Source organism: Staurois parvus, unplaced genomic scaffold, assembly GCF_062004578.1.
Source record: "Staurois parvus isolate SC_StPar_1 unplaced genomic scaffold, SC_StPar_1.0 ptg000171l, whole genome shotgun sequence".
NCBI lineage: Eukaryota > Metazoa > Chordata > Amphibia > Anura > Ranidae > Staurois > Staurois parvus.
Window position 1 is genome coordinate 1 of NW_028317967.1, and position 105,841 is coordinate 105,841.

Below are 105,841 nucleotides of genomic sequence, written 5' to 3' on the forward strand. Positions count from 1 at the left end.
TAGGCAGTCCGTGCAAGTATTAATCCCGGCACACAATGGGGGCAGTTCAAGCAGCACTGATCTGGGCACACAGTAGGGCAGTTCAGGTAAGGCTAATCTGGGCACACAATAGGGGCAGTTCAGGGCACTCCGCAACATGCAGCTTGTAGGGACACTCACGGTAGGCGGCTTGCAGACACTCGGCAGCAGGCGGCTTTCAGGGACAATGCAGTTAAACAAGGATCCTCACAGGGCTCAGCTTTCCGGGGACTCAGCGGGGTCTTGGTTGTGGGGTCTGACCTCAGCTCAGACCTCACACCGCTTTCCAGGGACAAAGCGGTCAGCAGACAGGGATCCTCATGGTCTCAGCTTTCCAGGGACAACAGCAGGCTCACGGGGACTCAGCGGGATCTTGGCTGTGGGGTCTGACCTCGGCTGAGACCTCCCAACAGCTGTTCTTTCTCTCATGCAGAGGACCAACACAGCAGTCAGCTTGTCAGGGACACAGGCTTGCAGGGTCTTGGCTGTGAGGTATGGCCTCAGCTCAGACCCCGCACAGCGACCTGTCCCGAGCGGGGGACGAACAGCAGGCTGGGTCCCACGCCGGCCTTCTTAAGCCGGCGCAGGACGCTTCCCGGTTGCAATGGCCGGCCCAGCATTGGGTTGCCGGGGCAACGAGGCACGCCCCCCTCACTCAGGCCATGCTCAGGGAGTGCGGCCTTTGTCTCCGCCGGGAGCAGAGTGCGGGAAGCCTTGTGCCCGTGCTGTGCCTGCAGGGGGGCGTGCGGAGACAGGTCATCGGCACTGCACCGGGGTCTCCTGGTGGGGGGTCGCAACTCTTCCGGCGATATTGCCGGGAGAGGTGTGATCCTCGCCACAGGGGCCACTTCCTCTCATCCTGCACAGCCTGTCTTCAAAGGTTGCAGCAGGATGAGCGGACTCAGCGAGGGGTGAGGTGACAACAGGCCGGGGGACAGGCACAGGAGGGTGGGGGAGGCACGGGCACTCCATGACAGGGGTGATCTCTTATAATCTCAGTGGGGATTGAAAGTTTGGGCACCCAGCTAAAAATTTGTATTAATGTGCATAAAGAAGCCAAGGAAAGATGGAAAAATCTCCAAAAGGCATCAAATTACAGATTAGACATTCTTATAATATGTCAACAAATGTTAGATTTTATTTCCATCATTTACACTTTCAAAATAACAGAAAACAAAAAATGGCGTCTGCAAAAGTTTGGGCACCCTGCAGAGTTAATATCTTGTACTGCCCCCTTTGGCAAGTATCACAGCTTGTAAACGCTTTTTGTAGCCAGCCAAGAGTCTTTCAATTCTTGTTTGAGGTATCTTTGCCCATTCTTCCTTACAAAAGTCTTCCAGTTCTTTGAGATTTCTGGGCTGTCTGTCACGCACTGCTCTTTTAAGGTCTATCCATAGATTTTCAATTATGTTGAGGTCAGGAGATTGTGAAGGCCATGGCAAAACCTTCAGTTTACACCTCTTGATGTAATCCCCCGTGGATTTCGAGGTGTGTTTAGGATCATTATCCATTTGTAGAAGCCATCCTCTTTAACTTCAGCTTTTTCACAGATGGCATCAAGTTACCATCCAAAATTTGCTGAAATTTTATTGAATCCATTTTTCCTTCTACCTGAGATGTTCCCTGTGCCACTGGCTGCAACACAACCCCAAAGCATGATTGATCCAACCCCATGCTTAACAGTTGGACAGAGGTTCTTTTCATTAAATTCTGTGCCCCTTCTTCTCCAAACGTACCTTTGCTCATTCCGGCCAAAAAGTGGGATTGTGACACTGAGGGCAAACATGGTGTCTCAGGATTTTTGATCTTAATCTATGGGAATATGTAATATCCCACAAACTTTTAAACTAATTGTGTAATAAGCATTTGTATTCTAAATATTGATTGATTGTTATTGCTTGGAGAGAAGGTATCGGCACCAAGAAGAAGAAAAGTTTTTTTTGTTTTTTATGGATGTGATGGCTGAAGTTACCAACAAGACCTATTATTTTCAAACCATCAGTTGTTCTCTCTGTGCCTGTTCATACCACAATCCTAGTATAATCCTAGTATACTAGTATCCTAGTATCACCTGCAGATAGATATATTATATAAAAATTTTATTTATTTTTTTTCCTGTGCCGGAATCTGCAACGTGTATAAAACTCACTGAAACCTACATGGAAACTGATGTCTCTGCAAGTGAAATCTGAGCGTCAATTTCCATCAGTTTTTGTGTGTGTGTGTGTGTGTGTGTGTGTTGTGGTTTTTAATTTTTTAAATTACCATACATGATTAACCTGTTGAACTACAGCCGCTTTCTGGTTTATAAACGAAGATTCTGTAAGATGTCATGAGGGGAGCCCCCCCTCCTATTTTTATGAACATTCTGTGCCTGTTCTGCACTGTCTTGAAAGAGGCAGTGCTTTCTCATGTCAATCTTCAGCAAGAAGATGGTGAGCAGCACAATAGTGGCATTTGAATTTTTCAGGTTACTGCTTATGCACAATCGCCCTCTTGTGTTCATTGACAGACACAGTTCTTCTTATTCTTGAACTTGGTGTTTTATAGTGCCACCTACAGGAGTAGGAGACACAAGGCAGAAAAAGAACAGAGCACCACCTATAGGCAGTTCTAGCTGGTATAAGGCCCCCTCTTTGCTAGCCAGTCATTTCTGCCTAGTATTTCAAGAGTTAGGACCTGGCCTTCCCCCCCCCCCCCCCCCTTTTTTTTTTTTTTTTTTTTTTTTTTTTTTTTTTTTTTTTTTGTTGCAGAGATTCTCAATCCACAGCTAGGCTGGGGGACAGGCTGGATACTTTTTAGATCCAGTGGTCATGCTAGTCTGGCCAACAAGCACATGACCTAGCTTTGCTCTGGGACCGCTGAGACAAAACCCCATCCTGGACCGGAGTAGCCAGCTAGTAAAACTTATCGTGGGGGCACATGACCTGCATCCATGTCAGTGTTACCCTGGCCATTTCAATGGAAATGAGGATCTGTCTCGGGTGTTACCTGCAACCTCTGTGGATCGGTAAGTAGATGTCGTCCGTCCCCTCCCCTGTGTGGGGTCAAGGTACTCCCTGGGATGGTTGGCCCTGCAGGGTCCCCTCCTTCTCCAGGGTCTGCCTTTTCCAACCCCTTCTCACCCTAATGTGGTAAATTGGTGTTTTTGGGTTGAGTGCCCTGGTTTCCTGGCTTCTTCAGTTCCAAGTGCCATAAGGTGTTGCTGATGGATGGTGAGCTGTGTATGCAGTTCCCCTCACTGGCGGCTGGGTCCAGGATTGCACATCCTGGCTCTCTCCACTGTGCACACTCCATGCGTTTTTAAATGATTTACCTCAGTCACCAGACAATGGATCAGGGTGTGTGGTCCCTACACCTGGATATATCCTATCGGATCTGCATATGCTGGGGGAACCCAGATGTGTATCCTCTAGCATACTGTCTCAACAGGAAGGTTCTGAGGTTTGTGGCGAGAGCTTGGGACCCCTGGCGGATGCAACAAATGTACTAGTATCACCATGGGATCATTTTAGTCTCTCTTCCACTTTTCCTCTCAAGCTGTTCCCTTGCCTGCTGTGCTGGATCTGGGCTGAAAGACCCTGGCCCTTCTGGTAATTTCAGAATAGCCATGTCGTTCATGGTGTCCTGGCGTGGTACAGCTGGTCACGGGCACTCTCCCTGGCAAAAGCCTCTTTGGGAGGACCTCTTGTTCCAGGGTCTGGTCTAATCACTCTTTTACTGTCTCTGGTTGGATGGCATGGCTATTGCAGCTGTGGTTTGAGGAACAGGATTGTTGGGATCCATGATCCCTGATGTTTAGGACATGCAAGTCTACCTCTCGGGAGATGTCACATGGAAGGCTTATATTCCCTGGTGCAGTGCTCTGGGTGTACGTCCCATGTTAATTCTTGGTGGATTTGGATTGGGTTTGGCCTTTCTCCAATGGGGAGTTGCACAACAGCTTGCTGTTAGCATTACAGGCAGGTTTTCTGCCCTTGCGGCCTTTTTTTTTTTTTTTTTTTTTCTTCCCCCCCCCCCCCCCCCCCAAGTAACCCCTCGCCATACATTCCTTGCTCCGCACTTTCTTCCAATGGGTTCGTCATGTGTTTTCCCTGTTGTAGTCATGGGACCTGAACCCGATATATTTTGGTCCTCCAGAAGTTTCACTTTTGGGGCTCTTCAGGGTATTCCCTTGCTTACGTTTTATTTGTTGCAATCATTCCTGCGAGACCTGTGTCGGAACTGGCAGCCTTTATCCTGTGAGTCTTCCTCTCTGTTCTTGCTCTAGGATCAAATGGTTTGCCATCTGTGACCTTCCTTTTTTTCCCCCCAAGGTGGTGTCGGGTGTTGACCTGACTGAAGACATTGTCCTGCCCTTTTTTGTGTCCATGGTCCTAACATCCTAAGGAGGTTTCATTGCACTCCAGGGATGTGGTTGGGGAGGTCTCATGTGGGTTTGTCGGCTATGACCTCCTTCTGGAGGTTGCGCACTTATTTATTTTATTTCAGATACTTGTATAGCACCGTCAGTTTACGAGGCCTAAAATAAGTAACATTCATACATACTACCAATTTAGACAGGATCCAATTAACCTACCAGTATGTCTTTGGAGTGTGGGAGGAAACTGGAGTACCTGGCGGGAACCCGCACAGGGAGAACATGCAAACTCCAGGCAGGTGGTGCTGTGGTTGGGATTCAAAGCAACGACTCTAGTAGTGCCATGTGGAAGTGCTAACTATTTAGCCACTGTGCTGCACACTTTTTTTTTTTTTTTTTTTTTTTTTTTTTTTTGGGGTTACTTGCCATGAAATCCCTTTCTGAGTTAGTTGACGGACACAGATTGTTCTTCTTTACTAGGGGTTCCCTATAACATGGTAAATCTTCATTTTTGAATTCAGTTCACTTTCAAGCAGAGCAAACTCTTTTGTTGGTCCTCAGGGCTTTTGTCAAAATATGATTATATGCACTATATGTTTGGCCTATTTTGCCAGACTTGCCTACGAAAAAGGCCTCCCCAGTGATTGCGTAATTTCTGATGTCATTTTTACATGCTCACCTTCAGGCAATTTACAATCATTAGCTGTTGTAATGGCCAACTTTCCAATATGAATAGAAACCAGTTTAGTGGCTAATCCATATCTGTATTTTATTTAGCCTGTGCCACCTGCTATGACCAGAGTTACCAGACCAGAAGTCAAAATAGATGCTTCAGTTTTTTCTACTCGATCTCGGCCTGCACAGGTGAGTTCTAAGATGTGTGTGGATTGGGGGGGGGGGGTTGTGTGTTTTGGTTATGCCATGTGACAGCATCCCCAATATATCTTTCTATTTTGTCAGACTTACCTACCAAAAGGTCTCTAGTGATGTGACTGCCATGGTTTCCCTTGTGTGTCACCATTACCATATTTGGCCCCAGACAGTATAAAGCTGGCCATAGATGGATCAAATGTCAGTCAGTTCAGCAGGGACCAGCCGAGGTTTTGATCGATCGACTTAGAAATACAAAATACTGGTTGTTCCCATTGTGCCCCGGAGCGACTATGGCGCAAAACCAAATCCCAACAAGCCTTCACCCGCTACAAATCTGCCTTCCACACCTACACCGCCTCCCTCCACGCAGCCAAACAAGCCTACTTCCTGACCCTCACCAAGGCCCTCTCCTCCAATCCTCGCCGACTCTTCTCCACCTTCAACTCTCAACTCTCGCCACCTCCTCCCAGCACCTCACTCACTGCCCTTGAGATTGCCAATCACTTTAAAAAACAAGATTGACACAATTCACAAAGGACATCGCCGCAACTCACACACCCTCTCAACCCGTCCCCTCTCACACAGCTACCCCCTCACCCCCCCCCTCTCCCTCAACATAACCCGCAGGGACTTCGTCGCTGCTCAAACTTCCTCCAACCCCGTTCCCCCTAATCACCCCTCTCCCACGGCCCCACCACTGCTCTGACCTCCACTTCCACCCCACCCTACATTCCTCATACTGAAGCCCCCCAACACTTCGCACCTTTGACCTTACTACCATCGAAGTCTCCAAGATCCTCTCTGATGCCCGCCTCGCCACCTGCCCCCTCGACCCTATCCCCTCACAACTCCTACGACCTTCCTCCCCCTCCATCCTACGCTCCCTCACCCACATCTTTAATCTCTCCCTCTCCTCCGGCACTTTTCCCTCCTCTCTGAAACATGCACACATCACCCCCATACTTAAAGCCCTCCCTGGACTCCAATGACCCAAACAACTTCAGACCCATCTCCCTGCTCCCATTTACATCCAAACTCCTCGAGCGCCTAGTCTACACCCGCCTAAGCTCTCACCTCAACGTCAACCTCCTTGATCCCCTACAGTCCGGCTTCCGTCCCCTACACTCCACCGAAACTGCCTTACTTAAACTCTCCAACGACCTGCTAACTGCCAAAGCTAATGGCCACTATTCAGTGCTCCTACTCCTTGACCTCTCTGTGGCCTTCGACACAGTCGACCACCCCCTCCTCCTCAAAAAAAACTACACACCCTTGGCCTGAGAGATTCTGCTTTCTCCTGGCTCTCATCCTACCTGTCACAACGCTCTTTCAGCGTTACCTATAATGCTACCACCTCCCCCTCTCTATTGGGGTCCCTCAAGGCTCCGTCCTCGGGCCCCTTCTTTTCTCCATCTACACCTCCTCCCTTGGCCAACTCATACACTCTCACGTCTTCAACTACCACCTCTATGCCGATGACACACACATCTATCTCTCAACCACCCCCACCTCACCACCTCCGTCTCCGCCCGAATCACACACCTACTGAGCGACATATCTGACTGGATGTCGCTCCACTTCCTTAAACTGAACCTCTCCAAGACCGAGTTGCTTGTCTTCCCCCCAGCCCGGACACCACCCCCCATTGACTTCTCCATAACATCCAACAACGCCACCATCAAACCCGCCCCGCAGGCCAGAGTACTTGGTGTCATTCTGGACTCCAACCTATCCTTCCAGCCCCAAGTCCAATCTTTAACAAGCTCCTGCAGACTCCACCTCCGCAACATCGCCAAAATACGCACGTTCCTAACTCCAGAAACCACTAAACAGCTCATCCACTCCCTCATCATATCACGACTCAATTACTGCAACTCCCTCCTTACTGGCCTGCCTCGCCGCTGGCTCTCCCTGCTTTAGTCGATCCTGAATACGGCTGCCAGACTCATTCACCTTTCCAATCGCTCCGTCTCTGACACCCCCCCCCCCCCCCCTCTGCCAATCCCTCCACTGGCTTCCGATTGCGCAACGGATCAAATTCAAAATCCTAACCCTGACGTACAAAGCTGTCCACCATACTGCCCCGAACTACATCACTGTCCTAATATCCAAGTACCGCCCAGCACGCACACTCCGCTCCTCACAAGACCTCCTTCTCTCTAGTTCACTGGTCTCCTCCTCCCATGCCCGCCTCCAGGACTTCTCCAGGGTGTCACCCATCCTCTGGAACTCCCTGCCCCAACCCATCAGATTATCACCTACTCTCCTCTCCTTTAGGCGCACCCTGAAAACCCATCTCAGGGAAGCCTACACCACCCCCTCCTAACCTGCCGACCTCCACTCTTCCTACCACTCCATCCCCCACAGCTATCTCCTCCTGTGCCACCATCCCCTCCCTCCTAGATTGTAAGCTCGAAAGAGCAGGGCCCTCGATCCCCTCATGTTTTGCATTGTATTGTTGTTCTGTCTCCCTTTGTAATGTTCAGCGCTGAGCGAACTATTGGCGCTTTATAAATACTGCATAATAATCATATGATTATTGCCAGCTGTTATAGCCATTAGCAAAAATCATTGTCTTCTTCCAGCAGGGGTGGCTTCCTCGGTCAGGGAAAACAGTGGCTCTGTGGAGTGGTGGGATTCCCACATTGAGACACTGGCTGTGTTGATGGGGGTAGTCCAGAAAACGCCCCCACCCCCTTACAAAAAAAACTGCATGCTGTCATTGTAGCTAATATCTGTGGCCCTGAATTCTAGCATGCCCATTTGTCTTGACAAAATGCCTCCAGGTCATGCAAAAGTCTTTGGGGAGATTGCAAGATGACCAGAGTGGCTTAATGAAATTTAAGGTCAGGAGACTAATGGCCACTCCAGAACCTTCACTTTTTTTTTCTTTTTTTTTTTTCCTCTTCTGTTGCAACTACTTGAGGGTCAACTCGGCCTTGTGCTTGGGGTCATTGTTATGATGGAAAGTCCAAGAGCATCCCATGTGCAGCTTTTGTGAAAATTGTCTGCCATCATTTTCTGATAACACGCTCAGGTGTATTTTTCAATATCAATCCCAACATTTCATGTTTTCTGCCAGGGTATGCAAACTTTTGAGCACAACTAGGTGTATATTCTATACCTAACATAATACATTTATTTTATTTTTCTCAGACTGTGCAACCTGCTGTGACTAGAGTTACCAGATCAGCAGCCAGAATAGATGTTCATAACCCTCTATCTCGGCCTACACAGGTAGGTTCTAGGGCTCCCCCAATACCCCTTTTGAGCTAAATCAGTTTGAGCTTGGAAGCCAGAAAAGGTTTCTCAAAGTTGTGATCATTGTTGCAGGTGCCTGTACTGAACAAAATTGTTGAACAAACCTCTTCAAAAGGACATGGGCAAATGTCTGCCCCGAAAAAGAATAAGGAAAACAAAGGTAATGGTCATATAAACTTCAGTTTCTAAAGGCTACTAATGGCTCTCTAAAAGGCTTGTTCCTTTTTGTTTCAATGGGTTTTGTATATAAATGATCTTTTTAAAAGCCACAATGGCTATCTAGCCAAATGGTGGGGGTTTTTTTTGTTTTTTTGTTTTTTTTTTTTCCTGAGGTGGCGATGCTCTAGGCCATATCACAATCTGCAATATGGAATGACTAACTGTTCATAGTACCCACACTTTTTTCTCTACTTTCCTCCTTCCTTTCCCTTTTAGTCACAGCTATTCCGTCTGCTAGGACTACAAGAGCAACAGCTGCTTTAGCTGCCACAAGTAGGCTTCCAACAGTGAAGGCAATAAACACTTCAGGTAACTGATATGAAGGCAGTAATCTTGCTGAAGTTCAATGCAGTTTGTACTGACTAATTACATTGTGTGGTTTTTTTTTTTTTTAAAATCCCAATTTGTGTACATGAAAGCCTTTTGAGAATAGTCAGTGTTTTCACCATTTTCTGTATTCCTGTGTTTTGTTTTTTTTTGTTTTTTAGTAATGGCCAAGCTTCACAAAAGAACAACCAAAGTGAACTCTGAACAGGAGTCTGCTTTACCAAAACCAAAGGTAAGGGTTTAGTACCATACACACGACCGTGTCCAAATAGTACTTGTAGCATTGAATGCATCTGTCGTGCCATCTCTATAGTTTGCTATAAATTTATTTTTTTCTTTTAAATATAGCATTCTGAAAAAATGCCACTGTGGCGTAAACTGTTCTCTAAAATCTTTATTTCCTAATGTACATAGCACTTAATTGCTGTAAAGTGCCAGCTATACAAAAGAGCTGAAACTTGAGCAGGCGAGAGCTAAAATGACTGTAGGCCAGGGCCAGATCTAGCCTGTCCAATGTGGGGGTGGAGTAAAAAATTGTTGGGGGCGGCAGAAGATGGGAGGCCAGCAGGGCAGTGTACAGGAGGTCACCAGGATAGAGACATCACTTTGTAGGGAAGGGGAACAGAGGCCATTAACTTGTAGAGCAGGGTACAGGAGTTCACAGGGCAAAGAACAGGGGTCAGTGGCAAGGAAGACAGAGGTCATTGCTTGTAGGGCAGAAGATAGGAATCACTTCTGGCAAGGCAAAGGTAGGACTCGCTGCTGGCAAGGCAAAAGGCAGAGGTCAGGGGTCACTGCTGGCAGGGAAGAGGATAGGGGTTACTGTGGGGAGAACTCAGCAGAGGTTAGGGGTCACTACTGGCAGGGCACTCAGCAGGACTCCTTTTCCCATCCCTGCACTGCACACAGGCTGGGCACAGGCAGCAAATCTTTTCCTCACCACACATTACACATAGCTGAGATTGATCTTAACCGTGTGTAGCTGTGCTACCATACTGACCATGGAATTTCGCAGGTCAGAACTGCAACATAGTAGCCAACTACACATTGTACAGATTGTGGCTGTATGTAAGGGAATCTGATCTGAGCTATGTGCTGTGTGGGGAGCAGGAGCTCTGCTGCCTTTGCCCAGGTTGTGTGCAAAGATAGGAGTTCAGCATAGTTGTCAACATTTTAAAAACGTTTCCAGGGTCACCTTTTTTTCGCTATTCGCCCAGAAAGCCACTGTAGATGAAGAATCTACTTAAATTAAGCATGAGGCATTCATTTTAAGACAGTCGTGGTTTTGAAAGCAGCATATCATTAACCTAATGTCATACTTTAATCACAAATATATGAGAGATGTAGTTATGCTTGTTCAGCATAGTGGCAGGTTGGGGCAGTATAATGGCAGGTTAGGGCAGTGTGGTGGCAGTATAGTGGCAGACTGGCTAAGTATTGTGGCAGATTAGAGAAATATGGTGGCAGGTTGGGGCTGTGTGGTGGCAGGTTGGGGCTGCATGTAGTGACTGTGTGCTCAGTCACTTACAGTACAGCATGGCTGAGGGTGAAGACTTCCCGGGGCTTGGCTGCTGCTTCCTGCGTGAAGGAGTCAGTGGGAGGAGTGGAGCAGACAGCCAAACTATTGCAAAAATCACCTTCCCTCTCGCCTTCCTTCTCCCTCTCCCTCTCGTCACCATGACTGTACTTGGAAGTAAGGTAATCTTTCTACCAGAGATTCCAAACATCAATAAAACATGACTAGTTATAACCCTTCTACTCTCATACGAAGTCTTAAAATGGATTATAAGAAGCCATGCTTCCTTTTTAAGCCTGCTGTACTTGACCAAGAGAAATCTGAAGAGTTGAAACCAGAGGTTGCCGTTGAAGAAAAGCTGAAGCCAGATATTACCATTGAAGTGACAGCTGTGGAAAGTGAGATCCTTACAGAAACCTCTGTACGAGAAGAAAGAAAGCCATCCTTTGCTCCAGAGAATTTTGTGTTTCAACCAATGGATGGACTATCAACTTTCAAGTTCCAGCCAATGACCCCCAAAAGAGCCAATGCTTTCTTAACACCAACTTTCACATGGAGCCCTGTAGATGGTAAAAGGTAGGTCTACTGAAGTAAGGATTTGGGGAGGTTCGTTTCAAATTTTAAAATTTTCTAGAGGAAACTGCGAAGACAAAACTTAGTATAAGGCAGAAAGACAGCATGACAGCTGTTTCAGTATGCAAAAAGAACTACTGCTATTTGCAAGCTTGTCCGAGGTCAGTGGCTTAGTGTATTGAAGCCAGTGGGTCTGTGTAGGAGTGAGGTAACCACTGTTAAGCTCAGATATATGCAGGTTCGATAATACGGTTTGGGATTTTGGCTTGAAGCTGTATTTAAACCCAAAACCAAAAATGTCATATATTACAACTTAATGATTTGATATGGTAGCTGAATTAATTTTTTTTTTTTTTTTTTTTTCTTTTATTTCAGGCTTCCCTGACCCTCTGTTTTCACATGGTGATCTGGCCAGTAACACCTCCCTGTATTTGTGCTTCCACTCTGGACGAATGAGCACAGGGGGCACAGCAGACCACAACATTGTAAGCCAGAGGGGAGTGTTTTATGGAGTAAAAGCTTGAAATACATTGACGCAAAACAGCTTACATTTTAAGATGTTACAGCAAACCACTTTTTTTTATTTCCATTATGGGATAAAATTGTTAAATAAAGATTGTACATTAAAAGCTGCCAATTGTTAGCACCTCTGCCTTTGGTGAATGGCTTGTCTTATCCATGTAAAATTATCTTCTGCTGGAGAGCTTTTTCTTCTGAAAAATACACTTACTGGCTGGATCACCAGATGAAAATGAAAGAATTAAAGCCCAAAAAACGAATGCAGTCATCACATCTAAGAAATGATCAGCTGTGTGTTTTTGTTTTTTTTTTTAAATTGTTTTTGCTTTTGGGTTTAATACTGCTTTAAAGTGGTTATAAAGGCTCAAGGTTTTTTTACCTTCATCTATTCTATGCATGCCAGTTAAAGTCTGTGTGCAGCAGCCCAGCCCCAATACTTACCCGAGCTCCATCCACCAATGTGCACAAAAGCCTTTGCTTTCTGGGGACTCTCCATTATTTGCAACAGCAGCAAGAGCCATTGGCTCCTGCTGCTGTCAGTCACAGCCAGAGAGCTAATGAGAGAGGAGAGGTGGGTCAGGGCTGAGCCACAACTCTGTGTGTGAATGGACACTTAGAGCAGCAGATCGGAAGTGAGCCTGCTTGGGTTCCCCCCTAGAAAGCTGCTTGGCAGGAGGGAGGGGCCAAGAATGCTGGTGGAGGACTTGAGAACCCAATAGGAGGATGAGGGCTGCTCTTTGCATAACCACTGCACAGAGCAGGTAAGTATGACGTGGTGTTTTTTTTGTTTTGTTTTTTTTTGGGGGGGGGGGGGGTTTCACAGCCTTTTTAAGATCACTTTAAATCGGAAGTTAGTTATCTTGCTCGATATCTCTCCTATCATGAATGTTTGTTTGTTTTGACTGGACATAATCTGTTAAGGCTGAGTAGAGAGCAAATACAAAAACTGTAATCCGTACCAGCCAGCCAATCGGATGCATTGTTTATCATTTTTGTCAAATAAAACAAATGCTCTACCTGTTTTTGGTGTTGCTAAAAAAAAAAAAATGTGTATGTATATAATTTTTTTTTTTTTTTTTTTCGTTTTTCTTCACTTGCACTCACCCCCCCCCACCCCAGGCTGTTTTTCTGCTATCACAGTGCTGCATTACTTTAACTGACAACTGCACGGTTGTGGAACAGTGTACATAACTGAAAATTTATCTCCTCCTTTTTTTTTTTTTTTTTTTTTTTAATTTTAATACTAGCAATGGCGGCAATCAGCGACTTGTAGTGGGACTGCATTCTGACACTGGGAAGGAACTGACTAACTGCCACTGACATCCCAATGACACTAATACATGGATCAGTGCTAATAAAAAGCACTGACACTGGGCAGGAAGGGGTTAACATCTGGGGCGATCAGAGGGTTAAGTGTGTGGTGTGAGGAGAGAGTCTTGCCCCTGTCAGTGATACTCGGCGAGTCTCGCCCCTGTCGGCGATCGCAGGGTGGCGGTAGGGAATTTCCAAACGGGACCTGGTGACAACATCTGTAGCCGCATATGGCGGCACGTTCGCCTCCAACCTGTAAATGCAAAATCGTGTGTGTGTGTGCCGCCCTGCTGTCCTGTAGCAGTAGATCTGCTATAGTGTGATAGGGAAGCGGTTAATGATGGCAGCTCATAAACTGGCAACTGAGCCTTTTCACTATTTTATTTTAACAAAGCAACTTTGTGTTCACACGAGAGCATGAAACTGAAGAAAATAAGGTTCCTCAGGTGTCTCCTCCTGACTTGCCCATGAAGACTGCGAGTGTAGAACTGGAAATAGACACCTGTGCTACTGCTGAAGCCAAAGGTATGCAAATATGGTCATAAACAGTTTTTTGTGTAACCTGTCTTTTGGCGTCTTTTGAGGCTTTATCTCTTTATATAAAATTGCAGGTGATGTCTTGGCAGCCCTGCCTGTTAGGGAAGAGAGTCTTCCTGCATGTGACCAAAATGCATGCACACCAACAGATAATCCTCAATTAGATGAGACTCATCGCGATGTGCCATATTTCAGGTTAGTCATTACTTCTACTTAGGAGGTTGTGTGTGTGTTTTTTTTTTTTTTTTTTTTACTGCTCTTACTGTACTATTTTGTAAATAGGAGTGTTTTGGGGAGATCACCCACTAAATGTACTGACTCTAACCCACTGAAAGGTGCCTTTTTTTTTTTTTTTTTTTTGATACCTGTTCTGCTTTGTTTACTGATGGGCCACTCCTCAACTTTTCTTTGTCAGCTTTCGCACATTTGCTTCCATAATAAAAACAACTATAAAGCAATTTGAGAGCGGCAGTAAAAAAATAAATTTTCCCCCTGCAAGTTAATGTCATAATGTGCTGGTATGTATTGCATGCTAGTACGTTCTGAAAGACTTGGCTTAAAACTAAGCCCTTTAGTGGCATGCTGTCACCACTTAGGTTTGCATGCTCCGGTAATTTCAATGGCCAAACTACTCTGAAGCGACTGCACGAGTATACGTCCCTTCAGAGCACATGCGCCAATGATGTAACTGGCTGCAGAAACAGTGAATATTAACAGTGCACATTTAGGAAATATTCCTTGTACCTAAAGGGAAACTTTATTATAAGCTTTCCTGTAGGTGCAAGTGTCCAAGTGGTGTTCCAGCTGAGCATATCATGAAAAATGTATGAGCTCAGGTTACGTTCAGGGTGAGTCGGTGACTGAAATGTCAAAGCGTTGCGGAGCTATGCGGTATATTGTGTTTAGAAAGGAGGTAAAAAAAACCTTTGCGGTAGAGCGTACTATAACTGCATCTGCTGTTGTGTGGTTTATTTATTTATTTTTTCTTTGTTTTTTTTTATGCTCACTGAAGGTAACCTTTTTAATTTGTAGATACATTTAACTTTGATAAAAGAGCATGTACAGAGTGCCATAATTAACATGACTTCACCCACTATTCAAAAATGAGAAATCACAATTAACGAAGTATAGGTAAGGCTATTTTGACTATGCTTCTCCTGTGGATCACAGGAGTGCAGTAAATTCTGTGCTGCTGTGGCTTGGTTTCAACCGGCAGTGGGCTAAAGACTGCTTCCGCCTGACATCACTCATCCGGTCCAGGCTCAGCAAAGATCCTAACGTTAACTACTTTACAACCACGCTATAGCAGAAAGATGGCTACAGTGCAGTCATCAAGTTCTGGGAGGGCGACACAGCAGATCACATGACTAGGTAAAAGGCCAATCACAGCGGCCTATTACCACCTGATCAGCTGCGTCCAATGACACAGCAGATCACAAAGTAAATCCAGCTGCCAGCTATCGGCAGTACTTTCCTCACACTGTCACAGCGTAAGGAACGTACTGCAGATATCTGGCAAACGTTACAGCGCAGATCTGCAATGATAATCGGCATGTATCAGTGCCCAGCAGTGCCACCCACCAGTGCCCATCAGTGCTGCCTATCTGTGCCACCTCATCAACACACATAAGCGAAGGAGAAAAATTACATGTGTGTTTTTATAATATAGCACGCTTCCACTGGACTCTAGAGCGGTGGAGACGTGTTCTCTGGAGTGACAATTCGCTCTTCTCTGTCCAGCAATCCGACGGACGTGTCTGAGGTTGGCGGTTGCCAGGAGAATGGTGCTGGCTGCATTATGCCAAGTGTCAAGTTGGGTGGAGGAGGGATTATAGTGTGGGGTTGTTTTTCAGAGGTTGGGCTTGGTCCCTTAGTTCCAGTGAAGGGAACTCTTAAGGCATCAGCATACCAAGACATTTTGGATCATTTTATGCTCCCAACTTTGTGGGAGGAGTTTGGGGATGACCCCTTCCTGTTCCAACATGACTGCACACCAGTGCATAAAGCAAGGTCCATAACGACATGGATGAGCGAGTTTGGGGTGGAGGAACTTTACTGGCCTGCACAGAGCCCTGACCTCAACCTGATAGAACACCTTTGGGATGAATTAGAGTGGAGACTGCGAGCCAGGCCTTCTTGTCTGACCAGTGCCTGACCTCACAAATTCACTTCTGGAAGAATGGTCAAACATTCCAAAGACTCACTCCTAAAACTTGTGGACAAACTTCCCAGAAGAGTTGAAGTTGTTATAGCTGCAAAGGGCGGGCCAACTCCATATTGAACTCTACGGACTAAGACTGGGATGCCATTAAAGTTCGTGTGTGTGTAAAGGCAGGTGGAGCAATACTTTTGACGTTTGTGTGTATTAACCACTTCAATACCGGGCACTTTTACCCCCTTCCTGCCCAGGCCAATTTTCAGCTTTGTGTTGTCGCACTATGAATGACAGTTGTGCGGTCATGCAATACTATACCCATAAAAAAAGTTATAATTTTTTTTTAACACAATTAGAGCTTTCTTTTGGTGGTATTTAATCACCATTGAGTTTATTTTTTGCTAAATAAACAACTCCTGAAACTTTTTTTTTTTTCCTTATAAAATTTTTTCAAATAAGTAAAATTTCTTCATAAATTTTAGGTAAAAATGTGTTCTGCTACATTTCTTTGGTGCACATACCCCAAATTCGTGTATATTTAGTCTGTAGGAAAGTTAGTCCACAAACCATGGTGTATGTATCTATCGCCAGTCTCATTTCTTGAGGCCCAAAAACACCAGTATAGTACATATACCCCCCAAATTACCAATTTTTGGAAAATAAACAGTCCAAGGTATTGAGTAAGAGGCATGGTGAGTTTTTTTTTTTTTTTTTTTTTTTTTTTTTTTTTTGATTACTTTAAAACATATCGTACTTACCTGCTGTGTGCAATGGTTTTGCACAGAGCAACTCTGATCCTCCTTTTCTTGGGTCCCCTGCCAGCACTTCTGGCCCCTCTCCCTTGCCGAGTGCCCACCGGGAGAACCACTGCTCTTGTGCACAATGCTGAATCCAGATCAGGCTCAGGTAAGTATTCGGGTGTGTACATTATGGAATAAGATGTTTAGATGCCTTCTGCTCTAAGAAGGCTTAGCCTCCACAACACTAGTTCACTGGAGGTGGTTCTTGGTCCTTTTGGCCCATCTCGTCTGCAACTATGCTTTCTTAAATTAATCATTTGAAGTATTCCCTTTTTTTTTCTCCCCTACTAGAGGTTCGCTAAAGTCTGAGATTCAGAAGCTAACCTTGCTGTGCAGTGAGTGGGATAAAAGAATAATTGAAGAGGATACTCCAGAAGACTGTAAGTGAATCATGCATGGCACTGTTGCCTCTTCTTCTTTCTTCTTTCTTTCTCCCCTACCTTTTTGGTAGAATCACTTTAAACTAGTTGTTGTATTATAGTTCTACTGCTTAGATTTTAAATAAATGTATGATTTGTAAAGCGGATTTTAAGCAATTTTTTTTTTTTTTTTTTTTTTTTCCCTCCTTTCCCTATTTAGCGAAAGATCTGATCAGAACAACAGTTGGGCAAACCAGGCTGCTGATGACCGAACGGTTTAAACAGTTTGAGGGTCTGGTGGACAATTGTGAATTTAAGCGTGGAGAAAAGGAAACAACGTGTACAGATCTTGATGGCTTTTGGGATATGATCTATTTTCAGGTTTGTGCAGTCTAATCTGTTCTTTGTCTACTTTTAGTAAACCTCACAATATACATATCTCTTCCATGCATCTATGTTTTTAAAGGATTGCTGGGTAGGGTTCCTGTCCATATTGCCTTTGAAAAATGGAAATCTGTCAGTTCTGTGCTTTTGAATTGTGGACAAACGCATTTGTAGACTTCCACTGCTAACTGTATTTTCATTTAAGGTAACAAAAAACCTTGCCTGATCCCAATCCAGCACTGTGCACGAGAGCACCGGCTCTGTCCTCCTTGCTCCCTCCTAACTGGGCAGATTGATAGCAGCGGAAGCCATTGGCTCCTGCTGCTTTCAATCAAATCCTTTGATGAGGAAGCGAGGGGCAGGGTCGAGTGTCAACGGACACAGGTTGCAAGGCTCTAGAGCCCACACCAGTGCCCCCATAGGAAGCGGCTTTCTATTGGGGAACTTGCTGCAGAGGAGGAGCCAGAAGTGCCAGCAGGGAACACCACTTTGTGTGGTGTGTGTTTTTCCCCCCCGTTTTGGTTTTTTACACCCCCCCCCCCCCCCCCTCTTTGATCTACCTGATATGTACCCTGTTGAAAAAAATTAAAGGAATACTTTTTAATCAGAGTATAGCATCAAGTCAATTACATTCGTGGGATATTGATCTGGTCAGTTAAGTAGCAGAGGGGGTTGTTAATTTCATTAACATCAAAGCAGCTGAAACGGATTAACAGGTGCACTAGATGGGCAACAAAGAAACGACTCCCAAAACCGGAATGCTTTTACAGGTGGAGGCTACTGACTGGTTTTTTTCCCTACTCAGATTTTCTGACTTTTTCACTAGTTTTGCGTTTTGGCTAGGGTCAGTGTCACTACAGGTAGCATGAGGCGATACCTGGACCCTACAGAGGTTGTACAGGCAGTCCAGCTCCTCCAGGATGGCACATAAATACATGCCATTGCCAGAAGGTTTGCTGTGTCTCCCAGCACAGCCTCAAAAGCATGGAGGAGATTCTAGGAGACCTGGACAGGACCGTAGAAGATCCTTAACCCATCAGCAGGACCGGTGTCTGCTCCTTTGCAAGGAACAGGATGAGCACTGCCAGAGCCCTACAAAATGACCTCCAGCAGGCCACTGGTGTGAATGTCTCTGACCAAACAATCAGAAACTGACTTCATGAGGGTGGCCTGAGGGCTGACTACCTCTAGTGGGCCCTGTTCTCACTGCCCGGCACCATAGACCTCGATTGGCATTTTCCATTGAACACAATAATTGGCAGGTCTGCCACTGGCACCTGTGCTTTTCACAGATGAGAGCAGGTTCACCCTGAGCACATGTAACAGATGTGAAAGGGTCTGCAGAAGCCGTGGAGAACATTATGCTGCCTGTAATATCGTTCAGCATGACCGTTTTTGGTGGTGGGTCAGTGATGGTCTGGGGAGGCATATTCATGAAGGGACGCATAGACCGCTACAGGCTAGACAATGGCAACCTGACTGCTATTGGGTATCAGGATGAAATCCTTGGATCCATTGTTCGACCCTATGCTGGTGCAGTGGGTCCTGGGTTCCTCCTGGTGCACGACCATGCTGGGCCTCATGTGGTAAGAGTATACAGGCAGTTCCTGGAGGATGAAGGAATAGATACGATTTGAATGGCCACCACGGGACTGTGGTGGCCATTCTGACACTGGGTGGGAACTAACTGCCACTGACATCCCCAGTGACACCAATACAGTGATCACTGCTAATAAAAAGTATTGACATTGTACTAATGGCACTGGGCAGAAAGGTGTTATATAGATTTACTGTCTCCTACCGTGTCATATGACTGACAGGTTTTTATAAAAACTTTTTAACTTTTTTCTCTAATTTTAACCATATTATAGTGACATTGTACCTTCTTTATTTTTGTTTATTTTTTGGCTCTGACCTGTGGTTGGGTATAGCTAAACACATGGTACACTTATCCAGACACTGCGATTGCTGTGTGCCAATCACAGATCACAATCGTAAGCAGGGTATGTTCATGAATGGAAATCCATTCATGACAGTTTGTTTACATGTGATCACTGTGATTGATCTGGCAGCTCATAACTGCTGGGTGCTGAACACTGATCCAGAGAGTGCCTTGCTTTGTGCCCAGTGGGTGTGCTAGTGCAGATGTGCAGCTCCTGACTTGCAGGCATGTAACTGCGCCTGTAAAATTACTGTGGGTGTGTCTGCAAGAGGGTTAGATTGCCAGGGATCACTAACATTATGACTTCTTTTCAAGTGAATGCTCCTACTACTGACTGCTATTGTCTTTAAAGCGCCACAGCTTGGGTGCCAGAGTTCTATGGACCTGTACGTGTGTACTTGTGTATGTGCGTACGTGCATCGTGGAAGATCTTAAAGTATTCTCACCTACCTGGAACAAGATTATTGGTCTATAAGTAGCACACTATTTAAAAAAAATTTTTTTTTTTTTTTTGTTCATTGCATGTAGATAGTGTGTTCTATTAAACAAAAAAATAATGGCGTAATGCTATACAGTGTAAAGTCTTCTAAGAGCACTTTATGGTTATCTGACGATCTCTGTCCACCTCTTTTCAAAGATCTGAGGACCTATACAGTGTAAGCACCATGTGAGAACAGAAGTTCAAGTATGTTGGCCCTGAAGCCTGCACAACTACACTAATGAAGATCCCATATTTGTCTTCACAGGGGTGTGTGGGTGTTGTATGTTGTGGGTTTTTTTTGTTTGTTTGTTTTTTTTAATCTAAGTCTGTTACACAAATGAGTGCATGTATCATTATTGTATTCAGTTACATTTCCTCTTTGTACTGTGTAATGCACACTTTATCATGTGTGTAAAGACCACATCTTTAAAATGTTCATGTACTTCAAACTATTAATGCCTTCAAGAATTTTTTTAGCAGGTACTTCCATGTGCATTCCTGTAACTGTGGTTCTTTTAACTTCGTAAGGTAGCTTGACATACAGGCAGTCCACAGGTTATGAACATGGTAGTCTGTAGGTTTGTATGCAAGTTGGAACAGGTACACTCCTTTCCGGCGGGGCCTGAACATGGCGGCGTGGGAGAGCTCAATGTAGGAGCTCGTGGACGGAGCTCCGTTGTCTGGCCTCCCCAAGCCTCCAGGTCTATCCCCTCAGGCATGCTTTGAGTTATGTGGCGGAGGACTTACCCTGGCCCGACGGTCCCCTGTTGAGAAGAGCTGGGTGCGGGAGTGAAGAGAGAGAGGAGCGGCTGGAGATCGGCAGAGAGAGAGTCCCTGAATGCCGGGAGACGAAGGAGGAACACGTGACCGGCCGCAAAGCATCACTGGGAGTTCGGAAAGCCGGCCGGCCGGCGTTTTGCAGTGAGAGAGCTGCGCCGACCCGTTTGCCGGTGGCCGATTCAATCTCCCCCTGGCACCTTGAAACCCCCCTAGCTAAAAGCAAACAGAGAAGATCTTTTTAAACCAGGACAAGGAGATCGAGGAGAGTCTGGGGAGTTGCCCCCCCCCCCTCCCACAAACGGAATCTTGGAGGAATTGGCGAGTGAGCACTCACAAAGAAGAAAATATATAAGGAGGGTGAGTGACCATGACTGTACTTTATATTTTCTCGATGTGAAGTTCTGAATGGACCCCTAAAGAGAAGCATGGAGTAAGGGAAAGGGGAGCCCCCAGAGACTGTATAAAAGGAGGAAGAGGCCCGAGGGAAGGGGAGCTTGGGGAAAAGAAAGGAAGGAAAAAAAAAAAAAAAAATCAGCAGGGTGTCAGGGAGGAGATTTGAAGGTGAAAGAACTGTTTTATCCCTCCTTACATACAAAATCCTATAGGAGTATAAGAAGAATATAAGCCACGGAGGAAAATGAAAAATAAAAACGTGAAAGGAAGTGGGCTTAAAGGGTCCCAGACTGGTACAATTAAAAAATATACCTTCCAAGGAAATGTAACCCCAGAAAGATCCCAGAGCAGGACTGAAAAAGGAGAAGTAGACTTTAGTATGGAAAGTAGTCCCAGAGCATCATTAGGCCTAGATACTAGCAACCAACAAATATCAGGCAATATAGAGATGGGAAAAGACTTACAAATACCTAACAAAAAAGAAATGGCAGAAATGTTTAAAGAATTGGAGAAAACAATAAAACAAGAAATGGTAAATATCCGTAGCGATCTGGGACACCTGTTGGAGAGAGTTGAAGAAACGGAGGAGAAGGTTAAGAGTCAGACCCAGGCGATCCTTGAACTAGAAAAAGAAATAACTAACATAGGGAAAGCCCAAGAAAAACTGCTATATAAGGTTGAGATACAAGAAAACAAAGACAGGAAGAGAAATATCCTGATACGTGGGGTCCCAGAGAACTCAAAGGGAGAAAGTCTGCAAGAGGTGGTTTGTAAAATACTTAATACTATAACAGACAGCCCTGAAATGGATAGGACTAAAATAGAAGGAACTTTTAGAAAAGGAAAAATTCAAAGAGTCCAGGGGAAAGAAAGGCCGAGAGATATATTAGTACAATTCTATGAGCTCCGGGATAAAGAAAAAATCTGGAAGAAGACCAAAGGAAAATCAGTAATTAAATATGAAGGAGGAGACATACAGATATATGCGGATCTGGCCCCAGAGACTCTGTGGAGAAGGAGATCTTTGAGACCCCTATTGGAAAGATTGAAAGAACAAAATGTGCAATATAGATGGGGGACCCCTGAATGCTTAATAGGATGGAAAAACGGGACTACAGCATACCTCAGGTTTCCAGAAGACTTGAAAAATTTTTTTGATAGTTTAAAAATTCAAAGAATGGAAATCCCTGGCTGGGAAGAAGAACAATGGGAAAATAGAACGAAGAGAAAAGAAGACTGGCAGCTTGTGGGGGGGAGGAGGCGGGGGGTAGGGGGGAGGGGGAGAGGGATGGAGGAGGAGAAATAGGTTTTTCCTTTTTTTTTTTTTTTTTCTCCTCCCCCCACCGTCCTCGTTTTATTGTGTCTGAGATAAATCTGGATGGGACCTGGGAGGTTATGGGGAGGTTAGACAAGGGGAAGTCGCCCATGGACGGAGTCTTAGCCCAAGGATTAAATCAAAAGTGGATCTTATAATCCATAAATGATTAGTAGGCAAATGATGGGCCTAAAAAGAGGGGGTAGGGGAGGGGGGAGGGGGGGAGCGGGGAGGTTGGAAGGGTGGGAAATGGGAGAGGGGGGATGTTATTTCTGCAAGATAAAAGAAGTTATAAAAGCAAGTGAGAAGGGAGAAGGAGGAGAGGAGAAGAAGGGAGAAGAAGAGGAAATGAGAAAAGGGGAGAGAAAAGGAAAATATAGATGGAGGAAAAAAGAGGAAAATTAAGGAAGATGGAAGAGATTCAGTTTATAACATATAATGTAAATGGGATGAACTGCCCTGGGAAAAGATATAGAGTATTTAAAGAACTACACCATAGGGCTGCCTCAGTGATATTTCTACAGGAGACACATCTTGAGATAAAGTCAAATGTTAGGCTGAGGTCTAGAAATCACCCAACATGGTACTACGCAGACTCCCCGGTTAAAAGAGCAAAAGGGGTAGCAATAGGTATGGCAAAGAATATTAGGTTTGAGTTGGAAGATAGAAAGACGGACCCAGATGGGAGATTCTTGTTTTTAAAGGGCAAGTTACAAGAGATTGAGTGTACACTGGCCAACATCTACTGTCCTAATAAAAAACCGGAGGCGTATCTGAAAAAAGTGTTGAGGAAGTTGATGGACTTTAAAAAAGGACGTTTGATCCTGGCAGGGGACTTTAACTTTGGTATGGATCCACAAAGGGACGCCACCTCCCATACAAAAAGAGAGGGAAATAGGGCCCTGAAATTATTGAAAAAAGAATTACACATAAGTCAATTGGTAGATTCCTGGAGAATTACACATATGCAAGATAGAGATTATACTTTCTTTTCAAATATGCATAAGAGATATTCAAGACTAGATTATATATTAATAGAACATCAATCAATTGACCATCTGATCCAAGTAGAAATAGAGCCAATATCTTTATCAGACCATGCCCCAGTTATCATGAAAATGGAATGGGGGAGGAGGAAAATCGGAGGGCTGGGATGGAAATTGAATGAGACACTTTTAGTGGAAAAGGAAATAGCTCAGAAAATAGGGCAGGAGATCGAACGCTTTTTTAAGGAGAATGAGACAGGTGAGGTATCAACAGCCACAGTGTGGGAAACTCACAAAGCATATATAAGAGAATATTAATGGCAATTGGGGCAAGAAAGAAAAAAGAAAGAAGGGAGAAAATGAGTGACCTCTTAGAAGATATAAGTAAAATAGAACAAATACATAAGAACAGGATAACAAAAGAAATAGAGCTGAAGTTAAAAAAAAAGCAAGAAGAATTGAAAGAAGTGATAGAAGAGGAGAGGAGAAAAGTATATAACAGAGTTTTGAGTGAGAGATATAGATGGGGAGAAAGACCTGGAAAATATCTGATGAGAGCCCTGAGGAAAAAGAAAAATAGAAATTATATAGAAAAAATAAAAGATGCTAAAGGAAACATGTTGCATTCAAATAAAAATATCATCAAAGCCTTCACAGAATATTACAGGAAACTGTATAATATAAGTCCCCTGGAAGGAGTAGAAAACATACAAAGTGAGAAGAATCAAAAAAGAAAGAAATATCTGGAAATGGCAGGGTTACTAAAACTAAGTGAGGACCAACTGAACTCCCTAGATGTAGATATCTCACAGGAGGAAATAAAATTAGCTCTGAAGGGGTCAGTGTCGGGGAAAAGCCCAGGGCCAGACGGATATACAGCCAGATATTATAAAAAATTTAGTGAAATTTTAATACCAAAACTTAGAAATTATATGAACGCTCTAGGTGGAGAGATGGAAATAAGAAGAGAATCATTACAAGCCCAAGTAGTGCTCATACAAAAAGAGGGAAAAGACCCCTCACAGTGTTCGAGCTATAGACCTATTTCATTATTGAACACCGATATCAAGATATATGCAAAAGTCCTAGCAAATAGATTGAAAGAGCTAATGCCAGAATGGATACAAGAGGATCAGGTGGGTTTTGTCCCAGGGAGGGAGGGAAAAGACAATGGGTTAAGATCATTGATGTTAATCCAAAAGAGCAAAAAGGGAAAAGAACCGGTGGTGTTACTCTCTATAGATGCTGAAAAAGCGTTCGATAGAGTGAATTGGAGATTCATGACAGATACTCTGGAAGCCTTAGGTATTGGGCCTAGGATGAGAGAGTGGATAGGGAAGTTGTACAGATACCCTTCTATGGTCATTGCGGTAAATGGGGAGAGTTCAGAACCCATTGAGATGTCAAATGGAACAAGACAGGGATGCCCATTGTCCCCTCTGTTGTATGTTATATCATTAGAACCATTGTTGTCAACAATAAGGCTGAATAGAGATGTAAAGGGAATCCTGATAGGAGACACAGAACATAAAGTTGCTGCTTTCGCAGACGACTTGCTGTTCTATGTGGGAAATCCCAGGATAACACTTCCAAACTTAATGAAATTATTAAAGGAATATGGAGAACTATCAAACTTAAAGATAAACCCAACAAAAACGGAGATTCTAAATATAAACATCTTAAAAAGTGAAAAAGAAAAAATACAAAAGGAATTCCCATTTAAATGGAAAGACAGAGATATAAAATATCTAGGAGTAAAGCTTACAGCCTCATATAAACATCTATATAAATTAAACTATATTTCGTTGATAAATGAGATTAGAGACGAGTTAAAAAGATTGGAGGGAGGAACCCCGACATGGATGGGCCGTATTAATCTGGTAAAAATGATAATAGTACCAAAAATCATATATAGATATCAAATGATCCCAATTAAACTCCCAGAGATTTTTTTTAAAATAACTAAGAAACTGATAACAAAATACATATGGAGGAATAAAAAACCAAGACTGTCATACGAACTGTTGAGTAGGAGGAAAGAAAGAGGGGGTTTAGGGCTCCCAGACTTTAAAAGATATTACAAAGCGGTAATATTGGCAAGAACTATAGATTGGATATATAATTATAAAAAAAGTTGGGTGAGAATAGAGAATGAACTCAGTGGAATAGACCTGGGAAGAATGATATGGGTGCCAACACAGTATAGAGGCTTAAACGACAATGTAAATACATACACTTTAAATGTACTAAAGGTTTGGGATAATTTACACAAAAGTATGAAATGGACTTTTAATTCAACACTGATTCCACTAAAAAACACAGAGTTTTTCCCCCCAGGCAGAGAAGAAATAGGTGGGAGGTGGTTTAAAAAAGACAGGGTGCAATTGAGAGATATTCTGGTGGGAGATGAAATAGGATCATTTGGTGATTTGAAGAAAAAAGAGGGTGAGATCTTCACTAAACTAGATGAATTGCGGTATTTTCAATTGAGGTGTTTTGTCGGAAGTTTGCCAAAGCCTTTAAGGACAAAAGAAAATTGGAATCTGTTCGAAAAGGTATTGGGAACACAAGGTGATGGGAAACACGGGATTACTAAAGTTTACAAAATACTCACTGAATTAGACACATACACAAAGCCAACATATATAACAAAATGGGAAATGGATATGGGAGTTGTGATAGATGAGGAAAAGCAGAGGAGAATGTATAGATTAATTCACGAGAACGTCTCTATGAGAGAGGTAGAGATGAACTATAAGTGTTTGACGAGATGGCACATCACACCAAATGTTGAAAATAAGATATGTGGGGAGAGTTCATCACTGTGTTGGAGGGGATGTGGAGAGGTAGGCACTACATACCATATATGGTGGGGATGCCCTAAAATCCAGTTATTCTGGAAAACAGTAATCCACTTGATAGGAAAATTGACAGAAATAGATATAGAACTAGACCCAGAAGTATGTATTTTGCATAACATGGATATAACTGTAAATAAATACAAAAAATCAGGGATATGGAACTATATTAATGCTGCAAAAGCTCTGATACCCAAGTTCTGGCGTCAAACAGAGGTACCGAAGGAAGAGGACTGGATTGAAAGAGTTGAGCAGATCAAAAAGATGGAAAGGTTGAGTCATATCCAAGAAGATAGGTTGGAGGCCTATTATGGGAAATGGGAGAACTGGGAAAAAGCTAGATTATACAGGAAGTATAGGAAAGAATAAAAGATAACAACAGAAAAACTTCACTTGCTGATGTAAGAAGATGCAGAGAAAAGGTAGGATAGGCAGAGGGGACTTGGGGTGGGGGGCGGTGTTGGGAGGGAAATGTTGTATAGAGTAAATAAAGTAGAAATGTTGGATAATATAATTTTATAGAATATATTTCGTTATATATATATATATATATACCTACAATGTGTTGATGAAATGTATTAAAAATGGAAAAATGAATAAATATTTAAATTATAAAAAAATAAAAAAAAAGGTACACTCCTTTCCCCCTTTTTTTTTTTTTTTTTTTTTTTTCTGTCTGTGCCCCTGTTCAGAAGATTAGACGCTTCTTGTCAAGTCAGGAGGCGTTGAAGCCTCCTATTCTAGTCTATGGTGCCGCTCCGCAAACGGCCGGCGTTTGCGGTGTGGTTGCGACGCGTTTGCGGAGCGTTAACACTATTCAAACTGCATTATAGGCTTTGTGGGGCGTCTTTAACACTCGGCAACCGCCGCTAAACCGCGCATGCGGCGCGTTAAAAAAAACTCTCCGCAAACGCCGGACCAACGCTTGCCAAACGCTATAGGGGCGTTTGGCAAGTGTTGGTAAAACAGCCAAGTGTGAACGAGCCCTAAGGGGTAGATTTCCTCTCCTTGTTTTTTCACGCTGATTGTAACACAAATGTTTGACTCTGGGACTGCCTGTACAGGGCATGTTACTAGGAAAATCCTGCCTGTCCAGAGCTCATCCTCTGCCTTCTGTTCCCTTGTTATATTCTAATGCTGTTCACTGCATATGTCTCCCAAATTGTAGAAAGGAGCAGGCCAGCTCTCGGATTCCTTATTTGTATATATTATGAAGGATTTAGTGTCTGACCTGCTGCTTTTTGACAGTCTTGCTGATTGTGTATTTGAAAGCAGAAAAACTAAAATTTCCCTTTTTCCTGAGAAAATGTGTCTCCTAGGCTCAAGTCAGTTCAGATAAAATGACCGAATATCTAGGCCAGCAATGGGCAAACTACGGCCCGCGGGCCGTATACGGCCCGGCGGACCTTTTAATCCGGCCCGCGGAGAACGTGAGGGGAGCTAGGCTCCTCTCAGTGCTCCCTGAAGACCGGTATAGCATGAAAATCTGTCTCCTATGAGGATCTGTCCCCCTCGACGTATCTGCGCATGTGCCGGAGATCGCCGATCGGCTGCTAATGCCTGAAACTGGCACATGCGCAGATACGTCGAGGGGGACAGATCCTCATAGACAGATTTTCATGCTACACCGGAGAACACGGCGAGAGGAACGCGCGGAGCAAAGGTAAGTGAATTGACACAGGGGGGACTTGGGGACTTAATATGGGGGATGAATTACTATATGGGGGGATGAATTACTATACTTACTTGGATGACACATACACATCATTCATCTACTCTTGGTCCGGCCCCCGGGTCCAATATATGAACCCATTGCGGCCCTCAAGTCAAAAAGTTTGCCCACCCCTGATCTAGGCTGTAGGCTGCATTTGAACAAACCTAAAACCACACTTTTAAAGGATAAGTTGACCTTTGGGAACATTGTTACATGTGCCACCTGTTTTTAGGGGCTCCGCCCACACAGCCACATCATTCACAGATGTCCATGAATGAATGAACTGCAAGTCCTAACAACCTTGGCGGCTGTCTGCTTGTAGATTTCATTGAACTACCACGGCGCTGTGGAGCGCTCTGGTAGTTCATTGAAGCTTCCTGTCAGAATATCTGCTTGCTTGTATATCCCGTACGGCAAGCAGATATTTTGACAGGTTTGCAGGAGACCTGCAATGGCATCAGCGATCTACTGATCGCTAGTTCAATGCTTTCCAGGCTCCTGTAGAAAAAAACAATAAATGCACTTTTTTTATTTCTTGCAAAAAATGTACATTTATTTTTTATCTAAAAGATGAACTTATCCTTTTAACAAATCTGTGTAGACATATACGGCATAAAACCATTATCTTTCCAGGATAAAGTGGGCTTGTACTTGGGAATTAACTTGAAGCTAATTTGGAGGATTTGCCTTATTTCAAGAGGTATTACTACGATTACGTGCAGCTCCATAATGGGTGTAGACTTTATCAATGCAATATTCTACATGTGGAGGACCACACAGTTATTGATATGGAAGCTTATGCATTTACTGTGTCTGTTAGATTGAAGATGTAAAGAAGAAGTTTGTTCTCCTTGAGACACTGGAGAAGAATGCCTGGCAACAGACTACAGTCCAAGCTAAAAAGGTGGTCAGGGTGAGTTTTTTTTTTTTTTTTTTTTCTGTTTGCCCATGTTACAGTAGAAATGTGTGATCATGTTAACATATCAAATGGTTTCTCCTTGCTAACATGTCCTTTTTGTGTGCAGAAAAAAGCTGTTCTGGCTCCAACTGTTAACAAAAGCCAGGGAGAGACTGCACGAGCAGCTGCCAGAAGTCGTCTTGCGGTCATTAAAGCAGCAATGAGAAACAGAGTGAAGCAGGAGGAGGTGGCTGAAGAGGCCTTCGTTTCAGAACAGCCCATGCAAGTAGAGCCTGTTGTATTTGATGCAGGCTTTTTCCGAATTGAGAGCCCTGCAAAACTACCTGGCTGTAAGTAACTAGCCGCTCATCTATTTTTTTTTTTTTTTTTTTTTTTTTAAAGATTCTGGATAGATTGGGAAACGTAGTTTTTAGCACAGGTACAGCTAGACTGCATGGATCCAGCCCTGATTTTTCACCTTTAGGAAGGTCTAACTATAGGAGTATTAAAAATTTTTTTTTTGTTTTTTTCCCAAGCCTTTAAATTTACTATCAAACTTGCTTGATTGCTTCAGAAAGTCCATTTTGTCACCCCCTCTACGAGCTCTTTCTCCTTTTTGAAGCGATCCTAAAGCCTAGGTTTTCTTTTTTTTAAATAGGTCATACTTTCCCATTCTGTGTAACAATATTGCAATGTCCCCTACCTCCTTTACAAGTTTATACTGGCATGATCACCTTCTGCCTTCTCTGGGCAAGCCAGGTGCTAAGGAGCCACCCATGTATGCTTCCTCCTAAGCTGGGCTGTGTCTTCATAGATGCATACAGCCCCAGCAAGCCCTGCACCAGCCCCCTTCTCACAGGAGTTTGACAGCAGCAGGAGCCTATGATATATGAATAGTGGAGGGGGGTTCTGCTAGAATAGATTTCCCACTTAGTCCTGGCATCTACGTGCATATCTGGGACCTTGCGCATCTGTGCTCATTGCAATCCATGAAGGAATCAGGACATCAATGTAATTTTTCATTTGGTAGAGGAATCTGCAAGTGCTGTGCTGCAGCACAAAAAGTGCTATCATGGGGTAGGAAGGGAAGTGGGCTCCATGTTCCCCAAATCTGAAATACTGGTTAGGAAAAGAGGGGGGCCAATGTAAGGCATGTGTTTCTGGGTTAGCATTGAGTCAAATATGCTTTTAGATTAGGCTGTGGTAGTCTGGTGTTCATTACAATTGATTGGATCAAGAAAACGTACTACTGTATATGTGTTTATCATTTTTTATATATATAGCAACTGTTTGCTAGATTACTGAGTGATCCATTCAGTTTTGTGGTAGACCAGCTGGTTGACATTAACCTTCATTCTCCTAAAACAAGCAATTGTGAGGAAGAGGCACTTGTTCATTCCTTTGACACCAAGTTCGGTCTGTACTGAAATCTTGCAGACTGCGTAATCCGCTTTTGTTTTCTTGTTCGGTTTTCAAGTATTTAATTGGAATTTTACCTTTTTTGCTTAGGCATAAGAACAAAAACTTCTTCCCAGACATCAGATGCACCCAAATCATCCCAAAAAATACAACATTCTGATAACCCAATGAGAGATGGTACAGAGGAGGGTGCTGATCATATGCATGTGCAAAAGTCCCCAAGTCCTACAAAATCCCCTGTGAGAAAAGCACTCTTTGACACAAAAGAGGAGAGGTAATTTCTACCTTTTTTAAGGCTATACCTTTGCATTATATTTTGACTGTTCTAGCTGGGGGTGAGCTAGCTTTTTCCAGGATCTGGAATCTTGAGCAGATTCTTTCTGGCAAATTGTTTTTCTTATTGTACAAAGCTTCTGCCTTCAAACAATTTGATTCTGGAAAAAGTTGCTGCGGGCGCGATCCCTATATGACCTCCCACCTACAGCTTGGCTATAATCCTTTAGGTGATCGGCCATATCTCTATACTGAGGTGTGTGTGTGTGTGTGTGTGTGTGTGTGTGTGTGTGTGTGTGTGTGTGTGTGTGTGTGTGTGTGTGTGTGTGTGTGTGTGTGTGTGTGTGTGTGTGTGTGTGTGTGTGTGTGTGTGTGTGTGTGTGTGTGTGTGTGTGTGTGTGTGTGTGTGTGTGTGTGTGTGTGTGTGTGTGTGTGTGTGTGTGTGTGTGTGTCCCCTCCTAAAGGAGGGGACCTAGATGGTGATGTCTCTTCTTTTTTGGAAGGGATTTTGACACACAGGCCAATGGTAGGGTTAATTTTAACTGTTGGTATCTTCTGGGAACACCAGGCTATTGTGGACAGTGGAATACTTTGTCTTAATACAGATGCATTGTTTAAATTCTCTAAGCTGATGCCTATCCAACACTCTAGTTGTATGGCCAGTGGCATGGTAATGAGTACATCTGGGATTGCAATGCCTTCCATTTTCTTATAGAACCTGCTTACAGTTATTATGGGCTCAAGACCCAAAAATCTATACAGCACTATAACCGGTTTTCAAAAAGGAATATGGGGCTCGGTCAGGCATGTCTGAAAAATATCAGACAAAGTTTTTCACCTTCTACACCTTGCAAACAATTGGACAAAGTGCCACCTAATGAAGTTTTCTTTGCTGCCTAAAAACTTGATTTTCACCACAAAGGTGATGTAGAGATCTCTGGGTGTCATAGAGCCTAGATACTTTATGGTGGACTCTGACCATCTGAATGCAAAATTAGTGCATAGAAATACCAGGGGCGTTCACGTCAAACAGGGACTTTTGAGTTTATATAATAGAACAGATTTCAAGGAGTGGTAACTGCGTTTATTTTACAGCATACACTTCTGCAGTTAACCTAGCATTTAACTAATGCCTGGAAAGCTTCGGCATAGAAAGATTTGTCAGTACACATGAACCATCCTAGGACATTCATGAATGATTGTGTTCACAGTTCCCACAGAGATTTATTTTTTTGCAATTTCACAACAGGTTATGAGTCAGTTATCCAGGGTCAGGCATTCCACATGCTGAATGTTCACAGGAATGACTGCTGTGGGCTGGGAACCACCACGGACGGGATGATCACGGATATTTGTATGGCCATCTTTGAAAAGTTTACACCATTCAACTGTCTTAATGCGGCTGATTTGTCTCATCACCATACTGTGGTTGAAGTCTTCTGTTGATGTGACTTTTAGGGCTCATGTACACTGCAGCTGATAAACTCACGTTTAGGAGCTGTTCAGCGTTTTGTTTTTTTTTTTAAGCGGCCCCTGAACTCCCCCTAATGTTTTCCTCGGTCTATGTACACATCGTTTACAGTCGCTTACAAGCAGTTAAGTTTACAATTTATTTATTTATTTTTTTTTTTTGAATGCACCAAACCTACATTCAGCAGTGTAGGTTATCAGCGTTTCAAATGCTTGTAAACTCCGCGTTGCGTTTAGAATCGTTCTTTAACTGTTCCATTTCCAGATGCTGTCCAGATCCTTTTTTTCATCATGAAAAATGCATGCAAATCGTTTTCCAGGTACTCAAGTGGACAAAACACTGAACACAGGATGTTCCTACCAAGCTTGTCACACATTGTAATGACCGATTCACACCTCAGACCTCTCCCATCCTTGGAAACAAGATATGTTAAAGACCATTCACACCTCAAATTCCTCATGAAGACCTCCTGCCAGGTGGCCTTAATGACTCCCTCCACCAGACACCTTCCCACCCTTGGAAACAAAAGAAATGTTAATGAGCAACTCGCACCTAAGCTAATCTCAACACATACTGCTGCCTCTGCTTCAACTCTGTATTTCTCTGAAACCATCTGAAATAGTTAGTAATTTATCACTTTCCAGTGCATTCTGGGCATTTGGGAAGTTCTCCTGTGCTTATCTGTAAAAAATGCTTCTTAACATAAACACGGTAGTTAAACAGAATTTTTTTTTTTTTAACCTACGTTTTCCAGCAGTCAGTTTCCATCATTCAGAAGTGTCCCTTGTGCATGGGGCCTTATGCCTTCGTTCACTAGAAACTTCATCGCATTTTGTTCCATGCATGCAGTAACACTGTTGTCTGCCATCTTGATTTAATGGCCTCTGGACTGGCCTGCGTCGTGTGCTGCCTATCCGTAATAGGACACCCTTGCCACTTACTACTGCATGTGGTATTGCCACACTAGCATCCCTTTTTTATACCTGTAAAACAAAGTCCCGGTTTGACTGGAACACACCTCGTATTAAGAGTTCCAGATACCTTGCTCTAAAGTTCTTACAGGTATTTAAAGTCTCAATTTTTAGATTTGGCAGAGGCACCATATGATTAGTGATAAAGGGCAAATTATTAAATGGTATAACTATTTAAGGTGACAGTGTGCTGATTGTTGGTGTGTTTGTTTGTTTTTTTGTATTCTTTTGGCGTGTGTGTGTGTGTGTGTGTGTGTGTGTGTTTGTTTCCCCCCCACAGGAAGAGTTCTGGAGTGGATTAAAAATGTATATGGGGTGTGGGGATGCAAGCTTTGTTGACGTGCCATTTGAGATCTTAAGGGGGATGAAGCGAATTTAGGCAAAAGGGTGTCCACACAGACATATATGCTTTCTCAGTGTCTGGGAGGCATGGAAAAGTTGATTCTGGCAACTAAGTTTCAAGTGAGTTTGCTGGTCAGGTGTGGTGGAGGAGCTCAGATTATAGAGCTATAGTAATCTCCTGACTGTTTCAGCAATACCTGGTGAGGTAACTCCTCTTCCTCCTCCTTCCTCCCTTTCTTTTCTTTCTTCTTGTTCTTTTTTTTTTTTTTTTTTTTTTTTTTTTTTTTTTTGAGACAGTGCTCTTTTGGTGGTATTTAATCACCTCTGGTGGCATGGATGGGCACTGACAGCTGGCACTGGTGGACACTGACAGGTGGCACTGCTGAGGCTACACTGATCTTCAGGGCACACTGCTCATCAGTCCCCTGGTGATCAGTGTAGATGTCCTATCTGAGGGATGCCGATTACCTGCTCTCCACTCCTCACGAGCTGTCAGCATGACAGCTCGTGAGGAGAGAAATGCCGATAACAGGCGTTTCCCTATTTTACATGCGATCGGCTGTGATTGGACACAGCTCATCACATGATGGTGGAGATGGATTTTGCTGTGTGTTAGTACCAGGTCGCCGTTCTCAGGATCACCCCACCAGGAAGTGAGCAAGCCAGGATTCAGTAGCAGATGTGGCAGGTAGGGATCTAGCAGAAGCGTAGTCAGTAAAGCCAAGGGTTGATAAGCGGTAGCAGGTTGCGATGAGGCAGAATCGTAGTCAAGGAACAAGCCAAATGTCGGTAGCAAAGGTATAGATGGAAGCAGGAGAGACAAAGTGAGATACTGGCTGGAGAAGGCACAACAATCTGGCAACCAGGAAGTGCAGAGACCTGGCTTAAATCGGGAAGTTCATGGGAGGAGCAAGGAGTTCAAAGGTTCATCAGAAAACAAGGCAGGATTGTCCAATAGATCTGGCAGAGTGTTGTCCAGCATCCAAAGTAGCTCAGTGAGAAGAGTTACTGCCTGACACAGTAGAGGTCCCAGGTTCAAGTCCAGGCAAGAGTATTTATTTGTACAGTGTTCTAGATGAAGCTGAAATACTTTCCTCTCAACCAGTGTTAATCTGGCCCCTATCCTTTACCCCCCAGTATATTTATAGCCAGATATACTGTTTAGATTTGCCTGTTCGTCATTGCTTTACTCATTTTAATCCAATATTATCGGTTTTAATTGGTGTCCAATGCAAACAGTCTTTGTAGGCTGTATCAGGAATTGGTTGACTGTTCTCCTAAACCTACTGTTTAACCTCCTCTTAAAATATAAAATGCAGTGCTAAATCTAAATTGTGTCTGCTAATCATTTAAAAGGGTGTTCAATATGTCAGAACCTGGAGTGTCAAGGGGGGGGGGGGGGGGGGAGACTTGGCATACCAGGAGATTCGGTGATTCATCTTGAAAGATTTTCGAACAATTGGGGTGCACCATGCCTAAGAATGTGGATAAGCTGGCTCTATATGCTAGCATTTGGAAAACAAAACAAAGGGTTCAGGCTCAGACTTTGCTACCACACAGGACAGAACATTTTAAAAGACAAAGTCCATCCAAAAGTATTTTAGCCTACGTTTTGGTTGAGCTGTGTTAGCAAATTTTATAGAGCATTATTCCCAAAAGGTGCTAACCCCTACCTCTAGCTATGACCTTCAAAGGGGGGAGAGAGAATATAACACAATAATCAGTCCCTCCCCTCATGCCAGGGTACTAGGTGTGACCCTAGACTCCCATCTGTCCTTTCAGTCTCAAATCCAATCGCTGTCCAAATCTTGTAGACTTCACCTCCGCAACATCTCCAAGATACGCCCGTTCCTAACCTCGGAAACCACTAAGCAACTTATTCACTCCCTTGTTATGTCTCGCATTGACTATTGTAACTCCCTCCTCATTGGCCTACCTCATCGCAGGCTATCCCCTCTTCAGTCTATCATGAATGCTGCTGCCAGACTCATCCACCTTACTAACCGTTCTGTATCTGCCATCCCTCTCTGCCAATCCCTCCACTGGCTTCCCGTTGCCCAGTGGATAAAATTCAAAACATTAACACTAACATATAAAGCCATTTATAACTCTGCCTCAAATTACATCACCGATCTTGTCTCCAAATACCACCCAACGTGTACTCTCCTCTCCTCGCAAGACCTCCTACTCTCTAGCTCCCTTGTCTCCTCCTCCCATGCTCGTCTCCAGGACTTCTCCAGAGCTTCCCCATCCTCTGGAACTCTCTACCCCAATCTATCAGACTATCGCCTACTCTGCTCACTTCTAGGCGATCTCTGAAAACCTATCTCTTCAGGGAAGCCTATCCTGCCCTCGGCTAATAATGGAATCTTCTACTCTTCCAACCAGTCCATCCTCCACAGTTACTACCTTTTTTGTACCACTTGCCCCTCCCTCCTAGATTGTAAGCTCCAAGGAGCAGGGCCCTCCTACCCCTCCTTGTATTGAACTGTATTGTTGTTGTATATGTGTTGTCTCCCGTTATATTGTAAAGTGCTGAGCAAACTGTTGGCGCTATATAAATCCTGTATAATAATAATGCCTATGCAAAATCTGAAAAAGGTACATGGCAATAAAAGCACACTAATGGAAATGCATTTACAAGAGTAGAAGATGGGAAGGCTACTCTTCACTTGCTAATTATAGTGTACAGCAGGGTTTGCCAAATTTTCCTTTGAATCTAGGAGCCAGTTTAACAACTTGCCTACTGTTGTTTATTTTTACCCCCTACCTGTCCTGGCCAATTTACAGCTTTCACGCTGTCACACTTTTGACTATTGGGCAATCATGCAGCACTATACCCATATATTTATTTATTTTTTTTTTTCCCCCTACCGTCTTTCAGGCCAGCTCTCTGAGAGACCTTGGCTCCTCCCCATGAGGAAACTCCTCCACCTACAATAAAAAAGCTCCACTCCCCTCTGACCTCAGTTCAGGTGTTTCCTCCGGTGGGGAGACACGAGGAGGCGCAGGGCAGACGATAGGGGAGCCGAGGGCCGGATAGCCGGCTGAGAGGCCTGACGCAGCCGGGCGTGAAGGCCAGAGTGTCCGGCTGCATATCCTCCCTGGGCAGGCTGCGGGCAGTGAGAGTGCATCCCGGGGGACGGGACAAAGCACTTGCCTGCTCTTCGCCCCCCGACCCTCTCCGACGAGGGGGGGCGTCGGGGTGGCCGTGGTGAGATCTGGGGAGGATCGGGGGGAGTTCCGCTCCTTCCCATGCTGGCGGTCTGAGGACTTTGCCGGGCCGGACGTCGGGAGACTACTGTTTCCGGCGGAAGGGGCGGGGCTTCGCCCAGGGCTGCGACTTCCGGTCGCGGCCCTCACACCACGGCGGCGCGAAATTTAAAAAGGCGGTGCGGTGCACAGGGGTCTGGGGGACAGACCAGCGCCAGGCGACCACCCTCCGGTACGGGATGTCGGAGGCACCGGGACCAGGAGATGCCAGCACCAGCCAGTCAGAGGTAAGGTGCCTCAGTGGAGGCCTCCCCTACCTGTTGGCCCCTAGCAGTGGGAAGGTGGGGCAAGGGGTCTGCGGATTTGCAGGCCCTTTTTTGCTCTGCCAGGAAGGAGCAGGGGGGGGGGGGTGTTTAGTGTTTGGACTGATTAGGCTTCCCTCCTCCCCCCTTTTCTTTTGTGTCTTTCAGGGCAAGGCCCGAGCTAAACTTAGGCACCAGGAGCCCAAGCGGAGATACCCTTCCTGTAAGGAAGTTTTGAAAGAATCTTGGCGAAAGGTTCTTTGTGGCCCATGTATACAGGGGTTGGTGAGGGAGGAGAAGCCGGAACAGGGGGACCTAGCCAGGTCAGTGAAGGAGTTGGCTACTACCTTTGACTCCTTCAAATCCCTCATGGAGAGGTTTGCCCTCCCATTACCTACACTTCCCCCCCAGGTAGCTTCGGTGAGTCGTCGGGAACCCCTTATGGCCGGGGAGGAACCAGTGGGGGACTCCCAGTCTGAGGAGGAATCGGCGGGGGAGGGTCCCTCGGAGGAAGGGAGGGGCCCCTCCCGGTACAAATTGACTCTAGAGGAGGTAGATGAGCTCCTGGGGGCTATATACGAAACCCTGGACATTAAGGAGGAGGTTAAGGCCTTATCTCTCCACGACCAAATGTATCAGGGGTTGGAGGAGCACCAGCACAGAATATTTCCTGTGCATGACATTTTGGTGGACACCATTAAGGAGTGGCAGGACCCGGAAAGGAAGCCGTTCTTCTCTAAGGCGTTGAGAAGGAGATTTCCGTTTTCGGAAGACCCGGAGGCGGTCTGGAACAAGAGCCCTAGACTAGACGCAGCCTTTTCCCAAACGACCAGGAGAACTGATCTGGCATTTGAGGACATGGGGGTCTTACCAGACTTATTGGACAGAAGGGCGGAGTCTCTCCTTAGGAAGGCCTGGGACTCGACCCTGTACAACCTGAAGCCGGCCATGGCTACAACAGTGGTAGCCAGAAACTTAGAGTATTGGCTTACGCAATTACAGGCCCATATTGTGGCAGACTCTCCCAAGGAAAAAATCTTGGCCTCTTTTGAAACCCTTTTGCAAGGAGTTGGGTATATTGCGGACGCTTCCGCAGAGTCGGTGAGGTTGGGGGCCAGGTCTGCTGCCCTGACCAACTCAGCCAGAAGGGCGCTGTGGCTAAAAACATGGCAGGGGGACATCACTTCGAAAATTAGGTTGTGCGGCATCCCCCTCACAGGAGACTGTCTGTTCGGCCCGGGGTTGGAGGAGTTATTGGACCGGACAGCTGATAGGAAGAAGTCCTTCCCCCTCAAGAGGAAAATGCAGGAGGGGGGACACGGAAGGCCCGCCCGGCAAAAAGGCTGAGCCTGCGACCGCCTGGTCAGGGTAGGTCTGCTGGACAGAGAGGTAGGGGAAGAGGGGGAGCGATTTTTCGCCCTCCTGAGCAGCCCCAAAAGCCAAGGTGACTTGGTTCCTCCTGTGGGGGGGAAGATTGGCGGCATTCCTCCCACAGTGGGAAGCCGTGGTCACCAGCCCCTTCATTTTGGATGTCATCCGAAGGGGTTACCGGTTGGAGTTTCTAAGGCCGCCACCCGAGACTTTTCTGGTGACGACCCGTCCAAGGGATCCGATGAAGGACGCGGCTCTGGTGGGCGCTTTAGAGATTCTAGAGTCCCAGGGGGTCATCTCCAGGGTTCCGGTAGAGGAACGAGGGAAGGGAGTTTATTCCCATGTGTTTGTGGTTCAAAAGCCGTCTGGGGCGTTCAGACTGATTTTTGAACCTGAAACCCCTAAACAGGTCAGTGCGTTACCGGAGGTTCCGCATGGACTCCATTTTTACAAATGGGTCCCTAATACCGCCAGGTGCATTCATGGCATCCATAGACTTGAAGGACGCCTACCTACACGTGCCCGTGGCGGAAGCCTCTCAGAGGTTCCTCAGGTTGGCAGTGGGGGGGGGAGGAAGGAATTCGACATTGGCAGTTCAGGGCTCTTCCATTCGGCCTTTCCTCCTCGCCAAGAGTATTCACCAAGGTTCTGTCGGAGGCACTGATTTCTATTCGCTTGAGGGGGATTTCAGTGGTGGCCTATCTGGACGATTTGCTGCTCTTCGCAGATTCAGAGGCTCACTTACGGCAAGACCTGGTTATAGTGAGGGGCCATCTAGAAAGCTTGGGGTGGATTTTGAATCTGGAGAAGTCCTGCCTGGTACCTTCTCAGAAAGTGATTTACTTGGGCTACGCTCTAGATTCGGTGGACCAGAAGACCAGCCTGACTTTGGAAAAAAATCACCAAGTTGGAAGCCGGGGTCAGATTACTACAGGGGAGCAGGTCGATATCCATAAGGCAGGCCATGTCGGTACTTGGATTACTGACAGCGTCCATTCTGGCAGTTCAGTGGGCAGGTCTGCATATGCGTCCCCTCCAGTTGTGGATCCTGAGGGTTTGGGACAGGAGGAGTCACTCCCTAGAACGCAGGGTCCTGGTTCCCCCCAGTGTAAAGGTCTCTATGGTGGTGGAGGAGATCATCCAGCATAACTCAGGGGCTCTTGTGGTGCTTTCCGATATCCACGGAGGTCACTACGGATGCCAGGGGCTGGGGAGCCCACCTGGGAAATTTGGTGACTCAGGGGGAATAGTCCTTGGGGCAGAAGGCCAAATCCTCAAATTGGAAGGAATTGAGGGCAGTGTGGGAGGCTCTGCACTCCTTCCAGGCGTGGGTCATGGGCCAGCACGTGCGTGTCCTAACGGACAATGCCACGGCAGTGGCTTATATAAACAGGCAGGGAGGGACAAGGAGCAAGGCCCTCGGAGCCTTAGCGGCGACACTGTTGTCCTGGGCAGAGGTGAACTTGGCGTCCCTGTCTGCGATGCACTTAAAAGGGGAGCTGAACCAGAAGGCAGACTTCCTGAGCAGGACTCGGCTCAGGGAGTCTGAATGGGCCTTGAACCCCAATGTCTTTCAGGAGATTGTGCGGAGGTGGGGATCCCCGGATGTGGACCTTTTTGCCTCCGGGAGGAACAAGGTCCCAAATTTCTTCTCTCTATCTTGCTGGGACGGGTCCAGAGCGGTGGACGCATTAGGTCAGAGGTGGGACTACCGGCTTTGTTACGCCTTCCCCCCGGTTCCCTTGCTCCCCCTGGTCCTGAGGAAATTCAGGACAGAGGGGACCTCGTAAATCCTGATAGCTCCCTTCTGGCCGCGGCGGGCGTGGTTTGCGACCCTAAAGTTTGGCCTCTCGTCCACCCTGGGAGCTGCCACCAAGAGATGATTTGTTAACACAGGGGCCGGTTCTTTGCCCCAGCGTGGGAAGATTACGGTTAATGGCCTGGTTTCTGAGCAGCAGCTCCTCTTAGAGAAGGGGTTCTCGCCTAAGGTAGTGGCGACATTACTGGCCAGTAGGAAGGAGACCCAGGCCATTTATGGTAGGGTCTGGGGTTGCTTTACAGCCTGGTGTGACCGGACGGCAGTGGCAACCCATAGTTTGGTTTCCGTGTTGGAATTCCTGCAGGCGGGAGCGGACAAGGGATTGTCTGTCAGCACGCTCAAGGGCCAGGTCTCGGCCCTCAGTGTGTTCCTAGAGACGCCCCTGGCCAGGGAGGCGTTGGTGAGTAGGTTTTTCAAAGCTCTGGTGAGGCAGAGGCCTCCGAGGTCCAGACCGTTTCTGGTGTGGGATTTGGCCAAGGTGCTCGGGGGGATGACTAGGGCTCCGTTCGAGCCCCTGGAGTCCTGCCCGATAAGTGAGCTCACCATTAAAACGGCTTTTCTGGTGGCGATTACCACGGCGAGGAGGGTGTGCGAGATGGAGGCTCTCTCGATCAGAACACCTTATCTCTGTATTTTTTCGGACAGAATCGTTTTCAGACCGGACCCGTCCTTCATTCCGAAGGTAGCTCGGAGTTTCCAGAGGGAACAGGACATTGTCCTTCCCTCATTTTTTCCTGACCCGGTGTGGGTAGATCAGGAGAGGTATCATTGTTTGGATGTAAGAAGGTGCGTTCTGAACTCCCTAGATTTCTCTAGATACTGGAGAAGCACCGAATCCCTTTTTGTTTTTGTTTTTTTTAAGGGGGCTAGAAGAGGCAAGAAGGCGTCTAGAAGGACGCTGGCCAGCTGGCTGCGGCTGGCGATTGCAGGAGCATATCAGGCGGAAGGCCTGGAGGTCCCGGAGGGTATCAAGGCACATTCCACCCGAGCGGTGGCGGCTACCCAGGCAGAGCTAGCAGGGGTTTCCCCAGGGCAGATTTGCAGAGCGGCAACATGGTCCAGCTATGACACATTTGCCAAGCATTACAGACTGGACCTGGTCTCGGTGCAGGAGCAGGACTTTGGTCGTAAGGTCTTGCAAGCAGTTAGCCCGCCCGAGGGGTGAGTACTCGCTTATCCTCTCAGAGTGCTGGCCTGAAAGACGGTAGGGGAAAAATCAAGTTACACTTACGGTAACGTCTTTTCCAGGAGTCTTTCAGGCCAGCACCGGTTTCCCACCCGTGTTGATATTGGTTATGTGAAGATGGCTTATTATGATTATGTTGTCTCTCATTGTGTCTCCCCAGGTGACCGGAGGATGCTTGGAGAACTGAGGTCAGAGGGGAGTGGAGCTTTTTTTATTGTAGGTGGAGGTGTTTCCTCAGATTGGGAGGAGCCGAGGTCTCTCAGAGTGCTGGCCTGAAAGACTCCTGGAAAAGACGTTACCGTAAGTGTAACTTGATTGGGTTTTTTTTTTTTTTTCCCCCCCCCAACACAAAGGGCTTTCTTTTGGTTGTATTTGATAACCAGTGGTTATTTAAAAAAAAAGTGTTTTCTTTACTGATGCGCGGTGATGAGACCGCACTGGTAGGCAGCAGTTATAGGTGGGCGCGGGGATAGAGGGCTGCCCAGACGCGATTTGAGGCTGGAGTCTGAGCCTGACCAGGGGGAACAGAGTTACCTGAGAAGGGGTGTCCAGCTCGGGGCCATTGCTGAGCCCTTTCAGCACCACTGGTTCCTGCTCTGAGGTGAGGCTGAAAGTCTCCCCGGACAGTTCGGCCCCAACCTACACCCAGTGATCCTGTAGGAGGAGCCCAAAGCAGGAGGCTCAAGAGCTGCACAGAGCACACTTCCTGTCAGGGGCTCCACTCTTCCCCTGACCCACCCCTCCTACTACCCTACAGCCCCACATCTATCTCCCCTAACCTGCCCTTCCCAGTCCTGCCCCTCTTCTCCTTTTTTAACCTGTCCTCACAGCGCCACCCCACCTCACCTGCTGGCCTCATACACGTGGCACAGTGACACCTGCTGGCCGCCCGGCAGTGGCAGGACTGGCATTTGTTCTTGGATGCCTGTTCCATGACTCCCTCTAAAGGTTGCGCCCGGCTGCCCCCGCCCCCCCATGCTACTCCACTGGGGCTGACAAAAGCCCAGGCACCAGGCCGCATTTTAGTCTCCATGGTGACCTGGCAATTGGGGATTTGCCCTGGTGTACAGATTAGGAACAGGTTAGGGGGGAAACGCACACTAGAAATTGATGTGGTATTCTTTTTAACTTCTTGCCCACTGCCCTCTAGCAGATGTACTGCTACAGGGTGGCATGGCTGTTCAAAAGTGCCACTATTGGCTGCTGAGGATGTCAACCATCAGGTCCTGGCCAGGACTCCGTGATCGTCGGTAAAGCTGACAGGGGAGAGACCTCTGTGTAAACATGGACATGCTGCTTTGTGTATCTCTGCATAGCACACAATGTAAAATACACACAGCGCACAGTTAACCCTTTGCCCCCAGATGTTAACCCCTTCCTGCTCAGTGTCATTAGTACAGTGTGCTTTTTTTTTTTTTTTTTTTTTTTTTTAAATTTTGGTGTGGGAGGTCCCCTCAAAATCCATACCAGACCCAAAGGGCTTGGTATGGATGGGAGGGGGAACCCCATGCCGTTTTTTATTTGTGGTGCTGGTTTTTAAATGTAATTACCACTTTCTTCCTTTTTTTTTTTCTTTTTCAGAATTTTGTAGTATTTCTGTATAATAAACCATCATAAGCAGATTTTAAAGCTGTATAAATAGGTTTTCCTAGCCTGTGCACTATTGGTAGCAGGTGTATGAGAACTATATTGGGACATCATGCTCTATCCTTCAGAAATCATGTATGCCAAATACAGATTATGCTAGATCTCAGAGTATTGATTCGGTTAATCTGCTGGCTCTTCAGTTTTATTCTCAGAGTTGGCACCGCTAGTTGGGCTGAGGAAGGGGAGGTCCCCATCTGAACCGCGTCTCTTATTGGCACTGACCGAGAAGAGGGTAATCGGCTCCATGTCCTATGTTCATCTCATTGGAGAGTGGGTGGTGTCTCTGTACAGTGCATCTGACCACTCCTGACAAGCAGCTTCAGACCGATGAAACATTGACTCACTCCCTGCTTGGAACCCTGTGGCCCTGGACTGTACAGCAAGACTTGATTAAGGCCTTCCTGTTTCTTACTTTTTTGAGTGCATTTCCATTAGTGTGCCTTATTTTCATGTGACCAATACAGATCTTGCATACTGCATTATCAGGGTTTTGGTGTCACTTTTTCTGTGTCTAAGCTTGGTTGAGCTCCTGCACTACATCCTGGATAGTCAAGCTGTGCTGGATACATGCTATGGTTCATAACTGCCCTCATAAGTTAGTCAAACAGGCTCTCCTTGTGTCTTGTTATAAAGCCACCTGTATTGCCCCCATTCTGTTAGTAGCACTGTGGAGTTTGGCAGGAGTGAGGTACTGCTAGAACTGCTTGGTACAGTGTACGCTCAGTGGTATCAGCCCATTTTTTTTATTTTTTTTTTTATGCTTTTGAAGGAGGGGGCAAGGTAGGCAATGTATTGCAATCTCTTGCTACCGTTTACAGTCAGTGTTGTGTGGTCTTTTGTTTGTTTGTGTGCATGCGCAGTATGATTGGACTGTCATTAGACTGCATAGATCATAGGCAAAAGGCACAGAGCCAATTGGTGTTGATGTATGGCTAGTGATGGCTGCGAATCACAAGTGAAAACATCTGGCTGTTTTTACCTAGAGTCTGCTCTTCCATTCCTCTTGCAGCAGCTGATAAACTTGATATCAGTACTCCTCCACAAGTAATGTATGGACTCCATTGTCTTACCCTTCGGTTAATTTATACTTCCAAACTTATTGCATAAATGGAGCATGATTAAAGAGGACCTAATGACTTTCTTTAGGAGAGGATGGTCACCATGTACTGGAAAAGCACTAAAATGTATGTTACATGTGCTTTCATGATGTACTGCTTTGCATTCAATGGGGTATACACCACTTTGATGGACTAAAAACGGGGGGGGGGGGGGGGGTCAGAGTTTATTCGGGAAGAGATGAAGATTTTGGGTTGAAGATGATGAAACGCTGAAGTGAAAGCACTATTGGATGGAACAGAGGACAAAAACAGGCATGTTGTGAAGCTTTATTAGACTCACTTTAATACATGAGGGTCAGAAAATCAGTTTGGAGTGGCGGGAGAGTACTTGCGCATTCCTGAGACACTTGACAGTTGGATTTTTATTGAATTGCATTAAATCGCAGAGGTTAATGGGGTTGGAGTTTAACCAAATGTGCTATCAACCTTTTTGTGTTACAGAAAGCTATTGTAGAATTTTAAATGTATAAATTTTTTTATAATTTCTAAATGTATATTTAAAAAATTATAAATATAGCTTTGTTTTGGGTTGTTTTTTTTGTGGTGGTTTTTCTTTTTGTTTGGGGTTTTGTTTTTTTTGTTTTTTATATTGCAAAAAAAAAAACTTTTTTCCAGTAGAAAATGGTTTTTAAAAGGGCGATGTTTGCCAAATCTAAAATTAGATTTGCTACAGTGTTGCAAACAAGTTTCATTATCCAATCGTGACATGTTAAATATTGTGTTTTTTGGACTCCCCTCCTAGGAGTTATCTTTTCTTCTTGCCAGGAGATCCAGAGTTCTCCCCACACAAACTGCTGTTTGTGCTGTTGTGTGTCCTTTTTATGGTTGCATTGGAATAATGGATTAAATTTAAGTTTTGTGTTATAGTTTGGATCTATAAATATTTTAGTGTAATGGTCTACTTTTAACAATTTTAAAGCCTCACATATTGCAATAATTCGTAATCTCCTTTCCAGCAGCTAGATGGATAGATACCATGGGGTTTATTTACTAAAGCTGGAGAGTCCAAAATCAGACTCCCTTCTGCATAGAAACCAATCAGCTTCTAACCTCAGCTTGTTCAATGAAGCTTTGGCAATGAAACCTGGAAGCTGATTGGTTTCTATGCAGAAGGCAGTCTGATTTTGCACTCTCCAGCTTTAGTACATAAACCCCCATATGTCTAACGTGTGTGTGAGAGAATATTCTATACACTTGTTTTGATGTACAATCCTATTTTAGATTTACAGGATTGTGCCATTTTGTGTGGGCAGCTTGTGAATGGGATGGGCATCTTGAGGTTGATGAAAATCTGCTCATCGAATGTTTATATTGATTACAGTATCTTGCCGCACTTTTGCACAGACCCATGCTAGTCATACCCTACCTAGTGAACTTGTGTAGATCTGAAGGCATGCAAATTGTCTCCTAGTTTCCTGATCAGTAACTGTAGCAGCTAGGCGGCTCTGTGAAACTGGGTCATACATGGGCATTGTGTGGTTAACACTCATTTTAATAGAACAGTCCAAGAGTTTTCTTTTGATAACCTCTTCTCTTCAGTTTTCAGCACCATCAAGAAGATTCTGTGGTTACCATTTCTGAGAACACAGAGTCAGAAACTGTGAGTCCTCCTTTTTTTTTTTTTTTTTTTTTTTATGTGTTGGACATGTGATTAATGTGGTATAACTACATTGTTGGTTCGTTGGATCTCCTCTCTTAGGTTTCACAAGTAGCTGACCTGACTAAATATCTGGTTCATACTACAGAAGTTACAGAAAGTGTAGCTGATTCTCCAGGATTTATGGAATTTCCCAGTTCAGTTCCTCTGGTTTCCAGCCTTGGGGAGGACAGTATATTTGAAGTTACATCTACAGTTGTGGATGACGTCTTCATGTGCAGTCCAGAGAAGGTTCAGGAATCTAAAATTCCCTCCCCTGAAGATCACACAATTGAAATCTTACCCGACGAAGGTATACCTGATTACCTTTCACTGTATTTCTAATTTGACCTGTATTATGTTGTTCAGTGTAAAGGGGGCAGGGCTTCTACCTTTTCATGTGCGTTATGAATTCTTGTGCATGATTTTTACCATATGTGGGTCTTTTTTTATTTTAAGTTCCTTACCTGGAAATCCACCTTGCAATTGGCAGCAGCGTTGACAAACCTGTGTTAACCTTTGAGTTGGGCTGCCTATCTGCTAGACCTGATGGGCAGCCCAGCAACCAACCAAAGGAGTGCACAAAGGAGGCTGACATCACTACTGCTGATTGCAGGGCAGTAACTTGGTGCTGTCATCCTGCAACAGTTACAAGTTGGGTTATAATGTTTCCTAATTTTGATCCTGCAAATGATGAATTCACAAAATATCCCAAAATCCTATTTTCTCTTTTTTTTAATTCATATTCGTGTAGAATTGGGGTCTACATATACGCAAGTGACCTTTATTTGCCCTGAAAGGGAAAGGGACACTTTAAATTTAGGTTTGCCCATCAGGAGTCCAGTGGCATGTTTGTGGTGTGGATTTTTTATCTTGCATTTTAACAATGTGTTTTTTTTTTTTTTTGTTTATCTCCTTTTTATAGACATCAAGATTTCTAACGATCCACTAGACTTCCTTGAAAGCTGTACTTCAAATATGGTAGAGAAGTAAATCCTTTCCCTCCAATATTTTGTCTACTTGAGAAAATTAAAAATCTTCCCACTACATTCTGTGTCCACCCCCCTTACCAGAGAATGGAATCCTGTCTATTGATGTGTTTACAATGTTTAATATGACATTTTACATTTTACTATTAAATATTTATTAAAGTTTCTATTAAAATATCTGTGTGGGTTTTATCTCTACACGAGAGTATGTTGAAGATGTAATAGTAGTTGCACTACTAAATGTGAATAGCATATTTCATGTAAGACCAAGTGGCTCCTTTAAAAATGGACACAAAAGACTCCTCGGTAATTAATAAAGTAAAATGCATCTTTTTACAGTATATCTGAACAGACTTTTCTCCATTTTGATACATTTCAGCTAAATCAAAGTTTGTATTTACAAAGGCGATCAGAAAACATGGTTTATGCTCTAAGATAGAAGCTGCAAAAAATCTTCAGTGGCTTCTAGTGTAATACAGAATGCCTCTTTAAGGTCCAGACAGTTTGTTCATGTGAAATGTAGGACCAGTGTCAGACTATAGTGTGCTGTTTTTTTTTTTTTTGTTTTTTTTTGTGCAAGCAGAAGCTACATCTAGGCAATGGTACATCAACTGCTTACACATACTACATAAAAGTGCAGTTCTGCCTCTGTTTGCCTTTAATTCGTTATAGTATTGTAGTACTCTGGCCATACAAAAATTAAGAGGTTTGTAGAGGTTAAAGTTCTTTAAACAGAAAATGGAAGTCACAGCTACAAATACTAGCTCAGAATACAGCTGTATAGGGTATTACATTGGAACTCTGTCAATGCTTGTGTGCCAGTGCAGTTATCTATGGTTACTAATGTTGCCATATCAGTCTGACTATAGTTGCTGACCTTTTGTGTATTAACTCAATTACAACTATGCATAAATGTGAGCAATGGATGCTTTTTTTTTTTTTTTTTTTTTTTTTAAATTTCATTCCCTTGCTACATTTGTGCTCCCCTGTTGCTTTTGTTGGTCAGGATCTCATTGAGAGGAGTCAAGGCAGCAGGACTTGGTGCTGTAAAGATGCTACAGCCTGCATGCAGTACTAGGCCATTACATTCAATACTTGCTTTAACTCATGATGGAGCTCTCATGGTGATAGAAGTAATATGATTCTTTTCTTTTAGCACATGCAGAGATAAAAAAAGAAAAATCTGTAGTGAGATGTGGCTGTATTCACCAGTCTCTGAAAATAAGTTGCTCTCTGCTGATCCAGAATCGTATTGCTGAGTTGCATGTTTGTTTCATTAGGCCATACCTGATGTATGCTTGTGCCAACTGGTAACTCGTATTTCTATTTGCAGGTAACACATACCCCCTTGAAGTCAGAATCAATCACTGCGGTATCTGACTTAATGGTCTTTTCACCGATGCAATGTTAATATTCTATGGCGAACTGGGAACCTATATCTGCCTGTACAGACCAGAAGATTTCCATTGTAATATTTCCATTACACTATTTTTAGGTTTCAAAGATAACATTTTAGAGTTATTTTTTATCACATTGCTATGTTACGTGTTTTATTATATTTTTAAGATTTAATGTTTTTGGCAGTGCAGCTACAGTGGTTTTGGTTTCAGGAAAATCTGCAAAACCCAGAATGTAAATTTTTTTTATTTTTTCCGAATTTTGCTTCATAAGTCTCATGCAGTTGTTAAAGGTGTTTAATGCATATGTAATTTGTATTATGAATAAGCTAAGAATTCAGTAAACTGCTTGTCAAAGTTGTTGTTTGTGGGTTTTTTTTTTTTTTTTTTTTTTAAGGTTTTTCTTCCCTGTCCAAGACATGCCCCCGTCCTGTTTTTAATAATGTTTATCTGTGATTACCCCCCAATAACATCCACTTTAAGCAGATCAAATACAATCTATCCCCTCCATCGTTCTGTGGCGAAAGGACCTGTATCCCTGAAAACCTTATATATGTAGATACATCTATCTGTCTCTGAAGTGAGTACACCCCTCATATTTTTGTAAATATTTTATTATATCTTCATGTGACAACACTGAAGAAATGACACTTTGCTACAATGTAAAGTAGTGAGTGTACAGCTTGTACAACAGTGTAAATTTGCTGTCCCCTCAAAATAACTCAACACACAGCCATTAATGTCTAAACCGCTGGCACCAAAAGTGAGTACACCCCTAAGTGACTATGTCCAAATTGGGCCCAATTTAGCCATTTTCCCTCCCTGGTGTCATGATACTCATTAGTGTTACAAAGTCTCAGGTGTGTTAAATCTGGTGTTATTGCTCTCACTCTTACTGGTCACTGGAAGTTCAACATGGCACCTCATGGCAAAGGACTATCTGAGGATCTGAAAAAAAAAAAATGTTGTTGCTCTACATAAAGAAGGCCTAGGCTATAAGATGATTGCCAAGACCCTGAAACTGAGCTGCAGCACGGTGGCAAAGACCATACAGCAGTTTAACAGGACAGGTTCCACTCAAAAGAGAACACACGTGTGTGTGTGTGTGTGTTACATCTTGGGCCAGTTTTCCCTTTGAAAATAAAAATCAGGAGATACTCAACCAGCAAATGACAGCCTACTCTGTCCTGAAAGTATGGTACCATCCACCTGGATACACTAAGTGGTTGCAATGATGTGCACAACACATGCCAAAGTTGCAAAATTTGGGTTTTGGTGGTAAGGCTTGTTTTGACATTTTGGTAGTGAAGGGTTAACATGCAGTTCTCAGTTTAGGAAATAAAAGCTTAATTACGCATTTGTCGGCCTCTGCAGGACCTATCCAGCATTTGTGCGGGCCCCATAAACTCACAAATTAGCACACTGCTTTGTTACCTACTCACACATGAGCAGCTTGTTCTTTCATTTATGTGAGCTGCAAGAGACAGCAGAGTGGTTATTGGGAATATGTGCATCCTTTTGGATGTAGCATGTACAGCCTGTAAGGATCTTAAAGTGAACTTGTGTTGTGGTTATGCAATCTGAGCGACAATTTTACTTTAACTGCACATATATTCTTACAGGAACTCTTTAAAGTATTTTATGCCTGCTTCTGTAGCCCTGCAGAAACTCAAACTGCTCTTTGGTATCACATTCAAGATTGTGGCATCAGTAGACTCAGTGGGGTTGATTTACTAAAGGTAAATAGGCTGTGCACTGCAAGTACAGTTCCTTTAGATCCGAGGGGAAGCTCTGAAATGAGGCGAAGATCTGCTGATTTCTTTCATTCAATCATGTTCAAACAAAAATGCTGTTTTTGTTATTTTCCTTGCATGTTCCCCTCAGATCTAGAGCAACTGAACTTTCAGTGCACAGCCTATTTGCCTTTAGTAAATCAACCTCAGTGTCACCTGCATGACAGCTGAAACTTAGTCCTGTTTGACAGGTACTATAAGGTTCCTGTACCATGGGGCGGGCTGTACTAGCTCAGTGGAGGGATCTATCCACTGATCCCCACTGAGCAGATGGAAGGCTGGTCTTTGCTTCGCTTATGCAGAGCAGACACAACCTGCTGTTGAGTGTAAAAGAACAGGCAGTCCATTTATATCCAACTGCCATCCAGTATGATCCACTCGACTTTCTTCTGTCTGTTTTTAGCTGATCTGATTGAATGTTGGTGGGTGTAAACAGGACCATGTCTGTTTGCACTCACCACTCTGTGGAAGGTTCACCTAAGAAAAAAAAACAACTCAGTTGGTCTGCCTGTGTGAAAGTCTGTCATAATGTGGTGCATACTAGCACATTATGGCATTTCCCTCCTGGGGGCATGTTCAGAATGTATTTATTTTAACCAGCATTTTCACTTTGTTACTTATCCTATTCCTATGAGTAGGCTGTCATTTGCTGGTTGAGTATTTCTGCACAGGAATTGTGATACTACTCCTCACCCAAATGCAGAGGGGACATATCCAATATCAAGAAGAATAAATTCTGACACATCTATAGGCTATTTTTTTATTGGTTTCCATTAATGTAGTTTTCCAATATACACAAATATTCTTCATATAAAATATCAGTTAAGCAAAGCCACATTTTTCATGATTCAGTGACTGCAGTCTGGGAGATTACATCATTCCTACAGTAGCCCCATTCAAGGTGAAATCACCGCCAAAGACCACAGCTTTAGTCTGTTGAAAATCACGGCTTCGGTGCTTATAATGGCAGCAGGTTTCATTGTTGACGACAATGCGATAATGGTCTTGTTCAACAATGATTTGCATCTGGAAAATATTGGAATCAGAAGTCAAAATGGAGAAAGGGAGAAACATACTTTAGTGTGGTAACACAAAAAATTGCTTCCTTTTCCTTAACAAGATTCAGCCTCAGTCAGAAACAGTTACCAATGGAAAATGTTTCTGATCTTTGGGGAAAAAAAAGCGGGGAGGGTTGATGAAATGGGCCCACTGTTGTGATTGTGCTTTACATGTCCATGAGTGTGATGCCCAATGCACCAAAACAAGTAATACTTTTTTTCTTTAATTCGTAATGCAGCATACCATGATGTATGGTAGTGTGTCACTGCTCATTATGGTGTGCCGCAGCACAGGTTCATTGGTAAAGTGTGTTAAGAATGAATTGCACCACTACACACCAAAATGCACAACACACTCATTACTGCAGCACAAGATTGAGAACCTAGCGTAAAGAGACACTCATTAATGGAGGCTGCCACTGCTGACCTTTTTTTTTTTATAAATTTATTTAAATTCTAGTTTGTCAGGCTGCCATTCTGATGCTTTGATTTCAGTGCTGCCTGAGTTGCTGACCTGAAACATCTATACAAATAAATAGAAAGAGGTTTGTAATAGCAGCCCCATACTTATCTCATGACAGAATCAGAGTCCCATTTCCACACCTCTGCCCACTATGACTTTAGCAAATGCACTGCAGCGCATCACAACACGTACCAGGACAGGTAACGTGGTTTTTTTTTTTTAAACCTTGATGTGGGGAATGCATTAAAGTATAACTAAAGGCAGGACTTTCTTTTTTTTTTTAGTTTTGGATAGAGTGGAGAGAGATCAGAACACCTGTCAGGTTTCTATTGCTGTCTTGGGTAGATTCATTCTCTCTATTTGTCCAGTTTGCTGCTAAAATTAAAAGTGAAAAAAATCCCAAATTTTGGGTTGTCCCCTTAAAAGAAATAGAGGGGAAATCTTCCAAAGAGGACACTGGTTCTGGTGACCTGGCGGGCACCAAGGAATTCCCTTTTCAGGGATATCTTCTCACTTCCTGTTTATGCCCAATAGGACACAGATGGCAAAACAAATACTGACAGAGGTTAGAACCCTCCCTTATTCTATCAAAAATGAAACAAATTTGCCTATAGTTTTACATTAAAGAAGAAATCCGGGTAAAATATAGTTTTCCCATTCAGTGGGGCTGTGCCTGCACTACATGGGTTAAATGCTCTTTTTTTTTTTTTTGTCTAGGGTATTGAAAAGCTGAGATATACTTACCTAATCCGCTGCTTCTCTGAGTGCAAGACTGGTTCCCGCTACTCCTGCCGCACAACCCCCTGCCCCCCACTAGCGGACTTGTGAATGGGCTGTTCTGGATGTTGTCATACCCATAAATCGGCTCCAGACATGAGGAGGCCAGGAACAGTCCACCACTGGAGGTGGGCGAGCATGGTTTTCCAGAGAACGGGGCAAGAATAGCTTTTCCCTGAGCCCCTACAAAACAAGCAGTTAACCCATGCAGTGCGGGCACAACCCCACTGCATGGGAAAATAACACATTTAATTGGAGTCTTGCTACAAGGAAAGAGAAAAAGCGTTAGACTTTAGTACTGTTTTACGACAACTAATTGTGGTCAGTTGCAGAACCATGCAGATGAATAGCAGGACATACATTCTTCAATTTAGGATGTCAGGATCCAGCAAGGGTAATCTAATCAGAGAACTTCAGCTGAAAAGGTTCTGTACATTCTATGCAATCTAGAAATTCACTTTTAAAGTTTTATTTTCCTTTTTTTCTTCTTTTCTTTTTTTTTTTTTTACCGTAAATGGACGTTCCTTCTGAAATGGAAACTTGGGTATTCCCCGTTCTTCAGATCCCCACCGATTTTGGATGTACGAATTACGCACCACTGCAGGGGGGTTCTCATCGAAACGTGCGTTGAAATGTAAAACAATATTATCGCCGTTTTTAATATCAATAGCCCACCTGAAAGATACAGATGATCATTAAAATCTTTTTTTCAATACACACATCACAATCTGGTTTTAAATTACTCTGATTTATTTTTTTTTTAGACAAATTGTTTTGTGCTGTGAAAAAAATGTCTATATACTTTTCTGAATATTTATTTGCTGAAGAATTTTTTCTCAGCGAGCTCAGCGCCTCTCTCCACCCTCCTCCACATACAGTATACAGTATATATGGTAGCTGGTACAAGGCGGTTATTCATTGCAATCTCTTGCTGGCAACAAAGCTTCATTTACATTAGAGCAGCAGAAATGCCTGCAGGGATGAAACACACTAAATGGAAAAATACTTCACATTCCTTAAAGTGTTAGTTCAACGTTTAGAAAAAATGAAAAGGTGAGCTAACATCATACACCCTCCCCACCCCCAAGCGTACACCCTCCCCACCCCCAAGCGTACTCACCTCTGTGTATGCTGAGCTGCCAGTGCCCATGTAAGCAGCCCAGTGGTCCAAGGATTTGAAATCCCTGCTTTTCTCCCTCATCCCTGTGCATTTCTGGGATGGATCTGAGCAATGCTCTGTGAAGGCACTGACCAATCAGAACCACACTGATCTGTCCACAAATCTATGTTAAAAAGACAATTTTTGGGGGGATTTAAGGGTCTCATCCTTAGTACTGTTGAATGAAGTGTTTACAGGACTGATAAAACTGGGGGAACACTGAGGGGTAATTGGTATGAGCAATCCAGATTATAGTTAAAGTAGACTTTTTTACTTTGGATAGAATAAGGGAGGGTTATAACCCCTGTTAGTTTTTTTTCTGCCATATGTGTCCCATTGGGGAGATTGACCATCACTTCCTATCCCATAGCAAAGCAGAAAGTAATAAGTATAAAGTAAGAAATCCTGAAAATTAAAGTGGTGTTAACCACTTCAAGTCCAGACACTTTTACCCCTTCCTGTCCAGACCAATTTTCAGCTTTCAGTGCTGTCACACTTTGAATGACAATTACGCGGTCAGGCAACACTGTACCCATATGAATTTTTTTGAGACAGATAAAACTTTATTTTGGTGGTATTTATTCACCACTGGGATTTTTATATTTTTTTTGCTATATAAATGAAAATGTCCAAACATTTTGGAAAAAAAGTGTTTTTCTTATAAAATAAATAATCTTTCTTCATAAATCTTGGCCAAAATGTATTCAGTTATCTTTTTAGTTAAAAAAAAAAATAACCCAAATTAGTTTATAACCAAAAATTATAATTTTTCAAACATTTTTTTTACATTTTTATATTATTATTTATGTTTTTTTTTAACATATTGTCACCCTAGCAGTACAGTGTCACCGTAGTGACACTGTACTACTTGGGGATGATGAAGATTTTTTTTTTTTTATTACACTGATTGCTTTTACACCCATAAAGGCTGTAAAAGCAATCATTTCTCTTTCTCTCTGGCTGCATTCTTGCAGCCATTGAGAAATACTGTGAGAGCTGTAATTGGTTACAGCTTGTCACATGGTACAAGGCTGTTGTGAATAGCCTTGTACCATGTGATCTCTGTGATCATTCATAGATTTCACTAGTAGTAAGCAATGATGTCAGAAGTGACATCTTGCCTACTACTATTCATGTGATCACTGATTGGCACCTCACACAGAGGTCCTGTACAGTGATCGGTGTTCCCAGGAAATGCACACAGGCTAAAATGGCGGGCGCCGTTTGTGAGCAGCAACCCGCTCCTGCACTGCTCCCATTCGGCCATTTATATACATGGCCCGGATGGGAAGCGGTTAAAGGTTCAGCTTTTTAAAAAAAAATTGTAATGCTTACCTGCCCTGTGCAATGGTTTTGCACAGAGCAGCCCAGATCCTCTTCCTCTCGGGTCCTCCGCTGGCACTCCTGGCTCCTCCCCCTTGACTAGTGCCCCCAATAGCAAGCTGCTTGCTATAGGGGCACTGGTGCATGCTTGCTCCCGAGCTCAGCTCTATGCATCCATAAGACACAGAGCCGAAGCTCAGCCCTGCCTCCCACCCTCTCCCCATCGGCTTAGTGGATGTGATTACCAATGAAGAGAGGGGGTCCCAAGACAGCTGAGGCTCTCATGCACAGTGATGGATCGAGATGGGGCTCAGGTGAGTATTAGGGAGGGCTGTGGTGGGAGCAGCACACAGAAAATTTTGTACTTTCATGCATGGAATGCATACAGGTAAAAAAACTTCTGCCTTTAGAACCACATTAAGGTAATCCCGTGGGGTCCCCCCCCAGGTCACCAGAACCAGTGTGCCCAATGGCAAATTTACCCTCTATTGCTTTTCTGGGGACATCCCAAAATGTTCCTTTTCTTTCACTTTCAATAACAGTTAACAGGACAAATAGAGAGGTTGATTCTCCCTAGCTGGGGCACAGACAGCAATAAAAGCTGACAGGTGTTCTAATCCCTTTCCACTATCCAAAACTAAAAAAAAAAAGCTTTGCCTTTAGTAATACTTCATGCAGCAGGCTTCATTGACATCACAAAAACACTTCACAAAATGTATCTAACATCAAAGACTGTTTTTGATTCTGGATAAAGTGGTGAAGGGTTAGAACTCCGTCAGGATGATGTCTTGTAACCATTCGAATTGGAAAGCAACGTGATGGAAAATTTCAAAGATTATAGTTGTCATTAAAACAGGAAAATAAGAGAAATATTGAGTGGGGACACTTGTCCTAGTGACATGACTTGTTCCAGTGTTGGTATTTCCCAACATTTTCCAGAGATTTCCTCTCACTGACAAAAAAAGGATCATTTCTGAACTCTGCAGATATAAAAGACACACATTGTTACAGCTCTTTAATAATGAATGCATCTTTAACCACTTGCCTACTGGACACTTTCACCCTCTACCTGCTCAGGCCAATTTTCAGCTTTCAGCACTGTCGCACTTCGAATGACAATTGCGCGGTCATGCAACACTGTACCCAAATGAAATTTTTAATAATTTTTTTGAGACATATAGAGCCTTCTAGGTGGCACTGATGGGTATTGACAGGTATCACTGGTGGGCATTCACAGACATCACTGATGGGCACTGAAAGGCATTACTCATATATGGCACTGTTAGGTGGCACTGATGGGTACTGATAGGCGGCACTGATGGGGATACACTGATCATCAGGGCACTGATGATCAGTGTACATCTCCCCTCTGAGGAATGCCGATTACTGGCTCTACTCTCCTGCTGAGCTGTCAGCGTGACGGCTCATGAGGAGAGAAATGCCGATAACCGGCATTTTCTAATTTACATGCGATCAGCTGTGATTGGACACAGCTGATCACATGACAGAGCCGAAGTCATCGGCTCTTTCTGTTGATCGGTGATCTGCTGTGTCCCAGGGACACAGCGCAACACCCTTTGCCGCGCTGCACACCCCTGGGGGCGCACACATGCGGTTAGAGTGGGAGGACGTCATATGACGTCCTCCCAGAACGAGAGAACCACCGTGCTCCCGTCATTTCCTTATATGGCAGGCGGGAGGCAGTTAAATAATTTTTTTAAAATGCAAGTTGTGTAAGTATTTTAATTTTATCTGGTATCAACCTCTTACAGTCCCTGTACAGCAGGACTGGATTGTGAGAGGATGACACAGCACAAGGAGCCAATCAGTTCATGTGGCGACAAGAAACATGCTAATAGGAGGAGGGAGAAGAGTGACAGAAAGATGAGCTCATCACTGTGCTGCATCTTCTTTCACTGTGCATTCGTATAAGGACCTGGGCTCAGAGGAAAAGGATTTAATAATGTCTGCCTGACTGAGGTCATCTAGTGGCAGAAAAAAGTACTTCAGAAGAAATCTCTGAATTGAAGGTGAATATTGCAGTAAAAAGCTGAGTTTATTTTAGCTTTTAATTGGCTATTCATTTTTATCATGTTATTATTGGTTGGCATTCTGCGTTGATGTAAATAATCATATCAAGTGTGTGATAGTGTTTTTTTTAATTCTTGATTCTGAGTATATTTTGTACAGAATTTCATACATATTCATTCATTTCACATGCTGGATGTGCTGTTTAATATTGCTGTGCAGTGGTGGATATACCTTAATGTTACTCTCATTCACTACAAAATCTATCAGTCACCACACCTCGTGTTGATTTGGTCTTAGCAGAGAACAATATGCTAATGCAGGGCGGGAGAACCTACAAACACATACATGAAATTCAATCAGGGAAACATGGAACAAGCACATTAAAATGCGACTATCCAAACTGCTTGCAGCATAATTGTCAGGAATGGACTGGCCAGCAATGGTGGGACTCACCTGCCTTTTGATCTGCAGTACCAGGGCTGGCCAGCGGGTGCTCCCAGCAATCAGAGACTCAACCTTTCAGCCAGCTAACACCTGGAACTGATGATACTGGTGTATTTAAGGGATGGCCAGACTTGCAGACTCTGCCTTGGTGTTGTGTTTGTCCTGGGCCCTGTATCTGTCCTGCATCCTGTTTCTGTTCCTTTGCTACCTGTTCTGATCCCTGGCTTGTGACCCTGACCATCCCTCTGCCTTACCCTCTGTACTACGCTGCTTGCTACCTGTTCTGATCCCTGGCTTGTGACCCTGACCATCCCTCTGCCTGACCCTCTGTACTACGCTGCTTGCTACCTGTTCTGATCCCTGGCTTGTGACCCTGACCATTCTCCGCTTGCTCCCCCTGTACCTACCTGCCCAATTGATATTGACTCGGCCTGCCTGACGACGCTTGCTTGTATGTACTGTTATCTGTGGGTGGTTGGTTGGGTTTGTTTGCACTGTATTATGTTTAGTATTGCACTGCGTTTATGTTTGTATTGTTAGTGTTAATAAATTACATTGTTAATCACATATCTGAAGTCTGCGTTTCCCTGCTTCAGTCACACACCTCTGGTCATACCTGGGAGCCCTGACAATAATGATACCATGATGCCTGAAAATGGCCTTTTTCAGTAGGCTGCACAAGGAACTAAGAACCCACACTGGCCAATCAGAATTTACACTATTACAATCAGATACAAGATGAATAGTAACTATGTGTTATTAGCTCTTTGCTCCTTGAACTATTTTATCGAGTACGTTTATGAAGCAGCGGTATCACTGCACATTTATATTGCATAGCGGTGGGTTTTACACATCAGTAAATCAAAGACGAATTCTCCTGCGCTCTAGGACCCAGACAGGTGGCGAATGGATGGAACCAGATCTGGAAAAATCTTCCACCAATGCATAAAGGGTTGTGCGGCTCCAAATCAAGGCTGGGGAAGCCCGACCAATACTGCAGAATGAAATGAAAACAAGAAGCGCACCAACCTAGCGCATTACCTCAGTAACCAAAATTTATTAATTGTAAAAAATATACTCACAAACAGCGAATTAAATCAGGCATGTAAGTCCTCAAAGGGACATGAAGATAGCGCAAATCCCATCAAGGGGATAGGTATTCGGTACATCTGACACGTTTCGAAGGGTGTCCCTTCTTCATCAGAGCTCTGTTTGTGAGTATATTTTTTACAATTAATACATTTTGGTTACTGAGGTAATGCGCAAGGTTTGTGCGCTTCTCGTTTTCATTTCATTCTGCGGTTTTACACTTCAGCCACTCCACTGGCTGAAGTGGGTGGAACTCAATAAAGTACTGCATAGCAAGACTAAAAAAAAATGGGAGGAGAAGCCCAACCAGGTGACCTCTCAACAGCTGTCCTCCAGTCAGGGAGCTCTTTCTGTTGCAGTAAGCAACATCGCCTACATTTTATGAATGGGCCATAAAATACGGACCGCAATATGCGTAGCACATTTATAAAGCTCTGCTATGTGCTTTTTGCTTCTCTTGTTTCAGAACTCTGAAGTAAACCATGTCCTATGAATTCTAATGACCCTAGAAAAAAGTGTCAAGAGAAGTAGGAAACCTATCGCATTATCTGATGTAGCAACATTCATCTCCTATCCGATAGTGTTTGCTGCAGCATCATGCAGGACATTGGAGGCTCCACACTGTGCTCTGCATTATACTGGTGTAGAGCCCTCCTAGTTAGTGCATATTGTTAGGTAAATTTAGTTTGGCTTCTCTGTAATCAGTGGAGCAGGGATTCATTGCTCAGGCCTGCTCAGTGTCTCAGGCGACCGCTCTGATTACTTCCCCCTGTATTCTGTCTAGAAGAATCTAGGATTATAGCGGAGGGAAGAACAGAGGAGGCAACCTGAATATTTATGAGTATTCAGCCAATCGTTGGGGAGATGTGCCCAGTAGGCAACTGTAGAGCCCATAAATAGTCTGAGGCCTGAGGCAGAGGTTGTTGCATGGGTCCAGTCCTGTCAGAGGAGACACCTGTGCAAGGACCCTGCCCCAGGGCAGGATTGCTGAAGGTGCCATTCCGGAGTCATTAAGGTCCCAGCTGGAGCTTGAGCTGGGGGCCTATTTGTAAATTTAGGTCCCGAAGTCACTTTGAGTCTGGAGAGTACCAGGAGGAAGTTGGGGTAAGAGTGTCCAGCTGGCCTATTTTAGTATAAGTCGGTGACTCCCTCACTGAAGAGTACCCAGTGGATATTGGAAGAAGGCAGGCAATAATTCTGCATTGTGAGTAAATGACCTAGGTGAAGGGCCTTAGTGACTGTGTGTAGCTCTTAGTTCTTTGGAAGAAGTCATAATCACCTATTAGCAATAGAAGGTCATATGGGTTTTTTTTTTTTTTTTATTTATAAATATTTATTAGGTTTCAATCAGATATAATTAACAAGCATTTCTTCATAAGATAATCATTATGTTCCTCTTAATTTATTTAATTCCCACAACCCAAATCCCTCCCAAGGCCCCTCCCCGCCCACACCTATCCCAGTGTCCCCCCTCCCCCCTCCATCCCACTCTGCCGTTTCTTTTCAAATCCAAAAGAGAGAGAAAAAAAAAATAGATATACAGTTGTGACCAAAATTATTCAACCCCCAATGCTGTAAAGGGGTTTAGGGACTATAGTGTACATTTGGAATTGTATTCAGAATCAAATCCTACAAGGACGTTGTAACTACCCAAATGCAACTAAAATGACATCAATTGTTTATGTAATACAGTAGTAAATGGTTCTTATGTGGTTTCTTCATTGCCACAATTATTCAACCCCTTAAAGACTACCACTCTGAAGAACAGAGGTTCATACAGGTGCTTTCCATCAGGTATTGAAAACACCTGTGGATGTCACCGAGCAGCAATCAAGCATAATAAGCACCAATTAGGCAGCTTTAAAATGACTGTGATACTCAGCTCCTTCTAGACATTTACTGGTGTGGTTACAAACATGGTGAAGGCAAGAGAATGGTCCAGGAAGACAAGAGAAGAGGTGATTTCTCTTCACAGGAAGGGCAATGGCTATAAGAAGATTGCAAAGATGTTAAACATACCAAGAGACACCTTAGGAAGCATCATTCGCAAATTCAAGGCAAAGGGCACTGTTGAAACGCTACCTGGTCGTGGCAGAAAGAAGATGCTGACTTCGACTGCTGTGCGCTACCTGAAGCGTAGAGTGGAGAGAAGTCCCCGTGTGACTGCTGAGGAACTGAGAAAAGATTTGTCAGATGTGGGTACAGAAGTTTCAGCCCAGACAATAAGACGCACACTGCGTAATGAAGGCCTCCGTGCCAGAACTCCCAGGCGTACCCCCTTGCTGTCTCCAAAGAATAAGAAGAGTCGACTGCAGTATGCCAAAAGCCATGTGGACAAACCACAAAAGTTGTGGGATAGTGTTCTGTGGACTGATGAAACAAAATTAGAACTGTTTGGGCCCATGGATCAACGCTATGTTTGGAGGAGGAAGAACAAGGCCTATGATGAAAAGAACACCTTGCCTACTGTGAAGCATGGTGGAGGGTCAATCATGCTTTGGGGCTGTTTTGCTTCTGCAGGTACAGGGAAGCTTCAGCGTGTGCAAGGTACCATGAATTCTCTTCAGTACCAGGAGATATTGGATGGAAACGTGATGCAGTCCGTCACACACCTGAGGCTTGGGAGACGTTGGACCTTTCAACAGGACAATGATCCCAAGCATACCTCCAAGTCCACTAGAGCATGGTTGCAGAGGAAAGGCTGGAACATTTTGGAGTGGCCATCGCAGTCACCAGACTTAAATCCGATTGAGAACCTCTGGTGGGACTTAAAGAAAGCAGTTGCAGTGCGCAAGCCTAAGAATGTGACTGAACTGGAGGCCTTTGCCCATGAAGAATGGGCGAAGATACCCGTAGATCGCTGCAAGACACTTGTGTCAAGCTATGCTTCACGTTTAAAAGCTGTTATAACTGTAAAAGGATGCTGTACTAAGTACTAAGATTGAATGTCACTTGGGGGTTGAATAAAACTGATAATGCTGTGAGCACAGAAAAGACATTTGTGGTTATTTCATTATAACTGTTATGTTATATTTGTCTGACCTACAAGTGCCTCTTTAATGTAAATGTAAGCAAGATGACTGAATGATCAAAAGCAATGTCAAACTGGCCAAAACACTCAATTTCAGTGGGGGTTGAATAATTTTGGTCACAACTGTACATATAGCACAATCCCTTTTTTTTTTTTTTTTTTTTTCTAAGTCTCATTTCTAAAAATCATTGTTCATCAAGAGTTCTTGTCTAAATACTTCCCATTTTCCCCACTTTTTATGATATATCTCCATCCCATCTATGTGTGTATAATAAAGTCTTTCCATCTCACATAACTGATTCATTCTGATCAACCAATCTTCTTCCATCGGGACCTCCCTTTTTTTCCAGAACTTAGGAATCAAGCTTTTAGCTGCATTCAGAAAGTGCCAAATCCCTGAGTCCTTATATGATCTTACTGTGAGCTCAGATATATGAAGGAGGCATAACTCTGGGTCCAATCCAACATCGATCTTAGTAATTTTTCTCATTAAATGGACGATTTTCCCCCAAAACACCTGTATCTTTGAACATTCCCACCATATGTGATATAGTGTACCTACTTCACCACAGCCTCTCCAACATAATGGGGAGTTCTCCCTACTCATCTTGTGCTCCACACTCGGTGCAATGTGCCATCTAACTAAACACTTATAATTTAGTTCCACTTCTCTCATACTAATATTTTCGTGAATTAATCTAAGCATATTCCTCTGTTGCTCCTCACTGATCTCCCTCCCCATATCTTTTCCCCATTTCTCTATATAAATTAATTTTGTGTCAGTGTCTAGTGCCGTTAAGATTCTATATATTTTAGCAACCTCATGTCTCCCATCTCCCCGTGTGTCTAACAGACTTTCAAATAGATTCCAATCCTTTTTTGTTCTCACCGGTTTTGGGAGGCTCTCAAAAAAGTGTCTTAATTGGTGGTATCGAACCTCGTCCATTCTACTAAAAACCTCTCCCTTTGGGTTTTTTTGTGCATATGGGTTTTTTTGTGCAGCTCAGTGTGAAGGATTAGAGTCCTCAAAAAATTCAGTTCAGCGGTTTTCGTGTATCCCATGTTCCCGTCACCTGATCCAAGTTCTGCTTTACAGTAGAGCATCAAAAAGACAACCTTAGACTATCCACTTCAAACCAGAGGAAGTGGAAGGAAATGCTGTGCACCTGGCTGTGTGTACTAATCTTAGGGGAAAAGTATCAGTTCACTAGCAGTTCCTTTGGGGCTGTGCTACAATGTATATATAAAATGTAAAATTAACACGTAGCATGGAGTTTTTCCAGATACATCTATTATACATTGGACCCGTAGGTTCTACCAAGATCATCTCCAACTGTTATTACCTTTTAGCATTAGGGTTCACCACGCCTTGAATATTCAGCACCAAGCCAGGCATAATTCCTGATGACAGGGGCAACGTATGTGGTAATTTCTGAAACACATTATAATTGGTTTAGACATGCTATTGTATCACACAGTAGAAAAAAGGAAATCTTAGTTAAAGTAATTCAGATCTTTTTTTCAGAGATTAATTCATTGCACACTTACCAGTGGGCCAGCAGGAGCTGATGGAAAAGGAGCTGGTGGTGTTGGACTTGACTGATCGGCTGCTTTTGGGTCAGGCTGCCCTGGCACTGGAGCACCTGGGTATTGCTGCCCTGGTGCTGGGAAACCTGGATATCCAGGAAATCCCCCTGGGCCTGCAGGTGGAAATCCCCCTGGATACTGCTGTCCACCTTGAGGGAATCCTGGGTACTGCTGTCCACCTTGAGGGAATCCTGGGTACTGTTGTCCACCTTGAGGGAACTGCTGCCCACCTTGAGGGAACTGCTGACCACCTGGAGGGAAACCTGGGTACTGCTGGCCTGGCCCTGGTGCTGGGTATCCTCCTGGGTATGGCTGTCCAGGACCTCCCCATGGATTATTCCAATTCTGACCTTGTGATTGGGTTTGCTGCCCGCTGGCACTGGTTTGTCCTGATAAGGCATCATCCAGCTGTTGCAAAAAAAAAAAAGAATGGAAAAAACTGAAGGCACAGCACTGATATTGAACTGCCTATAAAATACAAAACATTAGAGCAGGTTGTTCTTAGATATAATGTGCATCCTAATTTGTGAGCCCAGGGTACAGGCCACTCTGCTTAAGATTGCATCAGATAAGCAGATTTTTTCTTTATATATTTTAAAATAAGTAGCACAAAATGTTTCAAAAATTGCCTGTACCTAATGTGGGATCTTTAAGAGGGTGAAACATGTGGAAATGCACATTGAACTCCATGTTTGTTTTTGTGGGTTTATTTTTTTATTTTTATATTTTTTTTGCCTTGACATACATTTTAATTTGTGTTTGTGTCAGCCTACTGTTGTCCCCCTCTGGGTCAACACTCAGACTGGGAGAGAAAAGGCCAATGGAAGATGGCAATTAAAGGGAAGGTACTTCTGTTCAATGAGAAGTTTCCCTTGCTCTGGTGGTTACTGTGTTAGTTGAAATCTTATGTCCTCCATTTGCCACATTCATCCTTGTGGGGGTTACGGCTGCTGGATCTATCATAGGCACTCATCAAGAGTGTGGACTTTGCCGGCCTTTTTTGCCAAGCTCCTTCATTCATATAAGCTGTACTAGAGCTTCCATGAATGAAACAGGATCTATGACTAGAGGACATGCAGATGATTGAAAGATCAGCCTCCTCCATTCATAGAGTGATTTGCATTGATCAAAGATATAGTACAGCCTCTATGAATGGAGGAAGGGCAGGCATTGTCAGCATTTTTGATGACTGCTTAGGACACTTTTCACCAAATGTAAGCACTGTCCCTTGTGCTGATTTAAAAAAAAACATTGAACTAAACTTTGACTTCAAGCCATTGGTGGTCTGGAGGTGTGTTCAGATTCAAGAGAGGGGCCAAATGCACTTTATTATTTAAACTGTCATACATTATGGAATTGAAACAGATCCCAATACATTTACTATAATATGTTAATGGATGCCTGTTCTTCAGCCTACAGCAGCAAATGGGCACCACTCCATCCCACCCACCCCCATTTACTTCATTTATCTCTAGTGTAGCAGGTTTACCTTAATATAAATTGATTCTGTTTGGAAACTATTCTATTTTTGCAAAAGCTGTCACAGAAACAGAATATCACAAAAACAGGATTTCAGTAAAACAGAATCAGAATTTTAATAGCTAGAAGCAGCAAGTAGAAGTAAAGAATTAGGACTTACGTTAAATTCGTCTGCCATTTTCTGGAAAAGAAAAAAAAGCGAAATATTCTGCATAAGCACACTTCATTCATAATAAAATAATAATAAAAAAAAATATAATAAAAACAAAATACAAGTGATAGCAGATCATTCCTTTTCTATGAAGGTTAGAACCATAAGGTCCATGTAAAACATGACCATTGTATGATACCTATATGAAGCCAAACCACACCACCCTACAACAACCGTCAAGATGGTATGGGCTTTATGGGGTTAAAACTGTCAAACATCTCTGAGAAGTGATTCACTGCAGATTGGTTTTCAAAGGGTCAGCAAGGTCTGCTGCAAGTGTAAACTTAGCCTAATGCCTGGTATACGCTATAGGTTTTATTTCGTTCAACACAGTAGACTGAGCAAAAAAAAAAAGATAGATTGCTCTACTAACACAAGCAATGTTAGTACAGCAATCTCCCACGCTGTGCTATTGAGTTCTGACAGTTCTGACAGGGGGACCGCAGAACACGCAGGCTAGCGCTTGCAGCCATTGGTTGAGAGCACTGGCCAGATGCTGGTTTTCCAGCATGCCCGTTCGACAGAAGCTGATCGTGAAATTGGCTTTTGTTGGACAGGGAACTGTACACAGGCCAAAAGTTGTCTCTCATTCAGAATGTGCGTACCCGGTATAAGTCTCTAACTTTTACAGTGATAAGGATCATGCTAAATGTGTGATGAGTTAATGGGCAACTCTCTCCCATAGTGATTGGGATAATGATAATTATGGGTTAAAGGGCAAGTCTACCAACAGAAATGCCCTTTGTTATTCAGATTTAAGCTCAGTTGCTCAGATCCTCTGCCATCATCCACCACCATTTGACAGTGGAGAAGTCAGTCCTAAGGATTAGAAGGTGCAGCATAGAGATTAGAATATATCAAGATCTCCCTGGCTCCTGACATTATCAGTTTCATGATTCAGTAGCCATATTATGGGTGGAGAACAGGTGAACATTTAGTTCTCTACATAAAAAAAGTTTCAAAAATATACAGTGCACATACACACCCTACACATAACTGCAATTTTTTTTTGTTAATGGGTTTGCAGAAACAGTATGATTGCATATTGATAGTTCTAAAAAAAATGACCATATAAACAACTATAGACACCTTATGTTCTGAGTCCTATGAACACAGCCAGTGACAGATTGCGCCGCAGTGCGGCCCTGCAGGTGCACTCAGGGCGGCGATCCTGGAGGACATCATATGCCAGGTGGGAACTGGTTAACAACCAGCTATTTACACTGTTTGTTAAGGATGCTGGCTACTGCTGGTGTTAAATTAAAGCAGGCTTTCACTGCTAAAATACCGCATTGCTTCATACAGTTGTGACCAAAATTATTCAACCCCCAATGCTGTAAAGGGGTTTAGGGACTATAGTGTACATTTGGAATTGTATTCAGAATCAAATCCTACAAGGACGTTGTAACTACCCAAATGCAACTAAAATGACATCAATTGTTTATGTAATACAGTAGTAAATGGTTCTTATGTGGTTTCTTCATTGCCACAATTATTCAACCCCTTAAAGACTACCACTCTGAAGAACAGAGGTTCATACAGGTGCTTTCCATCAGGTATTGAAAACACCTGTGGATGTCACCGAGCAGCAATCAAGCATAATAAGCACCAATTAGGCAGCTTTAAAATGACTGTGATACTCAGCTCCTTCTAGACATTTACTGGTGTGGTTACAAACATGGTGAAGGCAAGAGAATGGTCCAGGAAGACAAGAGAAGAGGTGATTTCTCTTCACAGGAAGGGCAATGGCTATAAGAAGATTGCAAAGATGTTAAACATACCAAGAGACACCTTAGGAAGCATCATTCGCAAATTCAAGGCAAAGGGCACTGTTGAAACGCTACCTGGTCGTGGCAGAAAGAAGATGCTGACTTCGACTGCTGTGCGCTACCTGAAGCGTAGAGTGGAGAGAAGTCCCCGTGTGACTGCTGAGGAACTGAGAAAAGATTTGTCAGATGTGGGTACAGAAGTTTCAGCCCAGACAATAAGACGCACACTGCGTAATGAAGGCCTCCGTGCCAGAACTCCCAGGCGTACCCCCTTGCTGTCTCCAAAGAATAAGAAGAGTCGACTGCAGTATGCCAAAAGCCATGTGGACAAACCACAAAAGTTGTGGGATAGTGTTCTGTGGACTGATGAAACAAAATTAGAACTGTTTGGGCCCATGGATCAACGCTATGTTTGGAGGAGGAAGAACAAGGCCTATGATGAAAAGAACACCTTGCCTACTGTGAAGCATGGTGGAGGGTCAATCATGCTTTGGGGCTGTTTTGCTTCTGCAGGTACAGGGAAGCTTCAGCGTGTGCAAGGTACCATGAATTCTCTTCAGTACCAGGAGATATTGGATGGAAACGTGATGCAGTCCGTCACACACCTGAGGCTTGGGAGACGTTGGACCTTTCAACAGGACAATGATCCCAAGCATACCTCCAAGTCCACTAGAGCATGGTTGCAGAGGAAAGGCTGGAACATTTTGGAGTGGCCATCGCAGTCACCAGACTTAAATCCGATTGAGAACCTCTGGTGGGACTTAAAGAAAGCAGTTGCAGTGCGCAAGCCTAAGAATGTGACTGAACTGGAGGCCTTTGCCCATGAAGAATGGGCGAAGATACCCGTAGATCGCTGCAAGACACTTGTGTCAAGCTATGCTTCACGTTTAAAAGCTGTTATAACTGTAAAAGGATGCTGTACTAAGTACTAAGATTGAATGTCACTTGGGGGTTGAATAAAACTGATAATGCTGTGAGCACAGAAAAGACATTTGTGGTTATTTCATTATAACTGTTATGTTATATTTGTCTGACCTACAAGTGCCTCTTTAATGTAAATGTAAGCAAGATGACTGAATGATCAAAAGCAATGTCAAACTGGCCAAAACACTCAATTTCAGTGGGGGTTGAATAATTTTGGTCACAACTGTAAAATAGGGAGTGCGGTATTTAAGTAGTGTTTTATAGTGAACTGAAAAAAACATTTTGAAAAATGCTTTGGGATGTCTTACCGCATACTCGGATGAGGTAAGACACTGCTTGGTGAATGGAGCCCAGTGATTCTCAACCCCCTTCCTCCAGGCCTTCACCTATCTGCAGATAACTTACCCTCCCAGTGACTCCCATCTTTTACAGTGCCTTCCAACCTCCCTTAGGCTGGCCATACATTATACAAGTTTCTTTAGAAAATTGCTTTAGATTTACCAAAAACCATATAATATGAAGTCAAACCTAAACAACACTTTCAATTGTATCCAATTAAAGAGTCCCTTGCACTACATAGTTGAAGGTAAATCTAAAGGAAAATGGGCAGAAACTGAACAGAAAATTGTATAGTGTATGGCCAGCCTTAGTGGCTCTCGGCTTGCTGAAGAACCTTTAGGTTAGTGCCTCTAACCTCCAACAGTATCTCTCAGTGCCCCCCATGTCGCAAACATGCGCAACACACAGTGAAGGACGCAGACTCCATTTTGTTAAGAGTATCCATTTTCTCCCCTCACTCCCTCCCTCTCTGAGAGGAGGCATTTGGCGTGTGTGTGTGTGTTGGTTGTGGGTCACTGGCAGGCCAAGGCATCTCTGAGCTAGGTGCCTAGGTGTCTCGGAAAGCTGTACCATTTCACAGATAGAGATAAGGCAAGCTTTCTCCATAGTTGAGAGAGATTCCAACCACATAAAACCTAACTCAGCATAGGTGACAGAATCGGATAACCTCGGTTAAAACCATTTTTCCCCTATGTCTCATATCTTGGAATATGAAAGACTTACATAAAAAAGGACATATCATCAGATGGACGATGAGCAGGCGAACAGTTTGATGGGTCACTCGCCTTGTCTCAGATACAATAGGAAAGCAGAAAAATAGATCTCGCGAAACGTTCAGTATACACTTTCATAAATCATATCTAATCAATCCTCAGACTTGTCTGCATAATAATCTGCCTGCGGGAGGGATGTCACTTGTGCAGATGAAAAGTTATAGGCCAAATATGAGTTATGGGAGATTTTTGCTCTAGTTGAGGCATCCACCCATCTCTCGATGCCCTAAGCGGAGATTGGTCCTTGGCATCAGAGACACCCCCTGCTGGGGACTACAAAACCGGCTGTCAGGCCTAAGATTAGTTAAATTGAAGAATTCTCCTATTGACCATCATAACATAGGGAGATCAAAGCACCCTTCTGCTCTGAAACTTGGATCTGCTAACCCAGGACTTTGGCAAGTACTTTAACCCTTTCACCTCTCTCTGATATCTCTTTGCTGTGCTATGTTTCTTTGTATATTTATATATATATCTTAGTTACATCCTTTTTCTGTAAATATTTTTATTGCACCCGTTTGACCTTTTAGTAATAAATCTTTCTTTCTGAAAGTGTTGAACTATTTCTATAGCTCTGTATTGCAATTTACGAATCCCTGCCTCTAAAGAGAACGCTACGGTTTGTTTAACCCTCTGTATAACAGGCACGTGTTATGACCGTTTTATACAGACGATTATCTCATTCATAGTGTTATAATAAAATAAAACTCATGCAGCGCTAAAAGTATGATAAAACACATAAAATCGTAAATTATAAAATTATATGATACCAATATAACGAAATAAAAAAATATGAAAGTGACCAAGTTCAATTACCTTATCTATTATAGTCACATAAATAGATAATAATATAAAATGACAAGCTCTAATATCCTCAAAAGTTTAAAAATATAAAAGTGACCAAGTTCAATGACTTTATCTATTATAGTGACATAAATAGATATTAATATAAAATGACAAGATATAATATCCGCACCGGTTTAAAGTGCCAGAAATCAATACACGCACTATGGCGCATGGTGCAGTGCAAGTATAAGCACTAAGACATATGGAGAAGTATAGATGTGATAAAAACGTCCCCAATTGGCGTTTAGATTAGTCTCTAATTAGTGTAGATCCGTGATGGTGAAAGATAAAATAAATGGCTGTAGATTGCACTCACCAGAGAGCGCAAATGAATGCGCATTTGAGTATTAAGGGCCAACTCCTGGTCATCGGCATCAGGTTACTTAAAACATCAGCTCATCTGGTGGGCATTGGGGGGGGGGGCAGACAGCACACCATCAGGTAGTATTCGGCACCGAGGATGGATTAGCCACCAGGGGAATCACACTAGTAAAATGGGTAAATGATGTCCAAATAGTAACAATCTGGTAGTCTGGTGTCCATAAAAAGTGTACCAAGCATACTGTGTCAATGAGGCAGGCTTCCTGACATGTTTTGTGCACAAACACGTTTTCAAAGGCAGCCTGTCTCTCCTCATGACATTTCTTTTATCACATCTATACTTCTCCATATGTCTTAGTGCGTATACTTGCACTGCACCATACGCCATAGTGCGTGTATTGATTTCTGGCACTTTAAACTGTTGCGGATATTATATCTTGTCATTTTATATTAATATCTATTTATGTCACTATAATAGATAAGGTCATTGAACTTGGTCACTTTTATATTTTTAAACTTTTGCGGATATTATATCTTGTCATTTTATATTATTATCTATTTATGGCACTATAACAGATAAGGTCATTGAACTTGGTCACTTTCATATTTTTTAATTTCGTTATATTGGTATCATATAATTTATAATTTACGATTTTATGTGTTTTATCATACTTTTAGCGCTGCATGAATTTTATTTTATTATTGATGAGAGGGTTTGAGGTTTTTACCTTTTCATGCTAGCTGCTCCTTTTTATATGTTTATCCAGCACTCGTTTTATCTGATTGGATTTGATTATAGTGTTATAGCTGATAACACCGAGTTTCCTCTTTCTCTGTACAAAAAGGAGGTGGTGGCAGTGTGAAGGGTTAATTGCGTAATTAACCTGACCCAGTAACTATCGCCCAGGCTGCCGGTACATCGATTGTGGTCCGTTAGCTGGAAAATTGTTGTGCTGGGTGTGGCATTGTTACGCACGTCACATCACGGTTTTAGATCGGCTTGTCCTTCGGTCACGATTTTGGGGTGAGAAGGTCTGGGGTCTGATGCCGCAATCATGACACCCCAACCTTCCACAGTGCTCCCCAGACCCCTACAGAAACCTCATTCCCTACAGGGTGACCAAATTATCTGCAGAGTCTCCTAACCCGCTCCACAACCCCTATTTCCCCCAGAGCGACACCCAACCCTGTTCAGAGCCTTCCAGCCTTCCATTACATTTAACAATCCCATACTTTTGTTTTGTGAGTATAGACTTTGTTACTCTTGAAACATGGAAGATTTTGGAAGAATTTGCCATGCCCTTGTCTCAAAAACGCTTGAGAACCACTGGTTTAAAGTGTCCTCTGAACGTCATTCAATGGAAAATCTGACAGATGAAATATAAATAGAATGCAGAACACGCAAAATCCACAGCACATGGCTACAGAGGAGATTTGAATATGACAATCAGAGCAGTGGAAGTAGGCCGCAGATGTTTTGCATTGATACACACTATTATTAGTCATCACAGGATGGTTGCTCAGCCTGAGGGGAAGGAGAGGCCCTGACTGCTCCCACAGATAACTGCTGCCAAACCATAGTGAGTGAGAATTCAAAAGGAATGCTACATTCTCACAACAGCAACAGAAAGCCGGCTAGCGTCCATGCTCATTGCTGGGAGAAATCCATAAACTATGTCGATACTCTTCTCTATAGACATATCCGTATTCAGAGTTTGTGTCGAGCTGGCTATGAACTGCTACAATTTCAGCTGGTTCAGAGGAACCGGATGAAATTATAACAATGGGTGGCAATGCCGGTGCGACAAAAGTAGCAGAAAAGTACTAAGAGGAGCCATACTGAAAATTTTTAGCCAAACAATGCCTGCAGCCACTGTACAGGTATTCTGACAGCCAGCGCTGTCAGACATGGTTTCCCCTTAAAGTGTTACTAAACCCACAACAGTAAAATCAGTCTGTATATGCAGTAAAGCACGCTTGTTACACTCACTGTGCAATCTAAGGGGTTAATCCTCTGCATTGTGTAAAAACACTGTTTGATCCTGTCTCCTCTGCCCCTCCTCTTGTTGAAATGACCACCTGATACAAACTGAACTCGTGGTCACATGCACATGCTCAATTTGGTGTGTATTGCTAGAGAGTTTTTTTTTCTTAGGAGAGTGCATGTGATTAGCACAGGGCCAATCATCACTGTCCAGACAGAGGTCAGGGGATTTCCATCTTCCTAGAGCAGAAAGAAAACTCCTCCTATAAGCTTTAGCTAGTGGTGGGCTGGACACAGATAGAAGTCACAAGACTGCTCTAACTGCTGAGGAGAAAAGGTATTTAACAGTTTATATTTACTAAAATAATTGCTCTTCCATGTTGTGTGTACTGTGGGAGACCGGATATAGAGAATGCAGGGTCCTGGGTTTAGTAACACTTTAACACTGGAAGATTTCCATTTACTTTAGTACAGGTACTTATATAGCGCTGTCAAATTACGGAGCGCTTTACACATATAGAATCTCCCAGAAGTGAGTACATCCCTCACATTTTTGTAAATATTTTATTATATCTTTTCATGTGACAACACTGAAGAAATGACACTTTGCTACAATGTAAAGTAGCGAGTGTACAGCTTGTATAACAGTGTAAATTTGCTGTCCCCTCAAAAAGCTCACAGCCATTAATGTCTAAGCCACTGGCAACAAAAGTGAGTACTTTACACCTCTAAGTGAAAATGTCCAAACTGGGTCCAATTAGCCATTTTCCCTCCCCGGTGTCATGTCACTCGTTAGTGTTCCAAGGTCTCAGGTGCGAATGGGGAGCAGGTGTGTTAAAATTGGTGTTATCACTCCCATTCTCTCATACTGGGCAAGCAAATGCAAATTTAATGGTAGTGGTGGCAGTAGGGGGATCATTTTAAGGACCCTCCTCCTTCAACTATACTATCTTTTTTTTTTTTTTTTAATTTAAATATTTATTAATTTTTCATATTATTACAAAAATCCATAAGAAGAGACACAATACATATAAATATCCATACATTTCTACTCTGTCCCTTCTATTTACCTCTTTTCTATTCCCTTCCCTCCCAACCCACCATTTCCCCCCTTCCCCCCCCCCTCCCCTCTGCAAGATCTCCAATCTCTCTAGGCCCAGTAACTTCGAATAACTTCCTAGATTAGAGTTTTCTATATTTCTCTTTCAATCCCGATTTTTCCCATCGTGAGTAGTATATTTTCATCCTATCTTCCTGAATATGATAAGATTTTTCCATTCTGCTAATCTGGTTTACCCTATTGATCCAATCCTCCTCCGTTGGTATCTCTACCTTCCGCCAATACTTGGGGATCAACCCTTTTGCAGCACTTAAGTAGTACCATACACCTGATTCCTTATATTTATTTACTGTTGTCTCAACACTATGTAAGAGACACATGGTTGGGTCTAATCCTATGTCATTTCCAGTTATTTTTTCTATTAATTTGACTATTGTCTTTCAGTAAACCTGAATTTTTGGACATTGCCACCATATGTGAAACACCGTGCCCTCTTCCCCGCATCCTCTCCAACACATATTTGAATTCTCCCCCCTCATCCTGTGCTCAGTGCTCGGTGTAATATGCCATCGTGTCAAACATTTATAGTTAATCTCAACGTCTCTCATACTAACATTCTCGTGAACTAGTCTAAATATCTTATTCTGTTGATCTTCATCTATTACCACCTCCATATCTCTTTCCCAATTTGTTATAAAAATTAACTTTGTGTCTGTGTCTAGTTCTGTGAGTACTCTATACATTTTTGTAACTCCGTGTTTCCCATCTCTACGTGTTTCTAATAGCCTTTCAAACATGTTCCATTCCTTTTTTAATCTCAAGGGTTTTGGGAGAGTTCCTATAAAACATTTTAATTGATGATATTTCTACTCATCTATTTTAGTAAACATATCTCCTCCCATCTCTTTTAATTCTTTAAATGTTCTCAATTCCCCCTCTACCAATACGTCCCTCAATTGTATATCTTCCTTTTTAATCCATCTCCCTGATACCTCATCTTTTCCCGGAGGGAAGAATTCCGTGTTTGCAAGAGGCATTAATATAGAGTTGAATTCCCATTTCATGTGTTTATGTAAGTTGTCCCATATCCTTAAGACAATTAAAGTGTAGGTGCTTGTGCCCTCTTTGGTTCTTCTATAATGTGCTGGAACCCATATCATCTTGCTCAAATTAATTCCACTCAGATCATTCTCTATTTTTACCCAACTTTTCCCCTTATGATTAAAAGTCCAATCATAAATTCTTGCTAACATTACTGCTTTGTAGTATCTCTTGACATCAGGTAGTCCCATCCCCCCTTTCTCTTTAGTCCTACTTAGTGTTGCATATGATACTCTTGGTTTTTTATTCCTCCATATATATCTTGTTAATATTTTTCTCATTATCTTAAAAAACACCTCTGGGAGTTTGATCGGGATCATTTGAAATCTATAGAGTATTTTAGGTATAATTACCATTTTAATTAGGTTCATACGTCCTAACCATGATGGATTTCCTCCTTCTAATCTTTTTAGTTCGTCCTTAATCTCATTTATCAGAGAGATATAGTTTAATCTATACAGTTGTTTATATGAGGTAGCGAGTTTTATGCCTAGGTATTTAATATCTTTTTCTCTCCAAATAAAGGGGAATTCATTTTGTAGCCTTTCTTTTTCGCTCTTTGGTATATTAATATTCAAAATCTCAGTTTTTGTTGGATTAATTTTTAGGTTAGATAGTTCCCCATATTCCTTCAGAAACTTCATTATATTTGGTAATGTTATTCGGGGGTTGCCTACATAAAACAGTAGGTCGTCCGCAAAGGCCGCTACTTTATGTTCTATATTTTCTATCTGGATTCCCTTTACCGCTCCACTATTTCTTATTATTGATAGCAGGGGTTCCAGTGTCAATACATACAGCAAGGGGGACAGTGGACATCCTTGCCTTGTTCCATTGGACATCCCAATGGATTCCGACCTCTCCCCATTTACTGTGATGATTGCGGTGGGCTCCTTATATAGTTTACCTATCCATTCTCGCATTCTCTCTCCAATCCCCAACCCTTCCAAGTTGTCTATCATAAAGCCCCAGTCCACTCTATCAAACGCCTTTTCGGCATCAATTGACAAGAGCACCACCGGGGCTTTCCCTTTTCTACTTTTCTGGATAAGCATCAGAGTTCTCAAGCCATTATCTCTACCCTCTCTCCCCTGGACAAAGCCCACCTGGTCTCCATGGATCCATTCGGGCATTAGATCTTTCAGCCTGTTTGCTAGGACCTTTGCGTACAACTTAGTATCTGTGTTTAATAGTGAAATTGGTCTGTAGCTAGAGCACTGAGAGGGATCTTTTCCCTCCTTGTGGATGAGAACTACATGGGTCTGAAGGGATTCCCTCCTCACCTCCATCCCGTCTCCCAAGTCATTCATATATTTCTTTAACTTTGGTAACAGTACTTCACAAAATTTTTTATAGTACTTAACAGTATAACCATCCGGGCCTGGGCTTTTCCCTCCCCCTGTACTTCTTAATGCTACTTCTATTTCTTCCTGAGAGATTTCTGCCTCCAGGGAGTTCAGTTGTGTTTCACTAAGCTTTGGCAATCCCGCATTTTTTAAATATATCCTCCTTTTTTCATTAATACCTTCTCTAGTTTCTTTTGATGTTCCTTGGAGGCTGATGTTATACAACTTTCTATAATACTCCGTGAATACTTTAATGATTTCTTTAGTTGAGTGGACCATCTCCCCCTTAGGGCTTTTTATCTTTTCTATATAATTCCTGTTTTTCTTCTTATTCAGGGCTCTCATTAAGTATTTTCCTGGTCTATCACCCCATCTATATCTTTCACTTAATACTTTATTATATACTCTTCTCCTCTTCTCATCCATCAATCTCTCTAATTCGTCTTTTTTATCCCTTAACTTCTGTCTTGTTTCTATTGTTATTTTTTTCTTATGTATCCACTCCAATTCCAGGATTTCCTTTAAGAGTCCGCTAACCCTCTCTCTTCTTTCTTTTTTCTTCCTTGCTCCCATCGCAATCAGGATTCCTCTTATATATACCTTATGACTTTCCCATACTGTAGCTGTCGATACTTCCTCTGTTTCATTCTCCTGGAAATATACCTTAACCTCTTCACTGATCCTCTGCACAATATCCTCATCAAAAAGAAGAGCCTCATTTAACCTCCATCCTAAACCTCCCGCCTACCTTTTTCCCCATCCCATTTTCATTACAACTGGGGCGTGGTCCGAAAAAGTTCTTGTCTCTATTTCTATTTTAACCAGCATTTCAATGAGTTGATGATCCATTAAAATGTAATCCAGTCTCGAGTATATCTCGTGTGCATTAGAGAAGAAGGTATAGTCTCTGTCCTTCATATGCATTATTCTCCAGGTGTCCACCAGTTGGTACTCGTGGATCACCTTCCTCAAAGCACTCAGGGACCTACCCCCTTCTCTCTGCACAAGGGAGGTTGCATCTATCTGTGGGTCCATACAGAGGTTTAAATCTCCTGCTATTATCAAACGCCCTTTTTTAAAATCTATCAATTTTTTTAGCAGACCCTTCAGAAAGATCTCAGGTTTCTTGTTGGGGCAATATATATTGGCTAGTGTGCATTCAATTCCCTGTAGTTTACCTTTCAAAAACAGGAATCTCCCTTCCGGGTCAGTCCTTCTATCTTCCAACTCAAACCTCATATTTTTTTGCCAATCCTATTGCCACCCCCTTTGCTCTTTTAATTGGAGAGTCAGCGTAATACCATGTAGGATAATATTTGGATTTTAGTTTCACATTAGATTCTATCTCAAAATGTGTCTCCTGCAAAAATACCACTGACGTTGCCCTAAGTTGTTTAAAGAGCTCTTTAAACAACTTGAATCTTTTCCCAGGGCAATTTAACCCATTCACATTATATGTTATAAACTGTATTTCTTCCATCCTTCTTGATTTTGTTTATCTCTCTTCTAATTCGTCTCCTCCTATTAGGCCCAGATGACTTGCAGAATATTAGCCCCACCCCCCCTCCTTCCCCCCTCCTACCGCCCCTCCCGCTCTCTCTTTTTTTTCCCCGACCCATTTTTAGGCGCATAAACTGCCTACAAATCATTTGTGGATCCATTTCCACCATTGATTAAAATTTAGGGCGTAAGCTCCACCTATGTACGGCTCACCTCATCTCCGACCCGCCCGATTCCCTCTCTCTATAGTCTAGACTCAGCGAGAGTCATTACTCTTTACCTCCCACCCTTAACCGTATCCTCTAAGCGGATCTCGACCTCTGGAGGAGGAAGACCAGTGGCGAGAGAGTGAAGTAAGAGAGAAGAGAGCAAAAAAAAAAAAAAAACTCATTCTCTACTTAATTCATTGCATTAGTTATATTTCCTTTGTCTTCTTTTTCTTCTTCCCACCCAGCTATCTCCATTCTATGCAAGTCCAGTCTATCACAAAAGTCTCTTAAATCTTCCGGAAATCGCAAATACGCTGTAACCCCATTTTTCCAGCCAATTAGAAATGCTGAGGAACCCCATCTATACTGCACATTCTGTTTTCTCATTTGCTCCAACAGGGGTTTCAGGGATCTCCTTCTCCTTAGGGTCTCTACTGTTAAGTCCGCATAAATTTGGATAATCAAGTCTCCAAACTTAATTAATGATCTTCCCTTGGTCTTCTTCCAAATCTCCTCTTTAGCCCCAAATTTTTGGAAATGGACAATTATGTCCCTCGGTCTTTCCTTCTCAGTAGCCTGATTGAACTTTCCTATTCTAAATACTCCGTCTAACTTGATCCCGTCTGTTTCAGGTCTATCTCTTATGGAGTTTAGGATTTTTTTGACTAGTTCGTATAATATTTCCCCTTTAGCAGTCTCTGGTGTGACAGGGTGCTGCTGGCGTATAGCTGCCTGTACCCCCTGGCCGGCTGTTTGATCCTGGGTCAGAGGGACCCATAAATATCAGAAGAGCTACTCTCCTTCCCTGAGTCGACTTCTAAGGACCAAGAAAGGAAAGTGAAAGGAGGAGGAAAGAAAGAAATATAGTATCGGAAACCCTGAGGAATCCCCCCCAGGACTGAGCAGCAGTGAAGACCCCCCACACAAGTATGGAGTCATCGTCCTGAGAAAGGAGGGGTGAGTGAAAAATGTTGGGAGCTTATTGTGTGGTAAACCCCTGAGTGTCATAGGCTACTAGGGGGTGAAGGAGGGGGAGGATTCCCAGGGGCTAGAAGATAAGAAGAGAGGAGGCCCAGGTGTCCTAGGAGAGTAAAGGATATAGGAAAAATTGCAAGTCTACCAAGATATTTAGAGGACATGAAGAATAAAGGTCCCAAGGGAGCAGGGCCCAAAGGGTCCCAAACAGGAACAATAAAGAAATATACATCATATGGAAATACTACGCCAGAAAGGGCCCAAGGTGCAAAGGGGGAAATGGACACTAGTTCAGGAAGTAGTCCTAGATTATCAATGGGCTTGAATAGCAGCAGTAGCCAACAAATAGTGGATGGCCTGGGAAGGAAAGGATCTGAAGGTGAACTACAGGTACCAAATAAGAAGGAGATGACTGAAATGTTTCAAAATCTGGAAAAAACGATAAAACATGAAATGACAGCTATTCGAAACGATTTAGGACATCTGCTAGCAAGAATTGAAGAAACGGAGGAGAAAGTTAAAACCCAGGCCCAGAACATAGATAATCTAAGGAAAAAAATAAGCCAATTAGAAAACAACCAGAAAAAAATGATCTATAGGATGGAAGTTCAAGAAAATAAAGAAAGAAGGTGTAATCTTAGAATACGAGGAATAACAGAGACCTTCAACTATACTATCAATATCTTTCCTTCAAGATCTGATATTGCCCAGCCAAGCAATACCTGAAGTACCCGGCGATGGACCTAATACCAAAACTCCTATCCCCCCACTCCAAAATCAGTAATCAAGGTGTTTGACAAAGGTGCTGTTTTCTAATGTGCTTCAGTTTACAATCTGGTTTGGTAAAGGAAAATATGTCATTCAATAAAAGTTCTTCATGCAGGAATAAGATCAATTAGATTGCAAACATTCTGAAAGCTCTTCAGCTGTTTCTAAACCACAGAAAATCCTTTTTGTTCATTGTTCTACAGTCACTCGTATAATATATTGTGTCAACATTAGTCATCTGCATGACTGATTGTTCATCCATGTAATAATGTTTGGTGCATTAAAGCAGACCTATCAAATACGTAACAAATATGTATGAATACACATGTAGCACCCTCCTAGTCGGGTGCTAGGATGTATATAGTTAGAATAGGAAACATTAGGAAAAGCTGATTGGGCTCTCTGCTTAACAGGGTGCTGTGATTGATTAGTCAGGTCTGCTTGTGATGCTCTGGTGTTGCTTGAATTTGTCTGAGTTCTGCCCGCCTTCAGGAAGCTATGAGAGGCTTCCAGAACAGGGGCTAGAAAAATGAACAGCATGAATATGGATAAAGCCCTAGCCAATTGCAGGGGAGTGTGGCCCCATTGCATGCTGGGAGTGGTATTTATGTTCTGCACATGGGTTCTTCCCCCCCGGAGTGGATTGCACCAAGCCAGGCTGGAGGCAGGCTGCCTCTCCTGGCACTTGCTGCCATGTTCCCTCAGGTGGGTTGACCTGTGGGCCTGAAGTTAGAGAGAGTGACCCTGGTTCTACAGTAAGCTGACTGAGGGGAGCTGTCTGCCAAAAATCTGTCTGTTATCACTGGAAAGAGAGTCACTTGGAAGATTTGAAAAAGGCAATCATTCTGTACTTGGACTTGTGAGTACAGACACTGAGAGATCTTGGGGACTCTGTGTGCTTTGCTATCCCTCTGGTGCTTGATAGTCAGTGTGGGTCTGAGAAAAGAGAACACTGGCTAGTGTTCTGAAGAGCATGTCCAATGGGTGCTACTAAAAAAGGACTTTGCTCAGTTCTATTAATTCTGGACTGCTACAGTCTACAGTAACAGGCCTGTACCTGAGGAGCTCAGCCCTGCAACTACTACTGCTGCTAAAGAGACTGAGCTCACTCCTGAAACCACTTGTTACTACACTTTAACCCCTTCACGCCGGTGCCTCCTGGCCATTTAAGGGGTTTCTACCGCCAAGAGGCGGGGTGGGGTTTAGGGTCATGTGACCGCTGTGATTAGCTGTCACAGCGGTCAGATGATTGGAAAGGTCCCAATTGCAAGGAGAGATCGGGACCTTTCCGTGGGATGCCGACACATGTGTTAAGAGTGCGCAAGGTACATGCATTCGGCACATGTGTGTTTACAAATGGTACGCAAATACGCAGCTGCTCGGCATCAAGGCCCAGCTGCTGAAAGGCAGCATATTTGTGTATGCTTGGCGTGAAGGGGTTAAAGAGAAGTCTGCTATCTGCTTTCAGTCAGGACTTAGTGTTCAACTAAGAGATCAGCTAGATGTCCTCAGTGTGAATAGCTCTAATTTTGGAGTATCCTACTGAATCTCCTATCCCCAGTTCTACAATAAATTCCTAAAACAAACATCCCTTAGACTGGTCATTGAAGACCATGAGCGGAAGTATGTGTATTTGCCTGAGGAAATACACTAAGCCTGGCTGCAGGGCAAAGCAAGGGGAAACCTGGGCAAACATACAAGTGGCCCTCACGAGGGTAGCGCTACACATGCATGGCAATGCACAATGTACTCCAAAAAAAACCCCATATATATATATTTTTTAGATGTAACACCGTCAGGGTTAGATAGTTTAGACAAAGGCTAAGTAGCAGCCTTAGGATGAGTCAGCCTGGGGGTGAGGTTACCTCAGGACAGGCTGTGAGGCTATAACAGCTCAGGGCTTCTGGAGCCCTCCCACCTTTCCAAAAACCTAAGAGCTTTCTGGAGCGAGAGAGGAGTGGAGGAGGCCCAGATCTGCATGTTTGAGGGACTCTGGCCAATCCTCTGGCAAGAGGCTGGACATGGTGACCAGGGCAATCCTAAAAAGTGGCAGAGCCTGCGGGGAGGTGTGCAAAGTTGGGTGGAAGATGGACTGAGAAGAAGGTTGCAGTGAAGAGCCTGGGAGAGGGCCCCAGGGAGGAGCCTACCTGCAGGCAGGTTTCTGGAAGGGAGAATCTCCTCTGTACCATGGTCTCCTTGGGAGGACAGCCTGTGATGCAGGGAAGGAGCCAGAACAGGCATAAGGCCTGAAGGCAGCCACCAACTCACCAAGCAAACTGAAAAGGACAGAGTGAGTACTCCTACACCCCCTGGGCCAGATAAGAGGAGAGGGTAGTCAGGTGCAATACTCAACTAGTCTTCATGCAGGACTGCTTAACTGTAAACTCTTGGGTTTTCTTGCTCAGGGATACCCTCAGGCAGCTGGGTGAAAGGAGGAATCATCCGGGATCTGAGGAGGTACACCAAAGAGCCTTTAGTGCTTTTTAAAGAGACTGTTGTTATCTGAATTGTTTGCACATAGTTGCTCAGAAGTTGTCCTCAATTTTGCACTTCCTTGGGCATCCCATATACCCTTAGACCCCATCCAAGTTCATAACCCTTTAATAAAACCATAAAACCTAGCTTAAGGACTGTTTACTGACTCCAAGTGTACAGATGTGGAAAATGCATGTTGCCTGGCTGTGCAGAGCATAGGAGGACCAAAATCAAATCCAACAGCCCTTACAAGGGTAGTGCTACATAAGGAAAACTGTCCTTTATTATTAAATATCCATTCTTGAGCTCCAGTCGGGAGACTATGCCCTGTCCAGCAATTGTAATGATTTCTTGTCTGACATATCCATTATGTTCTATGTTCAGTATATCACAGCCACAATTATATTGCAATGCAATAATAACCACCAGAAGCCACAATTAGCATTCATGGTGAATGTAGCATTCTTTCCAATGTGCTTAGCTTGGATTCAACATTACCTTGTGATGCTTTGGAGACGCATTTACTGCCTTCAAAGTTGTATAAAGCTATTTGTGCATTCTCATTGATTTGTAATGAATGAAAAGCAGTTGTCAAGTAATCTAATCTCCATAATTGATTAGTGAAAATACTTGAGAGTAACTGCAGTTTGCATAAATAAAAGCTGGTCATACATAAATCCAACAGAATCATTCACCCACCCTTAACAGCATGGATGGCTGGATCTCTCCTGCCAGTTGCCAGCTATTGTGTTCTGACATTTGGCTCCAGCAGCTGTCAGAATACCTGAACAGTGCATGCATGTGATTTGGATTGGGAATAAAATTTCAACAAAAGTTGTTTGTTCAGTTGACTTTTGTCAAGCCAGGTGGTGCCAGCATGAATCAGCCAGAATTCGAGCCATGTATGGGAGACACTACACATACACATGGACATCTTCAGACTGGTTCAACCACTTATAATAAAAAAAAATCAAAGTTACACTTACGGTAACGCCTTTTCCAGTAGTCTTTCAGGACAGCACCTTGAGAGACTTCGGCTCCTCCCCACCTGAGGAAACACCTCCACCCTAAGTAAAAATACTGTCACTCCCCTCCGACCTCAGTTCTTGGCATAGTACTTCCGGTCACCTTGGGGAGACATAATATGAGACACAAAAATACAATAAGACATCTCTCATAAATATTTTAAAACAGAGGGTAGGTAACCGGTGCTGTCCTGAAAGACTACTGGAAAAGGCGTTACTGTAAGTGTAACTTTGATTTTCCCCTCTCGTCTTTCAGGACAGCACCTTGAGAGGATAAGCGAGTACTCACCCCTAGCGCGGTCCCACTGCTTGCAGCACCTTACGTCCGAAGGCCTGCTCTTGCACCGAGACCAGGTCAAGTCTGTAATGCCTAACAAACGTCCCGTAACTGGACCCAGTCGCAGCCCTACAGATCTGTCCCGGGGAGGCCCCTGCCTGTTCCGATTGTTTGGTCGCCATGGCACGCGTAGTATGCGCCCTGATTCCCTCTCTAGACCCTCGGCCCAATATGCGTGCTCTATTGCTAGTCTCAACCATCTAGCCACTGTGCGCCTGAAGGCTTTTTGCCCTTTCCTAGCCCCTGCAAAAGAAATAAAAAATGAATCTGTACTACGAAATTCCTTAGTCCTATCCAGGTAAAGGAGTACACACCTTCTTTCTTACATCCAACAAGTGAAATTTTTCTTCTCTTTCACCTGAGGAATTAGGGTAAAACGAAGGTAAAACGATATCCTGTCCCCTATGAAAATCTAAAGCCACTTTGGGAACAAAGGATGGGTCCATCCTGAACACCACCCTATCTGAAAAAATCTGCAAATAAGGCGCTCTGATAGACAGAGCTTCCAGCTCACTCACCCTTCTCGCTGTGGTGATTGCCACCAAGAAAACTGTTTTAAACATGAGGGCCCTAAGGGAACTAGAACCTAGGGGCTCAAACGGTGGCTCCATTAACACTTTACTGCCGACAGTAAGGGGACTGGGGGAAAAGTGTAACACAGGGGGAAATCCCACTTCTGCGCTAACGCATCCACCGCCCGAGCCCCGTCCCACCGGTTTAGTGAGAAGAAACTCGGGACTTTGCTATTTCGACCCGACGCAAATAGGTCTATGTCTGGGGATCCCCATTTCCTTACAATGGATTGGTAAACCTTCCCATTGAGAACCCACTCTGACTCTCTCAATTGCCGTCTGCTTAGAAAATCGGCCACCTGATTTAATTCCCCTTTTAGGTGGACGGCCGATAAGGAGGCGAGATTCACCTCTGCCCACGACAGAAGCACCACCGTCAGACCCCAGAGGGACTTGGTTCTTGTCCCTCCTTGTCTGTTCACATAGGCCACCACCGTCACATTGTCCGAAAGGACGCAGACATGATGGCCCCCAATCAAATCCTAGAAGGAACAAAATGCCTTCCAAACAGCCCTTAGCTCCTTCCAGTTTGAGGATTCCCCTCTTTCTTCTCGAGACCACGTGCCCTGTACCACTGATTCCCCCAGGTGCACCCCCATCCCTGGGCGCTGGCGTCTGTTGTGATCTCCCTGACCACCGGAAAACTCCACAGTAGCCCCTGAGTTATGTTGGCTGTCTTCCTCCACCACCAAAGGGATCTCTTTACCTTGGAGGGAATCCGCACCCAGAAATCTAATGACCACAGTTGCTGGTCCTAAACGCTCAAAATGAACAGTTGCAGAGGATGTAGATGCAACCCCGCCCATTGTACCGCAGGAATGGACGAGGTTAATGGCCCTAACACATAGCCTGCCTCAATGATATTCCCCGGCTTCCCAGGGGCCGCCTGATCCCTCTGTCTAACTTGTTGAGCTTCTCCGGGGTTAGCAAGGTCTTTTGACAAACGGAGTCCAGTATATACCCCAGATAAGTCAGACTGGACTTGTCCAGATTCAGCAGCCATCGCAAACTCTCCAGATGGCTGAACCGCCGAGCTTGCGAACAAGAGAAGATCGTCTAAATAGGCTACTATTGCAATTCCCTTCAGCCGAAGAGGAACCAGAGCTTCGGACATAACTTTGGTGAAGATCCTTGGAGAGGAGGAGAGCCCGAAGGGCAAGGCCGGGAACTGTAGGTGACACGTCCCTCCTGGACTCTGAACCGCTAGCCTGAGAAACTTCTGAAATGCCTCCGTGTACGTATGTATGTATACGTATGTACGTATGGGTATGTGCAGATAGGCATCCTTTAAATCGATTGAGGCTAGGAAGGCCCCCGGTGGAAGCAGGGCTCTTACTGTGAAAATCGAGTCCATCCGAAACTTTTTGTATTGGATGGTCTTGTTCAGGGGTTTCAAATTTAGGATCAATCTGTACACCCCTGAAGGTTTCTAAACCACGAACATATGAGAGTACAAACCCTCCCCTATCTCTGCCTTGGGGACTCTTACTACAACCTTTTGCTCCTCCAGCTCCCGTAGAGAGGCTAGTAAGGCCGAAGCCTTTTGTGGACAACTGGACAGGCTTGTTACCAATAACCTTCGCGGCGGTGGCCTCGGGAATTCCAGGCGGTACCCCCTTCTCACGATGTCCAGTACGAAGGGGCTGGAGATCTCCGCTTCCCACCGTGGTAGGAAAACCCCCAATCTTCCTCCCACCGGGGGAAACGAGTCACCGCAGCTTCTGGGGCTGCTCAGGAGGACGTTATATTGCTCCTCCCTTGCCCCTCCCTCTCTGCCCCCATGTCCTCCTCTGAACTTCTGGTCTAGGGACCTGTCTCTTTGGGGAACGAAACTGCCTTCCCCCTTGATCCTGCATTTTCCGCTTCAGGGGAAAGGACTTCCTGTCCGCTGTGCGGTCTAACACCGTTTCTAATCCTGGACCAAACAGGAGGTCACCAAGTCCCATCATGCCTCTGCCTTTGGGAGTCATGCATGTAACTGTCACTCTTGCAAAGCCTCATGTGACTTGTAGTTTGGCAACAGCTGAAGGGCTGCCAGTTTGACACCCATGACATAGATAATGTGTACGATGCTAATTTGGCCAAATACTCTGAAATGGATGAGGCTTATTACAGTTTAAAAAGATTTGTGAGTTAAAGCAATCAATTTTAAGTAGGAATAATTTCATTGGGGACAGAAATGTATATTTAATTATGAATCAAAACATTGACATTGATATTTATTTTCTTTTACATGGAGTTGAGTACAGCTTGTTTGCAAGGTTTTTTTACTGAAAAAGCAGTTACTCCATTTTGATTCTGAAAGTGTTTGCCCCATAAATGAAACAAATAAGATGAAAGGTTCCTGGGTGAAAAACAGAAGACAACCTGAAACGTGAGGCAACTGGAAATTTTCAGCATGGTGTACCCCAAACCTGGATAAAATTCACACAAAAACAACCTCCGTGGGCTGCCACAAACCTGCTGGCTGATTGTGGGAGGTCTGAAGATAAACAATGACTAAGGAAACTGGACAAAAATGATCATTGAACTATATAAACAAGGAGTTATAACCCCATAGACACAACAGGAGAGCTGTGTCTTCTGACTGCCATAGACCAAATGCAAAAGGAAGACACTAGAGGCCTTTACAGGGGTTGGCCAGTGCAACTGTAACTGAAACCTCAGGATTTGCAAGCATGGGCTTTGCCCTCTGTTCTTAGTGAAAGACGGTCAGTATATTAACTTAAATATTAATAAGTGACTTATGTTAGTGTCTCTCTTCTACCAGAAAAAAATTCTACTTTTTGCCAATTTTATATGAGGCAAATGTAGTTCCATGTCAAGGTTCGTGAACACAAGCATCTCATAGTCTGCTTACTTACGAACCTTTAAGACCTCCATTGATGGCTATAAATTCCTGCTGAATCGGCCAACATTTGAGCGATAGGCGTCTGTGCAAGTGACACCCGATGCAACAAAAACTATTGAGACAGGTGCTAAATAGTCAGCTGAACAGCAACTGCATCCTATCAAATGCAGGTAATATGCAATAGCACCAGCTGCCTGAATTCAATGGAGATTCATTTGAAATGGTTGGGGAAATCATTTGATTTTTTTCCTCCCTCTCTTGTGAGCTGAATGGCCTAACTTAGAACCATCCATGCCCAGCCCTTACTCTCACTATGCAAAAACAGAATATCTATTCACAATGCCTCAGGGTGAAATGGAGACAATGAAATCCTGCCTTGCAATAGGTCTCTCCCAATTTGTTTTTTGTGTAAACACCCAGCATAGAAGAGGCTGTAAACCATATACTTGTATGTACAAGCCCAAGCTCTTAAAAAAGGAATCGTTGGGCCCAATGATTATCAACTAAAATCTATTAAATCCTCTTATACTTGTCAAAGACACCGCAATACTGCAATTTGCCAGGGATCTTCTCCCTGTACTCGCTGCCACAATTCAAAGAGAGTGCGTTCGTGTGGGGCTCCGCCCACATAGATGCGTCATTGATTTACAGATCCCTGTTAATGAACTACAAGTACCTACAGCCTTTGCAGCTGTCAGGTTGTAGTTCTCAATGAACAACCATGATGCTGTTGAGTGCTGTGGTAGTTCATTGAATCTTCCTGTCAGTGTAAAACTGTCTGCCTGTCCAAGGTATGGGCAGTCAGCTTCAAAGAACAGAGGTATACCACTCAGGCAAACAATCCAGATCAATCCACAACAGGTGCAGGCTCTGGCTCGCCACCACACACGATGTGAAGAAGGGTCAGCCACACACCAGAGGATAGATGAGTATAGTTTGTATTTATTGATCCATAGGACACACAAAACACCAGGACATGAATACAGGACCTATTAACGCGTTTCACGCGATCTCATGCTTACTCATGATTAAGTACGAGATCGTGTGAAACGCGTTAACAGGCCCTGTATTCATGTCCTGGTGTTTTGTGTGTCCTATGGATCAATAAATACAAACTATATTTATCTATCCTCCGTTGTGCGGCTGACCCTTCTTCCTGGGCAGACAGCTTACACCGACAGTCTGCAGAAGACCTGCATGGCACCAGCGATCTGCTGATCACTAGTGCAATGCTTTCCAGGTTCCTAAAACCAAAAAAAATAAATAAATGTACATTTTTCTACCTGCAAAAAAACGTGCATTTATTATTTTTTGTTAAAAGGTGAACTTATCCTTTAAGTGAATATTCACAAAAATGTTGAGGGAAGATTCTCGACTGCTTTAGTAAATCAGCCTCAGGATCTCAGCATAAACATTTTACCTGGCCTGACCTCCCCCGCCTACCGGAAGGTCACAAGCCATGACTTGTACTGTCTGCTAACATACAATAGCAGTGTACATACACTTCATTTCAGAGAGCTGGGTGCTTTTAATATATTTGTATTTAAACATAAACTTGCCACAGGTGGCCACATGAAAGAAGACATTTTAGAATACTCATTTTTCTGCAAAATGTAATTCAGGTTGATGTTTAATACTTGCGATAACTGTACCACATTTTCAAATCTATAGAATTCTCTTCAGTAAGGGAATACGAGTATTTAAAGTTCAACTCCAGCCACAAAGTTTTCATTGTCATTTGTGTCCCCATTGGGGAGATTTCACTTCACCTCCTCTCCTGGAGACAAAACAGGAAGTGAGATATTCCTTCGGAGAGGCTTTTCCTTACTTTTTGTCTTGGTGACCACACAAGATGGGAGGTAAACTCTCCCTAAAGGCTTCAAAAACAGCAGTAAACACATAACAGGGGTTCAAACCCTTAACCATTCTGTCTGAAACCAAAACATTTTGGATGGTGAAGTAATCATCTAATATAGAAGTTTTAAACAGTACATTACATGTTAAAGTGGTTGTAAACCCTTACATTCATCCGGTGAAGTGACTAGCTTCAGGTGATACACAAAGATGAAAGAAATCATCCTACATAAACTGTACTTGTTTATTCTCAGTCTACTCTTTACATCCATTCAGAGTACAGAATTTATACAGCTTGTCTGTGCTTTCAGAAAGAAAGTGGTGGGGAGCTTAGATTACATTCTGAAGAGTGGTGGGAAGGGATACATCTTCCCCTTCACACAGAACACAGGAACAGAGCTGAGGCTGTCAGTCACAGGCTGTGTGCTGGAGCTCCCTCCATTGTCACCTTTCCTTCTTGGTGTAAGGAAAATCTGGTGAGTCATGAACATAGCAGAGGCAGGAGGCAGCAGAGAGAAATGGTACTTACTGTATGGTTCCAGAGTGAGACAAGTACACACTATAGAGGGATATTCTTTGTTCATATTTCATGCCTGAAGTTTAAAAGCACTTTAATGTATATAGAAGAGATTTTAAAGGGGAACTTTAGTCACAGAAGCAGGTTGTCAAACAATATTACTTTGATCTAATTATTCAGAATCCTGAATACGAAGTTCTCACGTCTGGCATAGTTGAGATGCTCAGATTAGAATATGGCAAGCCAAGGGTAGGGTACCCCTCCAGCTCTAAAGTGCTGCTTCTGGGCTGATACAGAATTAAAAATCCTTCCCCCGTGGAAATTCCTTTGCCTGCTGTCAGCAGCATCCTATTCCCTGAATGGGACAGCTGGCTAAGCCCTGGTTCATCAGGACCACTTGTCATGTGACTTGACAGATAAAAGTCACTTGAGAAGCTGCACCGTTTGCCGCTATGGAACCATTCAAAGTCGCAGCGACTATTTTCGTGCAATTTCATGTGGAGCTTGCATTGACATCTGTGTAAATGAAGTCACACAGATTTTGGCAAGCCGTACATGAAGTTGCACTGTTCTGTGTTTTGAAATCGCTCTGAAGTAGCGTGACTTCAAAGCCACACCGGTGTGAATCGGGTATAAATCAAACATGGCACAGTGAACCTGGACAGAGCTATGTGGGGAGCGCTCTTTTCCCAGGGGAATACATTCCAATAGTCCACTGAAATGTGAAATAGATTCAGAAGACCTTAGAGGCCCATTCAGATGAGTGAGTAGCTTCTCCATCACAAGAGAAACTTCAGCCCTATGGTCACTATGGTCACCTTGACCAGATTTGTATAAATTGAATGGCAAGTGGCGCCATTCCTGGACGCAAACTGTCTGCGCCCAGGCCCAGTCAGAGCCCCAAAATCATATGTAACTTCTTGGATGAACAGTTCCATGCAATTAGGGGCTCCGACCAACCCTAAACGCAGATTTGCATGCATGTTCTAAATTAGTGGTTATTATATAAATCTGGAGCAAACATGCAAATGGAAAGGAAAGTAAATTCTGAAATCCTCGGGGCCCATTCAGACTAGCGAGTAGCTTCCCCAGTGCAAGAGAACTTTGGAGAACCTTCAGCCCCATGCACAATCTATGTAGGGGCCATCATGGCCAGATTTGTAACCTGTACAAATGAATACCGGCTGCTGGCATTCATATGTAACTACTCACCTAAGTCGTTACATGTGAGTATGGTCTCTAGCTGGCCTTGGACACCCAGGGTCGGAGTTTCTGGCCACATACAATCTGGCTGCAGCTGGCCATCCAGTGCTGGGCATCCAAAGGCAATGTTTAACTACCTCAACACAGCGGCCTATTTACCATCATTTGCTCGTCTAAATGATCCTTATCTGCATGCTTGTTCTGGGTTTGTGACTCCAAATATTGAAGCAAAACAGTCAGCACGTAATCTACAGAACTAGCATCAGCAGAGTTAGAAGGTCCCAATGACACGTTTCTTGCAGAAAGGCTTCGTTTTCAGCTTTGTGCAAGTATTAGCAGTTTTTGTATTTTAGATTTTTGGCCCCTTTAAAAAAAGAGCCTGTTAAAACTAGTCCACGCATCACATTTGAAGAAAACACAGACAAGCACGCTGTTGACAGAAACTAAAGCCACGTTCGTTAAAAAAGGTTCTGTATCTTTCTAAGTTCCTCAAAGATAGCGGCATTGTGAATACTTACAGCTGGATGGAATCTGGAACCGTCGGCAGCTGAGACCAGACTGGGCAAAGCAGAAATGTGGCAGCAACACGGATATAAAAGCTGCTTTGACTGCAGGCACTGGATTGAACACGCCTAGTTTTGCCCCACCTATTAAAAGCTCCTTTGCAAAAACCTGACCAACAACCTAGCATACAGTAAAGAAAAAAAAACAGTTGCTAATACTAAAAGCTGATCATTTTACATTCTTTTCAGGGGAGGATTCTTGGATTTAGAAAATTGGAAATGAGATTGGCAGAGGATGTAAAAGTCAAAGGTTGATGTTTTAGTAAATCTACAATTATGTTTTGCAAACAGATTGAGAGCCAGTTCCTAAAAGCATCTAGCAGGTCATGTATTCTTCATCTCTTTAGACTACATACACACTAGCTTCCCGTGTTTGGTTTATCTATAAACGTAAAGGAAATTATCTTAGAACAGGTTGCTGAAGCTTTGGCAGTGCATGAAATGGTTCCGAATTTCACATTTTTTATTTTGAATAGCATAATGAACATTTTCCTCCTGCACCCACCTAATGCCGGAAAAGGAGGGAAAGGAGAAGAAGCCAGATTTCAGAGGTTGCAGGAGGAAAATCGAGAGAATCGGTCCCTGCATATGCCACCCCCGCCGTCCTGTCCAAGTGTAAACAGAATGTGACAGGGAGGCTGCATGGGCCCCCTGGTGCAAAGGACGGGTCTTTATTGTGACCCTAGACACTGCACCAGTGGTTGGGGGGGGGGAGTGATGGTAAAAACATGTCTTACCACCCCCCAAACCTCAAACGTAAACAAGCCCTTACTGCCCTAAACTCCCTAAAAGCCTGCTTTTACACTGATACACTGCAGTTTACCCGAACCGTGGATACAGCTCAGTGCACCTGCAGCTTTTCTGTGGGTTAGCTGTGCTTTACCATAGACTACTCCCTTAGGGATCTGAGTCCCCCTATAGTTTTGCACACTCAGTCAGTTAGCATTTCCCACACAAGCTCTCATCTGAAGACAGAAATCAGTCCTTGAGCATTTGTTTTGTTATTTTATTATGGGGATTAGAACTTGGATAGGGTAAGGGGGTATAGGATGCCCAAGAGAATGATATCTGAGGACAACTTCCACTAGATTCTCTTCTTCAGCAACACAGTCTTTGTTGGAGTGCTAGCCAGCAGCTCCTAGTTGTACCACCCCAGATTCTAGATGAGCTCCTCTTCACCCAGCAATCTGGAGACTTTCTTTCTGAGCAGGGGATCTGGCCCCTGTTCCTTTAAATGGTGAACAGTCATTAGTAGGGGCTAATCTGATTTCCTACCAGTGTGCACCTTCCCCTATCCATCCAGAGGGTGCAGGTGTACTCACTCAGTTCCTCCCATGTACCTAGGGACAAGGGGTGGGCGGAAGGGCCACTTGCCCTGTAGCTGGCCAGCTAAGACCAGTCCTAGGTTGTTAATATGGTTCACATATATGTGTATACCAAACCTGCCAATAACCTCAGTACAGTGTATATGTGCATATGTTAAAGCCAAAAGCAAAACCATTGCTGTAATTTATGTCTTTGATTGTTATATGACATTTATATATTCATTGTGTTAGCAGAAGCAGAAAAGGAAAATATGCCTTTAAGAGTTAGTTAAAGATGAGCCAATCACAGACAGCCTCACACTGTACAGAGCCTTAACCAATCCCAGCCAGTTTCACATCTATGCCTGTGTAAAACTCCCTGTTAGGATTTTCTAGAGACACATGCTCACCAGACAGACGAGGAAACAGACAAAGTTCCAATCAGAAAAGCTTTATGGAGCAGAGAAGGCCAAATAGGTATTTAATGCACTTGTATGTTCCTCTGTTGTTCAACAGTGCAGGTAGATCTGTATGTTAAAACTGTTGTGTGTGTTTACTTGTAGTTCCACCGAATTTTACGAATTTTACGAATATAACGAACGAATATAACGAATCGAATATAGCAAATCGAATTTACTAAATCTAACGAATTTATCAATCTATTGAATCAAAAAATAGTAAAAAAGCCCCTGCGCTTAGATGGCCCTACCAGATAAAGCTGCTAGCACCTACTATGTACCAATAAAATACCTTAAACCAAAATAATAATATAAATGGTGCAGCGCTACTAATATACAGCCAGCACTAAACCACACAGAAATGCATGCAAATAAATAAATCACAACTGCATGGGTGAATAAACCCCCTAAGTGGATATATATACCATAGAATAACATATATCAATCACTGGTGTCAAGGTGCCAAGGTGACACGCACTTAATTCGTGACTAAGGGGTGATGAATCAGTCCACTTTAAGCACATGCATTTCTGTGTGGTTTAGTGATGGCTGTATATTAGTAGCGCTGCACCATTTATATTATTATTTTAATCTATTGAATCAACCCAATGTAATACAAGTTAAACCATTGTAATATGAAAGAAACAAGCCATTGTAAGCAGTTATATGAAGAAGATTGAAGTTATTAAAGAAGTTAACTAAAGTATTCAGTGTGCTCTTTAAACCTACTGCATCCATAGAGCGGCATTGGAGGAATTACAGAGTAAAGTCAGTCCAATCAAACAAAAGAAGCAGCAATTGCATAATTTTTGTAATGCCACAGCGCACTAGGCACCAAAGGGTGCTGCGCCTGCCACAGTGGAACTATTACCCTCAGAGGTCAAGCAACAGCGCTCCTCAACTTGCACAGGAAAGAGTACACTAGAGAAATAGAGCGCCAGCATATACCGCCACGCGGAGACACCTCAGCGGAACAACAGTACAGGCCATAGCACGTGCGCATTAGTCAGACTGCAGACGACTCTTAAAGTGGCATAACGGCAAAGGCAAGACAGTCAGAGAAAGAGCGCCAAACCTCCTGCACCCCTAGAGAGAGAAAGAGATGCATGGGGGGAGGGCCAGAGTCCAGAGCTAGAGTGCCCGCACCGCTATCCATCAAGAGCCCATGTGTTGCATCCAGAGAGTCACCGCAGAGCATCGCAAAATTACCGCAGAGCATCGCAAAGTTACCGCAGAGCATCGCAAAGTCACCGCAGAGCATCGCAAAGTCACCGCAGAGCATCGCAAAGTCACCGCATCAAGAAAAGTCTCCTTTAAGACTGACATTTGTTTCTGCAACCTTCAGATCACGGTATCCTGTTCTTCAATTAAGGTCAGAGCTTCCCTTTATTACTCACTTATGCACATAGGTTTCTGCAAGAGACATTTTTGTGCTCAAGAGAATACAGACTTTTAATAAAAGAGAGACATTTATAGTATATGATTCTGAAGTATTTAAAGTGAAAGTCATTTATTGCCTGTGTTTTGATGCTATTACATGTAAAGTGAAAGTCATTTATTCTTGCATTTGTTAGTATTGCATTTAAAGTGACAGGTCCTTATTATTCATATTAATTGTTATAGCATTCAGAAATGGCTGAGCCTAGCATTGCCACCCCACTGTTAGCAGATGCAATGATAGATATGGTAGAAGGTGAAGACCAAGAGAACCTGTCTGAATCTGAAAGGTGCAATGTAACGGTAGTCTCGCCCCAAACAAATATAGCTGAAACAGGTGAACTAAGACGTTCATCACGGGACAGAAAACCGACCCAAAAGGTGCTAGAAAATTTGGAGCAAGAGGCAGCACTGAAAGGAAAAAAGTTTGTCCGAATATATGAGAGGTGGAAAGCATACATCAAAGACATTCGCAGAAAGCTAAAACAAGAAAGCATAAAGGAGAATTTGAGTGAAATAATAGAGACGGTAGAAGATTCTGAGTCAGAGCTTATGACAGCATATGTCAACTTGCGGTCGTCCTTGACACCCTCCCAGGATATTGTAAGAAACATGGATATGACGGGGAAACCCAAAATTCATGGGTTCCAGTAACATTTTGACTGCTGAAGCCGGATTGAAAAGTAGATGTTTATTATACAAGCATGTAGCTAGACCTCCATGCAGGGAGAGCAGAACAATACATAGTGTTGGATTCAAAGTAATGCTCTATCTAACTAGGGTTTTCTAATACAATTTATATGCTCTACAGTGGGTGGTACCTAGCTATCTGATCTTTCCTTGAAGAGTCATCTGTGTCGTTGGTGTAACTCATTGAGATGCGAATAGTTATCCACATGTTATTGTTACTTCCATTGTCCTTTGGGTTTAACAGGTCTTCAAAGGCTGTGATAATAATCTTGTAGACAATAGGTGGTCATCTAATTCAATACCAATGTATTTCATATTTATATCTAGAAATGGCTGCTCTATTTTCCCTTACAGATACATGTACCGCAGTCACTAGGGATTTAGTGAAGCTTATGAGAGAACTATCATCTGCAGCAAATTATGATGAAGTCAAGGCCCGAAAGGGAATGAATGAGCTCTTCATGAAAGACTATGCTAGGTCCTTAGGAGGAACCACAATCTCAAGTATGACTTCCATCACTAGCAGAAGTGCCAGCCACATAACAGAGTCCTCAAGTATATCAGCCAAAAGAAAGGAATTAGCTGAACAACTCGCTGCCAAAAGAGCAGAAGTTGAGATGGAATCTGCCATTGAGGCTCAGCGTCTACAGATAGCCGAAATAGAGGCTCAGTGCCATAAAATGGAAGCTCAGAGCCATAAAATGGAAGCCGAACTGGAAGCTCAGCGCCATAAAATAGAAGCCGAAATGGAAGCTCAGCGACATAAAATGGAAGCTCAGAGCCATAAAATAGAAGCCAAACTGGAAGCTCAGCGCCATAAAATGGAAAGTCTGGAAAGGCAGAAGGAAGTTAAGATTATAGAAGCCAGACTCAGGGTGCACGAAGAGGATACGAATCAGGGTAGTCATAGATCCAAATCAGTACTAAGTGGAGAAGCTGACTGCTAAGATCTTCCTTACGCCCAGGAAAATGGAAGGAAATCTCCAGCATGTAGTGAAGAAATAAGTCATAGTCCTTTCATCCATGCTCAGAGAGAAAAAAAGAGAGACTCACCTGATTCAGAACAAAGTGGAAAAAGAGAACCAGATAATTCAACTCCCATATGTCATGGCAGTGGTCACGAGGATGTTACAACTGTTGACCTGGCGAAACCTCAGAGAAGCTTTCCCACTAGACTTCCTGTTCCGGAACCTACTATATTCTCTGGAGACATACTGAAGTTTATAGAATGGAAGGCAAGTTTTGAAATGATCATTGAACATAATTGCTCCCGTCCAGTGGACAAGTTATTCTACCTCCAGCGGTATACTGGTGGAGAAGCAAAAAAGGTTCTTGAAGTTGATAAACTGGCCTAAAATAGGTCCTAAAGAACACTTCAAGCTCCAAGAGTATGGCGACTTCCTGCAAGCATGCAGCAATGCTATCCCACATGTTCAAGGACTAGAAGTATTGAACGACTATCTAGAAAACCACAGGATGCTAGCCAAGCTACCAGAACAAGTGGCTTCTGGATGGAATCGCTATGTGACTGAACAGTTAGATCACGGCAAAAACTTCCCAAGTTTCAAAGAGTTCTCTGAATTTGTCAATAAGGAAGCACGAATGGCGTGTAATCCAGTAACAGCATCTTATGTCTTAAAACCCTTAAAAGAAAGGCCTACAAGAGAGATAAGACGCTCAAGAGCAACTAGCTTTGCAACCAACACAGCTACTAAAGGTCCAGATGCCCATGAGAGCAAGTTCAATGTCATTACTGGGATCAGTAAAGAGTCAGAACTGACAAGTCTTCAGACTACCTTCAAGTGTATGTTCTGTGAAGAGAATCACTCCATACATAAGTGCCAAAGATTGAAGGAAAGGTATCCAGACGAAAAGAAGAAGTTTGTGTTTGATAATCAGCTGTGTTTTGGATGTTTAAGAAAAGGCCATATTACTAAAGAATGCAAGAAAAAGGCCACTTGCAGCATTTGTAAAGGACGTCATCCTACACCACTACATAAAGAACGTCCAAAGAAAGAGAAATCCTTAATGCCCAAGGACACTGAGGAAGAAAATAAAGCAACAGTATTCTCTTGCAGAGTGAAAGAAAGAGACATCAATGGCACGTCAATGGTTGTACTAGTGTGTATTTCAAATCCTAAAAGGAAGAACAAGAAGGTATACGCCTATGCGCTACTGGATGCCCAGAGTGACGTCACCTTCATTCATCAAGAAATCTGCAAGAAATTACAAGTGGCCACAGAACCAGTGAAACTCAAACTCACCACAATGACAGGAAGAGACACATTGGTGAACATCAAAGAGTCAGAGGACTGAGAGTTAGAGGACTCCACTCAAACTGCATATTAGATCTACCTCCAGCTTATACAAAAGACGACATACCTCTGGATCGAGATCGCATACCTACCTGTGAAACAGCCAACAAATGGGAACACCTATCTGTCATATCTCATGAAATGTCCCCGCTGAAGGAATTTTGAGGACTGTTGATAGGCTACGACTGTCCCGAGGCGTTGGTGCCACGGAAGATAATCGCAGGAGGAAAGGGTGAACCCTACGCAGTCCAAACTGATCTAGGATGGGGTGTTGTTGGAGGAAAACGACAGATTGCAGATTCAGGACAGGTGACAGGATTGTGTCATAGAATATCTGTCCAAGAGTTACCAACTGTAAGTCCAGCGAAAGTACTTAAAATCCTAGAATCCGATTTTGCAGACGTAAGTTGTAATGAAAAGAGTGTATCCCAAGAGGACATAAAGTTTGTACAAGTTTTAGAAGATAATATTCAGCAAAATCAACAAGGTCATCTTGAAATGCCCGTACCTTTTAGAGAACGACCTCATCTGCCAAATAACAGAGATCTTGCCCTGGCAAGATTGAAAAGCTTAAAGAAAAGGATGGGAAGAGATCCCAAACTCAAAGACGATTATTTAAAATTCATGAAAGAAATCCTCAAAGAAGGGCACGCAGAGAAAGTTGATGGTCAGCCTAAAAATGGAGAAGTGTGGTACATCCCACATCAAGGTGTCTATCACCCAAAGAAACTGGATAAGATCAGAGTAGTTTTTGATTGCTCAGCAAGGTACAATGATGTTGCATTGAACGATCATCTACTTAAGGGACCAGATCTTACAAACACTGTACCTGGAGTACTCTGTAGATTCAGAAAGTATCCCATAGCAGTCATGTGCGACATTGAAAAGATGTTCCACCAATTTCATGTGAAGGAAGAAGATAGAGACTTCCTGAGGTTCCTATGGTGGGAAGACGGAGCTACAGATACAGAGCCAGCGGAATACAGGATGAAAGTACACTTGTTTGGAGCAGCATCATCCCCAGGTTGTGCCAATTATGGTATGAAGTATCTGGCCAATCAGAATGAAAAGGATTGTCCATCAGCAGCAAATTTTTTGAAGAAAAACTTTTATGTAGATGATGGTCTTATAAGCCTACAATCCTCAAAATCGGCAATTCAGTTGGTGAAACAGAGCCAAGAGTTATGCGCAAAGGCAAACCTGCGTCTTCACAAATTCATCTCAAACGACAGAGAGGTACTAGAATCCATCAGTGACTCCGAACGTGCATCAACAATAAAGAATGTGGATCTTAACTATGATCCTCTTCCAGTTCAGAATATACTCGGATTGGGATGGAATGTAGAAAACGACAATTTTTTCTTTGAAATATCCATGGAAGAGAAAGTTCCAACTAGACGTACCATTCTTTCCACAGTAGCCTCAATATATGATCTGTTGGGATTCTTGGCACCAGTAATCCTCAGAGCAAAAGAAATACTGCAAGAATTATGCAGACAGAAGTTGGGATGGGACGAACCCATACCTGCAGGCTTGAGGCCAAGGTGGGAGAGTTGGATAAGAGACTTGCAAAATTTGAAAGAAATTCGGATACCCAGATGTTTTGTACCTCCTGATTTCGGAAAGTACAAGAAAATAGAACTTCATCACTTTTCAGATGCCAGTAGTCATGGTTATGGTCAGTGCTCCTACATCAGACTAATAGGAGAAGAAAAGATACACTGTGCCCTAGCTATGGGAAAGGCCAGAGTAGCACCCAACAATATTCAGACAATACCAAGACTCGAACTAACGGCAGCCGTCGTTTCAGCATCAGTAAGTCAGTTTCTGAGAGAAGAATTGGAATTGAAAATAGATGAAGAGCATTTTTGGACAGACTCACAAGTTGTCCTAGGTTACATAAACAATCAAGCTCGAAGATTCCACACCTTTGTCGCTAACAGAGTTCAAAAAATTCAAAAAGTAACGAATCCAGAACATTGGCACTATGTTGACACAAATCAAAACCCCGCAGATCATGCTTCAAGAGGCCTAAATGTAACAGAATTGAAGAATTCAAATTGGTTCACTGGTCCAGAGTTCCTTTGGGAAAGGGAAATCATACCCAGTGAAGGTTATACAGAACTGTCTATGGGTGATCCAGAAGTAAAGGTAGTTCAAACATTGAGCACTGCTGCCAAGTGTCAAGATGACATACTTGAACGACTAGCCAGATGTTCAAAGTGGAATACAGTCATAAACATAGTAGCTCGAATTCAACGCTTAGCAAAAGGAATCAGAAAGAAAGAATCGTTGAATGTAGAGGAAAGAGTGAAAGCTGAAGAAACGGTTATAAGACTCATTCATCAAAGATTCTACAGTGAAGAGTTGAAGAGACTTAGTCGAGAACCTAAGAGACTTCCAAACAACCACCCATTGTATAAGCTTAATCTTATTCTGCAGGATGGTATACTGAAGGTGGGAGGGATGTGGAAAATGCGTCGCTACCTAACAGAGTTAAGCATCCAGCAATTCTACCCAAAAATTCTACCTTCACAAGATTGATTATCAATCACTACCACAACAAATCCTTGCATCAAGGAAGAAGCTTTACTCAAAGCTGTTTGAGAGAAGGTGGTTACTGGATAGTGAAAGGAAGCAAAGTTATAGCGAAGTACATAAATAAATGTGTAATCTGTAGAAAGACACGTAGACCTACAGAAGAACAAAGAATGGCTGATCTACCAGCTGATCGTGTAAACCCATCTCCACCATTTCTTTATAGCGGAATGGATTGCTTCGGCCCATTTATCACCAAACAAAACCGCAAAGAGTACAAGAGATATGGACTGATATTTACATGTCTAAGCTCCAGAGCAATTCACCTGGAAATGTTGGAAGATATGTCAACCGACGCCTTTATCAACGCCTTAAGATGTTTCATAGCCATTAGAGGTACTGTCAGAGAATTTAGATCTGACCAAGGATCTAATTTTGTTGGAGCAAAGAACGAATTGAACAAGGCTCTAAAAGAGATTGATAAAGAAAAAGTAACTGAGTACTTGTTAGAGAAACAGTGTGATTTTCACATGAATGCTCCACATGCAAGCCATACAGGCGGAGTCTGGGAGAGGCAAATCAGAACTGTAAGAAACGTACTAAGTTCAGTTTTGAAAAAGAACGCCGGAAGATTAGATGATGCTTCACTTAGGACACTATTCTATGAAGTAATGTCTATTGTTAACAGTCGTCCACTTACAGTCAACAACATCAACAACCCAACAAGCTTAGAACCTCTAACGCCCAACCATCTACTTCACCTTAAGTCTGATTACATACAGCCACCACCTGGCAACTTCACCAAAGAGGATTTATACGCAAGGAAAAGATGGCGAAGAGTTCAATATCTATCAGAGCAGTTTTGGAATAGATGGAGCAAGGAGTACTTAGCTCATCTCATACTAAGAAGTAAATGGCAAACGCTTAGAAGAAATGTTCATGTTGATGACATAGTGTTAGTAAAGGAAGACGACTTACCTAGTAGTCAATGGAAATTGGCCAAAGTCCTAGAAGCTCGAAAGGATGAAGAAGGACTAGTAAGAAGAGTTTTGTTACAAATGGGAGACTCAAAACTGGACAAAAAGGGAAAACGTCTCACAACTCCACTCAAGTTGGAACGTCCAATACAAAAGTTAGTTGTTCTGCTTGAGAGTAACAAAGACACGTGAGAGTTGAGAAACTGATGGAAAATGCCTCGAATTCATGTTCGAATCCTATTACTGAGAACATAGAATTATAGGTAATTTTGGTGGGAGTGTAGCTGGCCAGCTAAGACCAGTCCTAGGTTGTTAATATGGTTCACATATATGTGTATACCAAACCTGCCAATAACATCAGTATAGTATATGTGCATATGTTAAAGCCAAAAGCAAAATCATTGCTGTAATTTATGTCTTTGATTGTTATATGACATTTATATATTCATTGTGTTAGCAGAAGCAGAAAAGGAAAATATGCCTTTAAGAGTTAGTTAAAGATGAGCCAATCACAGACAGCCTCACACTGTACAGAGCCTTAACCGATCCCAGCCAGTTTCACATTTATGCCTGTGTAAAACTCCCTGTTAGGATTTTCTAGAGACACATGCTCAGCAGACAGAGGAGGAAACAGACAGTTCCAATCAGAAAAGCTTTATGGAGCAGAGAAGGCCAAATAGGTATTTAATGCACTTGTATGTTCCTCTGTTGTTCAACAGTGCAGGTAGATCTGTATGTTAAAACTGTTGTGTGTGTTTACTTGTAGTTCCACCGAATTTTACGAATATAACGAACGAATATACCGAATCAAATATAGCAAATCGAATTTACTAAATCTAACGAATTTATCAATCTATTGAATCAACCCAATGTAATACAAGTTAAACCATTGTAATATGAAAGAAACAAGCCATTGTAAGCAGTTATATGAAGAAGATTGAAGTTATTAAAGAAGTTAACTAAAGTATTCGGTGTGCTCTTTAAACCTACTGCATCCATAGAGCGGCATTGGAGGAATTACAGAGTAAAGTCAGTCTAATTAAAGAAACAACAATTGCATAATTTTTCTAATGCCACAGCGCACAAGGCACCAAAGGGTGCTGCGCCTGCCACATGCCCTGGGTGCAACATTATTATGCGGGGGGGAGGGGAAGCACTTGAGCTCACGGCTTAGCAGCTTCCTTGCTTTTCCTCTGGATCTGCCATCCACCAGGATCGACTGTCCTGATTACATTAAGGAAGGGAGAGTGGATGCAGCCAGCAGAGTGAGCAGTAGCAGTAGGACAGTGGCAATTTCCTCCTGCTCCTGGTCTCGTTGTGGAGGGGAGAGAGGGAGACTTCTAATATCGGAGTAGGAGGAAATTGCCACTGGCCTACTGTTACTGCTCACTCTGCTGGCTCCATCCACTCTCACTTCCTTAATGTAAACTGGACAGCCGATACCAGCTCCTGGAGGGGGGTGGGCAGGGGGGTTTGTGTTTGGGGCCTGTCTATGCACCCCTCTGCAGTCCTCCTAGCCAGAGGTCTCCTTATCCTGGAGGTGTGGGGGTACCCACTGATCACCCCTCTACAGTCCTTCTAGCTGGGGGTTTCCTTTTACTGGAGAAGGGTGGTCAGAAGGGGTCTGTGCTGGGATCCTGTCTGATCACCCCCTGCAGTCCTCATAGCTGAGGGTCTTCTGGAGGGGCTCTGTGTTGAGGTCCTCACTGATCACCTTCCTGCAGTCCTCTAGCTCCTTCTCCTTCTCCTGGAGGGAGTAAGGCAGAGGGGGTCTGTGCTGGAGTCCCCTCTGATCACCCCCTTCAGGCTCTTTTTACTGGAGAAGGGTGGGCAGGGAGGGTCTATGTTGGGGACCCATTTGAGCACACCTCTGCGGTCCTCCTAGCCAGGGGTCTCCCTATTGTGGAGGGGGATGAGCAGGGGGTTTGTGTTGGGTCCCCACTGATCACCCCTCCACAGTCCTCCTAGTTTGGGGGTCTCCTTTTACAAAAGTAGGGTGGGCAGAGGCTATGTGTGGGGGTCCCTTCTGGTCATCCCCCTGCAGTCCTCCTAGCTGGGGTCTTATTTTTACTGGAGAAAGGTGGGCAGGAGGTATTTGTGGGGGCCCCTCTGATCCCCCTGCAGTTAAAGGAGATCCCCAGCTTGAAGGTCCCCAGTACAGACCACCTCTGCCCACCCCCTGCAGGTGAAGATAAATCTCCCAGCTAGGAAAACTGCATGGGGGTGATCAACAGGGACCCTGTATTCCTGGATGCAAGTCTCCCTATATTTGTCTGTATTCCTGGATGGGAGGGAGGGGCCCCTCTGATCACCTCTCTGTGATCACCTCTCAGTGATGGGGATCTCTAAATATTTCCACTGTACAGATGGAAGTGTGTGTTTGGGGGGTCCCATATTCAAGTTGGGGGTCTCAGATTACACCCACCACTTCTGGATGAAGGTCCCTGATTACTTCTTCATTATAGGGCCTCTAAATACTTTTAGACCCTCATTAGAGTTTGAACTTCATAGAGCGGGTTGGAAGTTGCACCCTGTATTTCCACTGAGAAGTAGCTTTCATTACTTTATTATGGGACTCTTCAATTAGTGTTCTCAATTGCAGGAAGGGGTGGTCTCTGATTCCTCCTTTATGATATCTCTGTTCTCTAGTACAGGGGTCTCCTGTTACTCTGCATCCTCAAGTGTAAGGGGCCGTTGTTACTCTGTGTCCCAGTACAAGACCCCTTCTTTATATAAAACAGAAGGAAAGTGAGCGCTAAAACCATCAGCTGCTATTGCACCAATAAAAGGCAACCAAAAACAACCTTCCAAAGTTCTCAAATAGATATATAGGTGCAGCGCTAAAATATCAAAGTTGTCACAATGCACAAAATGATAATAAATAATGAACGAATCACAAGTGGCAAAGTACAAATAATCACAATAAGGTGCTGATAAAGTGACAATTGTGAGCACACAATGGTGCTTGATGAATCTATGTATCAATTAATATTGCACAAGTGTCCACAAATAATAAATGGTGAAGATCCGAATTGGTCTCATGTAAGTGCTCCAAACAAGTAATCATCCAGGTGATGTGCCGTGAATATGATAGGATTACGCACTCACCAGATGCACAATCAAAGTGCGCATTTGTATGTATATTGTCAGCCGGAGGTCCCCTTAAGGATATGTACAGTCAGGTCTGGTCAGAAAACCTCACTTCCCCTGGGTCATCTGCCACCACTCAACCGTCCTCCAGAATGGGCTCTGTGATGGTATTGGCTCATATAGAGCCAGAAAGAAGGATGCCCATAGTGTAGTATGTTTTTAAATGATACTCGTTTATTCCCAGCAAATAAGCATAAAAACACATAACACACTGACCATATGAGATTCCTTAAGGAGGAGCCGTACGCAGTGACGTCACGCCGCCGGGACCACAAGGAGGTCCAGCGGCCATCTTTTGGAATCTCATATGGTCAGTGTGCTATGTGTTTTTATGCTTATTTGCTGGGAATAAACGAATATCATTTAAAAACATACTACACTATGGGCATCCTTCTTTCTGGCTCTATATGAGCCAATACCATCACAGAGCCCATTCTGGAGGACGGCTGAGTGGCGGCGGATAACCCAGGGGAAGTGAGCTTTTTGACCAGACCTGACTGTACATATCCTTAAGGGGACCTCCGGCTGACAATATACATACAAATGCGCACTTTGATTGCGCATCTGGTGAGTACGTAATCCTAACATATTCACGGCACATCACCTGGATGATTACTTGTTTGGAGCACTTACCTGAGACCAATTCGGATCTTCACCATTTTTTATTTGTGGACACTTGTGCAATATTAATTGATACATAGATTTATGAAGCACCATTGTGTGCTTACAATTGTCACTTTATCATCACCTTATTGTGATTATTTGCACTTTATTTGCACTTTGCCACTTGTAATTCGTTCATTATTTATTATCATTTTGCGTATTGTGACAACTTTGATATTTTAGCGCTGCACCTATATATCTATTTGATGACCCCTTCTTTAATTTATCCTCCAGTACAGGGCTTCCTTTACTCAGTACCCTCTAGTGTAGGGGTTTCCTGGTTTGGAAGGGTCTCTGCTGACCTGGAGATGGGAGGTGGTGGGCTGTGCCCAAGCCTGGGCATTGTTGTTTGTACTGAGCTCTCAGCATTAGGTGATCACAGCCTGGCTGATCAGGTTATTGTCCCTGAGCAATCATGGAGGTCTCTATGGTTCTGTAATCCAGCCTTTTGTCTCTGGATGGTCTGCACTCTCCAGATCTCAGCTTGGGAGGTCAGATTATTGCCCTTGGGCAGTTGTACAGAGCCTCTCCTGCCCCTTTCACTCCAGCTTCTGTTAGTATTACTATCAACAGTCCTCCTCCTGTGTCATCTCCTCTCCATGAACAGACATGCTAGTGGGGAGGGGACCAGACACAGAGCACACAATGATATTGTTATGTCTCGTTGAGGGGTTGCGCACTGAGAGTTTGTCACAACCATTGGCAGTGTTGTAACGTATGCCATAACCATCACATATATTTCACAGTCATTAGCTCCACACACTACTCCACCCGTGACGGGAGGGGGCGCAGTTTGACATCTTTACCCTGGGCACCAGATGACCTTATCCCAGCACTGCCTGTACTGCTTGTGGGATGGCAGCTGCTACCAGTCCTATCAGCCGGGCTGCTCCTTCCCTGCCATACAGGTGGTCCTCTCTCAGGAGTCCTGAATTTTCCTCCTTTCCAGCTCCAGGCTTGCAGGCATGCCCCATCTCACCAGGCCTCCTGGCAGCCTTCCTCCTCCAGCCTCACAGCTTCCTACTCCTTCTTCCACCTGACTCCTCACACTCCCCCTTACTGAGCAGGCTCTTACACTTTAATGGGAGTCCCGGCCCCTTGCCAAGCCTTCTGTTAGGGATTGGCTGAGGTCCCTCAAGACTGCAACCAGCCACTCCTCAGATCCACCCACTGCCTCCAAAGCCCTCCTCCAAAAGCCTCAGAGCAGGGGGAAATTCCAGAGGGGTTGGCCTACAGAGTCTCTCAGCCCTGACCACAATTTGACCCCTTTGGCTATCATACCTGAGCTGCTAACCAGCTCCTGACTAACCATTAGAGTTTTGTTCCTGCTAGCTGCACTAAGAGGGTGCTACACTTCTAATATATCTTGCGGGCATGGTGCACATTCACTTATAGGTGCTAGTATGCCCATTGCAAAAGCGCAGTGTATGTGATATTTAATACACTGACCTTCTTTTCCTCTTCCAGCTTCTGCTGGCATTGCCTGCAGGCTGCTAGAAAGGTCCTGAAGTGCACTTGGTATCATTCCTCCTCGGTAAGGAGCCAGCTCTGCAGAGGAAACATCAACTTGTGCAGTTCCTGCTCCTTCTGCAGCTGCCTGCTTCCTGCAGTGCCTGCGCTGGTTTGATGCACTTTGTTACTCTGGGATGGCGGGTGGGCAAGCCCAGACCGCGATCAACTGGTTGCCGACCCTTAGCATGCGCTTAAGGTTTGAGGTCGCAGACCATATCAGAGGGCTCCGCGGGCTATGGGTTGACCACCCCGTCTTAGAAGTATAAAGTTTAGTTAGTGCGGGTAAAGAAAATAACAAACAGACATACACACCGAGCTGGCTGCAACATCAATTTAATGCTAAGCCAGCACCACCAATATAGCCAAATCCCCAATGGTTTTATCCAAAAAGAAATAATCTGATAGAAATGAACAATAAAGATTTTAAAACTAACCATGAACTGTGTAATCAACCGAGTGCATTTGTGCAGGCTAATCATCCACAAGGTAGTGTATCTATAACAATAGGGGTGCTTCATATGCAGTATCCTCTGTCTCAAGCCACAGGAGTTTAGATCCTTAATTGAATGTGTACATGCCAAAGACTTTGGCATGTGGTACAATCATTTACATTCTTTGTTCACTTGTGCATTTGTGTTCATATGTGTGTGGGCAGTGGTGGGGGTGCTTTTGTTAGTTTATTACAAAATATATTTAAATTATTTTACCTATTTTGCTATCAATGTGGGTTAACAAACCTCCTATGTGATAGCTTTGGCCACGTGACAGGTACTTTTTATGGAGATATCAGGGGTCTACTAGAGGGAAGACACTACCCTCCGGTATGGCTGGGCACCAGATGACCTTATCCCAGCACTGCCTGTACCGCTTGTGGGATGGCTGCTGCTACCAGTCCTATCAGCCGGGCTGCTCCTTCCCTGCCATACAGGTGTCCTCTCTCAGGACTGGTAGCAGCCATCCCACAAGCGGTACAGGCAGTGCTGGGATAAGGTCAACTGATGCCCAGCCATACCAGAGGGTAATGTCTTCCCTACCCTCCGGTATGGCTGCGCAAACACAGACTGTGCTTGATCCACTATGCACCCAGTTTTCTAGCTTGAATTTTGATGCCTTTGAACCATATCTGCTCAAAGCTGAGAGCTTTTGGGATCACACTGCACAGAGGGGATCATTTGATGTGGTCCTGGGAGCACTGATTTTTGTCAGCACTCAAACTAAATGCACTACAATGCACCACACTACAGTACAGTATCTGCTTTTTGTTTTTTTTTGTGAGCTTCTGCAGTGCATAGGTCTGAATGAGCCCC

The 105,841-nt window shown here is 43.6% G+C and overlaps 2 protein-coding genes across 3 annotated transcripts; one reads left to right on the forward strand and one right to left on the reverse strand.

Annotated features, from left to right (window-relative positions):
- Positions 1 to 5,159: 5,159 nt before the first annotated feature.
- Positions 5,160 to 48,093, forward strand: LOC149462681 (uncharacterized). 2 transcript variants are annotated; one of them, XM_089676529.1, is made up of 17 exons: positions 5,160 to 5,242; positions 8,408 to 8,488; positions 8,585 to 8,672; positions 8,948 to 9,040; positions 9,220 to 9,290; positions 10,870 to 11,150; positions 13,372 to 13,502; positions 13,589 to 13,709; positions 16,761 to 16,849; positions 17,049 to 17,209; positions 28,502 to 28,594; positions 28,707 to 28,929; positions 30,089 to 30,272; positions 45,251 to 45,311; positions 45,411 to 45,660; positions 46,273 to 46,336; positions 47,670 to 48,093. In XM_089676529.1, exons 1-17 carry the CDS (start codon positions 5,171 to 5,173, stop codon positions 47,671 to 47,673), a joined length of 2,067 nt encoding a protein of 688 aa, XP_089532655.1. In that variant the 5' UTR covers positions 5,160 to 5,170; the 3' UTR covers positions 47,674 to 48,093. The 2 variants fall into 2 exon arrangements, with proteins under 2 accessions (XP_089532655.1, XP_089532654.1); XM_089676528.1 differs by having other exon boundaries at positions 46,273 to 46,328.
- A 2,179-nt stretch (positions 48,094 to 50,272) lies between these two features.
- LGALS3 (galectin 3) lies at positions 50,273 to 89,580 on the reverse strand. The gene is made up of 6 exons (XM_089676530.1): positions 89,446 to 89,580; positions 64,128 to 64,148; positions 62,450 to 62,896; positions 62,245 to 62,333; positions 52,334 to 52,499; positions 50,273 to 50,552 (listed from the first exon to the last, which is right to left on the reverse strand). Exons 2-6 carry the CDS (start codon positions 64,143 to 64,145, stop codon positions 50,397 to 50,399), a joined length of 876 nt encoding a protein of 291 aa, XP_089532656.1. The 5' UTR covers positions 64,146 to 64,148; positions 89,446 to 89,580; the 3' UTR covers positions 50,273 to 50,396.
- Between the last annotated feature and the right edge of the window lie 16,261 nt (positions 89,581 to 105,841).

Excerpts from the sequence above, each read along its gene's own strand:
- LOC149462681 (XM_089676528.1), top strand. The coding sequence starts at position 5,171 with ATGACCAGAGTTACCAGACCAGAAGTCAAAATAGATGCTTCAGTTTTT. Across the intron at positions 28,930-30,088 it reads CCCTGCAAAACTACCTGGCT|GCATAAGAACAAAAACTTCT; the intron begins GTAAGTAACTAG and ends TTTTTTGCTTAG. Across the intron at positions 45,312-45,410 it reads AGAACACAGAGTCAGAAACT|GTTTCACAAGTAGCTGACCT; the intron begins GTGAGTCCTCCT and ends CTCCTCTCTTAG.
- LGALS3 (XM_089676530.1), bottom strand. Across the intron at positions 62,334-62,449 it reads CAGCTCCTGCTGGCCCACTG|AAATTACCACATACGTTGCC; the intron begins GTAAGTGTGCAA and ends AATGTGTTTCAG. Across the intron at positions 50,553-52,333 it reads AGAAGGAACGTCCATTTACG|ATGCAAATCATTGTTGAACA; the intron begins GTAAAAAAAAAA and ends AATATTTTCCAG.